Source organism: Mauremys mutica, chromosome 8 (genome assembly GCF_020497125.1).
Source record: "Mauremys mutica isolate MM-2020 ecotype Southern chromosome 8, ASM2049712v1, whole genome shotgun sequence".
Classification (NCBI taxonomy): Eukaryota; Metazoa; Chordata; order Testudines; family Geoemydidae; genus Mauremys; species Mauremys mutica.
The window spans coordinates 10,744,011-10,888,189 of NC_059079.1; the positions used below are offsets into that span (position 1 = coordinate 10,744,011).

The 144,179-nt window shown below is 41.3% G+C and overlaps 4 protein-coding genes across 10 annotated transcripts; 3 read left to right on the plus strand and 1 right to left on the minus strand.

Moving 5' to 3' along the window:
- Nucleotides 1–1,357: 1,357 nt before the first annotated feature.
- TUT4 (terminal uridylyl transferase 4) lies at nt 1,358–73,999 on the minus strand. 5 transcript variants are annotated; one of them, XM_045026552.1, is made up of 31 exons: nt 73,900–73,982; nt 70,175–70,232; nt 63,081–63,753; nt 62,412–62,575; nt 60,899–61,015; nt 56,966–57,143; nt 52,922–53,010; nt 48,561–48,612; nt 43,305–43,374; nt 40,663–40,789; nt 37,615–37,734; nt 36,972–37,190; nt 36,666–36,840; nt 33,189–33,940; nt 29,830–29,980; nt 27,529–27,615; nt 25,245–25,348; nt 25,018–25,075; nt 24,817–24,920; nt 24,081–24,170; nt 20,762–20,875; nt 19,557–19,634; nt 18,984–19,161; nt 18,577–18,624; nt 18,400–18,482; nt 16,203–16,318; nt 15,173–15,333; nt 11,186–11,286; nt 8,625–9,150; nt 5,655–5,828; nt 1,358–4,576 (listed from the first exon to the last, which is right to left on the minus strand). In XM_045026552.1, the coding sequence occupies exons 3-31, from the start codon at nt 63,643–63,645 to the stop codon at nt 4,485–4,487; spliced, it is 4,893 nt and encodes a 1,630-aa protein (XP_044882487.1). In that variant the 5' UTR covers nt 63,646–63,753; nt 70,175–70,232; nt 73,900–73,982; the 3' UTR covers nt 1,358–4,484. The 5 variants fall into 5 exon arrangements, with proteins under 5 accessions (XP_044882487.1, XP_044882484.1, XP_044882485.1 ...); XM_045026549.1 differs by having other exon boundaries at nt 63,081–63,756; XM_045026550.1 differs by lacking the exon at nt 70,175–70,232 and having other exon boundaries at nt 73,900–73,999.
- LOC123375771 lies at nt 72,919–79,353 on the plus strand. Its single transcript, XM_045027014.1, has 5 exons — nt 72,919–72,963; nt 73,558–73,730; nt 75,167–75,246; nt 76,980–77,343; nt 78,252–79,353. The coding sequence occupies exons 1-5, from the start codon at nt 72,919–72,921 to the stop codon at nt 78,307–78,309; spliced, it is 720 nt and encodes a 239-aa protein (XP_044882949.1). The 3' UTR covers nt 78,310–79,353.
- Nucleotides 79,354–79,447: 94 nt separating this feature from the next.
- Nucleotides 79,448–98,501, plus strand: GPX7 (glutathione peroxidase 7). The gene is made up of 3 exons (XM_045026554.1): nt 79,448–80,017; nt 93,010–93,271; nt 96,557–98,501. Exons 1-3 carry the CDS (start codon nt 79,778–79,780, stop codon nt 96,718–96,720), a joined length of 666 nt encoding a protein of 221 aa, XP_044882489.1. The 5' UTR covers nt 79,448–79,777; the 3' UTR covers nt 96,721–98,501.
- Nucleotides 98,502–110,752: 12,251 nt separating this feature from the next.
- On the plus strand, nt 110,753–131,989 carry SHISAL2A (shisa like 2A). 3 transcript variants are annotated; one of them, XR_006581785.1, is made up of 5 exons: nt 110,753–111,092; nt 123,692–123,831; nt 128,187–128,264; nt 130,858–130,956; nt 131,657–131,989. XR_006581785.1 is itself a non-coding variant. In XM_045028393.1 (5 exons), the coding sequence occupies exons 1-3, from the start codon at nt 115,180–115,182 to the stop codon at nt 128,213–128,215; spliced, it is 351 nt and encodes a 116-aa protein (XP_044884328.1). In that variant the 5' UTR covers nt 115,177–115,179; the 3' UTR covers nt 128,216–128,260; nt 130,858–130,956; nt 131,657–131,989. The 3 variants fall into 3 exon arrangements, 1 of the variants encoding a protein (XP_044884328.1); XR_006581784.1 differs by having other exon boundaries at nt 128,187–128,260; XM_045028393.1 differs by lacking the exon at nt 110,753–111,092 and adding an exon at nt 115,177–115,361 and having other exon boundaries at nt 128,187–128,260.
- The last annotated feature ends 12,190 nt before the right edge of the window (nt 131,990–144,179 follow it).

Below are 144,179 nucleotides of genomic sequence, written 5' to 3' on the forward strand. Positions count from 1 at the left end.
ATCAGTTCCTAGTGTTTACATTTTGGAAGGTTTTTTCATAACCATGAAGCTTACAGCAATTAACAAAAGCATAGACTCTGAAGCAATTGCATCAGCCATGTAGGCCACAACTGCACAAAACAGGATGGGTTGACCCCCCTGACCTTTGCATACTTAAGCTGTATCTTAACTGCAGTTAAGATGGGCTCTTGTTTCTAATTCTTCTCCCTTCCATACACAAAAACCTCTCAGCTGAGTTTGGTGGTGGTTTCAATCCTAGTTAGTTGGCTCACCCAGGGCTATAGGCTAATGCCTGCATCAGGCTTTTGCTTGGACTAGTAATCCACACAAGGCAGTGAGGACACAGGTTAAACTTGTCAAGTGTTGATAAAGTATGTTTGATTAAACAGCAGAGGTCACTCAAAACAATGCAGGTACCTTTTGGAACAGTGAAATCCACAATAAATGAAGCAAATAAAAATTAAACTATGGCTGGTAAGAAATCAACAAATTCCATGAAAAGTTATGTATAACAAAGGTAAGACATGAGGAGGGAGACTATCGAAGGTACAGGTGCAGAGTTACATGAGACTGCTAGACTATCAAAATTACAAGTGCAGTCAAGGATAAGGCTCATTACAGAGGAGATAAATAATTACTTTACATTGCAGATGACAGTGGAGAGAAACTCTTCAGATAAAAGTTTCACCAGAGATTGAAGCATAAAGTAGTAGTACTGAAACAAGCTGATAAATTAAATAGCAACAAATCATTAAGCCCTTGAGTGATCAGTCCCAGTGAAGTGGCTGAGCTGCTAATAAATATGCACTCATTCAAATCATTGACTGGAGGGCAGTGCCTGTTCTGCTTAAAAACACTCTAGCAACTAAAATAAAAACGCTTTAGGGGTCACCTTACAGACCACTGAGCCTTATATCAGTAGCAAGGGAGGTAGTTACTACTCAGTGCACAACAGTGTTCAAACACAAAAAATATTGATGTATGAAGGACTGAAACATGAGAATATGCCGTGTAAATCGACAGAGCATCTTCACTAGGAATGCTGGGTTCAGGTTTGGTCACTCTGTCTTAAAAACAATATAGGAGGAGATATAACAAGTAAGAGTCATATAAGGGCCATAAAAATATTCCTCTGAACTGAAATTGAAAAGACGAGGACTGGTAAATCAAATGTTGTTTATTGTCTAGTTTTACAAGAATAAGGGTTTATCCAATGAAACTAAACAGCAATGCATTTTAAACTGAAAGGATTTTTTTTAAACAACTGCAACAAAGTGTCAAAGTCTAAGAGCTTAGCAGAATTCAGAAGGGTTTTATATGATTAATGAGAATACCCATTGTTAGAGAGGATTTTTTAAAAAAAGATGCTTGTTTCAGGGCATAAGTCTGTCGCTAATAGAAGGAGGAAGAAACTTCCATTGAGGCCAGGTTATTCCATAATAGTCTTAGAGATTCTGGCACCTTTTTCTGAAGCATCTGTTACTAGCTACATTTGGAGATGAGATATTGGACTAGGTGGACTCTTGGCATGATTCAGTGGGGGCAATTTCTATGTTTCTAGCAGCCTCTACCTCATTAACTATCAGCAGGAAGAGGGGAGTGAGTAAGCCCATAGCTGTTTAATACATCTGAATGAGAACAACTGTACTGTCAACATTTCTGTTCATCTTTAATAAGAGGCCAGCAACTAAAAAGCTCAATGAGCAAGCTGTTCCAAAGCCAAGGGGGCAAGAGCTGAAACATTAGCTTAGACCTACCTTAAAAACAAAAATTCAGAGGAAAGATGTGCGATTTTCATCATTTAAAATGTGTTCTATGCTCTTATAAATAAACATGGCTATAAAATTAATACATTGGATCAACTGGTTAGTATCAGTTAATGAGGTGAGCTAGGGTTACCCAAAAGATCCCTATATAGAAAAAAGTCTCAATCTTCTTGGGCAAAAGCCTGTGGAATAGATGGGGCTTAAAATGTACCCTGAGGTCCACAAATACAGACTTTGTTGGACCAGGGACAAGTGAATTCCAGAATGAGAGGCCCCTCACTGAGCATCCTGTCATTTAAATCTAGAAACTGTCAGCCCAAGCAAATCTCAAGTGTTGGCAAGAGGGAGTCTAAAGAATAGTCAGAAAGAGACTGATCGATCCAAATCAACATCCTGCATTGGAATCAGACGCAAACTGGAAGCCACAGTAGACAAGTATGCAGCCAGGCTGCTCCTTGTTTGAAACCGCCACCACCAGCAAATTGAGCAGCAATGTTATGCACTAGCTGAAGCTTCCACGTTGTCTTCAGTTACAGCCACAAGTAGAACATGTGGCCATAATTGATGATGGAGGCAACAAATACATCACTAACTGTAACAAGCTCACTCACCAAATGCAGATGGAAAACACTACTTTGTCTAAAACCAGCTGGGGATCCAATAGGCTCCCCTGGTTTGCATCCCCTATTAACAAGCAGAAGCAAGTGTCCTCTGGAGGCTTCCCCATGCTTACTATGATCGACTCTTGTCTCATCCAAATTGAATTTCAGGCATTTAATCCCCACCCAGGCCCCATTCCTAGTCAGATACAGATGAAGAGTTTGAGTATCATCAGTGAACTGAGCCTTTATTCTAATCGGTCCACACATCGTAATACTGAATTTGTTACAAATCCCAAGACAAACTAACAGCCTACATACATAACATTAAGCCCCTCTCATGACAGTCATCCTTTTCATCTCATGCCCTATCCCTTTGCTATCACTTGTTATAGATGTGTGGACCGGTCATATTGTCTGTGACTCACTCGTGCCTTCAGTGCTATATACAAAATGGTGAGGGCACCATCTCTTCATCCTCCTTCCAACTACATTAGTGACCAACCCTAAACAGGAGCAGAGGACAACAGAACTTTCCCACAAAAGAGAGCTCTTTGTGCTGCAGGCTCAACTCAGAGAACGGAGATCCTGTCAAGCACTACACCGCCTGTGCCAGTTGGGGCACCCCCTCAGTGATACCTCATGGTCAACACACTCAAAAGGAGCTAATTTTTAAAAGAATGTCTACTACATCTGTCAGTCGTTCCCTTCAATTTTTTAATCATATGAAACTATGGCTCTTTGGGAGACTGGTGAGCTCCACGTCCCAAAACTTTCTCAAGGCCAAGAGCAGAATTAGTGCAGTTGTTGGTCATGTAGGGAACAATAATCTCTTTGGAAGGAATTTTTTCCACTCCAAAAGAATATCTTGTGATGAAAATTTTTCTAAATTTAATAGATTGATCCTAATCTGCTACTATAATATGGAAAAAGACATTCAGCCCATGGCATGCTAAAGACATAAGACTGAAAGCAATAGCACAACCAGCCTTTAACATGTTGGATAAAGTCAGACAATAGCTGACAGAGCTAAGTAAATTCAGAATGGAGTTTTAAGACTGCTACACAACAAAGTGGCTATGCTATCAAATCAGCTGTTTGGGTCAGATTGTCCTAAGGAAGCCAAACTAAAGATTAAAAATTAGCAATAAGAAATCACCTCCCTCTTTGAAAGGCACGAATTATAAAAAGTCAAGCCAGAATATATCCCTGCAGGTTAAAGCCTCTATCAATGTACAGAGTATATGATGCACAGTAAGCACGCAAGATGCAATTTATTGAAGGATCAGCTTAATGACAGGTTCCTTTCCCCCTTAACTGAGGCCCTGTGTCACAGCACAGCTTGATTTCTGTTGAGTACTTGCACATAATTGGATTTAAAGCTTGTGAATGTGGAAGCAGATGTACACTCTTTCCCTCCATATATACTGAGTATATTCAGAGGAAAAATGTGTGATCCGTAAAATACAGTAATAGCAAATGGTGATGGTAATTATTTTGGAAAAACTTGAAGTGATCAGCTACATTTTGGTTCTGAATATGTGATCCGGTTTTTCAAAACCACTTACAGTGTTCACATCCCTTCTTTCAAAGATTTTAAGCTAGAACTATATTTTATTTGTTATATTAATTACCCAATTATGGACCAAACACATTCCAATATACAAGTGTGGAAAAACCTTAAATCCTGGTTTTGCACTTTTGTTTTATTTTCTCCTTTAAAAATTTTTTTGGCACTACATAGTTCAGTAAAGAATAGAAGTGACAATTTTTTTAAAACACATGAAATCCCTTTCTAATTTTATTTTTAGAACAATATATATAAAGTCTGAAGCAACCAAAGTATGAATACAGCTAATAGAAAATAAAGAACTTAATTTTAAAAATTCTCTCTTTACAGTTTACCAAGATAAAACAAAAACACAATTGCCCTTAAAAATAGGGTAATAAAATAGATGAAATTTGTATCACTCAATTTTGTGATACTAGTAAAAACTATAGATCATATCTATATACAAATGATACAGTTTAAAAACAGTCTTAAATAATCTTGTATCTAAACATGTTGCATTAAGATTTTAAATCAGAACCTGATTTTTCTCCCCCCTCCCATTACATTTCATTTTTTCTGTTGAATGTAATTCATATTCAAGTGTGGGTGTCCTTGAGACAGAAGCGAGAACCGCTGGTTATTCTGCATCAGTGGACCAGCTAAAAGAAAATGGATTACAATTATTTTAGCAAAATAGATTGACTTAAAAGTGCTTGGCTATATTTAATATATTAGGCATTTATAAATAAAAGCATCTACTTGACTGGTAGAGATTCCAGCTGTGCTGGTACCCAGTGTTATCTGTAAGGCAGCACTATTTTAACCCAGTCTCTGAATATCTCGGAGTTATCAATACACTTTTATTTGCACATTAGTTTATCTGAATTCATTTAAGTTACAGCAGGAGATAAAACAGAGTAATTTCAGAGGAGATGGAAATATTGCCCTGACTCATTCAATAGATGCAAGTGAAGGAAATAATTGGACGTACATACAGTACCTTTCACCCTAAGGATTCTATCTAAGATTATATAAGATTGTCCATCATCATAGTACCCTGGCACCTTCAAATTTTGGTCCTGATTCAATTCTTACTGGAGTCAAAGGACATCTTTCCACTGACTTCAATGGGATTTAGATCAGGCCATTTATGAATTAAGAGCCCAACCCTGCAAGATTACACAGAAGTCACTAAAAGTTGAGAGTGCTCATCATGCTGAAGGATTAGGCCTTAAGGGCCTATTCCTTTAACCTTTACTCACGCAAGTAGTCCCCTGAAATTGATGAATGGAACACAAGCATAGTGAGTTAGGAATATTCATGGGTAACACAGTTGCAGGTTTGGGGCATAAACACACAGGAACTGGTTTACTCCTACGGAAATATAAGTGGCTCTAGTGTTGGGGGCAACAGTCAAGGGGAGAAGGGTGGATGGCAGGAAGGAGTGGGGGGTATTCTGGTCAAGGAAAGCAGTGCAAACCCCTACTCTTTCAGAAAGTGCCATAGAATTTTTGTGCTCATGCCGTGAACATAGGATCTTGGATTTTAAAGTCTCATTTAAAAAGATCCCAACATAGACTTCAACTGATCTACTATGTGAGGATGAAGTGTTGAGTTGACTTTGTTGGAATTCAAATTGTGCTTCCAGGGAAGCAAAGTATTTGAAACATGATTCATCAGCCTCTAAGCCACTGAAACAGTAAGAGAGACACAGCTTTCCTTTATTTGTTCTAGTACCTTGAGGGTAGAAAGGTTTGTTCGGTGGATAGCTGGCATTTCCCTGCTGCATGTAGTTCTGAGGCATATTGTAAGGCCACACTCCTCGGAGGAGAGGAAAATGGGTAGGGGTCCCATGGTCCCAAGGGACAGAAGGAGGGTTCATTTTACCAAACTGTCCTTGGAAACCCTGATCTATTTTTCAATTGAAAGGGAAAAGCATATTGCAAAGTTCAGACAAAATAATGAAAGTCAGTCAGTCATAAAATACAATTTATATCTCTACAAATTACTATGTGGGACTGAAAGCAGCTAGATTTGGAAAGCTAACATCTTAATAAATCAATTATATTTCACATAAAACTACTGTTTGTCACCTTAATGACTCAATGTTGAATGTAATACTATTAGCTTGTTGGTGCCAGAAGCTGAATTAGCACTTAGTATCAAGATATAAAATCTTGCCTGTCAGTACAAAAATAAATGAGATGTACTGTATGTAGCTCTAACAGGTTCTCAAAAACAATATTTATATCTAATCCTGAAAAGATCTTCAACCATCACTGATGTCAATGTGACCTGAGGGCAATCATCCTATTACAAAACTGGATCCTTAAAAGAAGTGATGTGATGGAATTTTACTAATTCTTGTACATTTAATAAACTTAATACAATACCAATTTCTCTTAATATATATTTCTAGAAAGAAATATTAAAAAACCTCTTCAAGTACTATACAGTACATATGCTAATCCATTCACAAATCAAGTATTACTGGAACATTAAGGATGAAAAATCGAGAACTCAGAAGTCAGGGCATTCCAAAAGTTAATGTTGAATGCTCAATCTTAACTCTCCCCTCTTGTGCGTTTGCCTTACTATTTCAGAAGATTTACACGATAATTTTAAAAAAATACATATGAATGATCCATAGTTATTAATTTCAAAATATTCTCTAATAAAACTAATACACCTCTATCCCAATAGAACATGTCCCGATATAACACGAATTTGGATATAATGCAGTAAAGCAGAGGAGAGTCCCAGGCCCTTTAAATCCCTGCCCGAGCCCCGCTGCCAGAGCTCCGGCAGTGATTTACAGGGACCGGGGCTCCCCGCAGCAGCTGGAGCACCGGGCCCTTTAAATCACCACCAGGGAAGCCGGTCCAATCCGGCACGGCATACCGGCTCCTGCCGGTACGCCGTACCAGACCAACCCAATATAACACAGTCTCACCTATAAGGCTGTGAGATTTTTTGGCTCCCGAGGACCACGTTATGTCGGGGTAGAGGTGTAGTACCAAGCCTTCTGCGATATCAGAAACCAACTCTCATGTAGTTCTCACTGCTCCAAGCAAAAAAGCTTTTACATACGCATTTACGTAGACTGGTATTGCTAATGAACCATGTGGTTGTCACATGATGGAATTTGTTTTTTCATTTTTTTTAAACTTTGCAAATTATATACAAAAAACTGTATTAGAAGAAAGCACTCAAATTGTTAGGAAATGCCAGCTTTAAGGTTCCCTGTGCAACCTTAATATAGTCCCCTAATGAGTCTTTACAAGAGCACATACCATTTTTTCCACAGGACCCCTGACTTATTCAGTGCACAGGATGAATGGTGCTCTAGGGATGGATCAGAGTTGTGTAGTAAAGGAGGCTGTCTGTAGGATCTCTGCTTCATTTGTTGCAGAAGTTGGAAGGTGTATAATGAATGTGGCAGGGGTTGCAAGAAGAGAAAGGACCCTCTCGTGGTTAAGGTATCTGAATGCTGCCCTGGAGAACTGGATTGTATCCCTGCCACTGCTACAGAAAAACTGTGTGATGCCACTTAAGTCGCTTAACTTTTCAGAGGCGGTCATTATTGTGTTCCTCATTTTTTGGGTATCTGACTTTAAATCCTGGGGTCTGATTTGCAGAAGCGCTGAGCACTTAACAGCTTCAACTGAACTCAATAGTAGCTGTGCTTGAGTATATAAAATACTGTACAATGCTAAGTATGCTGAAAACTCAGGCCCTAGGGGTCTCAAACTGGGTATCTAAAATGAATGGAAACTTTTCACTTTAATCTCTCTGTGCCTCGTCCCCTCACAAAAGTGTTGTGAAGATTAATTAATTAACGTTCATGAAGGACTCAGACACTATAGTGATAAGCACCACTGAAAAGTCCATGAGGAAATTAATAATTCTGCCTTCAGAGCAGGGTTTGAATAGTGTGCAGTAACCAAGGCAGGATCACACATTGAACAAAGAGAAGGAAAAAAATATTGACTCACTAAGTGAGCACCATGCACCCTGTGCACTGAATGACGTATTGGTGCTGTAGAAAAATAGTACGTGATAATGTATTCTAAGCCGGCCTCTGCCCAAGGGAGCTGAATTAAGGTTGCATGGGCAACCTTAATTCCGGGATTTCCTAACTTTTGAGAATGTGACTTTGCAACCTTACTAATGTTCTTTTAACATAACTTTTGTTGTCTAATGTATTATAATAATAAAGGTATAAACTGAGAAAACAAATTCATAGAATTATGGTTGAGGTTCATATTTAATTACTGGAATTTTCTGAACTGAGTGCTTGATTTCTCAGCCTTACTGTTGCATCAACATTGCCTTTTTTACACTGCTGTAAAGAATCATAGAATTATAGAATATCAGGGTTGGAAGGGACCTCAGGAGGTCATCTAGTCCAACCTCCAAAAGGTTCACTTCCTTCTGCCAACGCTAATACTACTGGATTTCTCAGTGGAAAGTGCCACCATGTTTCCTGTGGATGCTAATGGCAGGACCACCAATCCCTAATATCCAACCCAGATTTATGTAGTTTTTCTAGAAAAAGTGTAAAATTGTACAGCCAATCTAAGTGACTCAGTTCTTTAAACTTCACATTTCTTTAGGGTAAAATAGATTTAGAGAGTTAACTGGTTCTGTAACATTTAGCATTTGTACAAAATGTGTGAGATGTTTGATACAATAGAGAAGAGTTACCTGAATTCCCCACAGTGCCATTGTTCACCAGTGAGTTTGGAGTCACGGGGTTGTGCCAGTGTCCCTCATGAGAAGTGCTGGGGATTCCCATGGGCCTGGCAGCAGGCTGTGCAAAGATGATACTGGGATCATTCAAGCTTACACTGCTCTGGTTATTTGTGGTGTTGCTGCTGCCAGACCTCATAGAAAATGGAACATTTGCTGTATGAGGAGGGTTACCCGGTGCAGAATGAATAACGGGCCCATGAATAGGCCACGAAGTGTTGGGAAGCTGAATTTGGTGGTGATGGTGCATCTGAAGTAGTCCCAGGTTATGCAAGGTGGAATACTGACCTGGGGGAGATTGGGTAAAGTTAAACAAAGGCAGCTGGACCTGATGGGGTGGCTGTGCACCCTGCTGTGGCTGTGGAACGTGCTTAGACTGGGATATTGGTTGTGGCTGAGCCTGGTTAATAGAGGCTGGTTGAGAGGAATTCTGTGTAAATTGCTGAGGCTGTGGAGAGTAAGATGACTGATGCGAATCAGACTGGAGGGGAAAAAAAAGTACGTATTTCCATTAGTTCACTAGCTATTTAATGTGTTTCTCTTTAATAAGCACCTGATGTATAATACTCCTCACAAGGAATGCAGATGCTACCCACCAACACATTATCTGAGCTCTGACACATGTTGAGCCAAATTCTCTGCTGGTGTAAATCGAAAAAGCTCCAGCGATTTCCATTTTCACCAGCGCAGAATTTGGCCTGTTAACGCCATTTGGCACATCCCACAGACAGAAAAGTTATGCTGGGCAACTGCCAGCCCTAAGCCACTATTAGGTTCCTCCAACATCAGGTTCTGATTTGTGGTCAGAAGTGTCCTTTCCTGCCTATTTTTTTTATAGCACAGAACCTCACTAATTCCCTCAAAACCCCAACAGGTCTACCTCCCTCCTCAGTAAAGCGTTCAAGAGTGGCTCTCAGCTCCACATGCATTTTTGTACGTGTTTCCACAGTAAACACCCAGTAATTTTTAAATCTTTATTTAAACTGTTAATGAGAAATTAGAGAGGCAAGGTGGGTGAAGTAATATCTTGTACTGGATCAACTTCTGTTGGTGAGAGAGACAAGCTTTCGAACACCTTTCCAACAGAAGTTGGTCCAATAAAAGATATTACCTCACCCATCTTGTCTTTCTAGGATCCTGGGGGCGACACAGCTACAACGCCACTACTGAGAATAACACGAAAAATTGTCACTCCAAAGACCCCACTTCATCTACCACTTCTTGGTGCCAGGCTTATGAGGCAAAGTTATTATAGCATTAGCAGGAGAGCAGGCTGTCTTCTTTCTCTCTCCAAGCTCTTCCCATACAGCAGATAAACACAGGAGTAGGGAAGAGCCAGGGAAAGCTGCTTGTTGCTGCCACAGGGTAGAGGAGCATGCCAAGAACTGGCCTGACAGGGAAAGAGACAATTTCCCTGCTCCCTTAGCACAATTCTTTACAGAGTTCCTGCACCTGGTCTATTGTCTTGGCTGCTCCTCTCTCTGTCTAGGTCAACAGGTTCTTCCCTCCAGCAGCCTGTAGGATAGTAACACTTCCCTTAAATCTCTCCCAACCTTAGGTTTCTCTTCCACATTGACAGCCCACAAATTGGCTCTTTAGTGTGGTGGTGGCTGATGTGCAACAGGCAAAGCACTTGCCCCCTGACGCTACTTCAATTACTCCTGCATCAGTCTCAGGCAGTTTCATCAAACCAGGAAGAGAAAGGCAAGGATTGAGAACTGGCAGAGACAACTGCTAGCTTAACAGCTTATACAAGTTTTAAAAAAATATAACTGAGGACTTACTACTACGGACATTTTTAAAATGTAAAAGTGTATTTGGTGGCATGTAATCCACCCACATTAGCAGATCACTATAACGAGGTGGTATATTACCAAGACTCTACACCTGTTATAGAGTATTCTACAGAACACTTACTTATGAATTTTGAAATAACATGAGGGACAATATTATCTTTGTCTCTTCGTAATGAGAATTCTTTTCCCTTCTGCTTCCCATTTTTTCTACCTTCCCCTGATGGTCACCATCCTAACTGACCATCGAAAGGCCCTGACTTATTTCATTTTTTTAAGATAGGGGAGAGACAGAATTATGAAAATCACCAATTCACAGTCTCTTGCATGGATGAGTTGAGCTGTGCTCTAGTTCAGATCTAGTTTTATCTATGAGCATTTCTAGTGAGCTCATCTCTATGATAACTAGGCACAAAGCCTCTTAGTTTAGGCTGACTGGTAGCAATGCTGGCCTTTAAGAACTGCTGGTTGCCCAGAATGAAGCTTGCCCATGCAGTTTCCATTCTGAGAGACCACAAGTGATCTCTAAGTGACAATGCACAGCAACCCAGATATCAGTTTCAGTAGCTGGTACTGTTGAGTAAATGCCCTGTTGTTATTATAAAAACCAGAAGTCATTCAGAGTAATTAGTGCAAACATCTTACCAGCACAAACCAGATTTGCTGGTTTCATTACAATTAAAAGTATTTTATTTTAAAACTTTCAAGCTAACTGGAACTTACACATTCTGACGGTTGTCTGGTACGTAATGGTCGTTCCACTTGCTGTTGAACTGAACCTGTCACTAGCTGTGCATTTACCAAGCTTCGGACCAACTGGGCACCTAAACAAGAAAATACCATAAATAGAAGTTTTAATAAAAATCAAGAGACAATGCATTCTAAGAAACTAAGAACAGCTATCCTGGGTCAGACAAGTGCTCCACCTAGCCCAGTATCCTGTCTTCTGACAGTGGTCATTGCCAGATGTTTCAGAGGGAATGAATAGAACAGGGCAATTATCAAGCGGTCCATCCCGTCATCCAGTCCCAGCTTCTGGCAGTCAGAGGTTTAGGGATCCCCAGAACACGGGGTTGCATCCCTGACCATCTTGGCTAATAGTGACTGATGGACCTATCCTTCATCAACTTATTTAATTTTTTAACCCAGTTAGACTTTTTACCTTCACATCATCCCCTGGCAACGAGTTCCAAAGTTTGACTGTGCATTGCATGAAGAAGTATTTCCTTACATTTGTTTTAAACCTGCTGCACCAGGGGACCACTCGTTCTTATGTTATATGAAGGGATAAATAAAAGTTAGCTATTCACTTTCTCCACACCATTTATGATTGTATAGACTTCTATCATGCCCCCCCTCAGTTGTCTCTTTTCTAAGTTGAACAGTCCCAGTCCTTAATCTCTCCTCGTATGGAAAGTGTTCCATACTCCTAATCATTTTTGTTGCTTTTCTCTGTACCTTTTCCATTCTAATATATCTTTTTTGAGATGGGATTACCAGAATTGCAAGCAATATTCAAGGTGTAAATTACTATGGATTTATGTAGTGGCATTATGATATTTTCTGTCTTCTCTACCCCTTTCCTGATGGTTCCTAACATAGTTAGCTTTTTTGGCTGCTGCTGTATGTACACTAAGCAGATGTTTACAGAGAACTATCCATGATGACTCCAAGATCATCTCCTTGAGGGGTAATAGCTAATTAAGTCCCCATCATTTTGGATGTATAGTTGGAATTATTTTTTCCAATGCGCATTACTTTGTACTTATCAACATTGAATTTCATCTGCTAGTTTGCTGCCCAGTCACCCAGTTTAGTGAGATCCCTCTGTAACTCTTCGCAGTCAGCTTTGGACTTAACTGTAAGCATAGGACCAGGAGCCAGAAACTCCTGAGTTCTAATCAAAACTCACTGTATGGTTTAGGCAAATCACTTAATCTCATTAGCCTTGTCTACAGTAGGAAATTTATCCATTAATGAAAACAGGTGTTAGCAATGAGTGCAACACAACTGGCCATTTAACTTTGCTCTGAGCAATATGAATGTTCATGTAAACAAGGATCCTTATCTAGCAGACATGGAAGCCCCATCTAAACCAGAGTTTCAAGCATTGCTACTAGCAGTGGAACTTTACCAGTATTAGCAACATTGGGAAATTGTTGCCAAAAAACTCTAATGCAAAAAAGGGATAAACATTTTCAAAAGCAACTCTGAAACAAAGGAACCTAACTCCTTGATTTTCAATGAGACTTTGGCTCCAAAGTCAGTTTTTAAAATAGGACTTAGGCTCCTAAATCATTTAAGTGCTTTTGAAAATTTTACTCAAAGCCTTTGCGGGATTATATTTACCTACCTCAGAGGGATGCTGGAGGGTTAATGTTTGCAAAGCACTTTGAAGAGGAAATGCACTACATAAATGTGAAGTATTATCATTATTATTAAATGCATCCGTCAGGGAATGAAAGGCAATACTATAAAAATTTGGATGAGGAATAAAATATATTCTGAAACTAAGACTAGACACTAGACTACTTACATAATGGTTTTTAAGCAAGTCAGGGAAAAATTGTTGTAAAATATTAAGACACTTAAAAATCTATTCTAATGTCAATCACTGGTTTATGTAAGGGTTGCTCTGCCTGACATTTTTTCTTAAATGATCCCCATTCCTCCCTCTGCAATTGCAGCATAGGAAGTCTCATTCTAAATACCTCTCCACTCTAATGGTATTTTTGCCTCATACAGAAAAACCTTCACTTTGATAGAGATCCACAAAGCAGCAGACAGCATGTGGAACATTCTACTACAGCAGTTAATTGAAATTACATAGAATTAGCATTTTTTCTTTGCTAGTCTAAAAAGCAAGATATTCTGTGGGTTCACAGAATCTGGTTTTGTCAAAACAATGTGTGACAGCACTTTACAATACCACAGAGAGACAAGGACATGGGCTCTTACCAAGGGATACTGTAAGTGGTCTTGTGAATGATACATACAGGCAATACAAAGAACTAGTTCATGATATTTGGTGTGTTGGTTAAAGAGCAGGGCTGTAGTAAGATTAACTGAGGCCTGGACCCATCAAAATTTCTGCACAGCTATATAGCTCTCCCCATCCAAAGACCTTGTTTACACAGAAACTTAGTGCAGGATAAATATGTGTAAATCTGTAGTGCGCTAGCTTGCCATGCACTGATTGGTCATGCGTACGCTGCTGCTGAGCATTAAGCTTCATAGTGCACTTTGATGTACTGCTGTCAAAATGTATTAAGGAACTTTTAGTGCGTGGTAACAGGATCCACGTGGTGACTTAGTGTGCGTCAGGCTATTGCGCTGTACATTCACATCCTGGGTTGCTATGCACTAAGCCTCCACATTGACAGCACAAATAGAGACATCTTCTCCCAACACTCTCCTCCTTACTCTTCCTTCCTAGCTCCTCTGGTTATCTACCACTGTTTGATGGTCTTGTTCTTTCCTCACTCCCAGTCCCCATACTCAAACTAAACTTATTTTCTCACTGCGTTATGCTGTTGGGCCCCTCAGACCACTCAGTCATGTTCCAAGGATCTTTCCTTAACCCACTCTTGCCAAACAGTGAGAAACTACACTTTTATCATTTCAGAAAGAGATGTGCAGGGGAGCCTGATAATATTATGTAAGAGAGGTGTATGACCAAAACCCTGGATCCAAACACCATTAAACTCTAAAGGATTTTGGATTTCAACTTTACATCTTAGACCCATCTCCAACTATAAAGCACTTCAAGATAGAAAAAGGTTTATAATTTAAAAGTATGTTTATTTGTGCGAAGAGACAAATAAAATCTAGTGTTAATTAAACCGCCATCCTCTTGATGTCATGGCTATAATGGAATGCACTTTCACACTGCAAGGCTCTGAGTGCAATTCCCCTGATAAATTAAAAACACATTTTTTCATATTTAATACCATTATAAATTCTGGAGGTGAAGCGGGGCTTGGGGGTGGAGGATGACAGCTTGTGACGCTCACATATTAACCTCGCAACCCCCTGAGGAGTCATGACCCCCAGTTTGAGAACCCCTGGTCTACTTCTCCATGGGTCTCAGTGAACAAGAGCTAGGATCCCTGCCCCCTATTGTAGCTGCTTTGAGCTGGTCATGCAGCATAAAACAGTGCAGGATTCTGTTTACATAGGGGAATACCCAAGAGGGATTAAGCTGGTGCAGCTGACTTTACACCAGCCACTCCTGGCCCTTACAACGTGGTGTAGTGTGGGCAGGCCAGTGGTATTGCCTAACATGCTACATCCTTAGCCAGCAAAACAGACCCTTCAATGGCCGTTCCTGGTGGCTTAACTACAGCAGGGCTTAGCTTGCTTTAAATTATGCTGGGGTCCAAAATACCTCCCCAACTTTTCCAGGATCAAGAGAGTGGAAAGGTGACTTAGATACTCCTTCTTCCATCCATTCACTTTGTCTTGTGATGAACTCAGCACATCTGGATTCAAGAATCTGGTCCAAAGATTCTAAAGCTTGAGGCAACATCCCTTTTAGAGAAAAGAGCTGCTTATAATGAAGCTTGTGATAACAATGACAGTAGGTGTCTTGCGCTGCAAATGTGAGAAGGTGCAATGCTGAGGATGGTGGTGTAGAAACCCGAACAGAATAGCCTCAGAACTTTCTAATGAGAATAACAGAAATCATCATAGATGAGACCGCTTGTTTACCTGGCACGCTGTTAGTTCTCTGTCGAGTTTGTTTGAATTCAGGACAATCCCTTCGAACGTGTCCCACATCCCCACAGATGAAACATCTCTTCTCTCTAGTCTCCCTGTCCTCTTCCTTCACTTCTTTTTCATCGTCTTTCTCATTCTCCTTCTTCTTCAGCCTACATGGTAAAGTTTATTAACACTGGTGCCAAAACATCGTCTGTACAGTTCTACAGTTCCTATGTCCAGTGAAGGAATATCATGACCAACATATGTACTGGAATACAATGACCCCAGAGCCCGCAGGGAAACACTTTCCAGAGCCTGGGCTGGTTAAGGAACAGCTTGTAGTGGAGTCAATGAACTCAGCTTCTGTTGGATGGTGGAGGTGCTACAACAGAAGGTATTACTTCTCAGGAAGAATACGTTAGCATCCTGGGCCTGGCCCAGTAACAGCATTGATGGGTGCAGCACGAAGCAGTGGTGCTCTTTCAAATGTTGAGCACTGGCAGAAGAAATGGCAAACTAGAATTAATGTGAGGAATAAGGAACAACCTTTCCTTAAGCTGTACTGTTTCTTCATCATAAGTAATACAATAATCCGCTGTAATAGTTTATACAGTTGTGCACTTTAAAGTCATGTGGTAAAATGTAGTCCTCCCTCCCAAAGCTTACAATCTAAATAGACAATGTACTGACAAAGGCTACAGGATTGTTTGCAACAAAGAGCAGATGATAATACTGGTGTTTAGCACATATCTTGTTAGTTCAGCCATGCATGTGTGAGCACGTGCTTTCAGGAGAGCACTGGGAATTGGTTGTGGTTAGTCATACAGCTTGGGCAAAGCAAAAAGGGGATGGGAAGGTGAGGTCAATGGACTCTTAAGGAGGACAAATGGGAAGCTTTGATAAGGAAAACGTATTCTCTGTAATACTTTTTTCTTATCTGCATTGAATATACAAGCCATGAAAGTCCTCCTCACTTAATATGATGATCTGAATTAAATACATTTTAATTTAAGATAACTGCTTCATGTATTTTACCCACCTTCTCCTTTTTGGACAGTCTTTCATGTAGTGACCAATTTTTCCACAGACACGGCAGCATCTATCATTGGGTGCCAGCTCCCCATCTGTCAATACTTTGGAGTCAAAGAAGTATTCCTGCAGACAAGTGTCAGACTTTTACAATACAGAAGTTAATCATTTATTAATTTACAACAGCCAGAGAGGACAGATAAATCAGATTGTCCCAAAGACCTAAAGTGGGGTGGCATGCTGTCATTTCCTACCCTCTCACGTTCATTCTATGACAGACTCCACACAGCCTTTAACGTAGTTAAAACCAAAATATGTGTTTTATAAAGAGAGCAGCTTGGTCTACAGGAGTGAGTGTAGTAACTCTCCTGTTCTAATCACAGCTCTGGAACAGACTCCCATTGTGGACTTGGGGAAATCACTTAACCTCATCTGTACGAATGGGGTGTGATTGGGGGTGTGGGGATTAGTTGTTTATAAAAGTGCTTTGAATAAATAAAACATTATAATACTATAATTCATGGTATTTCCCTGATGTTAGGATGCACAGTTAGGGCATACGTTGACTTGGCCAACTTTTCTGTAAAATGTTGGATGAAACCTTGGGACAAAGCACTGCAAATTGAAGAACATCCAAGATATTTCCATTTAGATACTGGAGCATCTTGTTGAATGCCATTGCTAACAATAAACACAGATGCTGCTTGAGAGAAGGCTGAATAATAATAATCTGGGATGTGGTTATTACACAGACACACATACATTTCGTTCATTTTATTCCTCAAACACAAAAAACTAAGTCCAACATGTTAATTTATTACTTATTAATTGTATATATGCAACACCCAAAAGCCCCAATCAGATCAGCACCCACTGGGCTAGATACTGTCCAAATACAGAGCAAAAAACAGACCCTCCCACAAAGAGCATATGATGCAAGTTAAGACAAAACACAAGCGAGTATAACCAACCAATGGAAGGAGTGGAGGAAGGACGACCATGGTAATAGTGATAGCCATACTTATTTACATATACTAGTTATATGTCCAATTTGCAGATTTTGATGGTGGGGTTTTTTTGTTTTGTTTTTAAGATATAAGCAAACAGTAAGGTTGAGATTTTCAAAAGCACCTAAGTGACTTAGGAGCACAAGTTCTATTAATAATCAATGGGACTTGCACTCCTAACTCACTTAGTGCTTTTGAAAATCCCTCCTTATCTAGATAATCCCAGCTGGCCACCAGCTTAGCTATTATTTTAAGGTTTTTCCAAAGATGTTGTTTGTTTTCTGTCTAAGATGCACATGTTTCAGCTAAGACCCTTCCTCATGGCAGAAACACCAGTCTGCAAGCACAGATTCTTTGAAAAACTGATCGCTCAATGGGAATGAATTTCTGATAGTGGTTTACAGTGAACAGTACACGTTCTATTGGTTAGGCTTGAAAAGTTTATTTTCTTAATGAGCAACCAGCCATTACCACCCTGTGTAGAAATTAATAATACTGGGTATGTGCAAAGACTGATGGGGTTGTTCCTTCTATTTAGCACCTAATTCAGACTGTCACCAAAGCTCTTAAAGCCTTTAGTGTGCTTTAAAGCTGATTAAGCAACAAGTCTTCTGACTGCTTTATCAAGAAAACTAGTATTGATCATTATTCTAAGGCTTGACACTCAACTTTTTGCTCCTAGATAAAATCTAGGATTCTCTTCCCTTTTGATGATGTATTTTCTACATTAGAGCTGCTCAGCACAGAGTTGGAGAGCCAAATGCTGCTCCCTGCCTGTAAGTATAAGACAAGAACAAAGCTCATCAGCTTCACATGTTTATTGCTGAGGAACTCAAGCAATAAGCAAGTTTTATTTATCAAATAAAATATAATTACAATGGTTGTGTGTTTACTCTTTTTTAAATAAAAACTGTTATATAAATCTATATACAACTCAGGTGCTTCTGGGAAGTTGCCAATGCAGTACTTACTACTGCAAAGGATTTGATCTACTACATAGCTACCTTCTGCTGAAAATACCTATTGGTCTGTTTCTATATGCCTTGTACTCAGCCTTCTATCCAGTTGTACTTTTTTTATTCAGTTGATGCACGACTGCGTGTCATACACATTTGAAAGAAGTCAAGAGAATACATCATTCTGATGGATATAGGAAAGGAAACTATACTAAAGCTTAAGACACATACAAAGAGAACTTACAGCTTCTCTTCCCAGGATTGGATAGAATGGGGTACCAAACAGTTTTCTCCCATTGATAAATGCCTTCATTATGAAATTGGTCACTATTGAAGAGAAGATAAAATCATTGGAAGACAAAAGAAAGGCACTTTGCTTTAGAAATTAGTAAAAGCTCTGTAGTAGGAATAAATATCTTACTTTTTCTGGAGACTCCAGCACCAAGATTATGATTCAAGTCAAAAGGATCTAAGGGAAGGAAGAAAAATATCCAAGAGTGGGCAAAATATGTTGCAGCATAAAGTAATATATCTATTTAAATGTGTAAGGTCCCATATTACATATACTCATGGGTGGGATCTGAGCAATTTTTGGGTTATTGATTGCAATGGGTTTAAAACAGATGTAAATTATGCACAGAGGAAATATTAAAAGTTAGGGGTCTATTGTCCCATTTACGTTTGCTGTAGGATTTGCAAACCAAAGTCCCATTATCATTAATGGGAATTCCCCATGTAAAGATCCTGTGCATCAATGGGAGATCAGATCCCCAAGCATGTGTTCATTGTTTTGTCACATAACAGAACAGCAATTCAACAAATAGGTACCTTCAATGGCAATACATTTGGATGTCCACTGTTTCTCAAAGGTGGTTAGTAGTTTCTTCTGCCGAATGCTGATCACATATTCCTTGAAGTCAAATTCTTCAGTGTAGAATCGCAGCAACCCTAACCAGAGTTCTCCAAGTGACTCAGTGTTCTTTCCAAGTGAAGGCAAACGCTTCTTCTACATGCAATTTAAGACACAGTTCGTACAGGTACAATTAACCAAGTACTTTCCCCCCTGAACGACACATCTTAATAAGGGGCTTGTCTAGAGGAAAAAGTTATACCTGTATAAACTAAGCCATGACTTTAAATGGATAATTTTTATACTGCCATAACTCCCCATGTGGACACTTATTCCAATACAAGAGTGCCTTTTTCTGCTTTAACTTATGTTGCTTTGGAAGCAGTTTGGGTTTTTCAGTTTAGCTAACTCTTATACTGGAGTATGAGTATCTACACAGGGAGTTATAACAGTATAATCATGATAATTTAACTATACTGGTATAACTGGTAAAGCTCTCCCATGTATTCAAGCCCGAAGTTTTAGTGAGTATTTTGGAATTGGAACATTACCAGCTCTTCCATGTCATCAAAGAAAAAGGCATTCCACCCATCAACCATTCTCTGAGGAATCTGTTTTCCATCAAATATCTGCAAAAACACAAGAACAGTTATTTTCCTAGTGTTCACTGCCACCTTGGGTTTAAGTAATCATAAAACAGTGACAGTTTTGTTGCAAAGACTACTGCAAGAACAGCTTTTTATTTCAGTATTTGTTTGAAAGGTGCTTGGCATTACATGGAAAACATTCAAATGCGTTTTACGTAAAGGCAATTCTGCTCATCTACCAAATATTTCATGTATTTTAATTTCTTTGTTCCTTAGATCTAGGAAAATGTGCATAAAATCATCCCACCTGGTTGCACTCAGCTCCTCTTTCCTATTAAATTTCTAAATTAAAAAAGACCATACCTGGCCTCACCGATCATGACTTTAATTTAGATAGGCCAAAGGGAGACTCAGCTGTTACTTAAATACAGCCCCAGAAGTAGCAATTACCAGATCATTAAAGTAGTGGCAATGAAGTAATGGTCTCAAATAGAGTGACTCAGCCAGAGTTCCTCTTTTATGCAAAGAAAGAAAAGGCAGCTAGATCTGAGAATTACTCCTATCAGGGAGTTCCAGAGAATGTCAACATTTCAGGGAAAGGCAGATGGCTGAATAAGTGCAGTTTGGCTCACCTTAAACATTAATGGAAATATATAACATTATTTTATTAGTAAAATTTCTTAGCATTTATGTAACACTATCTTCAAAGCGATAGAAACATTAATTGTTCCAACACCTTAACAGGTAGGAACATAAACATCACCCCTCTTTTGCAGATGAGAAAGCTGAAAAGCATTTGAGTAATATGCCCAAAGTCATACAGCAAGTCAAGAGCAGAGCTGGAATTAGAACTCAGGACTTCTGACTTGGGCCATCATTACACCTCCTTGCTGACTGAGTACCCCTTGATGGTACATACACCATAATTTGACCAAAACCCAAGAAAGTGAATGCAGTAGCACATAACCAGGTCTAAAATACATTCCTGGTTTTGCTGCTGTTTTCTTTTTAAGTTTTACTTACATTACAAAGTAAAAGTTAGAAAATGGATGATGAAAAGAGGCCCAGGATTTTCATTTGCACCCCTTACCCCTAGGACAAAAAACTCTCAAATCGACTTGAAAAAAACAATGCCACTTTTTCCATTACATCTTTTCCTGAAAACCAACCTCCTGAAGAACTGGGATAACGGGGGGATTTCTCTGTTGCAGAAAGTACAACACCATCAGGATATACGCATATGAAGATAGGCTTCCTCTGGATGCATCTCCAATGTCGCAGCGCTGGATAGAATAGATTTTGAACAAAGCACTGAATGAAAATTAAACTACAAGGTATTTAACTCTGTAAACTATGGCAAAGAACAAAAACTCAATTACTGTTTCAGAATTAAAAACTGTTTAATCAAGCCTGAAAGAGAAATGTCGACAAATTTAGAGAGAGACACTGTCAAGTAGTTAATGAACAAAATTTGATCAACTCATAAAGCTTCAATGATCTGATGGGAAAATGTCTTCCAAATTCTATGGCTCAAATTTTCCAAAGCAGCCATTAAAATTGTGCAGTTTTTGATATCCAGCTCAATTTAGTTCCAAAATTTCAATGTTGTGAAACCAACGTTTTCCTAACCTTATGTTAACAAAGATGCTTCCATATTTTTAGTTTTATTTTTAATTTAAAATTTTTATTTTAATGATTTTTATGTGAAGTTAATTATTTTCCTGTGGTATTTGCAACTTTCTTAATTGTTACATTACGCTAGTGTATAATACCCCCTAAATGTGAAACTAACTAGCCTACTTTCATTGCCGGGGCTCTATGAAATACAAACATCACGCATAAATGGTGAATTGCCTTATTAAAACTGAAAAATGTACAATTTATTATGGTTTTATTAGTAACACAGATATGGACATAAGATTTTCTGAAATATACCATTTTTAATCTGGCAAATTCCCTTTAAAATATTTTGAAATATAAATTCTTGCATTACTCTAAAAAAATCTTTTTTACCTATATATTAACTGTAACTATTATCAAAATGGAAAACATTTATTAACCTGGTCTGGAAAAATGACAGCAGTATTATGTGCTACCTACTGACCCCTGTGCTCACGTGCTAACATACAAATGTGCTTTTAAACTCTGTTCCCATGTCTAGCATACATATAACTCTTATTGGCAGTTCACTTTACTCTAAATACATACACACAATTTTAACAGAACCGAATTAGGTAATGTAATTTAAATGAAAATCCAGGATTATAACTGGATTGCCCTTATTAGGGCTGACAATTAATTGAAGTTAACATCTGCGATTAACTGAAAACAAAATTAATTAATCGCATACCTCTGGGCGGGGAGGAAGCATCTGCAGCGGGGAGCTGAAGCCCCAGGCCCAAGCTCTGGAGGCAGCGGGGGGCTGAAGCTGCAGCTCCAGGGGTGGCAGAAGCCACAGCTCCGGGGGCAGTGGGGATGGGGGCCTGAAGCCACTGCTCCAGGGGCAGCAGGGGCCAGAGTCCCGCATCCCGAGAGGGGCCAAAGACCGGCGCCCCCCACCCTGAGCAGGGCTGAAGGTGGGGGGAAGACAACAAATTTTTCGGGGGGTGGAGGTAAAAAAAAATTTTTTTAGTCACAAAAAGTTGAGAAACATTGCCATAGAGAACAGAGGCCTGGCAAGCTCAGCCTCCCTGCACCAGCCTCTCCTCCCCTGCCGCATGCCAAATACCTGAGGTAAAATCCACCCTCCCTTGCATACGAGGGCTCATTCAGCTAAAGGGAGTTACGTAAAAATAATAATTCTAAATATGTAAGTTCAACTTTCATGATAAAGAGATTGCACTACACTACTTTTATGAGGTGAATTGAAATACATTTCTTTTATCTTTTTTACAGTGCAAATATATGTAATAAAAAATAATATAAAATGAGCACTGTACACTTTGTATTCTGTGTTGTAATTGAAATCAATATATTTGAAAATACACCTCTACCCCGATATAACACTGTCCTCGGGAGACAAAAAATCTTACCGCATTATAGGTGAAACTGCGTTGTATCAAACTTGCTTTGATCTGCTGGAGTGCGCAGCCCCACCCCCCCAGAGCACTGCTTTACCGCATCATATCCGAATTCATGTTGTATTGGGCCGCGTTATATCGGGGTAGAGGTGTATAAAAAACATCCAAAATATTTAAATAAATGGTATTCTATTATTGTTTAACAGTGCAATTAAAACTGCAATTAATTGCAAATCATTTTTTTAATCACTTGACAGCCCTAGTAAATATTAATTCAAATTCATTGTTATTAATAACACATCAAACCTTCCACTATCCTAATTTTGACAGACAGGGAAACTGAGGCAAAAGGATTTAAGTGATTTGCAGGCCACAGGAGGAGTGTCCCAGCCAGAGAAAGTCAGGAATTCCTGACTTCCAGTCCTGGGCTTAGACACCATCCCTCTCTCAGCTCCCGTTGTGCTCTTCCAAAGAATGTAACTATAGAGTCTAATCCCAACTTGAAAATTAATTATCAGCATAAGTAATAATACAATGGACAAATGACTGTACCATTATGGAACAAAGTCATAAGTATATTTCAGTTATCTCAAGGGACAGCAGTACATAAACAGCTTGTATTATGGTACAGCTCTAAAGCAATAATAAAACAAATTCTGCTAGTCTTTTCATGAAAATCCATTCATGTAGTCAATTAAATAATGTAGAGCAAATAAAGAGAGAGTGTTTCAGTCAACAAACAAAGAGGCTGCATGCCAAGTCATTTACAGAGCCACATACCATTTATCTCCAAGATCTCCCTGCACAAAAAAACAATTTCTATTATGCTTTTCTGCAAGATTATAGGCGAAAGAAATATTTTTTTAGCTAGAAAAATTACCATCTGGATGCACAATGCATTCGGATTCCCAATTATATTGTTAAGCTTTTTTGTTGGTGTAGGTGGCTTGAGTTCAATAAATTAAAACCTACTTTTTCAGAATATCAGCTTTCCATCAAACACAAACGTTTCAACAGCCAACAGAGGGCATTAAGGCCAATTTCTGCTCTGGAATATGTTTGCAACTTCACTGGCTTCAATGGGAACTCACCATACATACCTGAGGGCAAAATTTGGTTCTAAGGGCTTGTCTACATGGAGCAGCAATGCACTCTAGAGGGGTCTGATTTCTAAAGAATACTAGGGAAGATTTAGTTTGTGCCATAAGGGTCTACACAGGCCACTTAGTGCACTTTAAAACTCACACCCTTCTAGTGCACATGTATAGACAAGCCCTAAGGCTTGAATATGCCCATACACAGACACTCAAGAGGTAGCATCTTAATTCTCAGATTAAGAAGATTCTGCTTGTCTCCTTTCTAGCTGGCATCAGCATCATGTAAGCTCTTTCGGACAGTGACACAGAGCACAGTGCTATACAAATAATAAATAATGATAAAGTCATGTTGTACTGTATCTTTATATTACCTTAGCAAAAACTTTCATTGTATATCCCAAATATTGCACTCTAGGATCAATAGCTGCATATGTAGCCAGCATTCTTGTGTTATGCTGTGCCTGGAAAACAGACAATTATTAGACAATCGTTTATAGTTTAATATGGTATAGCTTGCAGTTCAGACATGGGGAGGTAGAGACCCAAAATATATAGGGAGGCAAATTCTATGCTCAGTGACACCTATGCAACATTTCAGTGTGGTTACAAGAACACAATTAAAGGCTGACTTCAGACCAGTTGATTTGTAAAAATTAGCACCTGAACACACCAGCTTGTTCAAAGATGGAATCACTCAAAAACTGAGTGAATCTGGGGCAAATCATGGCCCCTCCTTTGCTGGTCTGGAGGGGCCCATGGCAGGAGAAGCTGTTTGTTTCCATGGTGTAAGAAGAGAGCCAGAAATTGAAGGCCAAAAAGGCTCCATTAAGCTGAAAGGCCACAGTGACCTTGCAGCTCAAAAAAGGAAGGCCCCTCCACCACTGTGCCACAAAGCTAACTAACTCCCTGGGCTGAGGATTTGGGGTTATTTGAATTAAAATATGTAAAAAAATTGGATATGGTATTTTTATTTCTGATTCAGAATTATTCCCTAGTAACTTTAATGCTATCGCCATCTTTTAGACGTCCCAGTATTACCATCTGTAGGCAAACTTTCCAAACAATCCTTCAAAGTATGCATTAGCTTTTACAGAAAGAGACACTTACTAGCGTATTGTATAAGCTGATGTCTCCCTCTAAGCCACTCCGTCTGTGTTCAAATTTTACTATAGGCACTTTGGCTGTTGTTATAGGCAAGATGTTTTTTAAACCTGAGGAGGCAGGATAAAATATTTCCATAAATATTAAAACATACAAGCAGATACATGTAATAGTAAATATCATGTAGAGTACATTTAAAATACATACCTGGATGCTTTTTAAGAATTTTTGCCAAACCTTCAATTATTTCCTTACAATTTAGTTTCTAGAAAAATAAATAGGAAAATCTGAGCAATGAACTATGGATCCTTGCCCCACAAACTGAACAAATATTATATTTCATGGAGTAAGTGAATGAAGGATCATAAATCTTTCTTCATTTTAAGAGTATACAATGTAATTGCAACATATATTTTCAAATATTGAACTCCCACCTCTGCATTTTCATGGCCTTCCAAGGTCATGCAGATATCCAGATCACTGTCCCGGAATCCAAATCCATTTTTTGAAGAGCCAAATAAGCAGAGTCTGGCTTTATCTAACCAAAAGAATAGACAAAAAGTGTCAACTTTTTTGTAATATCTGTTGGTACTGCTTACTACAGGAAATTGCTTATTTGAGATAAGAGGCTGGACCCAATTTTGTATAATATATTTAATGGACTTTTAAATCAGTTTCTATTGGACACCTCTGACATTTCATGTCAGACAACAGAAGTAGTTGGTACATTATTTTAATTTCTATGTGCAACTGATGAGGAATTAAAATGCAATTTTTTGATGTGCCTGCTGTGTTAGGGACTCAGTAACTAATTATTACATACAAATTTCTACATGCATTAATTGCTTTTTTACAGTACAATACAGTTTTAACTGTTTTGAAAAGTATATAAATACATGCAAAAAACCCTAGTACTAATACACATTAATAACACAAATACTAAGGTACAGCTATTCGTACTTGATTCTTTGTGATTTTTTTGGTTCATTTATACTTCAAGGTTTTGCAATTGTAGGGATATAGGCTCACATTAAACCAAGGTGAACTATGGTTTTAAATTGAGTTGGGATATTAGCATGAGCATTAGGCTCAAAGTATGTGACCAAAAAGAATAAGATCATGAGAAAGAAGTTATTGTGTTAAACTGGCAGTGACCATTTGAAATACCAGTGTTATCTTATTTAAGGTTGGGCTGCAGTAATAGAAATAAAACAAGGGAAAACCAAGCACAGTAAATAATTGGCTATTTAACAAACTGCTTCATCTGGCTTTAGCTAAGGTCCGATAATTGGCAATGACATCCCTTGTTTATTAATGGGTATAAAAAGGTAAACTCAGGAGTTCATTGCTACTACCTGCCCGACCAAGTTGGAGCTGACAATATAGGTTTAAGCATCCCTGGGTTTAGCCCATTTGGAAGTACCTTGATCAAGCAGCTTATAAATGGTTTGTTACTCTTTGGTTGTACTAAATTGCTTATTTAGGCTTTATGGGCATGTTTACAGCAACTGTATACATATTATTTGGGCTTTGGATGTAATAAAGGAATGTAAGGTTAAATTGGTGTTGTGGTAATAAATACAGGTAATAACCCTGTATAAATCATGATAATTCCAAGAACAACATGAAAATTCCATTTTCTGTTACTAGGAAAGTTTGGTTGATTGGGATGTTTCTCTGTGCCCATTAACCATAGTCTATGGTACAAGATACAAATAATGAAGTCAATGTAGTTTCTGAATGAAACTTTTTATTTCCACTTTGGGGTATTCATTTCCATTTTTGAAAATTATTTTCACTCACATATTAATTAGCATAGTAATATAATTGTGAAGGATTTCTTTCTGAAAGACCTCTTTTAGATCACTGTGATTTGTTCATTTTGAAATCAATGATAAGAAACTATATCTATCAGCTCATGGCTGCTTTCAAACCTTTGATGGAATCAGAAACCTTCAGTCTTAAGTTTCTGTGACAGAAAGATAGTTCCCTCAATCCTCAGCTGTCACCAATAAGCATAGGGCACAGCTGAAGGGTGGAGCTGCAAAAGAAACATTTACAGCTACCTGATCTTGGGGCCAATTCTGAAAGAAAGAATGGTCTTCTGGATAAGACAATAGACTGGAACTCAAGCGACCTGGTTCAATTCCTGATTGTGCTATAGACTTTGTGTGTGACCTTAGACAAGTCACTTAGTTTTCCTGTGCCTTGGTTTCCACAATACATATATATAGAGAGAGAGAATAATTTTTCCTACTTCATGGAAGTGATGCGAAGATAAATTCATTAAGATTTCAGAGGGACTCAAATACTATATTGATAGGGTCCATATAAGTACATGGGCCACAATGCTACTCTAAACTATATGTAGTTGGCTATAGCCCAATAACACTCTTTCCCTCCCATGGCATGCTTCCTGTGCTTGGGGTCAGCAAGGGTTTGGTTATGTCAACCTACATCATGCAGGCTTTCCCCCATGATGTGGAGATGCACCAGTTGCCAGCACCACTGGGGCAGCACAAAGGGGCCAGAGTAGGGTTAGGGATTGAGTTTATATGTCTATAGGAACCTTTATATACACACTCAAAAGGAAGATGCCACCATTTTAAAGTAGACAAAGGAACAAAGAAAGACAATTCTATATTAATGGGCTGGACAACTGGAATGAAGGGAGAAATTTTAACAACAAATGATAAGTGGTTACCTATTATTACATACCGTTGTATTCTTTTCTAATAAATCTTTCCAAACTTGCCAGAATTTGTTCTCTGTTTTGTTGCTCAGAGAAAGGAGGTGATAATTCATCTGAGAAAAAAAAAAGTTAGACTCTGATTTAACATTCCTCTATATTTTTGGCCCTAAATATCTGACTTTATAAATTAAATATTTATTCTGTTTGAATACCGATTTTTTTTTAAGTATGACATTTTCTATGGTAGTTAGTACTGATTGCATTTTATTTTGGGACTTGATCCTGTTGTCATTAATCAGGCAAAACTCTTGGGAGCCAATAAGAGCTTTGCCTGAGTAAGATCTGTAGAATCCAGCTAATACTGAGGGCTTGTCTACACTAACAGTGCTGCAGCTGCACCAGTGCAACTGTGCCGCTGTGCTTAGTGAAGATGCTACCTACGCCGATGGAAAAGCTCTCCCATCAGCATAGGTACTCTGACTCCCCAAGAGGCAGTAGCTACATCGACAGGAGAAGCCCTCCTGTTGACATAGCGCTGTCTACACCAGCGGTTAGGTCAGTATAACTGCATCGCTTAGGGGTGTGGATTTTCTACATCCCTGAGCAACGTAGTTATACTAACGTAACTTGGTACTGTAGACCAAGCCTGGGGCCACACTGCTTATCACACCAAATCTCTATTACTCCTGGAGGGATTCTGCATCAAAATATTAAAAATTCTGCCCCCCAAAATTTTGAAATGTGAAAAATTCTGCAAATTGTATTTGTCAAAATAATGCCATATAAATCACACCGGTTTCAATTGTTTTGGTAAGTTATTTAAACTACAATATAGAAAAAAGTCCCAATAACGATTCAGCATTTCCTAAACACATGAAAGTTAAGTTACAAACACTTGGTAACTAATACCCTGCATTCCAGTTATAATCCTGGATTTTCATTTAAAATTACATTACAGAACATCAAACAGCAATACAAAAAAAAAAGTAATGTCATTTTAAATTGCTCAGACTTTCACACATGAAAGACATACAGTTTGCTAATCATTGTCCTGGACCTGGCTGGGTACTTTGGGAAGTGCTTGGTTCTGATTGTCCTGACATTATATTGACTTCTTGGTAAATGTTTTATTTGCCCTCAAAGTCTTTTTTTTTTAAATGGGTAGGTAAAATAAATCCTGAGCTTAATCTAACCCCACTGTTCCACTTTGGCACAGGAAAAAAGTGAGAAAGCACATAGATTTTCCTAGCTGATTCCCTTACTGTCATTTATAAGGCTTTACAGCACTCTGGCAATGTAGGGGCCTTAAAACTTTTACATGTTTTATGCTCCTGAGGGAATTGACTGAGAATGGGAACTGTTAACTAACAATAGGAACATTAACAATGTTACTACACAGGTAGGCTGCCACATTTCTGCCTCAGGTAATGAGATCAATTAACCATCAGCAGCAACTTTGACAAAATGTGTGTGTGGAGTTGGAGAATTTACAAAAGCTATTTTCTTTAATTTAAAAACAAACAATTTTCAGTAATATGATACTAATATTTAATTAAGTGTTTTTTTTTATTCTCAAGAAATTACAGACGTGTTACTAGGCAGGCAGGCTGCTACATTTCTGCCTCAGAGAATGATATCAATTAACTAGCGGGCAGGCTGCTACATTTCTGTTTCAGGTAGAGCCTTCCTTGTTCATAATAAAAAGACCTAAGCCACCTCCATGCCTGTTGACTCGCAGTAGCAAGCGATAGGGACATAGTCTCTCTCGTTTGTTGGCCATCCCCACCCCATGACAGTGATCAATGTCTCCCCCACAGGCACACATGTCCAGCCTCCCTCCCCCCCAGTGATTTGCCTCTCTGAGGCTGCTTCAGGAATGCTGGAACAGATGCGCTGCCTGGGCTACCGGGCAAGAGGTGCGTCCCCCCCTGCATATTTCTTTTTCATTTTACAGAAATATGTAGACCATCTGAATTCCGCGCTCCCACAGGTGTGCAGAATTCTGTCAGAAGTACTTTATGCACATTGGCTGCCTGTTCTCTCCAAAACCAATAATAACTAAAGATGAAAGTTCTTGCTTAAACACATTTTGGGGCCAAATTCTTTGCCAGCATAACTCTACTGACTTTAAACTATATGACAAAACAATATGGGCCAAATTCTGTTTCAGCTACATTGTTGTAACTTCCTCCCACTAAAGTCAATGAAGTAAGCGCCACATTAAAAGGAACAGAATTCAGCTCTTCGGCTTTAATTTTTAGAAATTACAAATTACAGCCTGTGAAGTGAAAAGTCCTACACTAGTCCAACAGTAATACTGTACTTACCAAAGCATCTCTTACACACTATATCAAGTATTTCCCGAAATCTGTTTGTCATTGGTGGTAGTGGTTTTAGATCAATTTTCTTAAAATCCTCTGGGCAGTCATTTTTGGAATGGCCATCACGTTTGCAGATGCTGCATACTATAGTTGGAGGCTATTAGAAGAAATAAAATAAACAAATTTTAAAATATTTCAATAAATGCATACTATTGCCATATGACTGTGGTGAGCAATAACAGCGTTTATCTACAGAACAATAAAAGAGCACCCCTTGACAAATCACCTTTAGCCCCTGCAGTGCACTACAGAGCTCAGGAATTCTGCCAAAGGATAAAGGGAAAGGAGAGGTCAGAAGAAGAGGGAATCACTCTCTTACTGAAATCAAGAGCTTTGCATGAGGAGGAAGGGAACTAGCCTTCCCACTCCAAAATTGTACTTGCCACCAAGTATAACACAATAAACCTCCTAGATAGTGACCCACTGGCTGATCTGTTAAGGATGATAAAAATGTAATGCTACAAGCCCAGTCATGTAGTACTTCCTTAGGTAAAATTCCCACTGACATCAATGGGAGGTTTGCCTGTGTAAGGACTATAGGATCGGCTATATAGGTTTAAAATGTCATGTTAATAAATAAAGAAAAACATTTGATTCAATTTCTAATCAATTTTTTACAAAGAAGAGTTGAAAGTAGTTTCAGATACTACACTTGTCTCTGAGACCCACCTTAGCAGTTTTTGTGTTTACTATCACGTTACTTTTTACAGTGTTTTTCTCTTTCCTATTACTATGTGAAAGACCCACACAAACAACATGGTCAACACATGGCTTGTACCCTACCGGGGTAAATTGACCTAAGTTACGCTACTCCAGCTACATGAATAACATAGCTGGAGTTGACGTAGTTTAAGTAGACTTACCGCAGTGTCTTCACTGCGTCGACAGGAAACGCTCTCCAGTCGACTTACCTTACTCTTCTCAGGGAGCTGGAGTACCGGAGTCGACCGAGAGCGCTCTGCCGTCACTTTAGCGGGTCTTCACTAGACCCGCTAAATCGACACCTACTGCATCGATTGCAGAAGCATGGCTCTCCCTAGTAGTGAAGACAAGCCCTAAGTGATTGACTGACTATGCTGGAAAACAGAACTGACTACACAAAGTTCAGCAAACAAACTAAAAAAACAAATACATTTATCTTTGCTAATCTCTTTCAGTTACAGGTACACTAACCCTAGGGTTACCTATTTTGATTTACAAAGGGAGAGAGAGTTCTCATCCAGAGATCTTGGCATCCTTGACAATATTTAAACATACAAAAGAGCATAACTCCTCTACCAATTACTACAGCTCTATCAATTCCACCTAACCCCCTATCCAACAGAGCTTAGGGGGAAAAAAACCTTCTGCCCTATAATTCTCTCCTGACTCTAAAAGTCAAGGAGAACCGAAAAGATTTTTGGGCAGAAATGTGTTTATTAACAGTGTCCCTTTAATAAATTGGACTTTTACAAAAAAAGTCTGAAATGAATCAAAATATTTTAATAATCAAAATGAGGAAATATATATTTATATTACACAACTATCACTCACAACAGTTCTAAGCCCTTAGGCACTCCACTTTCATAACATGCTATATTATCATCTCTAATGCCACGTTATCCGACACTCTGAGATAGTCTGGAGAACAGTCTTAGTGTCAAAGTGTCATGAAAAGATGGAAGTGGATAAAAATCAATGTTTAAAACAAAATGTAAATATATTTTAATTTAATTTAAATAAATGAATTTTTAAAAATTTAAATCGGATTTTTTATTTACATTAAATAAAGGTTTATTTTTTAGGAAAAAAACTATTTAAAATTAAATTTGAAATGAACAACCTATGTTAAGGGCTAAACTTATTACAATTGATTACAATAATCTAAATTAAATACCGGTACGCTTCTGACCAAGTTGTAAAAAAGTCAAAACAGCAAACGCATGGAAGTTACTGGCTAAGCACCTGGAACCAGAGTTTGCTGAAATGCTACACTAGTTTTTTGATAGCAATAGCCTCTTCTACAGGTACAAAGAGAATATTTTCCTCATTTCAGTTTATTCAATCAATTCAGTTCAATGAGTAGTTCATTCAAAGTTAAGAAAGCAATGAAGTTAAAAAGCAGGAAAGCTTGTTTTCCTCTTCCAAATAATGAATAAAAAGTAAGTATAAGATTCACTAATTCTAAAATATTGAAAACATGGTGACTAGAAACAATTGTTCAATTTACTAACTATATTAATAAAGACACTGTAGAAATTGCAGTACTCCTATAAAGTCTGCCAGAATTAAAGCAGCACATACCCTGAACTCCCATTTAATTCCTTCAGTGGCAGTCAAAAGAAAGGAGATGTAATCAAACTGGAGTCACTGATTATTTTTTTTATAAGGCCTTTTTGACTCTCAACACTTTTGGCTGGGTGAAAACTAAGTGATGTCAATTTGCTCTAAAACATCTAATATTCAGGAAGATGCCTGCATACTTCTTATCGCTACACTGGCAAGTCTTTTTTCTGAGTTACTTTTTTAAAAACTGAAAATCTCGAGTTTTCCACACTGAAATGTATCAGTTGTTTTTACCTAGAGAAGGAGAATGTAAGGAAAGCCAACCTTCCAGTCCTTGGGGGTAGTTATAGCCAGGGTGGTAGCTATACATTAGTAAATAACTTGCATTTAGTTAGGGTCAAATTAGGTCATATTTGTACAATATTTTGAAAACTGGAAAATGATATAAAACTGCTATCAGTAAGTTTTATTCAACATAATAATTTTCCTTCTTACAAATGAACAAAAATAAAAAACAAACAAAAAAAAAATATCAGGGCCCCAAAAAGATGGGCTATCCAGTTCTTTCTTTCTCTTCTATGGCGAGCAACTGCACTGCACTTCCCAACTATGGAAAAGTAATGAAAGTTAGAAAATAGCCTATACTTCTCTAATCTGACAGTGAGGAACATGACATTATATAACCAAGATAATTATACATCTCTTTGAACCATAGGTAAATGGGTAATGGTGCTGGTAAAGCTATGTTGTAACTCCTCTCAAACCATGGTGATAGCCTAACATGTTAACTTATTTCAGCCCTGTAACAATACATTCACCTATGCTGAGGGAGCAAGTATTTGAAACAGGGAGAGAAGTAATTCAGGATAGAGAGTGGAATAACAACTAAACAATTCTCTCACCTGGCAGTCTAAGAGTTTGGAAGCAGGAATACAGTTCTAACAGGTAGTGAAAGGAGATACCTTGCACCCAAGTGTATGTTTTATTGATGTTGGAGTGAAATAACCCCACCATTTACACATCTTTAAAATCCATCTTACCTTTCCAGAAGTCAAAATAAATTTATCAAACACATAATGCATTTCTTCTATGGAGAGTTTATCTTCATCTTTAAGGTTACAAACATCTACCATTGCTTTGCAGTCGTGCGAGGTAGCTGATGTGCTAGTGCACTTATTCTTCTGTGAACACTCCATTACTGAACTCTGTCCACTTTCAACATCAACGAATTCATTAACAGAATTTGGGTCATGGAACCAACGTTCACTGCAGTTACAATGGTGGCTTAGCTTGTCTTTAGTTAGACAAATTTCTGAAAGCTCTAGATCATCTTTCTCTTTGAGTGATTTTTGCTTTAATTCACAGCATTCTTTAGAAATAAGAGATACTGTTTCCTCTCTGTCTTCATCATAATTGGAGTCCAGTGGATCTGTCTTATTTACTAACAAACTGTCTGTGTTCTCAGAAATACATTTCTTGGATGTAAATTCTATTTCATTACATTCAAGTTCATATTCTTGTATACTACATCCATTTCCTGCATTCTGTTTCTCTAAAACGTTTTCTCCCTGTGGAAGGCAACAGTTGGCTACAGGTTCTCCAGATTTTGCAGATTTCTTGCTGCTAATTTTTTCCTTTTCTTTTTTCTTGGTATCTGATTTGGATTTAATCCCATCTTTAGTTTGTGGACATGCAAAATATTTATACGCTGTCCTGAATCGCTCTAGGATGTACTCAAACACCATCTGGCTATTTAGGCTTCGTGCAACATTTCTCTTTAGTGCAAAAGGATCTAGAAAAAGACAATTCAAGTAGTAATTTACTACTATAAATCAAGTAATACTTGCACAATAATGTATTTCAAATACATAAGTTATTAGTATTTTGTATTTCAAATTACAGAACCCTATAATATAGCCCAGAACTATATTTATTATGCTATACATCCTCTTCTTCATTTCATCCTGGTACCAGACTGTTTTCATCACAAGGCTGAAGGATATAATGGAATAAATAGCTCATAGATATATATTGTTCTTAAGTACCATTTAAGGATCTGGATCCCAAGAGAGTCTTTAGATTTTTCTGTATAATCACCATATATTTACTGTAAATGTCTGATTTAATTAATAAAAAATTATGTACCATTTCTGCTTTGTTAAAAAAATCCCATATTATGTCTGATTCCTAAACTTGAAAGTAAAATAAATATCCAGACATTACAATCAATCTTTGGGTAATCCTGCCCAATATTTTCTCCTTCTTTGATTTTTTTCATTGATTTAATTTGATAAATAATTTATTTAAAAGTGAAGCAACAGTCAGGAAACTGAATATGTAAAATGATCTCATAGAGTTTCATATTTAGTCTCTCTTTGTAACTTCCAGATTAAATTTCCGATTTACAAGTCCAAAGAGGATCTTCATAATTGCAATTACTGACAATTCCACCTCAGATCTTAAATATCAAGGTGGGTTGCTTCTTCCTCTTACATCAACTCCTGTACTAAAAATTCATCACATGGAATTTAGCTGAAAACATTGTTAAAAGGATATAATCCCTCCCTCTTAGAATAACCACTATTTGATCATTATCTTGACACATTTTCTTTTTTTTCCCTCATGGTTCAGATACTCTCTCTCTCTATTAGGTCCCTTACTCTCATCTCCGGGTATGTCTACACTGCAATAAAAGACATGCTGCACCGAGTCTCAAAGCCCAGGTCAGTTCCTCGGGCTCACACGGCTTGCACTGATGGGCTAAAAATAGCAATGTAGATGTTCCAGCTCTGGTTGGAGCCCGAGCTTTGAGACGCAGTGCTGCAGGTTTTTCTTTACAGTGCAGACATACATACCCTTAGGGACTTCAGTTTCCAGGATGATGACTAGGTTGGATTCTCATCTCCAAAACTCAAAGTCTATTCCCACAGACTTAAGTTCCCCTCCCCAACGTTTCTTTGATCATGTCCAATACAGATATCCATCTTACCAAAACCTCCTTCACCAAGTATCAGAGGGGTAGCCGTGTTAGTCTGGATCTGTAAAAGCAGCAGAGAGTCCTGTGGCACCTTACAGACTAACAGACGTATTGGAGCATGAGCTTTCATGGGTGAATACCCACTTACATGCATCCGACGAAGTGGGTATTCACCCAGGAAAGCTCATGCTCCAATACGTCCGTTAGTCTATAAGGTGCCACGGGACTCTTTGCTGCTCATTCACCAAGGTCATTAACAAACCTCCTTCTAGCAATGTGATAGGACATTTTTCAAATCCTATTTCACTTTGTCTCCTCCCTTTGACACATTTCATTACTGTTCTCTCTACCTTCCCTGACAGTGTTCTCTTTTTCCTGTTCTCATACCTCACCGATTCCTCCTCAGCATCTCTTTGCTGACGCCTTATTTTCCTCTTTTCTGTTGGCATTCTTTAAGATTCTCTACTTGGCCCATTCCTTTTCCCTCTATGTGCTTTATGAGACCTCAGGCACTACCATTTCTAAGCTGATAACTAACCAATCTACCTCCTACTTTCAACCTCCACCCCTTTAGTCCAGTCTCTCATATCTAGCCATTTCTCCTACACCTCCTCCTGGATGTCTCACCATCTCAATCTCCTATAAAAACTGTATCTTCTTTCCTAACCTTTTTCCACTTCCTCACTTTTCTGTCACCACTGACAATCCAGAGTTCCGGTACATTACTTTCTGATCTTTCCTAACAAATACTATTTAATTTTTTAAAAAATAATAAATAATTGAATAAAATATTAATGTTTTCCAAATGGAAATGGATAAAATTTAGGCAAAGAAAGGGAATTATTCTTTCTCCCATCATCACATACCACATTAGGTATCAGCATCAAATATACTCCGCCTCAAGGCTCTCAAATGTATTACCTATGGTCAGACATCTAGTTTTTAAATATATTTTCCAGGACATACTCATCATCCAACTATGCGGACAGTCAGCTTCCCAGTGTGGGAATATGGTCCATGGGAGCTTTTACTCCACTGAGCTGGTTCTATTCACTCTTATCAATGCTCTCCTCTCTGCCCTGTCCATATGTCAGAAGCAGAGGAAATAAACTGATGATCAGAGGCAACTAGAAGACCCAATGGTATGGGATCTTGCACAGGTAATGTTCCCATACCCCAGAACAAATGGGAAGGAAGAATGGGTGGAGAAAAGTACAGAGAATGGGGAATGAAACAGATGGAGATGGTTCAAGGAGAAAAGGAACAGTATTGCAGAGACGGAACAGAAGGAGAAAAGGCTGGGGGGAAATGGTACTCCATATTTCAGGCGTCACTGTACTCATACTGCAGTGCTGGGTAGATGACATGTCCTCAAGTAGCCTGATTAACTTTTGTATATTTGCCAGTTAAACTTCTAGTTTCCTCTCCATTTGCATCTAATGCAATTTCTTGTCCAAGTACTAGAAATAAATGTTAGGTAAGTAAAATCCAAGAAGAAAGCATAATGTCTGTAGACCTGGTAGAAAGAACATTACCGTACCTTCAATGGCTATTCGCCTTTTAGGCCAGTTTTTGTTCTCTCTGGTTAAGAGTTCTTGTACCCGTACGCTGATGACATATTCCTCCAAAGCAAATTCCAGTGTGTAAAACTTCAACAGTTCTAACCACAGTTGCCCCAGGGATATTTGGTGGGGTTTTTCAAATGCTAAGGGAGACTGAAACGAACATGAATGTTTAGTAGCAATAAGAAATGAAAATTTCAGGTTTTTTCTAAGTTTTTTTTAAATAAAAAGTTTAATGATCAGACAGCAGATGTGGTCTCCATTCAGATAAAACAATGACTCACTTTGCCATGTTTCTCCTTCGCATTACTTTGGTTGTCCGTTTCTGAGCTTGTTGACTTCTTACCACCTTTTTGCTGTTCAGCTTTAGCTTTGCCTTCTACACCACTTGAATTTTTCCCCGCTCCATTATTCGTTGGCTTGTATTCCCATCTTACAAACTTCTCCTCTTCTATACCTCTCAGTGTGTAGTCATCTGCCCTCTTTAAATCGAAGCCTTCAATCTAAATACAATTAAAGGATTTCTGAGAACAAGATTGTATGTCACATACCATACTTGGACCAAAACATAGAAATGGCAATTTCAGGGCCCCAAAAAGATAATTTCACCAACACTGCTAATGTTAGTTATGCATGGTAAGAAAAGGGTAATCACATCTCAGTGTGTTAACTGAGTTAAAAAATAAATTCTTTCCCCCTGACCCAAAGCACAGAATTGCACAATTATCCAGGTATATTATGACAATCTTTCACTTTCCTCAGAAGCAACAGGCACAAGTCAACCACACAAAGAAAAACGTGCTAAGTGCTTTATTTAAACTATTCAATCTAGTATGACACATCTTATGATCTGGAAAATACCTATGTAGCACTGCCCGTTAAAAATATTGCAAGAGTAGGATTATTATACTGTCAAAAAAAACTTACCCAAGTGCCTAAATGTGATGGTAAAATGGGTGGTTTTCTTTGTTGAAGAAAAAATATCACCATTAAGGCAAAAGAATATGAGGGAATCCCACCTTCTGCCTGGCAGTCAATATGGCACAACTACAAAAAGATAAGACAGCTGTAGTTTTCTGATAAGATTTTAGCATTTTAATTATATAATACATTATATAAATGAGCCATTAAAAAAGTTCAAAAGGAATATGGAGTATATGCTAAAGCTGACTAGAAAGTCTTTCATCTCAAAATCTAAGGAAATGATAAACTTTTATACAGATGTCTTCTATGTTATCTACTTCTCACTCACAATCCATTCAGAACACAGCACCTCACCTACTTTTTTCCACACCTTACAACTCCCATGTTACTGCATTCTTCAGAAAGTTACAGTAGATACACATTGGCCAGAGGATAAAATGTAATCTGTAATCATTTGTAAAGTTCAACTTTATTATTATTATTATTTATTATTACACTCATTGATTCTATCATAACTATGCAGTTGTGGCTCACATTTACGCTTCTGCCAGGGATTTATGGTTTTGGTTAGAGAACCTGCTATTGTGCAATCGCCAGGTACAGAGGGCTTCTTCATATCTGGCTCTATGCTGGTAGAATGCTTTCCCATGTGAGCTCAAGAGGTTTTTCACTATTTTTAGTCAGACTTCAAACAGTTCTCTTTTCTAGTTTGTAATGTAATGTCCTTGTGTATTGTATGGCACTAATCGATTTATGAAACCCTCTTCACAAAAATATCAAAATATTAATAATACTATATAATGGAATGCACTTTTCAATAAAGTCAAGTCATTTAAAGTCAAGTAGCGTTTAGTAGTGAACCCAAACCTGAATTATAAAAGGATTTGACATCTGACGTATACTTAATAGGGCTGTTACAGCTCAATTCTTATACTCAGCAATGGTATCTCTAGTTGACCCAGTGGGAGATGGAGGCAAAAATGTGTACAATTGTTTTGCTGGCAGCCTGACATGAGCTCATTATTTAAAACTGCCTTGATTTTGATGAGTGGTGGGTTTGGCAAATTATGCTTACTCTCTTGGGATGAATGCTAGGAAAGAGTTCCCAGTCCTAGAATGAGGATCTGCAAAGCCCTGCACCTGTTGAAACTGTACTGTGGGTGATAAGACATCTAATGTTTGCTAGTTGGTCTGCTTCATAATGTTATGGAGGCCAGAATAGAGCCAATGATATAGTGGCAATTTTGGAAGTGTGTATAATATACGTGAAGAGTGAGATCCTCACCCCCTCTCTGGCCCCTTTACATCAGATAAAAGGGCCAGAGCAGTGTAAGAGGGCATGTCAGAAGGAGGCTGGCCCCTGTGGCTGAAATAGGTCCAGCTCCCCTGTGCCACAGCAGGTGCTCCTAGTTGGGCACACTGAGGGGGTAGGGGCTGCACCTAGGCTATAAATGATTAGAGGTTGCGCCATTACAGGAGGACTGGCTGTGATAATAGAACTGACTGAGAGAGAGGCAGGAAGCAGAAGCAGCAGGGCTACCATAGTCCCCTGGGATGTGGGGCAAGGAGAGCCCAAGATGTGAAGGGTGAGCTGAGAAACAGTTTGTTTAAGTTTGGATAATAAAACTGCTAAAAGGAAATTGTGGGTGTGGCAATGTGTCTTTGCAAGCAGGGGAGAAGTCATGCCTTGTACAGGGCCCTATAAGCCCCAGTTCTGACTAGGGGAGAATTCCCTTGCACAGGCACTGTGGACAACAGCCATTCAACAACCTCCTTGCAAGCCCTGGAGTAGGGGGCAGGACAAGGGTGGGGATGGGAGTAGGGCTGCAGCAGTGCAGAGATTCTGGACAGTACCGCAGCCAATAGGGCAGCCTTGGACGGCATCCATAACTTTGACCGGCCCCATCCAGCCCCAGAGTAGCCCAGGGAGTACAAAAGTGGCTTAAGGGTACCTTAGCTCTTCCCTCCCTCTGGGCTGTGAGAGTTCAGTACTGACACAGCACAAAATCTTACCCAGTAGATCTTTGGCCAAGTTCCACTGGAAAACTCTTCATGAGTCACTAGTGTACTGCAACCCAGAGTCTGGGAAGATTTGATGACTTTTACAAGTTAGACTTTTTCAGGAATCTAGCTAGGAATTTTAGCAACACAAATTCCTTAAACTTAGTTGCACCACTGGGAGACTGCAAGTGATTTAAAACAAAACATCTCTCCACAGATGTAAAAAAGGCAGCATATACTTGCCTCTAGACACAAAGTGGACATGTTCTGCATTACATGCCACTGCATACACTTCAACTCACAATACAGAACAGAAAAGAGAATTCAAGTCGTTGGGTTAAAAAAAAAATCTATTGTAACCATGCACAAAACTATGCACATGGAGTTGCAATCTACTTCCAGGTTCTGATATTAATAAATCACTCCAGAGTCAGTTCACTAAAACTCACAAAGGTTTATAACCCAATTATATACAGCTAAGTGTGTGTTAATTCTTGTATTTCAGAATCCAGTTGAGAACTACCCTCCTTAAGCTTACTGTAGCCTACTTCATGGACTTTATCTTTGTATTCCCTCTACTCATCTTGTATCTATCTACTCCCTCTTTTCCTTCAACATAATCTTGTCCCTGTTGATGAATGAGCGCCTCCTTCTCTGCAGCTCCGCCTGTCAGCTCTCCATCTCAGCCTCAAATAAGGTTCTGCCTTAAGTCTCAGAAGAAAATATTTTTCACCCTTCCCATACCTCTTCATTCCTCTCTCCCTATCCAAACATTTTTTTCTGTAACTGTGTGATATAAATGCTGAAGCATTTGCGGACACGGTTTACAGGAGAGATGGATACTACACTTGACTATAATACATTTTGATTTAGTGGAAAAAGAAAAATTTCATAAGAAACTTTGATATTACTATATTATAAATTATATGCTGGTGTCTGTGTCACAGGAAGTTTATTCCCATAACACATTCGTTGCTGTATTATACTTTATGTGCAATCCTCAAGGGGAGAACAGACATGTTTAAGCGGTCTTTATTTGTATTAACTTACTCTAGCCCAGTAGCGGAAAGCCAACACCAAGGGAGCAAGGACAGGTTCCAGTTTGCCAAGTGCAGCCAGCAAGTCAGTTGTAAGACAGGCCACATCATTTCTAGCACTTACTTTACAAGTTAAACCACTGTCATTAAGAGAGAAATAAGAAACCAGTTTAAGTTCATAATTTTAACTCCAAGTAAGCAAAGTCTGACAGATTGCCACTCCCAGCATATTGAAAGCAAATACCAGAACACCTCTCATGAATGAAAGTGACCATTTTAGTAAGCAACATGATAGCTATCAAACTGAGTTCAATTTTCATTACTGCAGGAGTTGGATTTGGAACTCACAAAAATCCCTTCCAGCTATAACAATGAAAAATGTCATTGATAATTTTTTTTCTATGCTCAACTCTGCCCGATTAACTGTGTAACCTTATGCAAGTCTCTTAAACGTCCAGTGTGTGTTTCCACATATGCAAAATGGAGATTAATACTTATCCCCTCTTCCTATTTCCTTCCCCATTGTTCACTTGACATTAAATAATATTGGGTACAGGGTGGACATTTGACTGAGATGGGTTAGTATTCATTACCCTTGTGGAGGAAATGAATCTGTAGGAGCGGGAGGAGTGCCAAACCAAAGGAAACTTGGAAAACCTAGTATTTTAAATATAAAATACACCTCTACCTCGATATAACACGACCCGATATAACACAAATTCGGATATAATGCGGTAAAGCAGTGCTCCGGGGGGGGGGGGGGGTTGCGCACTCTGGTGGACCAAATCAAGTTCGATATAACGCAGTTTCACCTATAACGTGGTAAGATTTTTTGGCTCCCGAGGGCAGCGTTATATCGAGGTAGAGATGTATACAGTAAACTAGAGCCTTATCATCTTTGAAGTGCACTTTTTTGGTTTCTCTTTGTATTATCTTGATTCATCTTCTCTCTCAGATAATATAGTGACTCCTCGCTTAACGTTGTACTTATGTTCCTGAAAAATGCGACTTTAAGCAAAATGATGTTAAGCGAATCCAATTTCCCCATAAGAATTAATGTAAATAGGGGGGGGTTAGGTTCCAGGGAAATTTTTTTCACCAGACAAAAAACTATATATTATATAGATATAAAAGCAGCAAAGAGTCCTGTGGCACCTTATAGACTAACAGACGTATTGGAGCATGAGCTTTGCTGCTTTTACAGATCCAGACTAACACAGCTACCCCTCTGATACTATATAGATATACACACAGTATACATTTTAAACAAACAAACAATTTAATACTGTTCACAGCTATGATGATTGTGAAGCTTGGTTGAGGTGGTGAAGTTAGAGGGTGGAAGAGGGTTAACACATTGTTAAAGTCATCTCTCACACAAGGCAGCACGAACAGGAGGGAGGGGAGACAGCATAGCAGACAGAGACAGACACACATCTTGTGTGTGGGAGAGAGAGAGAGATGCACACTGCCCCTTTAAGTAAGCTGACCCACTCTTAAGTGCATTGTCTTTTTAAGTGGATCAGGAAGATCTTCCCCCCTGCACAGTAAGCAAGAGTCTCTGGGAGCAGCTCCAAGGCAGAGGGCAGGAGCAGCACATTGCAGTGGGGGGAGGGACAGCTGAACTGCCTGCAATTGACAGCCTGCTGGGCGGCTACAGCACAGGGAATTTAGGGGAGCGGGGAGCTGAGAGGGGGGCTGCCAGTCCACCCTGGTTACAAGCCCCCACCAGCTAGCTCCAACGGGCTGCTCTTCCTGCAAACAGTGGACAAAGCAGGCAGCTGCCAAATGACATTAGAAGGGAGCATTGCACAACTTTAAACGAGCATGTTCCCTAATTGATCAACAACGTAACACTGAAACAAGTTAACTGGGACAACTTTAAGTGAGGAGTTACTGTACTTTTTTTTTTTTTTTTTACACCAAAAAGGTAAAAGGGCCTTGACTTTTTCAGATTAAATACAAAAAACAGAGCCAATCCACTCATTTAAGATCTATGCTATGTGTTTATTTTTTAATGTAACAGCTAGGATGTACCAGCTAAATCTTCTCTCAAGAAACTTCATTCTGCCTCCCTAAATTATTAACAACAACATTCTGTTGGTCCCTATAATGTGCTAGCAACATCCATACACATAGGAAGCAATAGTTCCTGCCCCAAAGAGTAGCCATGGGCTCTCCTGGTTTCAACCAAATACCTCCTATCCTAAACTGTCATATAGTGGTGCTGTACACCATTGAACGGTAGCTAAATTTCATTCATGTGGCTGCATTTCAGTGGTTGATGAAGTTATCTGCCCATCTCCCCTTTTCAGCCTCTCATGTGGGTAGTGAGGCTCAAATTTGTGAAATGCTTTTGGATTAAATGGTTGGTATAAATTTTAAGTATCCCCTGGGAATGACTTTCCCTTTTCCTTATTTAACTCCATCCAGAAGGGACATGACCAGACTCTCCCAACTGGTGTCCTCGGGGAATATGGGCTGGACCAAGAGAGAGGATGAAGCCAACCTCTCTTTCTGGGCTTTCCACTGTTAGCATGAATATTACATTGACGTTTATTGCTGGGAGTGCAAGCAACCAGCTGCCAGGAGGTGTGAATAAGCAGAATAAACGTTGATATATTTTTAAGAATCCTTTTGAACTTTTAAACAAACCTTTTAACATCTTTGCAAAAGACAACAGGAACTTTGGCATGGAAATCTGACTCCACATCTGAGTAAAAAGCTAAACAAGGAAGAGAAGAAAAAAATGTTAGATATAAAAGTCTTACATAGCTCTCCCTAATTGTTTCTTTTAGCTGCTAGATTCAAATTAAGTACATTTAAGTTGCAGGTGCCATATGTCTAAATATTTTCTGATCACTTTGGATTCTCACCACAACTACAGTACATTCAGTAAGGAGGAAAGGTTACAGTAACTATGGTTCTTCGAAATGTACTGTTCACATGGACTACATTCTTGGTGCACATGCTCCTCAAGCATCATATTCTTTTGTGCCCAGCAGTGTCCACAGGGGCTGCATCTCCACCTTCAATATCCTCCCATCCCCTCACTCAATGGCATAAAGGGCTAAGGAAGCCTACACATCCTTCAGTTCCATTGCCAATACAGAACCCCAAAGGAGTAGGACTCTATCGTAGCGGGAAAGGAGGTTGGAGCATGAAATCCAAATGGACAATACATCGTTAAGAACCACAGTTACTGTAAGGTAAGTAATCCTTCTTTCTTCTTTGAGTGATGGTCCACATGGATTCCGCTCTTGGTGACAAACAAGCAATTACCTGGTTTGCTTGGAAGTGGATCAGAGAAGTCTTACTTAAACAATAATTGCAGAACAGGCCTGTGAAAATGAGCATCTAATGTTGGAACCTCTACCGAAGAACAGTGTCTTGGAAATGTGTAGCTGCCCTACAAATTCCGGAAATTGGACATACTTCAAACAGGCAACACAGGCAGCTTAAGCTCTATTGAAATTAGTCTAATATGTCTAGGTGTATCTAACTTGGCTAACTCTCTGACCAGTGAGTAAGTATGGAATAGCCCTTTGAGGAACTTTGATACCATCAGGTTGGGGCGGGGAGAGGCATCACTTTAGAGGAAAATGGTATGGTAAGCAGAAATTGCTGCAAAATGGCCCTTAACAGAACTGAACAAAAGGCCATTCTGTTTTAAGTGTGATAGGTAGTTGAGGGTCTTTGGTATTAAGGCCTGGATCAGGTCCAGAACCTCTTGAGCTGCCCATATTGAGAACATCTTCCATTTGGAATAACATATATTTCTGGTTTATGTTTTCCTGCTCTCTAGTAGAACTTCCTGGACTTGGAGGGGACAATTTCTCTCTAAGGTACTCAGCCAGCAAACAGCCACACTGTCAGTTGCAGTGACTTCGGGTCTGGGTGGAGTATCTGGCTGTGGTGCTCTGAGCTCACTTTTGGGTAGTCTGGGAGCTAGATCAGTGGCTGAATGGACACGTGTATTAGTTCTGTCAGCCAAAACTTGCTAGTGCAGAATATTAGACTAATCGTGGCTTTGTCTCTTGATTTTGGAAGTTACCCTGGGACGAGGGAAAATTGGTGAAAATGCACATAGAATGCCATGAGATCCTTGCAGAAAGAAGACATCTAGTAACTACCCCAGGTTCACAACCCCTTTGGAACAAAAGTTCTGGCTCTTTGCATTGACACTGGGGGCAAACAGGCCTATCAGATGGTTCCCCCAATGCAAGAATATCGGCTTTATGATGGACTTCCTCAATGTACACTCATGTGTGGTAACAGACTGACTGCCAGGTTGTTGCTGACTCCTAGGAGATGAAGAACCATTGGGGTTATCCCGTGATGGTGGCACCAGGTCCAGAGCTTCATAGTTTCTAGAACTAGGAGGAACAAGTGTGCACCACCTTACTTGTTTATATAGTGCATTGTTGACATGTTGTCCATCACAATCTGCACTGTGGAGTTTTGGAAAACAGGTAGGAAGGGCATACAGGTTAGTGTGATGGCTCTGAGCTCCAGGACATTGATGTGAAGCACTGTATTTTCTAGGGACCAAGTCCCTTGCATCTTTAGATGGTCTGGGTGGGCTCCCCAAGCCTGTTCCTGACACATCTGTGATTAGAGTCCTTGTAGGGGAGGGAACCCACTGCACACATTTGTGGGTTCCTTCCACCATCTGAGTTCTGTGATGACGTGAGATGGACTAATGATCTTCTCATATATCTCGTGTTTTGCCAGGGAACAGACCGGTGTGAGCCAGAGTTGGAATGGCCAGAGATGAAGTCTAGCAAGTGCCATCACATACATCCATACTGATATATGGCCTAGCACCCCAGACATGTCTGACCCATCACAGACAGGTTTGATTCTATCCCAACCACTAGTGACTGCACTGAAACCTGGAGCCAATTATGGCTTTTTTGCACTCTATCACCTGCAATATGGTAAGATGATTTTTTGGGGAGTTTACTAAGAGGCCCAACTGAGAGAACACAGTGTCAATTCCAGGCTTGCTGCCATCTTCTGGGATCTGCACTGCTTCAGCCAATTGTCCAGGTAAGAGTAGATAGGAATGCCCTTCCTGCTGAGATGTGCCGCAACTATCACTAGGCACTTCATAAAGACCCTTGGTTCCATGGAGTCCAAATGGCAGTACCTCATACTAGTAATGAGTGGGCCCACCATGAATCTTAGGTACTCCCTATAAGATGGATGGAGGGCTATGTGGAAGTACATATCCTGGATGTCAAGAAACACTCATCAGTCTCGAGAGATGTAGACAAGCATTACCACCCTGAATCTGAGGTGGTGTATATATACATTTAGTCTCTGCAGGCCTAGGATAGGACAAAAACCACCTTTCTTCTTTGGGATAAGGAAATATTGGGCGTAGTATCTCTTCTATGCCTCCCAAACAAAGCAATGAGGCCATTTCTCTTTATAACAGGCTCTTGTGAGAAGGACCCTTGCAAATGTATAAGGAGGAGAGCAGGGTGGGGTAAGAGTGGAAATATATAGGGTAGCTTTGGGCAATGATGACTAATGCCCATTGTAAGCTGTGAGGGCCACATAGGCCTGGGAAAAGCAGCAAGGTGGTTCCTGAAAGTGGGAGAAGGCTCTGGATTGGCTTTAGGTATGATTCGACACTCCTGCCTCCGAGAGGCTTGCCGAGGAGGGGCAAGATGGGAATCTCCTGAAGCATCTGGGCTTCTGTCTGTGTTGGTGCTCTGTCAACTCCAGATGTAAGAAGCAGTCGTCTCTTTGCTGGGGCTGATGCTTGTATAGTCTTCTATAGAGAGCCAGAGTGTAGATTCCCAGTGTCCCTTAAGTCATTGAGAGTATGTAGGCCTTAGTCCGTTCTCTGGCTGATGAGCTCCAATCCCTCAAAAGGCAGGTCCTCTACAGAAGCCTGTACTTTGCACAATACCTTGCCCAGTGCTTGGAACCATGAGGCCCATCTCATTGTGACAAACCTGGCCACTGACCTTGTGGACATATCAAACGCACCGTGGCTGCCTATAATGATCTCACGACCACCTGAGATTCTTCCGAAATCTCTTTTTAACTTTCGTGGTCTGCTTTGGATTTATCTATCTTGAGTAATTTTGTATCATTGCCAAACTTTGCCAACTCACTGTTTACCCCTTTTTACAGATCGTTAGTGAATATGTTGAACAGCACTGGTCCCAGTACAGACCTCTGGGTGATCCTGCTATTTACCTCTCTCAATTCTGAAAATTGACCATTTATTTCTACCCTTTGTTTCCTATGTTTTAACCACTTATTGATCTAGGAGAGGATCCCCTCATCTTATCCCATGACTGCTTACTTTGTTTAAGAGCATTTGATGTGCGGCCTTAAAGGATTTCTGAAAGTCCAAGTGCACTATATCCACTTGATCACCCTTGTTCACATACTTTGGATTGGTGAAGCATGATTTCCCTTAACAAAAGCCATGCAGACTCTTCTCCAAGAAATCGTGTCCATCTACATATCTGGTTACTCTGTTCTTTACCGTAGTTTCAACCAATTTGCTTGGTACTGAAGTTAGGCTTACTGGCCTGTAATTGCCAGGATCACCTCTGGGGCCTTTTTAAAAAATGTGTCACATTAGCTATCCTCCAGTCATCTGGTACAGAAGCTAATTTAAATGACAGGTTATATACCACTGATAGTAGTCCTGCAATTTCATATTTGAGTTCCTTCAGAACTCTTGGTTGAATACTATCTGGTCCTGATGACTTATTACTGTTAAATTTACCAATTTGTTCCAAAACCACCTCTACTGACACCCCAATCCAGGACAGTTCTTCAAATCTGTCACCTAAAAAGAATGGCCCAGGTGTGGGAATCTCCCTCACATCCTCTGCAGTGAAGACTAATGTAAAGAATTCATTTAGCTTCTCCACAACGGCCTGGTCTTTCTCTAGTGCTCCATTAGCACCTCGTTCAGCCAAGTATCAGAGGGGTAGCCGTGTTAGTCTGGTTCTGTAGAAGCAGCAAAGAATCCTGTGGCACCTTATAGACTAACAGACGGTTTGCAGCATGAGCTTTCGTGGGTGAACTTGCATCCGAAGAAGTGGGTATTCACCCACGAAAGCTCATGCTGCAAACCGTCTGTTAGTCTATAAGGTGCCACAGGATTCTTTGCTGCTTCGTTCAGCCAGTGGCTCCACTGATTGTTTCGTAGGCTTCCTCCTTCTGATGTACTTAAAAAATGTTTTGCTGTTAGTTTTTGTGTCTTTTACTAGTTGTTCTTCAATTTATTTTCGGCCTACCTAATTATACTTCAATACTTGACTTGCCAGAGTTTATGCTCCTTTCTATTCTCCTCAGTGTGACTTGACTTACAATTTTTAAAGCATGCCTTTTTTCCTCTAACTGCCTCTTTTACTCTGTTTAGCCATGGTGGCATTTTCTGGTCCTCTTATTATTTTATTTGGGGTATCCATTTAATTTGAGCCTCTTTTATGGTATTTTTTAAAAGTTTCTATGTGCCTTGCAGGCATTTCACCCTTGTAATTTTTCTTGTAATTTCCTTTTTAAAGTTAAAAGCTATTTTCTAGGGCTTCTTTGGTATTTTCCCTCCACAAAGATGTTAAATTTAATTACATTATAGTCACTATTACTGATCCGTTCAGCTATATTCACCTCTTGGACCAGATCCTGTGCTCAACATAGAACTAAACTAAGAATTGCCTCTTCCCGTGTGGTTTCCAGGAAGCAGTCAGTGTCAGTCTAGCACCATTCACTAGCATTACACTGACTGAAAAAGGCTACAGTAAAACAAAAAATCTCTATCCTTTTTGTAATTAAAATATTCTGTGTGCGCTTTGTTCTATTCTTCCCAGCAATGTTAGTACAAAAAGCAATTAAGTAAGCAAGCATTAATTACAGATAAAGAAGTTAACTCACCAGAGTTTTTTAAAATGTCAAGCACCTGTATCAGAACATCCGGGTGACTCATCTGAAAATGAGGACCAAACAAAATTAGGACAGGTTATTTTATTCAGAAATTGAATTACTGAATTTTATAATTAGTTTAACACCATTTAAGTTGTACAATTTAAATACATAATGTTTATCGTCAATTTTCCTACAATAATTCATTGTACTCATCTACTGATATTTACGAAAAATGTTAAATATGTTCATCTACTCCATGAAAATGGGTGCTAATAAATAATTCAGACATCTTTCTCTTTCAAGTTATATTCTATGAATTCTTCTGGTAAACCCATCTGCTCCATCTACACATTAAAAAATAATTTGAATATTTTTGAAATCTGAATCCTCTGATATGTATGTTCAGCTTTAAGAGTTGGCTCTTTACTCCTGGGGGAATTCTGCGCCACTGCACATGCACAGACTTTATGTCCCCCAAATATTTCTTTGCTTCCCCATAGAAAAATTACTTTCTGACTGGGAAGCAAAGGGAAGCCACAAGAGTGGTCATGCAACTCTCCCCAGCAGTATGTTTCAGGTGCCCAAGACAGCCGGCAGAGAGGTAAATCAGGGTGGGGCAGGAGGCAGGACTCAGGAAGACCCAGCTAGTGGCTCCTACCCTGCGCCAAGCTCAGCTGCTAGTCCAGGCTGGGCTGGGGAGGACGGGATTTCCTCTTCCCCTGCCCGGCATCCGGGGCTGGATCAGACCCACTCCCAGATTTCTCCCCCAGCTGCAGGAAGCTAGGCAAACTCCTCCTTCCTCCCCCACCCCTCCCCTCGCTTCTTGCATTCATTGCTCCTCAGCTGCAGGGAAGCTTCTTCCCCATCTGCCCAACCCCCGTGCATCCAGATCCCCTCATACCCAGACCCTTCCACCGAGCCTCAGCCCCCCCGCACTCAGAACCCCCCCGATAAGCCCCACCACCCCGACGAGCCACTCACACCCAGATTCACATCCCACTGAGTCCCACTCCCCCAGCATCTGGACCTCTCCACTGAGCCACTCACACACAAACCCCCCTGCCGAGCTCTATCCCTGCCCCCCAGACCCTCCCTCCCACCCCGCTGAGCCCCAACGACCTTCATCTGGACCCCCCTGCAGAGTTCCATTACCACTGCACCCAGAAACCCCCAAGCCCCTGTGCATCTAGATACACCTCCGCACCTGGATCCCCCACTGAGCCGTCCACACCCAGATTGCCACACCCAGAACCCTCTCAACTCACACCTGCCTCCCACACCTGGTGCACCTGGCATGGAGGGACAGAGCCCTGGGGTGTTTCTGGGGCAGGTCCAGTCCTGCCACTGTCAGGGTTGGGTGCAGTCTCACCACTGAGTCCATGTCCAGGGAGGGGGGAAACTGCACAGTGATCTCCCACCTCTGTGCAGCCAGTGGCCCGTGCTCCCCAGTGCCAGGCTGGAGCCTCCACATTTATTTGACAAATAACATTTGCAGAATTTTAAAATATCATGCGCAGCATTTTAATTTTTTGGCACAGAATGCCCTCAGGAGCAGCTCTTGAGCTTGTCAAATAAATAAGTAGCATGAAGTTTGGTTTACTTAATGAATTTTGTTAAAGTAACATTTTTATACATGGAAAAAAAATCTTATTTTACAGATTTCAAAAAAATATTTTAAAGGTGAACTGGAATCAGTTTACCAAAAACGATTTAAAAATTTATTTTTATGTGCTCAGAGACCCAACCAACAACAGACATGGGGTACTGAGCATATATTTGCTTTAAAAGGTATCCCAGTATAGCTCCAGCTGATCCTAATTGCTGCAACACCTCAGAATGCAATACTCAGATATGCACCCCAAAGTACCAACACAGATGTCATGAATTTCACTGGAACAACACAGTCAGCCCAAAAGGGCCAACGGTAGTAAGCTTTTTGAGTATGTTTGGGGGGCATTGTTTTTGTTTTGTTTTGTTTCTTACATTGCTTTTGTATTAAGTTAAAGATGATCATCCCATGTGTTATAAAAATGCACCAATAACCTTAGCCTCCTAAGGGCCAGCTCCATTATTCTGGAGCAGTTTTCAGTATTTGTGATATCTAGGATGTGACATTAACAAGGAGCTGAGTAGAATATCAAAGGAAATGTGATGGCAATTTTAAGACAACTTTCCATAAAGTTTGAGTGTTTAGTGACTTTTCCACACTTACTACTTGGGCATCCTGCACATAAAAATACACAGTTTATTTGGGGTAAACTATTTGCATTTAATCTCTAATGCTTAGAGGCAGGTTCAGTAGAATAGAAAAGAAAATGGCTAGTAGCCCACATAAAGCTGCAAAAAACTGAAATTAAAGCTACCACGTAGCTTTACCAGATGTAATTTTCTTGAAACGATGCAAAATGATAAAACTTTTGTCAATTTGACTTACAATTAGGGCTATCAAGCTATTAAAAAAATTAATCACAATTAATCACACTGTAAATAATAGAATAACATTTATTTAAATATTTTGGCTGTCTTCTACATTTTCAAATATACTGATTACTATTACAGCACACAATACAAAGTGTACAGTGCTCACTTTGTATTTATTTTATTACAAATATTTGCACTGTAAAAACAAAAGAAATAGTATTTTTCAATTCACCTAATACAAGTACTGTAATGCAATCTCTTTATCATGAAAGTTGAACTTACAAATGTATAATTATGTGCAAAAAAATAAAACAATTAAAAAATAAAACAATATAAAACTTTAGAGCATACAAGTCCACTCAGTTCTACTTCTTCAGCCAATTGTTCAGCCAAACAAGTTTGTTTACATTTGCAGGAGATAAAGCTTCCCGGTTCTTGTTTACATTGCCACCTGAAAGTGAGAACAGGCATTCGAATGGCACTGTTGTAGCCGGTGTCACAAGATATTTACATGCCCAATGCACTAAAGATTCACATCCTTTCATACTTCACCCTCCATTTCATAGAAAATCACAGAATATCAGGGTTGGAGGGGACCTCAGGAGGTCATCTAGTCCAATGCCCTGCTCAAAGCAGGGCCAGTCCCCAGACAGATTTTTGCCCCATATTCCTAAGTGGCCCCCTCAAGGATTGAACTCACAACCCTGGGTTTAACAGGCCAATGCTCAAAGCACTGAGCTATCCCTCCCCTCCCATGTCTCCATGCTGAAGATGGGTTCTGCTCAATAATGATCCAAAGCAGTGCAAACCAAGGCATGTTCATTTTCATCATCTGAGTCAGATGCCACCAGCAGAAGGTTGATTTTCTTTTTTGGTGGTTTGGGTTCTGTAGTTCCCACATCGGAATGTTGCTCTTTTAAGACTTCTGAAAGCATGCTCCACACATCCTCCCTCTCAGATTTTGGAAGGCTCTTCAGATTCTTAAACCTTGGGTCAAGTGCTGTGGCTATCTTTAGAAATCTCATACTGGTATCTTCTTTGCGTTTTGTGAAATCTGCAGTGAAAGTGTTCTTAAAACAAACATATGCTGGGTCATCATCCAAGACTGCTATAACTTGAAATATATGGCAGAATGTGGCTAAAATAGAGCAGGAGACATATAATTCTCCCCCAACGAGTTTAGTCACAAATTTAGTTAACGCATTATTTTTTTAACGAGTGCCATCAGCATGGAAATATGTCCTCTGGAATGGTGGCCGAAGCATGAAGGAGTATACAATGTTTACCATATCTGGCACATAAATACCTTGCAATGCCGGCTACAAAAGTGCCATGCGAACGTCTGTTCTCACTCTCAGGTGACAATGTAAATAAGAAGTGGGCAGCATTATCTCCTGTAAATGTAAACAAACTTACTTGTCTTAGCAATTGGCTGAACAAGAAGTAGACTGAGTGGACTTGTAGCCTCTAAAGTTTTACATTGTTTTGTTTTTGAGTGCAGTTGTAACAAAAAAAAAATCTACATTTGTAAATTGCACTTTCACGAGAAAGAGATTGCACAACAGTACTTGTATAAGGTGAATTGAAAATACTATACTATTATATAAAGTGAGCACTATACATTTTGTATTCTTTGTTGCAAGTCAAATTAATATATTTGAAAATGTAGAAAAACGTCCAAAAAAATTAATAAATTACAATTGGTATTCTATTGTTTAACAACGTAATTAAAACCACAATTAAACACAATTAATTTTTTTAATTGCGATTAATTTTTTTGAGTTAACTGCGATTAATCGACAGCCCTACTTACAATATATCAGAATACCAAATAACGTTCAAACTATGTGCTATTTGCTACAATTAGCCTTAGTGGAAAATAAAGACAATGGAGCAGATATAACGTGCAGGTTATTGACTCTTTTTAGTTGTGACAAGATACTACTTACCTTGGAGGGAAATTTTATGTCAATATTAACATCACTGGTTTTAAAAGCAAATCTAGTTAGACAGGAGCCATACATCCTCAGTGAACACTCTGGAAAACAGAGAAAGGCTTTGTAACTGGGCTGGCCGCCTCTAGTACCCCCCCTCGTGGCCTAGGATAGCCTGCCTCATTTTCCCCTCTTGAACTGTTCTAATAAAACTTCCCATCTTGGTCAAAAACAGCCCTCTTTGAAGACTAGGTTTATTAATAAAACTCAAAACCCCAAAACAAAGTCCATTCATAAGTCCACACAACCCAAGAGTTCAGGTCTTCCTGCCTGGGGCCTTGGCAGTCTCTCCCCTGCTTGGAAAGGGTCTTTCCACATACATCAATACCGGGAAGGAGGGGAGGGCAGGGAAAGCCAGCAGGAAGTCTTACAGCGTGGGTCAGCTGACTTGGCTACCGCTAGGGGATAAAAAATAGCAGAACAGACATTCCTATGAGACCCCCTTCACCATGTTTCAGCACAAGCTTAGTCAGTTAATCCAGGCTCTGAGACTTGTTGCCATGAGTTTGTGTTTTTTTAGCAGTGTATATGTACCATCCCAGGCCTTTGTGCTTTGAGAGGTTTCCTCAGTCTCTGCAGACTCCACCACAGTTTCCTGGGCTCTCACTGCAACTTCCTGCTCCAGGGTTGAATTACCTGATTCAACCCAAGTATGCCTCATTCTGTAATCAAGATTAGTTAGCTACAGCCCTCCTAGCCCTTAAGGAACAAGCCACCCTATTATAGGTTTAAGTGATGATGGGCCAAATTATCCCCTCACTGATGACATTTAAAACTTTCTTGAGACACTATATCTAACCTCAGCAGTTATTACCCTAATGAATGATTAATCACCTCCCCCACTCGGTTACTCATTCTAGCCACACTTCCAATGTGGCATCACAGAAAACAGGAAACTCAAAGAATACAATTTTCACACTCTCACAACAAAGAAAATATTGTTCCCTAATTTTTTATGTTGTAATTTATTTATTTTTTATCCTGTAAATGACAGTTAGTGTCATGGTGTTAGTGTATACTTTTTAATAAAGTTTAGGTGGTTATCAAGTAGCATTGTTACACCTGAGCATCCAATCAGCCATAAAACTTTTGTCTGATATACTCCTTTGCCACAAATATTACTCCTTGTATTTACCATGGCATCTGTGCCAAATAATTAGATTAGCAAGTGCCTGTGCATTATTCAATAGTAAAACTTACACACAAAACATAATTGAGCAACCTGAAAACCATCATAGCCACAGAAGTACGGTACCTACTTAAACAATTGTATTTCTACAGCTACAATGCTTTCTGATCAGTTCAAATACATATTAGGCCTGCTCTAAGCCAGACAATGGTATCATAAGCAAATGCCATTCCATCACACAAAATTATTTATCAAACATTTTGATATATTTTATGTAGGAGACAATTATTCTGTGATGTTTGTGCTGTAGTCATTGGACAAAATCAGGCTAGCCACAAAACTGGGAGTAGTCCCTCCTCCCCACAATTTAGGACATGCTGCTAAAACAGTGTTAGTTGCCTTTATCCTGGCTGTGATCAAACCAAAGAATCTACAGATTCTCAGGAGAAATCATGGCTTGGGAGAAACTGTTTTCCATGTATATACAGAACATTCCACTGACCAGAAGTAATGAGGCCCTGTGGAATAGACTTGTGTATGTTAACCATGGAGCTAAAATTGTCAAAGTCATCATTTTTCATGCATCCTTGCAAGAGGGGAGTTGACGTCTTTTTTTTATGGTGGACTCTTGTGAACAAAACAAGCCAGAATGTTCAACTGTTCCTGGACTGTCACTGGATAAAAATTTTAGTCAGAGTTTGATAAAAATAAAATCCAGAAACCAGTTTTTAAAAAGGAGTACAACAAATTGTCTTTCATTACTAGTTCCATATCATTTTCTCTATTTACCATCATATTTTAGTTAATATGCATAGTGTATGTTTAAGAAGAGATAATTACCCCTAAAATGAACAAAAAGGTCTTAATTACTACTACACTTTTATTGAGAAGAAAAAAACCCAAGCTATTTATCAAACAAAAAAAGATAACATTAATTTCTAGGTAGTTTTGATATAAATGAAATCTGCTAGAAAAGCTATTGTCTGCCAATGAAAGACCAATACCTCAATTCACTGCAGCGTCTCTGATCATTGAACTATTACTAACATAATGCTGACACATTTGTCTAGCTTCAAATATCTGCTCTCTTGTTTTGAGTCTACCAATTAGCATCATAGAAGATAAGAAGTTAAAGCAAAGAAGGAAAATAAAATCAACAATATAAATTATAGGGACATACATAAATTGGATTTGAAAGTTAAATATTTTGTTAGTGAAATAACATGAGGGATGGCTGATGTATGAAGATTTACAAAATATGTTATCAAAATAAAGTGTTTACAAAATATATGAGCAAAATAAAGTAAGAGGAGGAGGAGGATGGGTGAAGCTGATACTGAATCTACAGAGAGATATTATATAAGTATTTTGGATGACACAGCAGAGACAGTTTGCATAGCTGTTAAGAACAATAAAGGCATTCAGGTGTTTCTTAGAAGCCATAACAGACCTCCAGAGCTGTAAGAGAAGGAGAAGAGAAGCAATGAAGGCAAAATAAAAAAATTATATATGGAAGGTTTTGATGAAATGAACAAGACAAAAGTACTTTCATCAATAAGTGGTAATACTGAAAAAAAAAAAGCAACAATGTTATCTAGTCTATTAATTTAAATGGGATTTAAATTTTGCCTAGAAAGCATATATGACCCGATTTAAAAAGGTGATCAGCACCTGCAGCTCCCATTGACTTCAGTGGGATTTGTGGGTCATCAGCACTTCTGAATATCAGGCCCATAGTGAATGTTAAACAGCAACTTTCTTGATAATTTTCAAAATTCTGATGTTACTATCCATAACCACCACAGGCCTTTGCAATGCATGGTTCATATTTGGCACGTGCAATAATACTCAAATCACTGAAAGTCCAAAGAAAACAAACTTAAGGCCAGAGTTAATCCCACTAGAAACATACATCTACCAGGTATAATTATTTAAAGAGATCACAATCTTTTCCACTAACAGACGTGCCATCCTGGTTATTTACTAATCCCCAGGTTGTTTACAAATTCAGTCAAGCTAGTTTATGTCATTACTGCATTGGTGAGGGTAACTCACCATTGAACTTCTAAACTGCCAATGACATTAAAAAGAGAGAGCACGAACAATATGAAATAACATTTGGAATTTAGATACTCAGATTTAAACAAAATTATCAACTTCTGCAAGCAATTTTGCTCAGGTGAGGACCCATTGCCCTCATATTTAACATGGAGAGACCTGTGAGAGCTATGCTCCTTCTTGATTTAAGAGACCTCCACTTTCAGTAAAATAATGCATATGAAGACTTGTAGTCTATATTGCACCTATGTATCAAGGGTGACCTACAAATAAAACTATTGGGGTTGAGTATTTTTTTTTGCTGTTTCTTTTTAATTTTTTTTAAACTTTATTAATTCAACTCTTGTCTATCCTGACAGATTCCACAGACAACTGGAGAACTGGTAGAGAAAAAGTAAAAATTAATTGAGAAGGGAAGTGACATTTAGTCACACTGTTTAAAACTCTTTATTTTGTTTACATCTATTTAATTTAAATGCATTACAAATACTTGTGAGAAGAAAAATTTTTGTTATAGCCCCATCACTACAATTAAGGACTGGGACTCCGAGAAATGCTTGTGTAAAGTTAAGCACATACTTAAGAGTCTGTGCAACTGGGAGCTAAATCTCTTTGAGACCTCAAACAAGCCGGCTAACAAAACCAGAGAAGGTAAGACTTGACATTCCTGATACTTCTAAAGATATAATAAAGATATTTCAAACAAAATTAACTATTCCACACTGAGAGAGAGCAAGATTTAACTTATAATTGTTAGAATAAATTAAGAGAATGTCTTGCATTTAAAAAAAAATGAGGGACTTCATGCATACCTGGTAAGGGCTGTTGAATAATCTTCTCCATCTCGTTTACAATTTCTTGGCGGATTCTGAAGTCATCATCTGATATGCCTTGTTCATTTGCTGCCTCCATAAGCGTAAAAGTCAAAGCAGCCACTTGTGCAGGGGAGGAAGGTGGGAGGCCACGCAGCTCATTTTCTTCCTGTTTTTCCTGGAGAATTTTTGGATGATAAGAAGATAATTGTACTTGATTATATTATTTTTAACTTGAGGGTTTGCATTAAATGGTGCCCTGACCTGCACATTTCCATAGGATTCAAACTCTGCACAGCCCAATTGGCATATATGACAACTGGGCTCATGGAAATGACACTAGATGCTCCATGTTAGCAAAGGAACAGGTTCTTGCAGGGCCGACAGCCAAGGAAGGAATATGAAGGGTTATGTTCCCTGAATTATATTTGCATGGCTGAGAGCTCTGAAACAGAGTTTATCCGAAGACATGAAAGAAGCTGTATTTTTTTTTCTTGCACAATAAACACTAGTGATTGAACAGAGAGCCCATCTGCAGGACTCCAATGAGGCAAACAGTTTCCCCTGACTCCCAATTAAATATAAGGAGCTTGTTCTCCTCTCACTACAGCCCAACCAGTTACTTTCATCAAGTGCTCGTTTTAATCAATTGCATTATAATAATTAACTTCATTTATTGGAGATAACTACTTTAGGAGCATTAAAACCTGATAAATCTCAGATCACCTGGAATCAGCAGTGACCACTACTTGGTTCTGAAATTCACTGATTACTTGAAATTGTATGACTCACCATGGAAACAACTTAATCAATAGCATAGTTTTTGAATAAGTGAACAACAATCTGTTATGCATCCGCACAACACAGCACCATAATAAAAGTGTTGACCAGATCTCCACATTTATATGTACACAGTTCAAGTTTATTTATCGAGTTAGCTCTATTTTGATTTCCTTACTTTAAAAATTAAAACATGACAACAAAAAATAATATAAATTTTGCAAGATTTTTAAAATTATTTATTTTGTCACTGTTGGGTTTGTTTTTCTATGGGGTCTGTTTTTTGTTTGGGGGGGAGGGGGGAGGTTGGTGCAGAAGCTGCTATTGGTAAGCTAGTGTAGTCACTCATTAAGGTAAATGTATCTAACCTTAGCTCGCATTCATTTTATATATGTGACCTGGTTGGTCTTTCTGCATTACTGGAATATTAATGTTAATATTATAACATATAATATATAAGAGAGTGTATATTTAGATGTATAAAATTAGAAACATATGATATTTTTAGGGCTTGAACTGAGTCTTAGATCCACTGGATGGGAATGGAGGGGCATATTTTACAAAATATAATTTAAAAGTTTATTTTGTACCCATCATTGTGAATCTGGGCTTACACTATAAATTAAAATTACAGTGGACAACAAATGGCACAGATCAAACCCAGCTCTTCACCCATTAATTAGAAGTATCCACATTTCAGCCTCCCACACTGACTATTCAGATATACCAATGTAACAACAGTGGCCAAAAACACCTTCTTTCACATCTCCTGGCTAGATCATGCCCTTTGGACTCAAATGCAGAACTAATTATAGGGATCTGTGATTTTGTCACCTCAAGATTGGATTATTACAACACACTATACCTTAGTCTGACCCAGAAGACAACCCACAAACTACAGATAATTCAGCACACAAAAACCCACCTATTAAGTGAAGCAGACCAATGAGAGCACATCATGCCAAAACTTTGTGCTGTACATAGGCTGCCAGTTCAGTTCTGAGAAGTCCAAATTCCCAGTCCTTATCATTAAAGACCTAAATACGGTAAAACCAGTCTATCTCAAGGACTTCCCCTTTCTGTGCAGCTCCCCAAGTCATTTATATTCAATAGAGACGTCATGAGTGATGGAATCCTGATATGAATTATAAAATGAAGAAGCGCATTCTCAATAGTCTCAACTGTGGAATATGCTACCACTGGAGATTAGGGAATGGCCAAATCTTGCAACCTTCAGACTACAATGTAGAACTCTTCATCAGGTATTTTCTCCAACAGCTACGCTTCAGAATGTCCCCCGCAACCTGCTCCTGGAGAAAAACACCTATATCCAGCTACTCATAAAGGAGTGGCTTAAAAGTAAATGGTGACAAGGGAAGAACAGGTTCCTTCTCTTAAAGAATTAATGAAGACCTTTTTTAAAATATTATGATATTTTACATATTACAGAGATAGACATCTTAGAAATTACTCCTGGAGGAATTCTGCACTACTACGCGTGCACATAATTAATGAGCCACACATATTTTTAATTTTTTGCACAGAAAAAAGCTTCTGACGAAATGTTGCTGCAGTTCTGCCTTTTGCCCACCAAAGGGTACTGTGGCAGAAGACCACAGCAGCAGCTCCCAGCCAGTGAGGCAAGGCAAGAGAAAGAGCCTGCCTTCTTCACAGTGCCAGTCAGGCCAGGTCAGGAGAAAGGGGCTATGAGGATACAGAGCGTAGTCGGCCAGGGAGGGCAGGGTATCAGACAGGGGCTCATAAGAGCTAGTGGGGGAGGACAGACTGGGGCAGGGGCCGAATGCGAGTGGAGGCAGAGGCCCACAGGGAGAGGGAGGTGCAGGGCCACATGGTGATGGGGGAGGGGGTTCAGAGCTACATAAGGGCAGGGGAGTGGCTGGGTGGGGGCACAGAGACACATGGGGACGGGAGATGGGGGACAGGGACACATAGGGATAGGGGAGTGGCTAGGTGGGGGCACAGAGACACATGGGGTGGGGAGGGGATACAGACCCACATAGGGACAGGGGGAGGGGATGCAGAGTCACATGGGGATGGGTGAATGGGTGTCTGAGTGGGGGTGGAGGGACACATGTGGACAGAGGGTGCAAGAACACATGAGGGTGCAGGGGTAGATGTTCCTGACTGAATGAGAGAGGCTAGGAATCAGCCAGCGTCTGCATGGGGGAAGCTCCCTAACAATCCCTCCCCACACCCCAAAAAATCTGTTCCATACTTTCCCCATTCATACCCAACAACCCTCCAAGTTCACACCCAGGCTCCTTCCCAGCAATTTACTTCCCTCTCCCTCAGCTCCTCCGTTATCCCTGACTCCCACAAGCCTTTGCACTGCTTCTGAGGGGCGCGGGAAATACAGTTCTCTATTGTAGGTTAAATGAATTATTACTCAAGAGTTCTGTATTAATATGCCTAATAAGGCATCTATTTGTCAAGAAACAAAAGCATTTCCTGAATCTTTTTTGTTGTCTATGTTGTTACAGACATACTTGCTGACAAGTATTTTGAAATAAATGACCAAAAATAATTGAAACTGGTGTGTTTATATTGTGTTATTTTGACAGACAAAATATACAGAATTTTGCATAATTTTAATATATTATGCATATAATTTAATTTTTTGTTGCAGAATTCCCCCAGGAGTATAGAAACGCTTCTGAAAAAAACTACTACTATTTTTATATGCAACATTCTAATGGGCCACACCAACTGGCTAACATGGGTATTTTATAAGTAATACTTCTAAGAGTGAACTTTATCAAAAATTTTAGCTCCAAGTATCAGAGGGTAAACTAGACACTTCTGAGTCACCTGGATAGGTTTGTGGGTCTGGTATTCCACATTCTGTATTTTCTAGTTCAAAGGAAATGTTACATTATATAGAGAATTCTGGTTACAACATAAACAGTATTACATACTGTACAGTACATTATAAAAAGATTAATAACCTGAAATAGATTCAGTTACAAAATAGTTAGCCAGCACTAATCTCACAAAAAACAATTACTTTTTTTTTTTAGTTTTGATTTATCAGATTCACAGAATATACGATCAAAAAAGTAACCTGAAGTTCTTACAACAAAACAAAATGTGTGTATTTCTCCACAGACTCAAAGTCTTCATTAATTAACTTACCATTATATTTTTCTTATGACGTTTTTCTTTAATGTGCTTGTGAGCTCCCTGGATATTTTCAATGTGAACCAAGCAGAGTTTGCATAGATACTGGCAGTTGGCATATTCTGGGGAGCGCTGAAATAAAGAGGCCAACATTTTTTTTTAAAAAGAGACAAATACTTCTGCCAGTAGCCTATGACAAATTGTGTCAATGATAAACAGTACTTAGCATTTATACAGCTCCTTTTAGGTCAAAGTATTTTACAAATATTAATTAATCAAACTTCACAAGACTTTTGCGGGTTGGATTATCCCCACTGGACATGACATGAAAGTGACTTGCCCAAGGCCACATAACATGTTAGTGTCAGAGCCAGGAGTAAGACTCACAAGTTTCTGGCTTCTAACCCTTAGCTCAGGACCACTAAGCCAATTCCCTCTCTTGTTCAAGCTCTTTAAATGTAAGGATCTGTAAAAATCTCATCATCAATCCTCCCAATGTCTTTTTCCACACTGACAAGAAGGGATATATATTCATTATAGTGTCAGCCTACACATGTACTCCCTTTTTCTGCCATCTTTTGTAATTTTTAAAAGTATGCATTACCATCCTCCCTCCATTCGAACATGTTTATATTTGATAAATCCACAAAGCATTTTGGAAATGTCAGCTATTAAAATAGTATGGGGATTAATGCACAGGAAACATTCATTTTAAAACACTATTTGCTCTTGCTGAATTTGGTCTTTTGTGGTTTCACAAAAATTTGATATTTTCTGAATACTCAATATTTTCTGATTAAAATGTCAATGTAAAATAATGTGGCCATTTTGCTTTTATCAATATAATATTCTGAGCCTTTATTTCATTTGTCTGAGGAAGAAGCTTAACAAGATGAAGCTAAATATCAATCTCCTGGGGCTTAACTAGTTTTTGGGGAGCGTGAAGGATCTCCTCAATACTGAGGCAGACCAAAAAATCTTCTGAGTACACTTCAAAAGCAGAAGGAATCTTTGTGTTTTCTTAAATACACATATACTGACTTGGGTATTGCTTTAGACCAGTTTAAAGGAGGTGTTTTGGGGAAGGTTTTCTGGGATAGAAATGTATGGGGAAGTTTGGCATTCATTATTTATAGTACTCGGACAAGTGACATTCTATAAACACCTAAGATAGATCAGCAGTGGATCCTTTAGCGCTATTAAACTAAAAACACTGGTAAATGCTCTACATATGCCATATGGGAGATCTATGTTCAATTTTCAGTCAATGTTTCTTGCTCTCCAGGCCAGCAATACTGAGGAAGCGGTCAGCTGTAGTGGGCAGTGTCTTATGTCACCCAAAAGAACCATTCTAAATAAAGAAGGACTAGTGGCAATAGGGTCAAAAGGAAGTCCCATCCAAACAAAAGTATGGTGACCATGATCTGAAGTCTCATAGGCATGGGGCTAAAGAGGCTCTTTACCAGAGCTACACTGAATTTCACTTCGCCCTGGTCAAGCAAAAAGGAACGAGACTATCACAACCTACTTTTTCTAGTCGGGAGATATAATCTCTTTCCAGTCGCTCTTCTGCTTGTTTCAAGCCTAGCTGCTGTTCTGCTGTCAGAGTAGACTCATCAATTACAACAGTGTTTTCTAAATACTCAGTCTCCAAATTATGTTCTTTAGCTGATTCAGGATTCTTCATTTTGCCTGGAGAAAGAAGTTGGCACTTAATTATTGTTTTCCAGAATAACTTTTTAAAAATGGGGAGGAGGAAGAAGTAAGCATTACAAACAATATAAGGTAGTCTGTAGGTGCTTTCATGCAGGAATCAACTCTGTGGGCTAAACATGAGAACATTCACTGGTACTTTTTAAAGAGCATCACACAGATTTCTGTTTTAATATTTTCTAATTTCACAAAACAGCCTGAAATTGACACACAATCAGTTAAAATGTGGCTCTAAATAATTTTAAAATATTGCATAATCACTTTTAAACAACATAGAAAAGAAATGTAGTTAAATGCTATTCTTCTGACCTTTATTCTCCAAGTAACAAAAGGTCTATTCACAGTACACTCTTTGTAACTGTGCTTGATGATTTTCTGTATGTAACTGAGAAGATATGCAAAGCAGAAATACTTCAGAGCCCATTTCAGATTGTTAACAATTTGTCAAAGAAAACTGAATGAAGTAGTGTACTTTAATACTTACTGAAGTCATCAGACTTGTGCTCCACTGTTCTTTGATTTGAAACTGTCTTACCAGAGTCACCAGTCTGATCCATGCTTGTTTTTGACATATGAACTCCTGGTGGATTTTCCAATACCAATTTCTCTCTTTGTGTAGCTGGTAAGGCTTCCATATTGATTCCATTCCCAGAAATATATGAGCTTAGAGAGTTTTCTCCTGTCTGCTGAACTTTTGTCTGTTTCAGGTTTTCTACTGCTGCTGGTAAATTAGATATTTTTTTTGCTTTGCCATGACTTCGATCCTGAAGGTTTGACCCCACATCTTTAGATCCAGGAATGCAACTATTTACTTTACATGATTTATTTTCTCCTGATTTTTCAGAACAAACATCATTTTGTTTACTCTTTTTGCTACTGCTCCCACTTGGAGAACTTCTCCCAACATCTTTTACAGATTTATCATTTCTATTGTGTTTATAATTCTGATTGTTTATAACTCTGACTGCTTTGCCTTCTTCACAGACAACACGGGTAGACTTTCTTGGGTCATGATTTCCATTTTTTGAGCTCTTGGCCTCTTCCATCATAGTGAAGACCTGCTTCTTCCGTCACTTGAGACTACTTGAAACGCAATTCTCCAGTAATATGATGTTGATTAAAGTCCACTGTTTGGGCACAGGAATCTGGCTGATTGTCTGCTGGGGAAAAACAATAGTGAGCATTTAAAAATATGACAGGAACAATATCAAAACTCTACGAAAATATGTATTAAACAGACCTCCCTCTAAGGAGTAAGAAAATGTATTGGATTGAATTATGTTGAAAGGAAGAAACATTTTTCCAAAAACAGTTTTCAATAATAAAATTTATATTATTCTTAAAGTAAAATAAAGAAAGACTCAAGAATATATTTTCCTAATAGGGGAAAGGAAGAGACAAAACAGCAGCAAGAAAATTCTCACACAGTTTTAACTGTCACCAGGTCTGTTTTCTCTCTTTTCTACATTGTTGTTGTGGTGTTATATATTGAATATTTGTCATCAGATACCATCTCTTCTTCTTTTGGCTTTAGAAGGGCGGTAAAAATTAAGGAAATCTATAACTACAGTGAGGAAAATAAGTTAATTGAAATATTAAAAACAGACAAAATTACTCTAATAAAATGTATGACTAAAATCAGCCTCTGAGGAAAGCTAATTCAGTTCTATCAATTCAAGAAAAATAATTTTTTTCTACCACTCAAATTGTTAAGAAGCATGGATTTGGCCCTCTATTTATTGTGGCGCCTGTATGCACAGAACCTTTGGTAATAAGCTTTAGGATATAAACTACTCAGACAAAATGTCATGACAAATATATTAATTTATATAATATGTTGCTTCCTCAACCACTAGAGTTGTCTAAATAGTCTACCTAACCTCAGATTAGCTGAATCCCTTTGAACCCTGATTCCTTGAGGAAGGCATCATCAGCACTCAATTCTGGGGTACAGGACTTATGTGTTTGACCAGGTTTTCAATTTAATTTAACAGTAAATGGGAAGACTGACAGCAATAGGATTCCTTTTGTTTGTAACTGATTGTTTGTGTTAATGTGAAGCAAGGAGATGGATTTGTGACAGGCACTAATACAAATGTCTGAATAATTTTGATATGATGAAGTGCTGAGAATTGAGTGATCCATAATATGCAGGCAAAAGGACAATTGAATATGTAACTCCAGCAATATGTGAATCTGAAAAGTAAAGCTGACACTTTACCTACTATGTTACACATTGTGGGTAGCAACCAGGGGAATTTATGGGTGCTTACTTAACCATCAAAACAAGTACCCATATTGTTCTATGGGGAAAAAAATATAATACTGACAAATCAGGGGTGGCCAGCCTGTGGCTCCGGAGCCACATGCTGTTCTTCAGAAGTTAATATGTGGCTCCTTGTATAGGCACCAACTCTGGGGCTGGAGCTACAGATGCCAACTTTCTAACATACCGGGGGGTGCTCACTGCTCATCCCCTGGCTCTGCCACAGCCCTGCCCCCACTCCACCCCTTCCCGCGCCCTCACTTCAGCCTGCCGTGCCCTCGCTCCTCCCCTTCCCCTCCCAGAGCCTCCTACATGCCACAAAACAGCTGATCGGGAGGTATGGGAAGGGATGGGATGCGGTGGGTGGGAGGCACTGGGAGCAGGGCGGGAAGGGCTGATGGGGAGCTGCTGACGTATTTGTGTGGCTCTTTGTCAATGTACACTGGTAAATTCTGGCTCAGGCTGTCCACCCCTGGACTAAACGGTAATTAAGTTCAAACCACTAGATTTTACTACATTGTAATTCATGCAAAACTTCATTAAAAAACTACAGTGGAAGGAACAATCAGGTTAAAATTATATATTTGTAAAAACAGATTTCCTTATATGTGTTATAAAACCCCAGATTATCTACACTGAACATATAAAAGGCTAATGTGCTATTAGTCACTTATGATATTTTACTTTCAGCATTTCTCTCAGCTTGAAAACAGACTAATCATTTTCACTTTCTGACTCATTAATTTGTATTTTGTGGATAACAAACACTTCAGGAGAAGGTTTAAATTCCAGACTAGAAACTGTTGGAAACCATGTATTTATATGACTGGTTTCATAAAACCTTACCTTAAAAAAAAAACTCAACTAACACCATCACACTGTATTTTGGGCTTAGATCTATAAGGCATGTACAGTAGTTTTAATTTACTGTGTATTTTGCCTCTTCAAGAGCAAAGGGAAGAATAATAACTGTCCAATATTTCAGCTATAACTTTCTCCATAAACAGAATGCATATTACTGTTTTCAATTGATTATGTTAGAGCATATAGATTTAAAAAAAAATAAAGTCAAAAATTGGTCTTGTCAAGTTAAGACTCAGTAGTCATCAACTTGAGTTTTACATAAAGCCATACAAAATGAACACAGAAATGAACTACAGATTATCAAATTCATTCCAGTGCACAGGCAGAAAAGATTCTCTCTTAAATATACTGAACTGATATTACAACTTCCAGCTATTAAAGTGTTATTACACTTCATCTAGCTCTTGGCCCAATGGCCAAAAAAACAAGACAGTAAATGTGATTCTCATTGGGCTTAGAATTAATACTTTTACATTCCCTCTCTCAAAATCTCTCTCTAGAGTGAGAGATAAAATACTACACGGAGAACTGTAAGCTATACTACCTCATGGGATTTTGTGGCTCTACAATGAATCTCAAGATGTTTGGGTATCATCAGAACCCAGTCACATTTTTCCTATGTTTCATCCATTTCACAGACATGTCTCAAACATATATAACATATATTACACACCCTCTCTGCTGTCCTTTGGGTTTTAGTTGTTGTAATTTTGAACCCTGTAGGATTTTCTTTGAGATTTAATATTACTGGAAAAAATCCTTCAAGACATCTGTCGGTCAGCTCTGTGTTGTTAGGGTGTGTTGTGGAATTAGAATACTAGAGTTGACCAAATCAATCTATGTAGAGCTGACTTCAGCTCCTTTTCATAGTATATACACACCAAAACTTCCAGCCACAGTGAGTTTATTGCAATTCCTATTGGCTCTCTCCCTTTTGGCTCACCTAATAGAATGGCTGCCTGTGAAGCACCAGAGTCCCATTTTGAGTCTTGGCTGAGACAATATGCAAGCAGCAAATCCAAACTGGCACTGGGAACCCTGCTAATATGCTAAATCTGTTCTAGTGTTTGACCACCAGTTGGCAGGCACAAGGCACTTCTATAATGACTACTGAAAACGTTATACCTGTTAAATGGACAATGTCAGGTTAAAAAAAATGTTCTATTTTTTAGAATTTCCTATGTTACAAACAAGACTTTAGATTAAAACTCAAATAATTTAAAAAATCTAAAATATTACTATTTATTTTGCATTTTTCTCATCCCGGACCATTAAAATAGACTAATCAGTTTCACTCTTATTTCTAGTCAGTTTCTGACTTTCATGCACCTGAAAAATACTTGAATTTATAGACTTCCTACTAGTGATAAAAGCCATTGAAGTAAAGCTTGCATAGGCTGACTGGAATTAGAACCTGTAAATTATAGTACAACCTGAAAACACATGGACAATTAACAGCTATTAATATTGGTTTCTACTAGCAACACCAATACCAAAAATCAGAGATGTGAAGTTTAATTTGTATTCTAAACAACATAACTGAAGAGTGCTTATCAATACTGCAACAGCTCTGTTATTTTACTAAAAATCAAGACTCATTTCTATCAATTGCCTTGCTTCTACATAAATAATAAAAAGTATTTTTCCAAAATAGTGATGTGGGCTTATCTATCTTTGCTTGACAGATATTGAAATTTGGACTGTATATTTATCTTTAGAGTGGAATAACAAGTCCACTATCATCGTGTGAAAACATAAGTTTGCCTCTCTTTTCTCCTTTGTTCATAAAACTGCTGCTAAATTAAAGAAAAATAGCAGAAAAAGTTGAAAACAAGATAGCTACTAGCACTAGAGACACTGGCAGTAAGTCTGATCATATTTTAGCAGGCCACTATTTATCAGGTTTTAATTTTTTAATTAATTTAAATCATTATTGTTAGTTGTGGGGACTGGATGGCTCAAGGGACTGATAATGGAGTAATTTCACCATTAGGTCACTGCCTCAAATCCAACACAGATAGTGATCAAAAGTCATTATTTTACATTAGCTAAAGGCTATTCAGTGACTACCATGAGACAGTTTGGTGATCTAGGTCAAGTTCCTCGAAAAAATGAGTCCACAGCTAAGTTGCCACTCAAATAGATTTTCTTGCAGTAGTTAGGAAAGAGGACAATGAAATATATTCAATATTAAATTATATTAATCAAGATAACCATTCATTTCCTTAGATTTCCTTCAGCTGGATTTTTTTTGTCACATTTAAAACACCTCAACCCTCATAGCACAAGAACTTGAATGCTATAATAATGTTACATATTGACAGAGAGAATATAATCAAAATTAAGTTAATTATGGCCAAAGTACAGCAGTGTTTTATCTCTGAGACAATTATAAGAGAAAACAAGTGGGCAGTCCTTAAGACTTGGATATTTTCTAGGCTGCAAAAAGGTGAATATTTCAGAGGCAACACCTACTCAAGAGTACTTAGATTTTCTAACTACAGCGTAAACTGAATAATACAACTTTAAAAAATCATATAAAACAAATTATTTAAAAGATACTTCCTTACATTACTATAACTGACAGACTATATCAAATCTAATGTACTCTTCTCCATTTTTACAATTCATTTGGCTTGCACAATGAAAGAACTAGACATTTTCACTTTTGTTTCTTGACAGCTTGTAAGTTTCACTTCTTGGCTCTAAGTCGGTATTAGCATATAAAGTCTTTAAACTGCAGAGAAATGTTTAATCCAAAAAGTATGAAAAGCTCTTTTTATTGATTTATTACATTTCATGAAGACATTTCTAGCATTTTGTAAAATCTTTCACACACACCTCCAAAAAAAAGTTAAATTTTGCACTTAAACTACCTTTAACTATCCTTTTAAAACTTTACATCTTGTATCTGATTTTGTTGTACCAACATGCTTGGGGGGAGGGCGGGGGGGGGATGAAATGGACTGTGTGTCCAGACTGTATATGGCCTTGGTCTACACTTGTGCCTGGGTGCCTATACAAACCATTCAAACTTCTATCATACTTTGACTGTTGTCATAAAGTATTTCTTATCATACAGTTGAGAGCAGTTAAATCTCCATTCATATAATTAGATCTGGATTAGGTTATGAAACCAAAATTTAAGAGATTTAAAATTCAAAGAGGCACTGTCAGTGGCTACTGGTGACTGCAGCTCTTTACATTTAAGGACCCACCCCCAATAAACCCAGGACATAGGTATTTTTTAGTTAATGAATGTAAATGCTGAGAGACAACACATTAGAGTACTGTTTCTATGAGAAAGACCAATATTTAAGAACAAGAATCCTATTCCAATCAAACAGGAAGAGTAGAAGGAGAATGCAATGTGCATAATGTGTTATGTGTAAGATTTGTCATTACAACAAATTCAGTAAGAAGTTATCATTTTAACAGTGTTACAACCCTAACTCTGAGGGGAAATAGTTTTGGCAGTATTGTTCCAAGTTCAGACTTTGATAGAAAAAATTCCATGCAAAGTTTCAGCATGGATCAAATGCTTTATACCTGCATTATACAGCTGCCTATTGGCACTGGCTTGATGTAAATAAAACAATTTTGTTTGATGCCAAATTTAGCAGTTAGACATGGTACAAGCATTAAGATTGTTTCCTTAAATCTCTAAAGCATACAGGACAGTCATCATTTACAAGATATGCTTACTACAAGTTATTTCTATTTGCAAAGACATACTTTTTCTGAGCTGTCATTCTTCATACTAGGTAAAGAAGAACAAGTCAGAGAGAGAAAGGGGTGTGGTCTCAGCACAGGACCAACAGACGGGGACTCCTAAATTCTAATTCCTGCATTGCTAACAATTCTCACTGCAGCTGGGCAAGTCACAATCGCTCTCTCAGTTTCACCACCTGTAAAATGAAGCTAAAAATATTTCCCTATCATAGAGGGGTGTTGTGAACATTAGTTACAGTTCATCTTGCTATGGTATTGTGCAGATGGAAAAACACTATGAGCATGATCCAGAGCCCATTAAAATCAATGGACCCACTGACTTTTGTGGGCTTTGGATCAGGCCCTGTAAGTGCTAAGTATTATTGTACTAATGCCAGTAAAATATGTATGTATTTTATAAGTTTCAGGAATGCATTCTACCACACCATTTAAACAGGACAGCACTTTGTCTTCAAAGCACTCCACAAGCTATGTAATACTTCAGAAATAATCATAAGCAGTTGACATGGTTTTGGCATAGGAATCTGTATGGTAGAAAAGCTGTGGCAAGAATATGTTAAAACACTTCGGTATACAGACCGAGCCTTGGCAGTCTGCAAACAAACTATTGATAGCAGTCTCACAAACCAACACTTATTTTAGTAAAGAAAGAAATTTTGAAGTTACTTATCACTGCTAATTTTATATTTTAAAAAGTGTTTATAAAAGGCTTTTACCTCAGCCTTGCTTCACAATGGTTGCATTTAGAAATATCAGCTATTATTGTCAGCCTCACTGTAACAGAAAAAGAGAGCTGATTTCATAATGGAAATTGACTGAATTTCATCTGCTGACAAAATTAGTTCAAGTATAGGTTTTGTTGTAACATCATAGCCAAAGGGGGCTAATTAGAAACCATGTACTGTGTATACAATTGTACATGTGTGATTCTGAATAAAAAAACTGGGTTTACTTGCAGGATCATTAAAGTCAAAGGACAGTGTACAATAACTTCGTAAATTATAATACTGCAAAGTTCAAGAGAAAATTATTGAATTATCCACAAGTTAAACACAATTTGTGACTACCACCAACTCATAGTTTAGGCTGTATCAGTACATTGACTGGTAATGTGTAAAAAGAAGTATAAATATTGAGTAATACATTAGACTTTGATCCTGCAACTGGGTCCATATAAGCCAGTGGCATGATCAGGACTTTAATTTGTGTGTGGTTAGTAATTTATGCTAAACTCTTCTACAGTTCATTCAGTGGGACAGGGACAATAATAATAGAGAGAAACTTTGAAATTTAGAAAAGAATACCGAAGACCAATACTCCAATACCTAGAAAACATTAGGATCTACTCACAGCTGTACAAGTTTTTGCACTGGCTTATAAAAAGAACACTGTGACTACAAAAAGCAAAATTATTATTCTACAGGCAGAGCCACAACAGAGCAGAGGAAATCCAGCTCACAAGAGGCAATGGCTGGAGGTGTTTTGCTTTCAGGGGTGTTGGAGGGAAATGTGCTCATTGGCAAATTGTGCCCCCACTCCCCCTTTTGAAACTCTTCCCAAAACAGATCTCCATGCATTCTTCTCTGCATAGGTAGAACAAGACCACCATGGCCTTGTCCCCTGACTATCCAGATACCCCTTGTGAGTAATTCAGTACTGCAGGCACCTTCCTTCCATGTGTTTGTTTACAGCAGGGGTAGGCAACCTATGGCACGCATGCCGAAGGTGGCACGCGAGCTGATTTTCAGTGGCACTCACACTGCCCAGGTCCTGGCCACCAGTCCGGAGGGCTCTGCATTTTAATTTAATTTTAAATGAAGCTTCTTAAACATTTTAAAAACTTTATTTACTTTACATACAATAGTTTAGTTATATATTATAGACTGATAGAAAGAGACCTTCTAAAAACGTTAAACTGTATTACTGGCACGCGAGACCTTAAATTAGAGTGAATAAATGAAGACTCGGCACACCACTTCTGAAAGGTTGCTGACCCCTGGTTTACAGAGTGCAGACAGCCAAATCATGGCTGGCTCCTATGGAGGTTTTGGAGGTATACCATGTGGAGAAAGGGACCCCCTATTCCCACTCCTCCTACGTGCACTGGGCAGCCATAACTTAACCCAAAAAAATCACCTTTATAGGGGGACTTTCATACTGTGGTAGGTTTGGCAGAACTATTACACAAAAAGCAATACTTTGCAGGAGGTGGAATTGCTGATATGTTCGGATAAGAGATCTCTTCCTCCAAACTTAGCTTCTTCTGCCAGATGATGCAATTAAGTCATACTTCTGTGGCTGGGTGGGTCACCCCTCATCATGGAAATAATGTCATAACCATTTAGGGCTGGATTATCAAAAGCACCCACGTGAGTTACGAGCACAAGTATCACTGAAAATCGGAAACATTATGACTTCTCAGTAGATTCAAACAGAAGGGAGGAATCCTGGATCTAATGCATATTGTCCAGGAACCCAAATCAGCAGGAAGTAGTGTGAGACAGCACATGCAAGGTTATTACATCCATGTTTAAATATAATTTAATATTGTACCTCGTATGACAGTCCCTTTCTAATGATTAACTCAATATTTCAGAAAATGTCTACATCTGCCTGTTTTGCTTTATCTTCAGTGTTTACTGCTACTTTTTGAGACATCTTTAAAAGAAGGCTCAAAGTAACCTGACATTTTCAGCCAATTGACAAATCCTCTACATATGGCAAAAGCATGTATTCATTCATTCAGCTGCATTTGTACCTATTTTAAGCCAACATAAGGGCAGGAAAAGAGTAGCTAAAATGATCCCTGTGTACAGTTTGCAAGGAATATTGGGGTCTTGTAGGATGGATGACTATATATTCTAGGAAAGAAAGATCCCTTCCACTCCACTACCCCCAAAACTTTAGTACATGATTTAGAAACAGCTAATATGGTTCTTACAACCTTACAAGTAGCACCGGAGTGCAGTAACTGTCATTAAAATTCCTAGGATATTAGAGCATACAAGGGGAAATCCTAAACTGATTAAAATACAATGCAACTGGCTAAGAAGAAAGCAGGGAATTATGCCAGTTTACAAACCACATAAAGCCTGCCCCCAACAGTTTATCTTCCGAATGTAACATTAAAATAATGTCAAGTATCAGAGGGGTAGCCGTGTTAGTCTGGTTCTGTAGAAGCAGCAAAGAATCCTGTGGCACCTTATAGACTAACAGACGTTTTGCAGCATGAGCTTTCGTGGGTGATGCAAGCTTGCATCCGAAGAAGTGGGTATTCACCCACGAAAGCTCATGCTGCAAAACGTCTGTTAGTCTATAAGGTGCCACAGGATTCTTTGCTGCTTCTATTAAAATAATGAATTACCATGGAGGTTAAAAATCAAGAAAGCCCTGTCTTGATGGGCAAAAGTGTGTGTTTTTCAACTGAGTTAGTTTAACACAACTAAAAAGTCATGTTAAGATGCAGGCTAATAAGTTTGAAGTTGCGTTCACTGGCTGTGTTACAGTATAGTGGGGGAACCCAGACTGCAACATGGCCAGCTAACACAGCTTCAAACACATTAGCTTGCATCTTAACAAGGCTATTCTGTCATGCTAAGTAAACGCGACTGAAACACACACCCTTTTTACCTGTCAAGATATACCCAAGGAAGAACGGCCAATGGGAGGGGGGAGGGATTCTTCTTAGGCAATGTGAAACATGAACAATTCTGTTACTTCTCAAACATACATTGAGATCAAGTAAGGAGGAAAACAAATCACTTGAACAGGATATGAAAGCATATATATAAAAGAGTAATATATTAATAAACATAAAGCATAGCACTCTGGCTATCGCCAAGGATCAGGAGCTGGGAGATTTTTTTGCATTGGGGATCTGGCATGGGTCTTCCTGTGTGACCTTGGGCAAGTTGCTTCACCTCCGCTTCCCCAGCTGTAGAATGGGGCTACCAGTCTCCTCTCGCCAACCATTGCCCCCCCGCCCCTGGATGGGGAAAGGCAGAGCACTGCTACGGCTGTGTACCTGTCTGTCATACCTCCCACCCAAGGACCTCCACGGCAGGCCCGCCCCAGGCTCCCACCCCCAGGGGCTATTTAGCGCCCGCACCTGCCCCCTCCACAGGGACTTACACCCTCCCCCGCCCCAGAGGAGCGAGGCCAGAAGCAGGGAGAGAAACTGCGGCGCTTCCCCAGCGGGAGCGGCAGGGGTGGGCAGGACGAGTCCCACCACAGGCGGGCACCGGGAGCAGAGCGGCGACGGGAACGTGCCAGGTAAGCGGGAGCCCCCGCGGGGCGAGGCGGGGAAGGCCCGGGGGCGGGGGGTCCCCAGGAGCCGCCGCCCCCAGCCGAGGGGAGAGCCCAGGAGCAGGGAGGGGAGCAGCGGCCGCCTCTGAAGGCCTCGGGGCTCCCAGGAGCCTCCCCTACGCCCCGAGCCCGGTACCTGGCTGCTGCCCTAGGGGCGCTGAGGCTGCGCCCCCCCCATGCCCGGCTCTGGAGGCCCCGATGCGAGCGGCTCAATCCGGCCCGGCCGCCATGTCAGCCGCGCCGCGCACTGCATTGTGGGGGGGAGGGGGGCTCACACCTCCGCCTGCCCGGAGGGAGGGGGATGGCGGCACCTCCAACCCCGGCCCCTCCCGCCCCGTCCCGGGGGGCTCGAGGCGGGGCAGCCCCTGACCCCCCACTGCAAGGGAAAGGGGGCGTGGCTGACCCCTAGAGAAACCTCTGCCCCCCCCACCCCAGGGATTTAAAGGGCCCACGGGCCTATGATGGGCCCCTGTCAATGCAGTCCCGAGGAGGCTCCTCTCCTGGCCTCGCACCCCCGCTCCCCAGACCGGGACAGGTGGCTCCGAGCCTGCCGTGTCGAGGCAGCCGGCTGCGGGGTTTGCCCCACGCCGACGAGCCCTTCGCCAAGCGGGGCCTACTGGGAGTCCCAGCCCTGCTGCTCTGCCTTAGGCCCTGGTGTCTGCTCGGGGGAAGGTGCCTCCCCCCATCACCAAACCACTCTGGCCTCTCTCCAGCTGGGGACTGGGTCTGGGCCCCTATAGCCTGGCAGCCGCTTCCCAGCCCTCGACAGGGGCATGACTGGCCTGTGGGGCTCGCCCTTGGCATTGCACTGAGGGAAGCGGGCAGATGCTTAGGTAGCTCAAAATCTCTTGGTGAACCAGCGCTGCCCCTCATGAGCAGCAGGCGATTATGGCATTAGCACCGAGGCCTCCTTCGAAAAAGGGAAATTAAGGATTAATGTAGCATCATTCAAGAGATTCAGAAGATGCTCTTGAGAATAGTGTATGCTGCTGGTAGAAGAAATAACACATTGCTTTAGACTTCATATGTATAAGTAAATAACTGCACTAACTTTATTTAATGTTACACACACTGGCAAGACTTGCTCTTGACAAGACGCAAATATATATAGTAAAAACAGCATGATCCTTACAAGTAATCTGCTCCCTCCTGGTTCAGTTGAGACTTGCAATTCAAAAAGAGTGAGGATTGTTGCCCAGGTAGGAGGCCAAGAACATCTGAAATTATTTCTTTAGATTGTCTTAGGCTTTTCTGAGAGTCAGGTTCAAATCTGGGTTTGGGAGCTATCACTTCAAGTATGATCTGTTTTACCATTATACATTAGATTTGTCAATATCCTGTAACTTCCCCAGAAAGAAGAAGATCCTCCTTCAATTTGGCTTGTTACTGTACATATTTTGCAGGACACAGGGGAGGAGAAGAGGGTGCAGGAGATCAAAGGCATGGAAAGGGTTCAAGGGAGACAAAGAGGCAAACAAGAAAGGTGGAGTCTTAACCATGTTAAAGCCTTTACACATTTAAACATTTAACATGCTTAAAGTTTTCATTGTGGACAAAAGACTTCCACTGCATTCCCCTCCACCATCCATTGTCCTCCTTCTCAGTGCCATGGATCTTTTTTCTTTCGCTACCCCAAAACTTCTTATGGACTCAGTCTCTAGTAGGGGAGCCCTACTTTGGTGCGCCTCTTGAGAGCTATCAGAATGTATAGATTCTTGGGACCTGATTTTCATTGACATTAAGGCTGATTTACACCACATTGGCAGAATAAACGGGACTTAAAGTGTCAGTCCATTTTAAGGTCTCTACACTGCCAGGCCAGAACATTATTCTGATTCATGCAGTGTAAAATGGATATAATAATCTTTAATTTTATTCTGACAGAGTTCTACAAAAGAAGGAAATTTCCCCACCAAAAAGAAACCTCTCAAAAATGTTAATGTTGCAAGTGTGTTTCAATAGAGTCCTACTAACACCTAAAAATTTTACTTTAAGAAATTTTACACCTTTTAAAAAAAAAAAAAAGTTTAAATGTAAGAAGTCTGGAAATGACTAGTTAAATGCAAATCTCCCAACCTTCAAACAAGCTTGTGGGTGATGTCATTAGATATTTGACTGCATCTGTGTGTGTTTTTTTTCCTGAGTGCTGTCCCAGCTCTGCACAAATAGTTGGCACAGCAGACCTTGATCAAACTGCACAATAACCACAGCGAAGGAACTTGGTCAGGTTTATTGTTAACGAAGCATGGTCCTAATGCCCTGGCTCAATGGTTACAGGTACACTAACACATGTATGCCCGTTGCAATGGACTAGCTCAGTTAGTGGCAGGACTTTCCCTTATCCCCTAGGCCAGCCAAAGACACTCCCTCTGAGACTTCATTTGATACCCCAATACAAACAAGTTACATGTTGCCCCTCTGACAGTTACTGCCCCCTGACATGGGTTGTTACCACCCATTATCTTGTACATGTTGGTTTGATCAAAACATCTCTATCCATCATTCTGTCATCCTGACCTTGTCTTTAGGATGGGTCAGCATGTTCCTGTTATCTTTAGGGAATGTACTGATATCGAGGTGTTCTGGTACCACCCTTCTGGAATGTGTTTGCATGAGTGCCCTGTGCCTACCACCGCCTAGCAATGTGTGTTTTTGCAATATCAGCCGTGTTCTTGCCAGATTCTGTGAGCTCGGCCTTCCTCTTGCTCACAACCTGATTTTGCTTTATGTCAGCAAAGCTTTAACCACTACTTTAGATCAGGCCTCTGATACAAGGGCTTATGTCTCAGGCTCTCTTCCTAGTACAGGTGAAAGAAGTGATCAACATGTGTGAGAAATTACATAAAAAGGTGGAACACCTTTATTTTATTGCACATGCTATAATTGACAAATTATAACTTTTTTAAAATATATAACTTGTTTTTAAGGATATATTCTCAGTTAAATAAACCAGTTGACTCTTTTTATTTTTGTTAAAGAGATTTTATAAAAACAAAAAGCAGGAAAACCAAATATGAAACCAAAAAGATCTTTACATGGGCTATCAGTAAAATTTGTTTGCTGGGTCTTCAGTTTCCCATCAGAAACCATGACCATTTGCATGAAGAGCATAACTGCTGTCCTCTATATGGACCAGTCACTAAAGGGGAACTTGACATACTTTGCTATTGGGTTACACAACTATTTGCTCGATATCACTAGAATTTTTGAGATCAGGAATCTTCGGATCAGTTCCTGGCTCTGGAAGAGGCTATGATCTGGAGGTTGGCAGTGGTGTGTGGTCCAGTGGTTTCAGACAACATATCAAGGATAAGAAATTTCATGCTTTTGTTTGTTTGTTTTTTTGTACTGAAAGTCTACGTGACAAAATAGATAAGGTTATATGTTATATCTTACCTCAGTTACCTGTCACTTCCCTCCCCCCGCCCCACCGCTCACTTCTGCAAGCACAGAGCTGCCCAGCTGAAGAAGGCCGTGTCTGGGCTCCGCTGATTCTGCAACTGAACGACGTCTCCTGGGTCCTAGTGCCAGTCGTTCTCCGCTGCTGTGTGCTGGAAGCCTTCCTGTTTTCTGTGCAAAAGTGAGTGCCCGCGGTGGGGCTGGGTAAGGGGAGGTGGGAAGAGTGAGAGGGTGGGGGGGGAAGAGGCAGGGGGAAGGTGGGGGAGTGGAATAGGGCAGGGGGAGGGGAATATGGGAGTGAGGGGATGGGAATGGAGAAGAAAAGGGGATAGGGGAATCGTGGGGGGAAGCAGAAGCCCAGCACGTGGCATCCCCTCGGCATCAGCTGGGGCACCCCTATTAAGCAGGTCCATCGAACCTTCACCCTGACAAGGCTTACCCCCCTACACCTGGACCACTCCGAGCCCCCCCACACCCAGACCCCCACCCCACTGATCCCCAACCAGTACCTGAACCCCCACCCCATCAAGCCCCACTCCCCTGGCACCTGGATGCCCCTCTGAGCTCCCTGCTCCCAGACCCCCTGCCAAGCCCCATCTCCCCACACCCAGACTCCCCCCCCCACTGAGCCCCAACCACCTTTACCTGGATCCCCTCCAGAGAGCCATTGCCCCTGCACCCAGAACCCCACAACAAGCCCCTGTGCATCCAGATCTCCCACTGAGCCACCTACACCCAGACTGCCCCACACAGAAACATCTCACCCCACACCTAGATCCCCCCCCACACTAAGCCCCTCCACACTTGGCTCCTGCTGAGCTGAGCCTGCCCACCCACACCCGGTGCACATGGCGCAGAGGAGCAGGGTGCCTGGGTGTTTCTGGGGGAGGCCCAGCCCTTGCACTGTGTCAGTCAAGTGCAGCCTCACTGTCGAGTACCTGTACCAGACAGTGTGGGGGCTTCAGGGTGATCTCCCACCTCAATGCAGCCAGTGGCCTGTGCTCCCTGCTGCCATGCTGGAGCCACTTTTCTTTATTGACAAATAACATTTGCAGAATTTTAAAATGTGTGTTTAATTTTTTGGCACAGAATTCCCTCTGGAGTAATAGGAGAGACCTGGTTTCCATTCCCAGCTATCCTGAAATGACTATATGAAACCTCTCCAGTTAACTTACTTGTAAAACAGGGGAATGATACCTGAGTACTTTTTATGGCAGGAGCCTTTGCTCAATAATAAAAGATCACAAGTGCATAGAAATATAACAGTAGTCGGTAGAGAGGAGATCAGAACTCCTGGCTCCCAACTCAGTGCACTTTTCCCTAGGCTGCTTGGGCGGATTTTTCTTCTCTCACTCATCTGTGGAACATCGCTCAGTTTGGTGCGAAGTAGAACAGGCAGTGTGATTTTTGCAAAGATGTGGAACATCCCACAAAACATAGTAAACAAAATTTTCAGCTAGTTCTCCATTGCCATATCATCCTGCTCCACTCACCTATGTACATTACCTATCCAAACTTAATGTAGACCCCTAAAATTTGCAAAACTACATGCAAAAGTGAAAACAAATTAGTAGATTACAAAATGTAATTTCCTATTCAAGGGATCAATTTCCACTATACTTTACATATACTACTACCTTACTCACTATAAAACACTACGTTATTCCCCTCTTTGCCAAAGAGTAGCTGAATTCCTGGCATAGCAAGTCAGTTTCCCTCGTGGAACAGAAATTGGTGATATGGAGTCAGGTATTTGTTTGGTGTAATTTATTTACAAATACACAAGTCCAGTTCCTTCAAAGAAGGGTGATAACAAATGGCACACAGGCATCTCCCTTTAGCAGAAATCTCTTATAAGGCCTAAATAGGGTGACCAGACAGCAAATGTGAAAAATCGGGACTGGGTAGGGGGAAATAGGAGCCTATGTAAGAAAAAGACCCAAAAATTGGGACTGTCCCTGTAAAATCGGGACATCTGGTCACCCTAGTTTTAACCCACATAAGGGGTCAAGAGCAAGCAGGACAAATGCCCACTTCTGTCAAAAAGCAGGGGTGCAGAGGAACGTGGAGTGGTGATGCCAGCCCTGCATGGGTGGGGGAGAGAAGGGCTCGTGTGTGGGGCAAGCAGGTTGGCCAGCCCCCGAGGGCGAAGCTTAGGCAAGCAGCTCAGGCCAGCCCTGCACAGGTCTGGGGGAGGCTCAGGTGAGCGGGTGGGGTCAGCCCTGGCCCTGTGTGAGGGGGAGTTGCAGGGGAGGTCAGGTTAGCTCCATGCGGGGGGTGGGGAGAGGGAGGCAGGCGAGGGCTTGGGCTAGCTTCACCCAGTGTCCGTTTTCCCTTTGGGAAATGTGGTCATTCTACTAATGCTAGCTGAGCTGAAAGGACCAGCACAGAGCCAGACATGTATATGTATGTACCTACAACTGGCCTTATTTATTACACCACACAAGCCTTCTTTTATGAAATATTTTTATCCCCCAGCATTCCTGGAAATTGCATGCTCTCCGGGCATTGTGTGAAACACCAACGCTACCAAAGCTTGAGAGCGCGAGTGTTGCAAACCCCTTTGCAACAGCTCTTTCTTTCCGGCAGTGCTGTGTGATTTGTGAAAGTGGTCTATGCAGCACTATGCTCAGCTGGCTTGCAGCATGCTAGACCCTGAGGGCAGTGTGGAGCACAGGGCTTCCTCCTCCTCCTTCTCCAGAGTTTTTCTCATCCCTCTAGCCATGCTCCTTGCTGTAGCAGCGCTGCTTTTCTTAGCATTCGCCGCCTCGCAGCAGAAAGAGAACGATTTTTATACATTTAAAGTGGTAAACATCAGGGGCAAACTAGTATCTCTGGAGAAATACAGAGGCTCGGTAAGTTTGCAGGAAGATTAGCAGCTGCTCTCGTTGCAGACTATAACTAACCAGCCCATCTTTGCATGCTTGCATAAGGGAGTGGGGATCCAGAGATTGTACATTAACTTGCATGCATGCACGTTTATAGTCTCTCATTTGTGCATTTTGGGTAACTGATCTGGAGTATTGCTTGCATGTTTACTTTGATATCGTTCCATAGGTTTCTCCATTCTTTTAATAAAACGTTTGCTATCTAACCCCTCTGTGTGTGAGTGTTTCTTGGGCAGGCTGCTCTGTATACGTGGCACACGGGGTTGCTTGCCGTTCGTTCACTGTACAGAGTACTCTATTATGTCTATTATTAATCATGAAAACATTTCTCCGGGATTGGAAGCATGTGGCATTTTAAAACAAAAGTCTGTATTGCAAGATATTTCCCCTTTTGAAAGACTTGATTTTTGTTTGAAGCAGAAGGGAAAAACGAGGATGGTATTTAATCAGTATGTCAAGGAATGCACCATAATAATCAATACACGAAACTGAGAACATAAGTAAAGCAGATTATTATATTAATCTACAATTAAATTATAGACATTAAAGATAATGTGAGGAAAGGGACAAGACAGCAGATCTGTTTAAAAACAATTAATTTAAATGTTACTTACATATTACTCAGGGAGTCGTAAATTAAACTCTCTCCCCAAAAGATGTACACATTTTCTCAAGTTCTTGAAATGTGATTATGATATAGTCATAAGGAAATTTATCACAATTATGTATATTCAAAGGTTAATAAATAGCATGTTCATTTAGAAACTGTGAGGCAAATCCGGGTTGGATCTTCATGCTAGAATGGTGGAGATAAAAGCAACTATAAACCGGGTTTTACTTGCCAGTATGCTCCAGCTTATTTGTGCAGCTCTGGAGTGGCACAAGGCAGCTGGACTGTACCTGTGAATTCGGCTGTAAAAGTTAAAATTGGCAGGGAAGACCTAAGGTTGATGCTAAGGCCTTTAACTCATTAAAGATGAGCCACGATAGCATTTTCTTTGGGTTTCTTGTTTAGTATTCATTTATGAAAATATTAATAAAGAAAACAAGGACATTTCCAGACAAAAAGTTATGTTAAACTGAAGTTAAGGTTGAGAGTAAATATCAATAATTTAAGGGTGAAAAAATTTAACAAGAACATTGTCCAAAAATAAGATAATTAGAAACCCAGAAAATGCAGAGTTAAGTTAAACTTTAAAAAATAATCCACACATGTTTAGAAATGAAAATGCACAGCGAAAGTACCCAAACATTTTAACTCTGCCCTGTAGTGATTCCATAAGGAAACTATTATGAACAAACCAAATATACTAATCTACCTTTATGATCCCAGATTAGATTACTCATTTTTAAACACTTAATAGGGGTACTGCTTTGTGTAACTACAGGCCAGAGTCAAAGAGACTAGTCCAAGGTAACAAAGCAAGTCAGTGGTTAGAACTCCAGGAACAGAACCAGGGTCTCCTGACTCCCACTCCAGTGTCCCATCTAGTGGAGATGTATTGTCCTAACTGCATAGTGCTTTTTTGTAAATGTTTATGGCCAGAAGGACCTGTTATGATAATGTGGTCTGTCCTGCATAATACAGGCTGTAGATTTCAGCCTACTGATTCCTGCATCTAGTGTAACATCTTCTGGTTGAATGAGAGCATATCTTTGAGAAAGATAGAAACTCTTGATTTAAAGACTTCAAGTGATAAATAATGTACCATGTCCTTTGATAATCTATACCGATGGTTAATTATCCTTGCTGTTAAAAGTATGTCTTATTTCCAGTTTGATTTTTTTATTAGACTGTTGTTGCAGAGAAAATGCCTGGCATGCAAGGATCGGTTGCACATGGTTTCATGCAAGGATTGTGCTCACTTGAGGGAATGGAGTATGCAAGAATGTCATGTCATTGTGCCACTTATATGTGATCCTTGTACTTTTGCCAATAAGAATGAGAGATGAAGTTGGGGATTGTGGGAAAAGAGTTAAAAATATCTAAGATCAAAAGGGAAGCTCCTTGGTGGATTTAGACTAAATAAGGCCCAGATCCAGCCTGACAAAAGCCCCCAACCCACCCACCAATTCAAACTGTGCTTATGTGGTACATAGGCCTCATGTTGGCCTCCAACATAGAGGAGAATTTTATCCATTGCACACACAGGTATTTGTTTGTTTCCAGGAGTACCCACAACTTGCTAAATGCTGTACAAACATAATAGATTAATTTTTGTCTAAGTGTAGTTTAATATATATATATGTATAACAATGTATAAATATATAATGTGGCGTCTCTCCCAGATGAACATAATATATATGGGATACCATCACATTGCTTCTTATTATACAGTAGTTGGCTTTTTTTCAATAGTTTGTCCCATAATTTCCTACAATGGGTCTGTCAAGAGTCAATAAATGCTCTGACTGAAGCGCATCTTGTCTGCAGGGCACCCGTGGCAGCTCTGGCTTTTAAAGGAGCAAATACCTTCTTCAGCTTCAGTAATTCAGAGCCAGAATCACCTGGGAAGAAGCTGAGGAGGAAAACTCTCCAAGGTTACTCTTTTATGGAGTTCCTCACAAATCATTCTGTCAAAGGACAGAGGGTATTTGCCTCACTGCAGAATGAGCTGCAGGGCCCATTCTCACATCTCATGCCTCTTCTCCACCTCTGGGCTTGCAGCTTTATTGTAGTTATGTAGTTAGCACTTTCTCTAGGGGTGACCAACCCCATGATTCCCCATAATGGAGGGCTCCTCACCACAAAGAAGTACTGGGGATGCATCATCTTTTCTTCTTGGTCTCAGCACTCACCCCACCTTGACCAGCACTCACCCAGCACAGGACCACCCAGTTCTTCAATGTGGTTCTCACATCCATGAGAGCCCTCCAAGGGCTCCTTGTGCGAAGGACAGGAGAAAAGGATGCCATGAAAGTGATGACCCCCCTTTCTAAGTGGAACAGCAGAGACCTACATGTGAGGGGCCCCACCCTTCTCAATCCAATTGAAACTCAACTACTCATATGCGAATATTTCAATGAGATTAAAACAATAACATCTCCCTTAGAGTCTGTCACACCATAAACGGTGGCCCCATGGACCTTGTAGTCATCTATGGGGATAAAACTCAGAACCCCCTGCTCCAAAAACAGGGGCTCCGACCACTTGAGCAGGAGGAGGGCTCCTCTTTACTGTAGGAATGTTAGGGCAAGTAGTCCCTGTGCATTGTAGCCACTACAGTGTGACATGCATCTCACATTCATGAACAAGCTTAACATTCCATCCAGGTCAAAGCAATGGTGTAGATACATTATAAATGGTTAGTAGGACTAATGGGTTTACATATGGGATGACTTTGGTCCAGTATTTCTTAGGAATCTGTTGGGTTAACTTGTGGTCCATCTTATCCCTGTTGCCTTAAGTAAATAAAGTATTTTTAGACCAGGAGATGTGAGAGATGTTCCTGAGAATGTCTCTTTTACTACTTTCACAGAGTGCCTGTTGTCTGCATTCTTAAAACCAAATGTGTTCTTAATGTGTCTCCCTTCACAGAATAGTCCAATGGATTGGACATTAGGCTAACTAGGAGAACTGGGTTTTATTGTCCATTTGGCTAATGACCTGCTTGGTGACATTGGTCAAGTCCACTTCACTTCGTGCCTCAGTTTCCCCCTGTGAATTATGCTATTTATCCTCTGTTGTAAAGCACTTTGACAGCTACTATTGAAATGTATTACATAAGAGGTAGGTATTTCTGCCATATAGTAATCTAAGTGCATAGTAACAAGGCCTAGGCAGTGAAGAAGTGCTATGAGAGAATCAGCCAAGGAGATGAAACGCCAGCTGTTTTTGTCTGTTCCATCTCAAAGCCACCCACTTCTGCTTTATTGAGGATATTGAGAGAGAAAGTGGGTGAGGTAATATCTTTTACTGGCACAACTTCTGTTGATGAGAGGGACAAGCTTTCACAGAGCTCTTCTTCAGGTCTAGGATAAAACAGTAGCATTATATGATCTACCTACATTAGATATGAAGTGTAGTGAGCCAATCATAAAGAGCTATCAGAAAATAAGGAAATTTGTATCTTGAGGTAAACAAGGAAAGTCATATTTTATTTTAAAGGTTTTATTGGTCTCATTGTCACTGTACTCAGCAGAAACTGGGAGGCACTCCTTTTTAATGACTACTGCATATATGTAGGAGTCAGCACTTCTTGGTTCTGGTCCCCTCTTCCACTTCTCTGCTGTGTAATTTTAGCCTCAGTATAAACATCTAGGTATAATAGCACTTACCTACCTATTATACATAAGCCTCACAATGTTTGTAAAATGTTTTGAGAATCGTGAATGAAAGGCATTATATAAATGCAAATATTTAATTATTTAATTACAAAGCACTGGATTTTTTGGATAACGAGTCTGCAAACCAGTGTAATTTGATGTTTCTGGATAGGTCATTGTTGGGTATATAACCCAAGACCTGTGATTTATACAAGGCTCTGCTGCCTCAGCTAAAAATTCCACATTTGTTAACTTGAAGCCAGTAGCAAATTAATAAACCTCTCTGTGGTCCATCCACTAGAGAGCCATACTGTGTAAATGACTTACACCAATATGTAATATTATTTCAATATTGAATTTAAGTTTAAACTGCTTGGATTTTCTAAGTAAAAGAAGGAAAGTCTAGTATTGTAAGGGCCAACAAAGGCTAATGCATGTTGCAGCTTTATGAAAATATTTTTGGAAAAGTCAAGGATTAATTGTTTGCATTGTACACTAGATGGTGCACTTGATTCACATTCAAAGTTCCAGGACACGGTAACAGAAAAGGAAGCCTACATTAAACTCACGTGTTTTACTAAATATTAATGACTTAAATAATTAAAATTTTAGTGCCCAAGTGAGACAAAAAGTGAGTGACTTATTTATAAAGAAAATTTTAACACACTGCAAACAGATCAATTCATTTAATCTTCTGTAATGCAGGATAGAACCACTTAAAGATGACCAGCTAACAATTTTTAAAAAACTAGTTTTATGCCTTTTTTGCTACTTTATGATGTTTAAAAAGGGCATGAAAGGGTTTCTATTTTTAAATTTTGTTTTGTCTGCTTGTTTTATTTCCTCAAATCTCAAAATCCTAGTTTTGTGGGAAACCCTCTGGAAGGTCTCAAAATGTGCATTGGTGAGCACTCACGTTATTTCAAGGAATTGTTGTGATAGCAAACACTTCTTTCTCCAAGATGTTAAGTCACTGAAGTTAAATAGATGTTGAAAAAAATCATGTTTGTATTGACAAAATTCTTTCAGGCCTTCTTTACAAATACTGTATATTATAATCAAGCAAAAATTACACACATTTTTTCTTTGCAGGTCATCTTTCACATTTCTTCACATACCCATAGAATTCTATACCTTTTTATTCCTCTGTAGCCACCTGGAATAAATTGTTTATCAACCCCAGGTGGATTTTGAGTGCGGCATCAGAGGGGCATTGCAAACTGCAAGCCTCAGGCAGGCAGTTTAGTGTTCAATACAATATATATAATACAATATATGGTGTTCAATATAAAGAGTTCTGCAGAGGAGACAAGAGACTGCTCCCAGCTTGTGCCCCTGAGGCAGGGAGTCAGAATTTTGTTTATTAACAGAGTGAATAACATGTGATTAAGATTAGAAAGGGCTGCTAGGATGTTTTCTAAAGTGAAATGATCTGTTCCAAGGTTGGTGAACTACAAAAAGTAAGTAGCTTAAATGATAGAAAGTAATTGTAGATTTTTCTACAATTGTTTCAATTGTTGTATTCAAAAAGTAGTAACAAAGTTATTAATATCTTTCTTTGAGAAGATAACTGATTTTTAGACAAAATAAATGTAGTAGATCTAATCAGTCAGTAAGGCATTTGATACATTTCCACATGAGAAATTATTAGTTAAACTGGGGAAGATGGGGATTCATATGAGAACTGGAAGGTGGATAAGGAACTGGTTAAAGGGGAGACTGCAACAGGTTGTACTGAAAGGTGAACTGTCAGGCTGGAGGGAGGTTACTAGTGGAGTTCCTCAGGGGTCCTTCTTGGAACAAATCTTATTTAACATTTTTATTACTGACCTTGGCACAAAAAGTGGGTGCTTGCTAATAAAATTTGCAGATGACACAAAGTTGGAAGTATTGCCAATATGGAGGCGGACCAGAATATCATACAAGAAGATCTGGATGACCTTGTAAACTGGAATAATAGAAATGGGATGAAATTTAATAGTGCAAAGTGCAAGGTCATGGCATTTAGGGACTAACAACAAGAATTTTTGCTATAAGCTGGGGACTTCTCAGTTGGAAGTGATGGAGGAGAAGTCCTGGGTGTATTAGTTGATCACAGGATGACTATGAGCTACCAATGTGATGCAGCCATGAAAAAGGCTAACATGATCTTGGGGTGCATCAGGTGTGGTATTTCCGGTAGAGACAGGGAAGTGTTAGTACCCTTATACAAGGCACTGGTGATACCGCATCTGGAATACCGCATGCAATTCGGGTCTCCCATGTTTAAGAAAGATGAATTCAGACTGGAACAGGTGGAGAGAAGGGCTACTAGGATGATCTGAGGAATGGAAAACCTAGCTTATGAGAGAAGACTCAAAGAGCTCGGCTTGTTTAGCCTAACCAAAAGAAGGCTGAGGGGAGATATGGTTGCTCTCTATAAATACATCAGAGGGAAAAATACCAGGGAGGGAAGGGAGTTATTTAAGTTAAGCACCAATGTGGACCCCAGAACAAATGGCTATAAACTGGCCATCAACAAGTTTAGGTTTGAAATTAGGTGAAGGTTTCAAACCATCAGAGGAGTGAAGTTTTGGCACAACCTCCCAAGAGGAGCAGTGGGGGCAAAAAATCTAACTGGCTTCAAGACTGAGTTTGATAAGTTTATAGAGGGGATGGTATGACTGGACTGCGTACAATGGTGTGTGGCCCATCATTGACTGCCTGAAGAAAACAGAGACAGGACAGTAGATAGGGAGGGCTCTGAGTTACTACAGAGAATTCTTTCCCAGGTATCTTGCTGGTGGGTCTTGCCCACTTGCTCAGGGTCTAACTGATCACCATACACCTCTACCCTGATATAACGTGACCTGATATAACACGAATTCTGATATAACAGTAAAGCAGTGCTCTGGGGGCGGGGCAGCGCACTCCTGCAGATCAAAGCAAGTTCAATATAACGTGGTTTCACCTATAACGCGGTAAGATTTGCATGGCACTGTTGTAGCCAGTATTGCAAGGTATTTACGTGCCAAATATGCTAAACGTTCATATGCCCCTTCATGCTTTGGTCAGCACTCCAGAGGGCATGCTTCCATGATGATGACGGGTTCTGCCCAAAGCAGTGCAGACGGACACACATTCATTTTCATGAGCTGAGTCAGAGGCCACCAATAGAAGGTTGATTTTCTTTGTTGGTGGTTCCAGGTTCTGTAATTTCCGCATCAGAGTTGCTCTTTTAAGACTTTCGACACCAGGTTCCACACCTCATCCCTCAGATTTTGGAAAGCACTTCAGACTCTTAAATGCTGGGTTGAGTACTGCAGCTATCTTTAGAAATCTCATATTGGTACCTTCTTTGCGTTTTGTCAAATCTGCAGTGAAAGTGTCCTTAAATCAAGCAACATATGCCGAGTTGTCATCCGAGACTGTCATAACACAAAACATGGCAGAATGTGGGTAAAACCACAGAGCAGGAGACATACAATTCTCCTCTAAGGAGTACAGTCACTATTTTAATTCATCTTTTTTTTTTAAATGAGCATCAAAAACCAAGAAGACCATGTTAATTCAGTCTGTATCTATATGTTGATACTTGGAAAGTTAGCTAGATGGCACCAGAACATACTTTGTATGCCAGTGCATAGGGATTCCCTAGATTGTGCCTTGTCACAATAAACCATTAAGGATTATTAAAATCAACTTTTGCTTTATGAGTTTGTTTTTCTGGAAAGAAAACTAAGAGAGGATGTAGAAACCAGTTTTAAATACTGTATTGTGATCAGCTATACTGTGTATGTGCATCATTGCCCTCTAGTAGGTGGAATTACAACTGCCCAACTGCAGAGTATAGACCAGGGGACCCCAAAATTTGTATCTTGTGCCCCCTGTTACCGCTACCCACCACCACCACAGCCTCCTTGAGCCACAGCTGGGAGCAGGGCCCAGGTGAGGGCCAGGGTTGTGGCTGGGATTGGGGCCGGGGGTAAAGAGCTGCAGCCGGAAGCCAGAACCAGGAACACAGTTGGGACAGAGCTGGGGCTCCCTCCCCATCCCCTGTGAGGGTGAGCCTGGGCCCTACCATGCCCCACAAACATTCCTCTGTACCCTCCCTTCCCCAGAGGGCACACCCCACAGTTTGGGGACCACTGCTATAGACCTTGTAACAGCTAAAGGTGTTCTCGCTCAAGTGAATGGGGCCTATGCTTTTGGAGCAGGAGAATTTGGGTTCTCCCCTGCTGTGAAGTTCTGAATGGCCACAATGTCCAGTATAATGGCACCCATGAATTCTTCGTGGCTAAGAATTTGTTACACTATATTTATTGTACAATCTGCAATCGTATTTTATTTTTCCCTTCAACTAAACCAAGTTTTGATGTGCTTTATTGATTGGCCAATGATATTTCATGGTGAATTTTATAGCAGGGGGAGGGAAGGCTCTGAGTGAATTTTTAGTGCTCAGGAAAGGTGCTGAGGTGACAGCCCTGAACCCCTCTGCTCATCCACACAATCCAAAGGTATAGCATGGGAGTGGTAGCTATGCAAGTTTCCTCTACTCCCCACAGGAGGTGAGATGGTATTTATTTCATTCTCCATAGCATCTTTCTGATGTGCTAGTGATAGAAGGCATATAGACACCCATCCACTAGGAATTGGCCTGAGATTGCCAATTCATTTCATATAGGCTACCAAATAGCAATACATAGCTACTACTGACTTGGTCTGGAATTGAACTAACAACCCTCAGCTAACTAGATGTGTATTATTTCGTTACTTGTACCCTGAGCCATCCAGTTCCAACTCCCAGCCCTCTCTAGAAATGACCAAACCATCTTTCTTCATAAAAGTTGTACAAAACAACCAAAGAACAAAACAACCCCCTCACCCCAATAAGCAATACCAGCACATTTGTTCTCTGGCTAAAGCTACAGCTACCAGATTTTTCTGAAAAGCATTCTTTATGGTTTGAAAATAAAGGTTTATAATAGAAACATGAACTAAATGGAAATGGTCAAAAAAAGGGGATAAAGTTGAGAAAATTATGTCTTTTTAATAGAAAACCTTCAAAAAACAAAACAAAAAAACCCAAAACCTTTTGACCAGTTCTAATAGATGCTGGAAGGAGGCCTTTCACAAATAAAAGCCTGTGGGGCCAATTATCCTTTCAGTTGTGCACTGACTGCCCCCATCGTGTATAGGAGAAATCTAATTTCTTCTTGTCTTTCCTCTCATTACACTCCACTAGTTTCCTTTTCTAACTAGAGAGCTCCTAGTCTTCCCTGACTCTAGGCATGATCCTTAGAAGTCTATAGTGTCATGCTAGACCTGCTAAGTAACAAACTTCCCTGCTGCCTGCCATCTCTCAGGGACAATTAAGGGATAACTTCGATAGCTTCTGAAGGATGCCTTGTTTCGCCTTTCTTGTCCTCAGGATGATGACCACAAAGATTTTAACAGAAGGGTTGTTGGGGGAAAACTGCCCTTAAAGCAATCTAGCAGTTTCTTCAGTCTATGGGGATGATTGATTAAACAAGCCATTATTTGTATGGCCTAGGAGTCCAAGACATGGATCAGGACCCCACTGTGTTAGGTTCTGTACAAACCGAACAAAAAGACAGTCCCTGTCCTAAAGAGCTTATGCAGCGATAGGCCTGAATCCAAACAGCTCTGAACTGTAGGACAGGTCAGGACTGGATCCCAACTTTGTAACTCAGGTCCATCTTAAGTGATAAACACCTCAGAAGAGAACCAAAGCCTCTCTACATGCCATATTCAGGGTGCATGAGACTGTGTGACCTCTTGTGTGCTGTGCCAACATATCACTAAGCAGCAGGGCTCAGAATAGTAGTCATTGCTGACACAGTAGAATGGTGTAGGAATGCCATGATTTGTGTGTCATGGCTTTTAGAACTCTAGCTCTAATGAAAACTATTAGTATTAAACTTAAAAGATTATAATTATAATGTTACCCTCTCACATGACTGCATAACCGTACAATCCTCACTTCCATCCTATCCCTTTGCACCTTGCTCTTTATTTAGATTATAGGCTTTTCTAAGCATGGAATCTCTTTGTTCTGGGAAGTACCATCAACATATAATATATAAATAGTGTATGAGTTTATATACTAAAATAAACACATTGTATGCATGTACATATGTAATAATAGAACTCAAAGCTTTTCTAATGAGTATTCTATTGGTAAGAGCACAAAACCTGGAGTCAGGATTCTTGGGCTCTATTTCCAACTCTGCTACTCACTTGCTGTATAAGCTTGGTCAGGACAATTAACAATATCTGGTCTATACTACAATATATCCCTATATCAGTATAACTAGGTCACCCAGGGGTGTGACAAACCCACACCCTGAGTGACGTAGTTATACTGACTTAATACCCCCATGTGGACAGTGCTATGTCAGCAGGGGAGCTTCTCCCGCCAACATAACTACCACCTTACAGGGAGGTGGATTAACTACACTGATAGGAGAGCTCTCTCCCATCAGCGTAGGAGTGTCTTCAATTATGTGCTTTTGTTACATAGGTCAGTATCACTGTTTGTGATCTCACAGTGGCCATGTGAAACTTGATACATTAATTTGTGCAACACTGAGCTCTTTGGTTCAAAGATACAGAATATAAATCGGGGCAGATTAATTGTATGGCCGCATTGAGTTCAGTGGGGCTGCACATGTGTAAGCCTAGTAGGATTTGGCTTGGTATCCTCTTTTCTACAATATACTTGAATTAAATCTTCTAATATTTTAACTGGTGAATTTAATTGGTTAACACTTATAAAGTGCTATTTAAAGTGAGAATTTGTAGCATTATGCAGATAACATGCAGCACTGCATAAGTGCAGAGTATTGTTATTGTTATTAATAGAACATCTGAAAGATCTGTAGCAATTGGCTTTAATTGACTCCAAAGAAAACATTAGAAGAGGGTTATTTTAGGCAATGTGAGTTGTAGTTCTCCCTTGCAGCAGCTGAAAGAATACCCTAAAATCTCCTAAACATTTTGTAAGGATTAAATATAAAAAAATCTTCAAAGCACATTTGGAGCCTGCATTAATAAGAACTTCCACTATGATTTGGAATTTTAGGGCTGTTCTGTGAACTCAAATCATTTAACAAAAGTACTTGAAGTCTGAGTTAATGTACAGATCAGGAAAGAAACACATGGACAAATTCTGCTCTCAGCAGCCCCATGGAAATCAGTGGGATTAAGAGTAGAATTTAGCTCCATGGGCAGATGTGGCCATAGTTGGTGTAAATATGTGTGACTCAGTTGATTTCAGTAGAGTTGGATCTACTTACACCCAGACTGACTCTGGCTTTTTGGCTTCACAAGTCCTAACTTTGAACCTCAATCCCCAACCAGGGCAGTCAATGGTGAAACTCTTGTTCATGTCAATTGGAGCAGGATCAAACTTTCTTATTCAAACATGTAAAAAGAGTGTAAGAGCTTCATTTCAATGGGCCAGGACATTCTCTTTACCTCTGACCGGCATATTTGAGACCTGTGCGTATATATACATAGAATGAGGGAATGCTTCCTACTTGGCCTCATTTCTCCCTTCTTCACTCCTGCAGGTGTGGGGCTCTACTGAGGTTTGGGGACAGGCACCACTATCTTGCTCTGTCTCCAGACTCTGTGGAGGGTGCTTCCTGATGTTAGCGATCTGTCTGTAAAGCACTGTGTGTAAGGCACCTCAGGCCTGGGGAAGGTCTCCCCCATGGATCCTTTGCAGAATCTGCTTAACAATGATTATAACTTGAGGCTGTGCTATTGTTCAAGTGAAGCCCTGCTATGCTGTACACCCTCCCAACAGCAGGGGCTCCAAAGGCACTGGCACATGGGAGAAGTGATGTGGCCCATGGAATGTACATTTATAACAATTTAATTGTGTGTAATCAAATAGTCCAGAAGCTCAAAGATGATGGAAGATGAAGTTAGAAAAATTCCAACTGGAAAACAGATGCAAATTTTTAAAGCTAGTTTGACTATTGGGATAGCTTCCCAAGGGAAATGGTAAATTCTCCACCACTAGGAGTCTTTAACTGAGACTGGATGGCTTTCTGAAATATATGCTCTAGTTCAACCACAAGTTAGTGGGCTTGATGCAGTAATCACTGAGTGAAGTTTATGTCCCATGTTACGTTGGTCAAGCTACATTATCACGATGGCCCCTTTACCCTTAAGATCTATCAATCTATATTGACAGTGGTAAGTGCATCAGTTGATTCAGCATCAATGCTGTGAGAGGGAAGATGTTGCACATCTAAAAACATTTGAAAGGGCTACAATAATTAATATGCACCAAACAACCTCATCTAAACAGTCATTTATTTACATGTGCTGGATTGTTTATACTATAATGAATGTTTAGAAAATGCCAAGGAGACAGGACAGAGGAGATGCTGGTTTTTCTGAAAACAGAATGAAAACACCCAAGGAATTTAGGATGAATTATCTCAGCATGGATGCTACATCTGACTTCAATAAAGTGAATATTAAAAACTAAGTCTCCCTAAATAATCAAAAGAATTTGAAACAGTGTCAAACAGTAGCAAGATGCTCAATCCCAGTCCATTGAAAATTCTCACCATGGATATTTTTATTCTTCTGAGAATGCTCTGCAGTCCAGTGTCCTAGGTGGAAGCTTATGTCAAACTGAGATATGCAGTATGTTTTTAATCTCTTGTGTTTAGGTATCTCTTGTCGTCAATGTTGCAAGTGAGTGCGGATTTACAGACAGCCACTACAAAGCTCTACAACAGTTACAGAGAGACCTTGGTTCACAACATTTTAATGTGCTGGCATTCCCATGTAATCAATTTGGGCAGCAAGAGCCAGACAGTAACAAAGAAATTGAGAGCTTTGCCCGAAAGACTTATGGTGCCACCTTTCCTATGTTCAGCAAAATTGCAGTCACAGGTGCTGGTGCTAATGCTGCCTTCAAATATTTAATTGGTAAGTAATATCTAGAGCAGCTATATCTAAGGAGGTAAGTCGCTGGCATTGAATTCATCTGATCTGGCAAGACTTTTATAAGGATTATTTATAGTGTTCATGATAGCAAATGTGCCTGTCAGGGTTATTTTAATTAACGTGTATGTGAAATAATCATATCTAATGCCTATCCAAATACAGATTCAGAATCTCTAGAAATACAAATTCTGTGTACGTGGGAGTGTAAAATATTCCCTCTGTACCTGATCACAGGGTCATGAACATGGGCAGTTGTGCCTGGTTTTCTCCATTTAGCAACCATTCCTCCAGAGCATCCATGTCATGACACATCAGGCGCTGCCACGGGTCAGATTTGATGAGATGCATTAGCAGAGCTGTAGGGTGAGGAGGCGGCAAAATGTCCTCAGTATCCATCTGAACCCCTCACTTTCACAAGCTTTGCATTCACTCACAAAACAGTGCAACCAGGTGCTGATAGTAATTTCCTTGAAAAATTTCTTCCATGTTCCTCACAAGGAATATAGAACAACCAAACTGTAGAACCCATCCAGCTATTTGTACAAGAACCAATGCATGCTAGGATAGGAGTCTTTGGCGGTCTGTTGGTTCCTGGCAGACAGCTAAGAAGCCTTCAATAAAGCAGGTTATTCTTATCTAAGCACTATATTTTTCTGCATTGGTTGAATGCTCCAAACACCATTAAAATACTGAACTGAAATCGGAATCTTCGTCTAACATTCAGGGAATTTTTTAGGAAGTGAGACAAATCTAATCAAACCTGCCATCACATGACATCACATTGAGTCTCACCTCCTCCACCCAGGAACACAGTGTTCCTCCCAGACTCTCCCATGGATTTACAGCAGAGTTGTTTGTACTACTTTTGGCTGCCACGTGCAGTCTTCCAGAGCTGACATTCCTGCAGGTGAAGCTTTCCCCGTGCTCTTCTTGTAGAGTTTAAGGCCAGAAGGGACCACCAGAGCATCTAGTCTGACCTCCTGTACATCACAGGCCACCAACCAGCATCCACAAACTAAACCTACAACTAAAATTAGACCAGAGTATTACAACCCCCAGGAGACTAGACCATTATGTACCACAGGCAGACAATAGGAGGGACTAAGGTGCACCAATGCCTGAGTCCCCTGCAGTGACAAGGGCATGATTGAGATGTAGCCAGATAATCCTGGCAAGTGACCCACACGCTGCAGAGGAAAGCAAAAAGACTTCAAGGTCACTTCACACTCTTCCATCTCTGGTTCACCAGGTGGGATTGCTGCCACTTGCATATCACATGCAGATTGGAAATCCCATCCTTCCCCAATGCTCCACATGCAGCATGAGGCTGTTAGAGGTGGTACAGTCACCACTGTAACATGAAAGGACAGACACCAGCATAAGCCTGGCAGTGCACTGTGACAGGAAACACTCACCTTTCATTAGTGTCTCCTGTCGGTTGTGTGTGAACCTGCACTTTCTCTCTCTGCTTCCACCACCTCTTTTCAGCTGTTAACCTCATCAGCTGAGTCTTCACTGGTCCAGCTCTCTGGCCAAGTCACACACAGTCAATGTGCATGAACAAACCCCTTCCAGGGTAAGAGGTCCAAACAGTGCCTGTCCCTGTGCCCTTGTTAAAATCTTTAGCCATGTCTCTGTGCTCAGTCCTCAGCCCCTTCTGGGCTGGCTTTAAGACCATGCCTGCCCTGATCTAGAGCAGTGTCTCCAGGGCTTTCTCCCTGGAGATGCTTTGCCATACCCCAGCTAGGTTACTCCTTCACGTTCAGCTCCCTTCCAGGGGACAGGGAGTAACAAAAAGTTCAACAAATGGTTGGCCCTCTTCAGGGTCTTCAGCCCCATCCTTGAGTCCCTTAAGTTCCATCCCTGGGCTTGGGCTACTAAACAAAACATGCCTCCTTCTCAGGATATTGGCCACTTTGCCAGTGGCAGGATCCAGGCCTGTATACTATCTAGGTCCCAACCCAGGGACCTGACAAATAGCAGCTACACACTGCTTCCTTTAATAGTTGCTGCTGCTATTCTCTAGGCTGCTTCCCACATAGCCCCTTCCTCTTCACCTTTACCTCAGGGCTGAAGTTCTACTCTTCTCCTGCCTCACCACATCACATTTCCACCGGAACCCATCTTCTGTATCTCTCTTGAGCTCTAGCAAGGAGCACCCTTCCTTACTCCTCGGGTCCCAGTTAGGGACAGCACTGCACACATATCCAGCAGCTCCTTTTATCTAAGCCTGCTGTGCTCTGATAGGCTGCTTCCCTGCAGCCTTTCTAGGCAGACCTGGAGGCAGGGCCAGCTCCAGCATTTTTGCTGCCTCAAGCGGCGGGGGGAGGGGTGGGAGAAGCCGCGATTGGCGGCACTTCGGCAGCAGCTCTACCGCCGCTGTTTTGGCGGCAATTTGGCAGCAGGGCCTTCCCTCTGAGATGGACTGAGGGACCGCCCCTTTCTGGTTGGCTGCCCCAAGCACCTGCTTGCTGTGCTGGTGCCTGGAGCCAGCCCTGCCTGGAGGACTCACCTTCGCTGCTCCTTTTCTGCGGCAGGGTGTGGAAGGACCATGAGGCCTCCAGCAGGGGGCTCAAAGGGCCTGGTATACCCTGCCACATGCTCCTTGGCAATTTGTCTGATTCAACGTGGGGGTTTGGTCCAGAAGTGGCAAGAGATGTAACCTTGTCCCAGATGAAGCATGTATAGCTCTGGACCTGCATGTTCTGTGCTCCTATCTTATGACCTCACATTTATGGGCAGAAACTCCTGCCCTTATTCTATTCCATTTAATATAATAAAATCATAGAGGTTATTCAGAAAATAACCCAACCTCTAACTAATGAGGGTTAGGAAGAAACTTTTCCTAGGGGTAGGTTATTCCATTATTTCCTATTGCAGAGTTTCTTGAAACATTCCTCTGAAGCATCTGGTAATGGCTACTGTTGGAGACTGGACTAGATAAACCATTAGTCTGCTCTAATATGGCTGTTCCTAAGTCCGTCTCCCTGCCAGTGCATGATTGTTCCAAATAGTATATTTTCTGGTACTTTCTCCTGTCTATATGCCTTAAGTGATTGCACTTCTACTAGTTCCCATGGTAGAGTATTCCACAGTCTAATATATCTCCCTGTCAGGAAATCCTTCCTGATATTCAACCTAATGTTTTCTCCTTGATTTTATTTACTTTCTTTCCTTAAGATGCTAATCAACACATCATCATACTCAAATGTGAGGAACTGGTTCATGTGGTTTTCTCTTCTGTTTGTATTTTCTTTTCCTTCACAGAATCCACTGGGGAAGAACCAACCTGGAACTTCTGGAAGTACCTGGTAGCCCCTAATGGGAAAGTAGTAAAGGCTTGGGACTCAACTGTCACTATTCAAGAAATAAAACCTTACATCACTGAGCTTGTGAGGAAAATCCTCCTGAAACAGAAAGATGAACTGTGACTTTCAAAAGTCCCATCATGTCTATTATACCTTGATTGATAATTAGGACTGTAATTTGACTGTTCGCATTCCAAAAGAGGAAATAGAGGGACAGGAAATCATTATGACTATTTGAAGTTTTCCCCATCATCCTAAGAATACAGGAAACAATAACTGAATGTGGTAAAAGGTGATTTAACCTAGGCTTGTGCTATCATTCTAAAGTGATTGAGTTGAATAACTCTTGGAAAGAAAATCAGCCATTTGTTTATCTTACTATCTCAAATCATCAATTTTTGATATTATGAAGAGCCAGTTAGGATTTTTTTTTGCAGCCAGGCTCAGTTCAGCTAGAATTTCCTTAGAGAGACCTTACTAGCAACGGCAATTCATTTGTCATGATTTTGACCATGAATTTCATTTTAAAATGCAACCCAAAGTAGACGAGTGCACTTGGTGTAGTGTGGACACAGTTATAAGGGGCAGGCAAAAATAGGTTTCCTCAAAGCAGATACACTTATAATAATATGTGTCTGGTTAGTTATAAAGGACAGAAACTTGACTCTCTATTTGTGTCATGGGTAACTGGGGGAGAAGGGCATGGGGAGGCCTTATCTATAGAACTGAAATAAAAGACAAAATTTCCTACAAAAACGTTCTCCATAAGTTGTGTGAACTGTCTTTAAATTCTTTGTTTAAAAAAAGGTTGCTGAGTGACATTAGTACAGTCTATGTAATTAATTTGAACATCTATAGGACCAGATTCTCCTCTGGGTAAATCAATGTAGCACCATTAAAATCAATGAGTTAAACTGATTTATCCCAGCTGAGAATCTGCCCCTACTGTTAGGTTTCTTTTTTCAAAATGTTTGTATTGTGCTTCATATTTTGAGGTTTTGGGAGAAAGAACAATACTCATTTTGAGTCAGAGTTAAGGTGGTTGTGGTTGAGTTAAGGTGGTTTTGAAATCTGCTGGCTCCATATGAATAATGTGTTTATTTTGTGGGCAATATAAGATTAATTATGTCTTTGATTATTCACTTTTAAGTGCTTAGTTTTGATAAATGATGTGATAGCCAAGTCCTCTATCACCCAGCAACTTTAATTATTTTTTAAAGGTAGCCAAATGAAAGACAGCATTTTTAAACTTTTAAATAAATGGGATTGGACAGATTATTAAATTAAAGGAATGAGTGGTGCTGTCCAAGTTGAATGGCTTCTGTAGAGCCCTGCTTCATTCAAAGCACACCTGACAAAGGCACACACATTTACCATATAGCTAAGGTAGCCAAACATGCCTAGCACACGCTACCGCCTTCATTCCAAATAGTAGTAAAAAGTGCTCAAAGAGTTAGATACTTGTCAGACAAAGGACTAGAATCCACATACTTATGGCACTAAATGCTTACTTCACTAGGGCACAGTGGTTTCAAGCCAAGTTACTGAACCTCTCAAAACCATAGTTACCTGTTCTAAAAATACATGGCTAATAATGGTTTGGCCCTGCCTGAGTGCTGGTGTAATTTAGAGCAGCCTTGGGGCTGCTCTGATGTTTGATCTGCTTCCCCAGGTCCCCTGTGGAACCTGGGAAGCAGAGAATAGCCATATAAATATAGAAACATGTTCTCAATGTACCCGGTTGCACACACTAAATAAATAAATAAATGTAGCTGGTACTCTTGGCAGGTGGTTGTGGTGGTGTTGTGTGTGTGTGTGGGGGGGAGGGATTAGAGCAGGCCTGGCATAAGCTGTGCCAGCTGGTGAGGCTCTTTATGTAGGGTATAGTCAACTCTTGGATCAGCCAAATAAATCGTTTTTTGTTGTTGTAAATGTGCTTAGGTTTATTTATTTGTATTTTAACTACATATAGAATAAATACAACTAAGCAAGATTATGGTTGAGTAATACACAAAAACAATCAAGTTCTTAAATTGCATGTTAAAAATGGTAGATGAGTTTGAGGGCGTAACATTGGGTGATATAGTGTTAAGCTCTTTAGTTTATGCAGATAACATCAGAAAACTGGCAGATATGTTTGAATTAATTATGATCCTCTTCACTATCCTGGAAAATTGGTGTAGTTGACTTGGATTTACAATAAATGCCAAGACGACGAAGTGGCTGTATCTTGGAAAAGGGGCAATAGATAGAACATTGAAATGCAGCAGCAGTGAAATCATAGAACAAGTAAAATCTAGGAAGCTTGATTGGTACTGATGGTTCTATCAAGGATGAGGCTAAAAGGAGATATGCTTTAGCTACAAGTGCTGCACAAAAGTTGATGAGATTATGGACTGACAAAAACATTACATTTGGTACCAAGGTGAAAATTTCCCAAACGAGCGTACTAATATTATTGTTCTGTGGTCTACAAGCCGATGCATTAAGTGAAACAGACATCTGAAGGCTGGAGACAAGAGAGATGAGAGTTCTTTGGAAGATGGCAGGTGTAAAGTGGAATGATTTTAAGATGAAGAAGTAAGGAGAGACAGATATGAAATCAGGATAAGGGATTGGCTGCAATCAAAAAGATTACCATGGTGGGGACACTGTAGAAGACAAACAGATGATAGGATTCCAAAGAAAATAATGCAAAGGTAACCAAGCTCAGGAGACTTAGAGGCCAACCACCGACTATATGGCATGACATTGTACACAAGGACATGACCAGGCTGGGCTTAATGGAGGAACAAGCTATGTACGAGAATGATGGGCAATGATATACAGCTCCCTGTGTCTGTAAAGATGCTTTGAGATGAGAGAAAGCAGGTATTCTCAACAATATGGTACAAACAGATGCTAGAGTAGATATGTCAATGACAAATTATCCTAGGTGAAACTCAAAGCACTTTACAAAGGTGGATAAATATAATTATCTTCATTTGGCAGATGGGGTAAATAAGATGGGAGCAACAAAGAGGATAGGGAATTTGCCCTAAATAATACAGGAAATCTGTGGTAGAGGCAGGAATACAACACCAGGGGGCAGATTCTCAACTGGGTCTGAGCTCCAGTCAGACACATTGAGGCGGGGCCAATAAAATAGTGGTGGTGGCTCCGTGATCCCAGGCCACCTGGCCCCAGCACACATTAGCGCTGGAAGAGAGCAATCTAACTTAAGCTCGTGAAGGATCAGACAATGCAGCTCTGCTGTGTCATGCATGCCTTGCCCCTAGAATGCCTCTAACCTAACTCTTTCCCCCTATGCGTGGTGGTTGAGGGGTGGGGAGTGGAAGTTACAAGAGGTGGCTAAACTTTCTCTGCTGACTTTACACTGGTGGAGAGATCCCCTGCCCAAGGGTAATTGTCCACTAGCCATTTCCAGCCTGGAAAATCCGACCAAAGTTGATTAACTGCCAGTCTACTGCCGTATCCATTAGGCCATGCTGCCTTTTCTCAGAGTGTCAGAGATACCTGAACACAAAGAAGTTCTCTGATAGTTAATCCCAGGAAAGGGAACATTCAGGGGATCACTATATTTTAGGTGAGGAGATGTGTGATTTACAGTGTGAGAGACAAATATAGCTAGATGGGTTTTAAGATACTGCTGGAGAATGCCTTCTTTCTCACCCCTCTTCTTAGGAGGTGCACTTGCTAAAATTCTCTCCAAAATTAGACTAACAGCGCTCACAAAAGGACACTGTTGCTCTGCATGATATTAGGTCACTTGGTTTCCATGGATGGTGTGACAATGGCAGAGGAAAAAACTGGTACTCCAGAATAATATAAAAGGCTAAAGTGCAATCATTTGCAGAACAGAAGAGAGGGGCACTTTTCTGGTGCCAACATGTGCAAATCCAACTGTGTAAAACTGTTAGCTTTTCAGAAAGGGATAAAAGAAATCTTAGTTTCCTTGCAATTATAATTTTAGATAAGTGATAAAGCATGACAGGGAGTGGTTACTCTGATAACAAGCAACCCAATGCTCATTTCTTCCTTTTCCTCAGAGGTGTGACTCTTTCAACATAAATTAATTATACTTTTATTTGGGGAATAGTTATTGCAGATGAACTCTGTAATCCACACACTGTTCATCCAGTCCTTATAAACAGATATGCCACAGACTGCTCCTGAGATCCATGGACTTGTAAATTGGATGGTAATTCCAAGTTTAAATTATAATCACTTTAATTAAGGGCAAGAAATAGTCATACCATTCATTTTCATGGTTTATATTACCATATGCATGCCAGGTACTTTACAAATATATCAATAAATAAGTTGCCACTAGAGCAGAAGAAATGGTTCTTCTGTCCTGCAGGAGTTTTCTGGGTTTTTCTCCATCCCGAATGGGGACAAAAACTAGAAATCTCAAAATTGTTTGTGAACCAATAATCCTAATATATATCTATCTATCTGGATCAAGTCAGTCAAAACATTTTATTTTAATCATTTCAAAATGTTTTGTTCTGATTTCAACAGGTCTTTTAATATAAATGAACTAACATTTCAAAATGAAGTTAATTTGAATAAAAAACCAAAACTTATTACAAACCTGTCAAAATGGGACATTTTGCCAATTTTGAAACTTTTTTTTTCAAAAATGTTTCAAATTAGGATATTTGTCAAAACCAACCCACTCCAGCAAACAGCAAACAGCAAACAAACAGCTTCCTTTTCAAGCTTCAGTTTTTGAGGGCCCAACCCTGACATGTGGGTAACTTTACATATGCCAGTGAGTGAAGTGCAAGATCAGGCCCTTTGATTATTAAAATCAGTGGCTCTCAACTTTTCTAGACTACTGTACCCCTTTCAGGAGTTTGATTTGTCTTGCATACCACAAGTTTCACCTCACTTAAAAACTACTTGCTTATAAAATCAGACATAAAAATACAAGTGTCACAGCACATTATTACTGCAAAATTGCTTACTTTCCCATTTTTACCATACAATTATAAAATAAATTAATTGGAATATAAATATAGTACATAGACAATAACTTGTTTATACTGTTCTGTATGAAATTTTAGTTTGTACTGACTTTGCTAGTGCTTTCATGTAGCCTGTTATAAAAAAGACGGTTACTCACCGTAGTAACTGTTGTTCTTCGAGATGTGTTGCTCATATCCATTCCAGTTAGGTGTGTGCGCGCCGCGTGCACATTCGTCGGAAGATTTTTACCCTAGCAACACTCGGTGGGTCAGCTGGGCGCCCCCTGGAGTGGCGCCGCTATGGCGCCGGATATATACCCCTGCCGACTCATCCGTCCCTCAGTTCCTTCTTGCCGGCTACTCCGACAGTGGGGAAGGAGGGCGGGTCTGGCACCCAGTGCTCTGACGGAACAGAGCGAGATAGGATCACAGGTTCGCCTTTGGCCTGATGGCACGCCCAAAATGTATAGGGTGACCACTGATAGGGGTCAGGGTCCTGGGGCTGGGGCACCTGGAAGACTCTGGTGTGCACATCCGAATCACAGACCTGCGCATATGAACTGCCCACGCGGGACGACAGTGATGCATGTTTGGATGGCCATGGAGGAGCTGAAAAGCCCTGGCAGAGTCTCCCTCTCTAGCTGACGACACTCGATGCGGCACTGGGGATCGGTACCAGGAGGCATACTGGAACCGGGAGTGAGAACGGGACCTGCGACCAGAGCGGTGCCGGGAGGTCGACCGAGATCTCGAGGCTCAACGTCGGGAGTGGCTACGGGAGTCTAGTGCCTGGAGCGGTGCTGGGAGCTGGATCAGCGCCGAGTGTACCGGGCTGGCGAACGGGACGGTGATTGGTGCCACGAGTACGACCGGTACCGAAGTGGAGAACGGTGCCGGGACTGCGAGCGGCGTCGGCACCTGGATTGGCGACGGGACCGAGAACATCTGGGGGACCGCGATCGTGAACGGTGCCGCTCTGCGGTGCCGACGCAGGGTGATCTGATCAAGACAGGCTTGCCGATCGACTATATAACCCACACCGGCGGTGCCGGGGGTTGAGGCAGCGCAGGCGCTGTCATTGCAATCAACTCCCTCGCCGTGGAAAATGTCTCTGGTGTGGAGGGAATAGTGAGCTCTGTTGCATCACATCGGGGTCACCATTTGTTGCATCACAGGAGCAGGAACGAAGTCTAACAGTCAAGTGTGGTCACAAGCAGAGAACTCTTTATTCCACGCCAGCAGGCTCTTATATACACAATTATATTAGGCAATCAGGCAACAACTAACAGGTTAATTAGATCTACACAGGCACAGCTGTGACCTCATAGGATAATTATCATCCTACACACTTGTCTAACTTTCCCAGCACAATCAACTCGTCCCAGAAGCCCAAACATCTCACATTCCTTATCCCACAGAGCTCAACCACGGTTCGCACCGGGGAGTGTTCAGGCACCAGACTCGATGGCTCTTGCGTGGCCGGAGTCGACGGTGCCTTGAGGATAGGTCCATCAATGGCTATTAGCCAGGATTGGCAGGAATGGTGTCCCTAGCCTCTGTTTGCCAGAAGCTGGGAATGAGCGACAGGGGATGGATCACTTGATGATTACCTGTTCTGTTCATTCCCTCTGGGGCACCTGGCACTGGCCACTGTCAGAAGACGGGGTACTGGGCTAGATGGACCTTTGCTCTGACCCAATAGGACCATTCTTATGTTATGGCTTAGTCAGGAAGGCTTGAAAATAATAACGTGATGTGGGGATCTTAGGGTATTTCCACAGAGAGCAAAATATTCTGGAAAGGAGCATTGAGTATAACCAAAGTAACCCCTTGTAAATCTGTTGGTGGAGGTAGCTGAGTCTGAGGCTTGCTCTGGAAGTCTAGTTGGAGTTTTGTTGCAGGAATTCAGGGAAGTGGAAGTTTGGGTTTTTTAGCCAGCCATCTTGGAGTTAGAACTTCAATTCAGGAGAGAATCGTGTTTGCAAGTGCAGATGACTCAGCACCAGAGAAATAAAAGAACAGGAGGCAAATCTGTTAAACTGCTGAACATCCAGGTTACTTGATTAATATATTATGCACATGTGTCCTGAAAGGATTTTCAAATTGTTCTGTTACAATAGTTCATTTCTTAGCAATAAGACCATTCTTAGTCTGATTTCTAGGTGGAAAGACTCTTCTCTGAATCATATTAAAGAGTACTGTTGCAGGGGTGTATGGTACCAGAAGTATGTGCCTAGCCTTGAATAGTAATAACTCAAACTGACACTGGTAGCAGTGGAGCAAGAAGACAACATTTTATCGAGTCCTATCTTCCAGCTCTTGTAGATGGCAGATGTCTGGGGGATTATAACCAGAATGGGAACACAAGCTATAGTGGACATAACAACAAGATATTATGCATGTCACTCAGTGATCAAGGAAAAGCCCCATAATATCAAACTCTGTTTATAGGTGAATGGTCAAGAGAAAATGTTCTGTATGTCCGCTCCTCCAGGAATTACCTAGTGAATTGAACACTTCCCATCAGAGTTAACCAGAAGCTGATCTGAAATTTATTTTGTAAATCATTCATACCAAACTGAGCAATAAAGTGTGCTAGTTAGTACCAGCTAAGAAGCATGGCAACAATGCATAAACCTACCCCATACAAATTGTTTTACTGATATCAGGTTTATGAGAAATTAAATCATACTAACAATTTAACATTTCTAACCTAGCCAAAAGGAAAATGTCATTAGGGTTGGTGAGGGACAATCTACAAATCCACTTTAATTCCAGCTCAATCTTAGGTCAGTAATGTCAAGTCAACAAGGAAAACAGCCTGAGTGTAAATGGAACACACTGTGGAACCGAAAAGTAATTTTTTTGGTACTAATTTATTATAATAACTTTGAGTGGAAGAACTCTACTGCATTCTGCATAGAGAAATAACAAACTCCTGAGATAAAATGCCAATATACAATACAAAAAATACTCATGCCCTATATTTCCTAAGCATATCCCTGACCTATGAATTCTGCAGACTGCTTGCAAAATCTTTACATCTAACCATTTTCTTTTCTGTGTTGTATTCGGGCCTGAACAAAGACACACAAACAAAGGAGGGAGAGTAAAGGAGGCAGACATAAAAAGAGAGAAATGGACAAAAAGGGAGAATCAGAAGAGAAACAGAGACCCAGAGGGGAAAAAGGGGGGGTGGGAGCTCAAGTGTTGGAAAAGAAGGAGAGAGCAAAAGGGGCATAGAGGGACAGAAAATTGCTTCTAGTGAATAGACTTATAGCTGGAATAAATTCCAAAGTAAAAATGCCTCTTGTCTAAAACTGTGGAGCCTCTCCACATTGGGAAGTTGTATTTAGTGGGTGGGTGTGAAATCTCCCCTCCTAATAGAATACTGCAAACCCCAGGTACCCAAAAATCATGAGTTTTGCTTAAAAAACATTCACAATTTTGTAAAGTTGGTTTCTTTCTATTTGGATTCTGGTTTTGAGCCTTTAGCGCTCACATTTTCCTGTGCAACCACGAGCTAAAAATTGAGATTCTCATATGACCCCAGGAGCTAGGGCTTAAAGAAAAACAGCAACTATTGCAATCATGATAATATCATGAGATGGTAACACTAGTGACATAACTGAAATGAAACTTCTAGGTTCCGGCAGATCTTTCTCTCCTCTCTTAGGGTATATCTACACTATAGGCACTGCAGTTATGCTACTGTAGCATAGACACTTAATATAGTGATGTGAAGGGTTTTATTCTGTCATTGTAGTAGATCCACCCCCTGAACAGATAGTAGCTATCTTTCATCTACAGAGCTGCTACACCTACAGTGGGGGTTAAGTTGATCTATGTCACACAGTGTGAATTTTTTCACAGCGCTGAGCAATGTAGCTAGGTTGACCTAACTCTCAGCCAGGGCCGTCCTTAGGATTTATGGTGCCCTAGGCGAGATTATTAAACTGGTGCCCCTGTGCCTGATCTGCTCTTAGCAACACAAATATAAGCATACAGTATTGGAAAACTTGCCACATTCACGTTATTAAAACCAGTTTAACTTAATTAAGCACACTGTAATGCTGATGCACTAGCACTAAAGAAGTAGCCCTATAGAAAAAATTCTGATTTGACAGAATGATACAAATAATATAATTTTTGTAATTTGTCAAAATTTTATTGGAAATGTATATGAAGAGGTATTGAAACAAAGATTTATTTTTAATTAAAAGCAATCTTTCTGGCTTTTTTGGCTGCAAAATCAGTTTAATAAGATGGTTTTCCAAACAGTGGGAAAATATAACCCTAGTTTTACTGCTAGGTAAAGCACAAAGTGACCAAAATGAAGTCAGCACAGAATCATCTCATCTAGATTAAGGTAGCACAAAAATGTTACAGAAGTCCTATTGTGCCTTATTTTTGTTTGGAAAGACATTGGCAATAGCAGCACATTCACATGATAAAATACATGATAAATCACTGTCTCTAAAGTTCCATCAAAAACTGACATTTTCACAGCTCTAGCATGATCTGCTGTACAGATTCTTCACAAGGAAGTGTCCCTGGCCTTTTTAACTCATATTAACTATGTATTTACTTTATGAAAGTTGGAGAAAACACTGTGAAAATGTAAAACATTGGCTGCCCAACTTCTGGGCTGGCAAAAGCTATACTGACACACAGGAAAAAAAAAAAGCAGGAGAATCTTAGTACAACATATGGTCAGTCTATACCAGGGGTCGGCAACCTTTCAGAAGTGGTGTGCCAAGTTCACTGTAATTTAAGGTTTCTCTTGCCAGTAATACATTTTAATGTTTGTAGAAGGTCTCTCTCTATGTCTATATTATATAAATAAACTATTGTTATTATCTGAGGTCCTGCTCAGGCCACTGCCAACTGAATAAATGAAACCCCAGACTGGCAGCGGGCTGAGCGGGACTGGTGACTGGAACCCTAGACAAGGATCCCAGGCGCTGCTCAGCCCGCTGCTGGTCTGGGGTTCTGACCACCAACTCCTGCCACCCAGGATCCCGGCTGCCAACCCCCCTCAACCTGCTACCAGCCTGGGATTCTGCTCACCCAGGCTGGCAGGAGGCAGAGTGGGGCCAGCGGCTGGGCTCCTGACTGGCAAGGGGCCGGCAGCCAGAACCCCGGAGTAGCAGTAGGCTGAGTGCTGCCGGCACCCCAGACTGGCAGCAGACTGAACCACTCAACCCCCCAGCCCGCTGCCGGCTGAGTGAATGGAACCCCAGGCTGACAGCAGGTTGAGTGGTTCAGCTGGCCTGCTCAGCCCTCTGCCAGTCTGGGGTTCCTTGGGGGTCCCCAGGCCAGCAGCAGGTGCTGAGTGGGGCCGGCGGCTGGTATCCCAGCTGGCAATAGGGCAGCAGCTGGAACCCCAGAGCAGTGATGGGCTGAGCCGCTCAGCCTGCCGCTGCGTACCATCAAAAATCAGCTCACCTGCCACCTTTGGCATGTGTGCTGTAGGTTGCCGACCCCTGCTTTATACACTAGTAAGGAGATGAGCATATTACAGTTGTTGGAGGGCTCTTATCAGGAGTAACAGGCTGTAGGAAAGTCAGTCAACATTTTTTGTTTCTATGATGAAACCTGGCCCACTCCCTGCCGCAAACCAAACCTGTCACTAATAATTGTCAACAACTTAATTTTCTGTTTTTGGCTAAGATATTAATTTAAAAAAAATATTGAAATTGGATTCAGGATTGTTAGCAAGAATTTTTGGCAAACAAAGTTGTTAAATGACAATCTAAATGGCAACACAGTACTGCTTTCATGCTTGGCTCACCCCCCAGCCTGCTGGTCCAACAGCTGCAGTAGACCCCAAAATCCACCTCTTGGGGTGCAGAGTGGCAACAGCAGCAGCAAACCCTCAGGTCCAATCACACGCCAATGGGCACCACCACCAGCCTTACGGACCATGGTGAAGTTAGCACAGCATCTGATCTCAGGGACAGGTCACCCATGGAGCCACAGCAGCTCATCCTGCCCTGTGCAGCTCCCCCGGGATGAGATGGATCACTGGCAGCTGCCAGCCCGGGGGAGAGGCGCTCCCCAGCTAGGGTGACCAGATCCAGATGTCCTGATTTTATAGGGCCAGTCCCGATATTTGGGGCTTTGTCTTATATAGGCACCAATTACCCCCACCTAGAGTGACCAGACAGCAAATGTGAAAAATCAGGACGCAGGGCCGTCCTTAGCCATAGGCAGAACAGGCAGCCGCCTAGGGCACCACTAGGTCTGGGGGCACCGCTATGCTGTGAGCCCGGACAGATGGGAAGCAGTGGAGCATGTAAGAGCAGGGCTGCTGGGTCCTAGAGAGAGACGAATGCAGCACGGTCTGAGGAAGGGGATGGGCTGCTGGGGTCTCTGGGAAGGGGTGGGGAAAGGAACTCACGTGTAGGGTGACCAGATGTCCCGATTTTATAGGGACAGTCCCAATTTTTGGGTCTTTTTCTTATATAGGCTCCTATTCCCCTCCACCCCCATCTCGATTTTTCACATTTGCTATCTGGTCACCCTAGGTGGGGGTAATTGGTACCTATATAAGACAAAGCCCCAAATATTGGGATTGGCCCTATAAAATAAGGACATCTGGATCTGGTCACCCTAGCTGGGGAGCGTGTCTCTCCCCCGGGCTGGCAGTGATCCATCTCATCCAGGGGCGAGCTGCACAGGGCAGGATGAGCTGCTGTGGTTCCATGGGTGCCCCGTCCCTGAGACCAGATGCTGTGCTAACTTCACCATGGTCCGTTGGGCTGGCGGTGGTGCCCACTGGTGTGTGATCGGAGATGAGGGTTTGCTGCTGCTGTTGCCACTCTGCACCCCAAGAGGTGGATTTTGGGGTCCTGCAGTTTTCCACCTATCTCCTCCTCTACTGCAGCTGTTGGACCAGCAGGCTGAGGGGTGAGCCAAGCATGAAAGCAGTACTGAGTTGCCATTTAGATTGTCATTTAACAACTTTGCCAAAAGAGCTTGCTAACAATCCTGAATTAAATTTCAATATTTTTTTTTTAAAAATCAATATCTTAGTCAAAAACAGAAAATTAAGTTGTTGACAATTATTTGTGACAAGTTTGGTATGGGGAAGGGAGTGGGCCAGTTTTCATCAGAGAAAAAAAAATGTTGACTGACTTTCCTATAGCCCTGTTACTGCTAAATAGAGCCCTCCAACAACTGTAATATGCTCATCTCCTTACTAATGTATAGAGCAGGGGTCGGCAACCTCTGGCACACGTGCCAAAGGTGGCACGCAAGCTGATTTTCGATGGCACGCAGTGGCGGGCTGAGCGGCTCAGCCCGCCACTGCTCTGGGGTTCCGGTTGCTGCCCCATTGCCACCCGGGGTCCCGGCCGCTGGCCCCACTCAGCACCCACTGCTGGCCTGGGGACCCCCAAGGAACCCCAGGCTGGCAGCGGGCTGGGCAGGCTGGTGGCTGAGACCCCGGCTGAGCCACTCAACCCGCTGTCGGCCTGGGGTTCCATTCACTAGCTGGTAGCGGGCTGAGCAGGACTAAATTCAATGAAATAGGAAAACAAGAGCAACTAATGACAAAGTGCAAGAACCTAGAGCAGTGGTCCCCAACCTTTTTCATCTGGCGGGTGCCAGACGAAAGACCGTGGCAGTGGACGAGCATCCGCCGAAATTCGGCGACATTTCAGCGGCGACGCCTCTGGATGACGCTGCTTATCGGCGGCAAGCAGCGTCATCCAGAGGCGTCGCCGCCGAAATGCCGCTGAATTTTGGCGGCATTTCAGCGGATGCTCGTCCGCCAGCCAGTACGCAGGTGCACTGAGAGGCCCCTGCGGGCACCATGGCACCCGCAGGCACCGCGTTGTGGACCCCTGACCTAGAGAGCCTCCTGAAGCACGGTGATCGTTTTGATTTAAATGGACTTGAACTGTATGAAGAATTGCATGCACTGTCATCAATGTTGCCACATGCAAAATCGATAATGGACATTGTACAGTTTACTCATACCAGCAAACTTGTTGACATATATCCTAATGTGCATGTTGCCACTCGTATTCTACTGACAATTCCTGTAACAATAGCACAGAGTTTCTCAAAACTAAAGCTCATTAAAAACTATCTCCGCTCTACAAGGAGTCAGGAACACTTGACTGGTCTTGCTATTCTTGCAATCAAACAAGACATCAGTTTGTCTTTGTCATACAATGACATTATTACTGATTTTGCAGCCAAAAAAGCCAGAAAGATTGCTTTTAATTAAAAACTAATCCTTGTTTCAATACCTCTTCATATAAATTTCTAATAAAATGTTGACAAATTAAAAAAATTATATTATTTGCATCATTCTGTCAAATCAGAATTTTTTCTATAGTGCTACTTCTTTAGTGCTAGTCCATCAGCTTTACAGTGTGCTTAATTAAGTTAAACTGGTTTTAATAACATGCATGTGGTAAGTTTTCCAATAGTGTAAGCTTATGTTTGTGTTGCTAAGAGCAAGACAGGCACAGGGGCACCAGTTTAATAATCCTGCCTAGGGCACCATAAATCCTAAGGACGGCCCTGTCAGGACGGGGTGGGGGGTAAAAGGAGCCTATATAAAAAAAAGACCCCAAAATTGGGACTGGCCCTATAAAATAGGGATATCTGCTCACCCTACCCCAACCCCCGTCCTGATTTTTCACACATCTGGCTAACCCCAGCCCAGCCCTGTGAGACATTCCAATCCTGGCAGAGGAAGTGAGTTACTTTCACTTTCATTCCTCAGCAGGCAGGCAGCCTCCCCCCCACCTACCCCCCAGCACCTCACCCAACCCAGCCCTGACGGAGGGGAGGGAGGAGAGAGAGAGGGATGCTCCTGGGGAGGAGGGAGAAAGGAGGGGCTACTCCATGGGGCAGGGGGGGAGAAGAATGGATGTTATGGGGGACAAGGATACTGGTTCCAGACCCGCAGAGCCTGCCTCACCTCACCTCAGCCAGGGAGAAAGAGTCACACTCACAGGTGAGCTCCTTCCCAGAGACCCCAGCAGCCAATCCCCTCCCTCAGACTGTGCTGCATTCGGCTCTCTCTAGGACCCAGCAGCCTGCTCTTACATGCTCCACTGCTTCCCGTCTGTCTCGGCTCCGGGCAGAGTGGTGCCCCCAGACCTAGTGGTGCCCTAGGCGGCTGCCTATTCTGCCTATGCCTAAGGACGGCCCTGCTCTCAGCTCTCTGAGCATCCTCTGTCCATGAGGCTGAGTGACTGTGACACAGAGATGCCCAGGCATACCCACGCAGGTATATTGCCTATTGTCATGGTGACTGTGTGATGTTTGTACAGGAAATAATTCTAGAGTTATGCAAGATGTAGGATATTGGGTTTCTTAACTGTTGGGTGAAACTTGTCATCTGAGGTGAGGCAGGTGTCAAGACTAACTCAGTCAGCACTGAGAACAATGGACAACCGTAGAGCCAGCCCTATGTTTACTGTCTGGACCAGATGCAGGCTGAGGATTTATAAAGACAAAAGAACCCCAAGGAAAGTCTCTTAATAGGGGATCCCTAGGGTGAGTGACAATAGTCTGTACCTGTGTCAGAGAAGAGAAAAGGCCATGATTTTATCTATTACTGGAATTGGAAGAGACTCTTCCAGCAGGAGTGTCTCATGAAAGGTGGATCCCAGTTTATTGAACTGGACAAGAGCTGTAAGGATTGACCATTGGTTGAGAAATACCTTATTAGACAGGAAAGTAACTTGTTAATAAGTGTAGAGGCTACAGATTGCATTTTATGCTTTTCTTTTACTTATGTTTCCAATCCCTTATAGTTGCTTTTATTTGAATCCCTGTTAAATAAACTTCAGTTTGGTTTTACTGTAGACATATCTAAACTCTTTTGTAATAAGGAGAGTGGTGAACTGGGGTGCACTGCTTCCGTGGAGGCAGTGGATCCGTATACATTGCAAGTGTCCAGAAGATAAGGGAGTGGGCACGCAACTGTAGCAAAGGGGTGTGTGTAAATTGTTAGCCTGCATTGGGAAAGAGCAGGGTTTGTGGAGCTTAGAGCGGAGTGCTTGTGTCACTAACAGCTAGTAGTTGGGGAGGATTTCCCTGATTGGCACAGACAAGGGGCTCTCTACCACTGTAAGCAGGTGGTAGTGATTAACCCTAGATACTTTGGATAACACTGAAAAGCGTCACAGTGACCATTTTAAACCAGGTTCCATTTGAACAATGCAGAAGTGATGAAACCACAAACATACTGGATTTTCTGGACCTCATCTGTCTCATGATGCTGGGTGACCATCTAAATTTGGTCCTATTTGAATAATGCAGAAGTGATGAAACCACAAATATCCTGGGAATATGGTAATCTGACCTTTTCCTATCTCCTTCCTCTTTTTACCCTCCTGTCCTCTGGCTTCCCATCTTCAAAAGACCTCTGTGCAGCCACCTCACTGACAAACCTGTCACTTTCCTTAATGCAGCACCAGGTGCTATGGTGGATTTCAAGTGCCTGAGTCTAGTTCTTGTATTGCTCAACCTTTAGGCACCTAGGGCAGCTGAATGATTCTGGACCTTTGTTGGGGATTCATACATCTACAAACTGAAAGGCAAATCATGGCTGCAGTTCTACAGGTATGAGAAGCCCCTAGCAGTGGAACTGGTATAGTTCCACTGTACGAGGTTTGGAGAAGCAAGAAAGCAGAATTTTGGGGCATGTAGTGGGTGTGATGCTGGGGTTATCCCCTAGGCTTTGTTCTTAAATGTTTGTGTGGGAATATAATATTCACAAAAGGCGCTATCTTGATGACCACCCTGGAGGTTTGAAGTCCTGTATTAGAGACAATCAGAGACAACAGCCAGACATGCTTTCCAGACACTCCCCTGCCAACATATCTCCCTGTCCTGGAAAGAAAATGAGAATGCAGTTCCATCTTCATGCCTATTCATTCCATGGATTTTTACTGACGATGTCAACAGGTGGGTTTAGATAGTGTCATCTGTGTTGATAATTTTAGGGATGTAGATGCTGGACTGAAACCTCTACTGCCAGGGAATCTTTAAGTTCTTCTCTGGATAGCTGCCAAGGACAGGCAGAAGGAACGTTGGCTAAATGCCTATTTGGAAGCTATTCCAAAGGAAATGTTTAATGCTTACATCAGTGTTTCCCAAAGTGTGGGATGTGCCCCCAACAGATGCAAAGAACTAGCTGAGGGACCCAGACAGGTTTGTCCATTCTTCTCCAGCTTTATTTTTTTAAAGGAATTGTCTAGCTGTTATGGCTGCAGATGAAATTCAATGCTGATAAAGTCAAAGTAAAGTACATTTGAAAAAATAATTCCAACTATACATACAAAATGATGGGATCTAATTAGCTGTTAACACTCAAAAAAGAGATCTTGGAGTCATCATGGATAGTTCTCTGAAAACATCTGCTCAATGTGCAGCAGCAGTCAAAAAAGCTAACAATGTTAGGAACCATTAAGAAAGGTCTAGATGATAATACAGAAAATATCATCATGCCACTACAGATGCCCCCTGGGTTACGCAAACCTGACTTATGCAAATCTGCACTTATGAAAAATTCCATAAGTTAGAAATAGGAGGGTTTTTTTTGTTGTGGTTTTTTTTTTTGGCATAATGGTCGGGTATACGTTTCTGACTTACACATAATTCGAGTTACATAAGGCGTTCTGGAACAGATTGCTTGCGTAAGTCAGGGAGCGTCTGTATATAAATCCATGGTATGCCCACACCTTTAATATTGTGTGCAGTTCTGGTCACCCTAACAAAACTGTCTTTAAAAAAGAATTAAATAAGTGCATGGAGGATAGGTCCATCAATGGCATGCAAACCTATGCTCTGGATATCCTTAAACCACCAACTGCCAGAAGCTGGCATAGATCACTCAATAATTGCTCTGTTCTGGTCATTCCCTCTGATGCATCTGGCAGCGGCCACTTCAGAAGACAGGATACTGAGCTAGATGGACCAATATAGCCATTCTTTTGATAATTCCTTATAACTGATGCAGTGATATGCACCTGAGTTTTCAGAGAGCCTGAAACAACTCCCTCATTCACTTCAATATGTGCTAATCCCAGGGCTTGTGTAGACTAGGATAAAAGGTGTATTTTAGCTAACATGTTTTTAAATCCTAGCATAGGCAAGGCAAGTAGCGTTAAACATGTTAGTTGATAGATATGAACTCTTGGCTCCCCCTAGGGTTCACTCAAGACAAGCCCTGAAATAATATAAACTACAAGCAGAATCATTTTGTTTTTATTGAAACCTTTTACACCTTTTTTTCTACCACACAAAAAAGACAAGACTATTTCCTCCCTTGGAAGATCACTTATGGGGCAGAGAACCTTAGGGCTTGAGCCAGACTCTGCTAAGTCTATGGAAAAGATTCTATTAACCTCAAAGGGTTGTGGATCTGGCTCTTTATGAAGGCATTCTGAACTACAAGTGACATTCACCCATAATGATTTGGGATTTTTTTTTTTAAAAGGAGAGGGGATGTTTTGACATTTTTTAAAGCTTTGCACTTTCCCTTTGACTTAGCTTTTAAAATGTAAAAAAAACAAAACTAAAAAATTCAGTACAATGTACTGATGAAATGCTATTAACAAAATGACCAGAGCTGGGATTTTTTCCATATGCCACTGGTCTCCAAACAACATAATTAACTATAACATTCCTATATATTATTGAAATGTATTTTTTCAGTGTAATGGCTATGACTACTGTAGTCAATTGTTCATGATTCATATTTTGTGCCAAGTGCCCATAATAAGCTTTAGGCAACATTTTGTAGAAAATTATCTTCAGGCTTTCTGATAACAAAATCCATCTGTCATTAGCCACATTGGAGGGAGAAAGGCTCTTGGCAAAGTTTGAGATAATGCGTCGAGGTGGCAATGTTGGAAGTAAAGGTTAATTATAAACACTGGGTTGTCTGCAACTGAGATTGTCCAGCTATATCAGATGTCTACATCATGACAGTTGTTGGGTTAAAGGGATTGTTATGTTTTGCAGAGAAAGACAATTATTTTGAATAGTGAAAAGTACCCTAAGGGGTGAACAAATGTCCCTCTCCATTATAAGCAATTGGTTTCGTCTATATGGATAAAAAGGGTCAGCATAACAAACATCACCGCAGTGAAAACTCCCTCCCTTCGCCGTCTGGGCTGCAGAGAGCAGTGGGACGAGCGAAACAAGTTTTAGGAAAGTCTTTGGACTTAATCTTTCCCTGGTGTAACCGACGTGCAGGGGGGATCGGGCCCCTTGTAGACAATCCAACCCGCGGGAGAGCACAGCGCCTCCCCAGGTGAGCTTCCCGGAGCTGTCCTGTAGGGGGAGCCCGCGGACTGGCCAGGGCCGGAGGCGGATGGGATGACATTGGCCAGTGCTGGGAGTGAGACCCCCCCCCCCCCACACACACACACCGGGGGCTGCGCTCCTCTCTCGGGGGAGCTCTGCGGAGCAGCCTCGGGAAGAGGTGGAGGCGGCCGCTTGCCAGGCAGGATCTGCCGCGGCTCCCCACTGCGCGGCGCGCTCAGGCAGCGGCTCCGGCCAACTTTGCGGGTCCGGAGCCGGCGTGGCGGACAGGGCTCCCGGCGGTATCCCGCCGCCCGCCGGCCACACCATGAGCTCCGACTGCACCAGCTACCTGAGCGCCGACGGGGCGTCGGTGAGCGGCTTCAGCTGCCCGCGGGCGGACGGCGAGGCGAGCGCCGTGTACTGCTGCGGCTTCCAGGACGTCAAGTACTGCTGCGATGACCCCCACAGCTTCTTCCCCTACGAGCACGGCTACATGTGGTGGCTCAGGTGAGAGCGGCTCCCTCAGCCGGCCACGAGGGCGCAGACCGACCCGTACGGGCGTCGGGCGAGGGGGGGTCCGCGCGCGGCCGGGGGCACGAACCGACCCGTACGGGCGTCGGGCGGGAGGGTCCGCGCGGGGCCGGGGGCACAGACTGACCTGGCCGGGGCGTCGGGCGAGGGGGGGTCCGCGCGCGGCCGGGGGCACGAACCGACCCGTACGGGCGTCGGGCGGGAGGGTCCGCGCGCGGCCGGGGGCACAGACTGACCTGGCCGGGGCGTCGGGCGAGGCGGGGTCCGCGCGGGGCCGGTGGCACAAACCGACCTGTCCCGGTTGCTGGGTGACGGGGAGGGGCCGCGCGCGCACAGACTGATCTGGGTGTTGGGTGAGGGACGGAGGGTGCGCGCGGGAGGTGGGGGCTCAGACCCTGCAGCCCTACCTTGCGCATTACATGCTGGGCCGGGGGCGGGGCGGCATAGGCTCTAACTCCACCCTGGGCGCTGGGTCCGGGATACATGCAAGGGACAAGTGTCAGGAGGTAGCCCTGTTAGTCTGTATCCACAAAAACAACAAGGGACAGTGTCACAGAACCTGCACCACTGTCTTGGGCGTCGGGGTTACCTGCAGGGATAGAGTCACAGGAAACTTTCTGCCCTGCCCGGGGATTGCTCTTAGACGGGGACAGCAGTGTGAAGGAGATTTGAACACTGAGGAAGATGTTAAATGTCTCATGGAAAAACACTTTTTTCTGCAACATAGGGAGAGTCTTTAAAAAGTGACTGGGAACTAATCTCCTGTGAGGGAGCATCCCTCCCACCTAGTGTGAGACTTAGCAGCTCTGCACTTGTTATCCTGGGCCTGTGAAAGGTGCTATGTTTGTTCAGCTTAATTTGTGTGAAGTTTGTTTTGATGATATTTGCTTGCACCCTGATATTTTTAAGCTCTCTTCTGAGGACTGTAATGGCAGAATTACAGTTATTAAAATTAAGGGACTTTAAAAAAAAACAAACTCCAAAGTTTTGGGTTTTGGAAGGGCACTTTTAGTTTTCTGACACAATGTCAACATTTTCTGTGGAGATCTCATTTTCTGCCCATCTCTAATCTTTACCCACTGCTGTAAATTGGCTCATAGGAGACCTTTGTCAATTTTGATTATCCACTTTCAGATGCCACTAGTAAGATCATACTAGTTAGAAAAGATGTATTGGGTTGAGTCCATATGTGCTTGTGTGAGGCCCCATGTTCACTTTTATTTTGGAACATGCCTGAATCTCTCCCAGCAGTGTCTCCTTTCCTCTTTGTTCAACATAGGGAATCTGTCTGCAGCTCCTTAAAGTGCAACTTAAACTGTTAAAATATTTGAAAATAATTTTATTAAAGTTAATGTTTAAAATCAAATTTACACAAGTTAAGAGGGAAGGTACTGTACATCTGGGGTTGGGCTTGGGTTATGGGGGATTGCAAGTATCGGTTACAAGGTTCATGAGGTACATACATATCACATAACCAGCATAGATCCAGATTGGGGTGTGGGAGTTTTTAAAGCATCAGTGGATAAGTGGGCTCGGGTACACCACCCATGGAATGTATTAAGAGTCCAAGTCGATATTGGTGTAGAGAATAAGTACATGAGTGGGGTGCGTCCCTTGGTCCGTCAGGGTTATGCAGCACCCTGAAAAGAAAGGAAACTGGGATTGTGTAAACTGCTTTGTGCAAAGGAAGAAATTGTGGAGACACTAAAAACAGTATATTTTGTTGTCTTGTGCAGTAGAAGACTAATGTCCTTTTGTGCAGTAAAAAAACAGAGGGCAAAATTATCTGCTTGCATAACTCTATTGAAGTCAATGGAATTACACCAGCAGGGAATTTGATCCTGAAATCAACAGAATTACAACAGTAGGGGATTTGACCATGAAGTCAGTGGAATCACAACAGCAGGGAATTTGGCCATAAGTCTTGAGTATGTCCCTATTTGTTCCTTGGCACCCTGTCACAGCTACTAATTCCAGCTAAGAAGGTTTGGTCTGGACTCCATCTATACCGATGAAATTACAAAACTATATATAAAACTATCAGTATCTCAACATGCCTTGGAGCTGCTCCCAGAGACTCCTGCTTGCTGGGAAGCAGGGCAGGGGGCTGTCAGGATGTCTCCCTCCACCCCTGCTCCTGCACCCTGCTTACCCCTTCTCCATATAGAGCAGGGAGGGGACACAGACAGAGAAAGACCGAGAGAGTTTGGGGCAGTAGCTGCTGCCTGTTTCCTGATCCACTTAAAAAGACAATGCACTTAAGAGTGGGTCGGCTTACTTAAAGGGGCAGTGTGCATCTCTCTCCCCCACACACAAGGTATGTGTCTGTCTGCTATGCTGTCTCCCCTCCCTCCTGTTCGTGCTGCCTTGTGTGAGAGGCTACATTAACAACAATGTGTTAACCCTTGAGGGCTCAGCTGAGTGCTAGTTCATCATTTAGCAGCAAGGCATTCCCTGGGAAATATCCCTCCCTCTAACTTCACCACCTCAACTAAGCTTCACAATCATCATAGCTGTGAACAGTATTAAATTGTTTAAAACGTAAACTGTGTGTATATCTATATAATATATAGTTTTTTGTCTGGTGAAAAATATTTCCCTGGAATCTAACAACCCCCCCCCCCCCGCCATTTACATTAATTCTTATGGGGAAATTGGATTAGCTTAACATCGTTTTGCTTAAAGTCACATTTTTCAGGAACATAACTACAACGTTAAGCGAGGCGTTACTGTAGTTCTATCCCAAAAGAGTTAAAAATGTCTAGCCACTGAGAACAGTTTGACTTGTTGGTCTTTGTTCCAGAGCAGAATCTATATAACATTCATTATCAAGCACTTTTAAAACAAGTAACTTTTAAACTAATCTCTCAAATGTTTCTTCTAGTTCTGGAACACTTTTTAAACAGTTGGGATCATCACCATCCTTTAAATACTGTGGCTATTAGGACTTAAAAATTATATAACATTTCAAGAGCCTGATTCTCTACTGCTTTAGCCCTTGTGCAGTCACGGTGGTGCTGAGAGTGGGTGCAAAATGCTACTGCTCTGATTTGGTTAAATGTTGTCCCACATTACACTCTGCACTCATGTGAGTGACTACACCAGGGCTGAAGCAATGGAGAATCAGGCCTTACATCTTCAAAGCAATGCACAGTAATCAAATAATGAATCAAAATCCTATTATAAGGACCACCTCTAAAATATGACTCTGCTTTGGCTGTTCATTGCTGTTCTGCTTGAAAATATAATTCAGAGAAATATTGTTTTTATGAGCTTTCTTTGCAACCATGTCTTTACATGAACCTGGGGAGCAATTGAGACTAATCTGAGTAAACTAAATGCATGGTGTATCCATATGAAGTAGTTAGAGGGTAACTCAGTTTTAATTATGTTTGCTCTATAATACGTACCATTTTAAATATTCAACGTTCTAAAAAAGTGCTGCATAATGAATCCTCCCAATGCATTTGGGAAGGGATGGCTTGCTCGCCAAGGGCACACAGGAAGTTGGGTGTCAGAGCTAGGATTAAAACTCAGAAATTCTGTCTCCAAGTTCTCTGCTCATTACACTACTAGTCATGCCTCTCTAATCAATAGCAGTTACCCTTCCTAACATTTGCAGGACAGTTTTTTTCTGTGGGTCTGTTCCATGGTTAATTATAGAGTCCTGAACATCCATCACAAGTGTTTGAGGCTTTCTCTCACTGATTTTTTTTTCTTCCAGTTATTTTTCTTTGTATTTGTTACCCACTCCTCACCTCTTTCTTTCTTTCCTTTTGTTACAGCATCTCTGTTTCTGTGGAATTTTGCCTCCCCTCCCCAAAAAGCTCAGTTGCTTTCTCATAGCTTATTCATTATTGAACTCTTGCTTGCTGTCTTTTCAGTCCTCATTTTCCTTTGAGACCTCATCCCTTTACCTATTTCTCATTCTCTCCCTGACTCCTTTTCTCACAGATGCTTTCACACTTTATTTATTTTGGCCTTTTCTTTCATGGCTTTTATTTCCTCTTTCACACCAGAGCCTGGCTTTTATTACAAAGGATTCTATGTATGAAAGTCTATGTAGCTGAACCAAGGCTTATGTATCTTTATGGATTTATTGGCCCCCAACCTGAACTGTTGCTGAGGAATGCTCTGTGTAGTTCAGGGGAGAAGTGCAAAGGTGTTTTTATTTAAGCCACCTTTGTGTGCCCTCAATCCTGGGTTGATCTACACCAGTCTGGTACCATTGCATAATTTAGCATGGCATTAGTCTGCTCTAAATTGTGACAATTCCCCATGGCTGAACTGTTACAACTGCTAGCTATACCTATGCTCCTTTTCCCTAGCCACTCCCCCTGCACTAGCCTGTGAAAGGGGGTTGGGATAGGAGCAACTACGCAGGTTCTAGGCAACCCAAATATCCTCCTTTGTGGATTGATCCTCAGCCATTTATGCCTGCTTTAAGGCAGCCTTTCATGAAAGGCTCCTTAACAGATAGGCCTTGTTACTGTGATGCTTGTACTCTGGTTCCCCTTAAAACTTTTATTGTGTGTGGCACTTAATCAAGAGAAAGTAAACACAAATCACCAATTTCTTTCAAATCAGTGCCCATGAGCTAATGCATGGGTTAACCAGGAGGGGGAGCTGAGATAACAAAACAATTAATAATTTGTCTCTGTCCAGCATCTCAGATCCAGAACTCCTCAGCAGAGGCTGTATTTTCAGTACTCTTGGTTGGTGGCTCCACAGGAAGTAAATTAAAGAAATACCAAGGAAGAAAATAATATTTAATAATTTTGCTTATGAAGTATATATTAAAATCTTGGAAATAATTTACTTTGGATTTGTATGGCTTTTTTATGGATTACTTGGTTTTGGACCTTTTAATGAAATAATAATATTAAAAAAGAAACTATTTATTGCAGATTCTAACTTTGTATCCATTTCTATTTTTCTTAATTAATGTTTGTCTCCAAGAGCATAGTTGCCATTTCTATAGCTGACTAATTTGCATTCTCTTTCATCAGAATTCTTTTGGATAGCGCTGATTATTCTTGCTGAAGTGTTGCTTCCATTCTGAATCTCTGTTTTCCATAGTGTTAGTAAGAAGACATGGGCTACAGCATATTAATATGCTACTGTTACACAGCTGTGCATCTCTATCATGCCTGATCTAGCCAATACACTGGAACAGATGACATAGTGTATGCATTAATTTGAGAACTAGCCAATTGAGACTCAATCCAGATGAGACTACGAGTTCGTTGTTAGATTAGTGGAAACAATCAGAAGTATTGGTAAGGATTATATCTGCATCTTGATTGCCATTTGTTATGCAAAATTAAGGTTACCACCAGATGGTTATCCAGCAGTTGGGGGCAAAAACACCTTTTTACATCTGTGCTTATCTAGAATGCTGTGCACTTCCCTTTGAAATGTCCTGTGATTATTATCTATGCATCTTCAGGATTATACTATTGCAACATGCTGTGCATGGGCCTACAGTCTGGGACCATTCAGAAGCCAAAGTTAGTGCAAAGTAATTGTTGAGTAGTGTTTCAAAGTGACAGCTCATCACACCAGTGCTCTGCACCTGCTGCCTGTGGGCTTCTGGGTGGAATTGAAGGTGGCCTTTTTTACTTTTAAAGCCCTAAATGGTTTGAACCTGGCCATCTGAGAGATCCCCTCTTTCCTTGTGTGATACCACTACAGCTGTATCAGTGAAGGCAGTCGAGTTTAATACCCTATGGCTTAAAAGGGAGGGATGAGAGTAGCAGAACACCACCTGCAAGTGGCCTTTGGCTGCAATTCACTGCCCCCAACAGCCCATATTAATTCTCAGGTTTGAGGGGAAGGCATGGGCTGTTATGCAGGTCATTGTTGTTATTTTGGCATCTTATTTTTTGCAGATGTTTTAACATTGTTTTTAATATTGTTTTTAGGAAGCTTTGTTAAAGTATTAGAGCTGAGGAAAAGCATTTCCAAATAATCTAAATATGTAAAATTCATAAAACCTTTAAAAAAGCTTTGTACAAAACCAGATTTTTGTGTTTTAGAAAATCAAAGTTGTTATATAATCTTCAATTGGACAGATGTCTTTGAGATGTTTGGAGGGATCTGGCTGTGAAATAGCATGGTTATGGATGTCGAAAAGTAGATTCAATATACATAGTGTCTTAGTTTCCAACTAGTTCCAACAAAAAAGCAACAGCAAGGTGCTATTCTCCAGATGTCTGTATCTGATTGTGATTGTTCTCATAGATGCAAGTGATTTGCTGATTCTTAGTGATAAGTTATAAGGCTAAGATTCTGTCATGAGTATTTTTAGTAAAAGTCACGACCTGTCCATGACTTTTACTATATAAATACGCTTGACTAAAACTTAGCCGTTCCTGGGGCCCCGGGACACTGCTGCTGTGGGGGCCCAGAGGCCGACAGCTAGCCCCTGCACTGGCTGCAGGGGCTGACTGCCCCCAGCCACCCCTGTTCTGAGGCCCCGGGGACCACTGCTCAAGCACTCTCCAGGGCCAGCGGACCCAGGACTGCTTCTTGGGTGCTTCCCCCGGGCTGGCTGCCCCTAGGACCGCTGCTCAGGCGCTCCCTGGGCCGTCCAAGCAGCTGTCGGTGTGGCTAGCCCTGGGGTAGCCTCTGGGACTGCTGCTTGGCGCTCCCCAGGGCCAGCTGCCTGAGCAGTGGTTGGTGTGGCTGGCCCTGGAGCTGCACCCGGGACCACTCCTTCAACACGCCCCTGGGGCTGCCCCTGGGACCACCTGAACAGCAGCCGGTGCAGCTGGCTCCGGGCTGCTCCAGCTATAGCCAGTTCGGCTGGCTGTGGGGCGCCCGAGGAGTGCCGGGTGAGGCTGGCCCCAGGGCGCCTGAGCAGCTGGCCCCGGGATCAGCCTCATTGGCCATTGCATCTGTGAAAGTCACAGAATCTCTGACTTTCTGTGACCGAATCGCAGCCTTAGTGATAAGAGGGGGCTAGGACGTGGCAGTGTTTCAGATGTAGAGAGCTTCCTTGGTGTCATGCTGTTCTATACCCTTTTACTTGAGATGAGAAATGCTCAACACTCTTCCTGCTGCAGTAACCCTCCTTAACATTTCCATTTTTACCCTAAATGGTGGTTTGCATGAGCCATGTAATGATAGCACAGATGTACTGTATAAAGAAGTGCCTCCTGAGATGATTAAATGGTGGGTGTATCAGTACGTTGCAGCTGAAGAGGTAGTAGCTGGATGCAAATGAATTAATGTTCAGTTTTACACAGCTCCTTTGCAGCAGTGAATACTGACAAAGGGTCTACAAGCAGCAAATTGCTCTGCCTTAAAAACTTGTTACATTAAGACAGAGGCATAACAGGGCTCACAGTGTTCCACTCTCTCCTGCAAAGCTAGTAACAAAAAAGAATGGTGCTATTTGAATCATTAAATAAACTCTATTAGCCCTTTTTACACACATTTCAGAACCAAAAGGAGAGAAGCCTGTGACAAATATGTATCTGCTATATCAAACATGTTCCTATTAGGTTTTAAAATAAGAAATGTATTTTCTTGAAGTACAAAAATTAACCTTCAATCTAAAATATTTAATACCCTTTATGTTCCTTTGGAGAAGAGAGTCAGGAATGAAATATTTGCATGGACTCCTAAGCAACCTTCTAGGAGGTTGGGAGCCTTTTCTTTTATAGTGCAACGTTGGAAGAAACATTTTTTCTTTCATCTTTTAAATCAAAGTTCCATGGTAGAAGTGCCAATAAAATCACGGAAGATTGGGTTAAAAAGAGATGGTGAAGACAAGTAATTCCCCAGTACTTTTTATTGATTTTTCTTGTTAGTGTGCCTTTGATGTTGTCTGATTTTATTTTTAAGAAGCCGGGGTAATTCCTTCCAGCTGTTGCACACAAGGAACTGATTGCTGCAGTAAATGATGAGCATTTCCCAGCACAGAACATACATTTCTTTACCTTTTTCTGATGACTTGTTTGGAGGCGGGCTCAGGACTAGAGAGTTATCTCATTGATACCAATTTTACATGGGTGTTGCTTCAGTGGAGTTACTCCTGATTTACATCACTGTGAATGAGAGCAGATTCAGGCCCAATAAGCACCAGGTAACATGATAAAAGCACTCAGCTGCTGTAAAATGGCTTAGGTCCACTGAGGAACTTTATACCATCTAAGGATCTGGCCCTAAATCTGTACATGTAGTAAAAATGTAAGATTGTTTCCCTGCTCTATTGAATACAGGTAACCTCCAGATCCCATGTTTGACAGGCATCACAGATTAGTGTGTACATTTAATCACTTTGTTTTCTCTCTTCTCAGTGTTGGTGCACTTGTGGGTCTGTCGATAGCAGCGGTGGTCCTGCTTGCTTTTATCATCACAGTGTGTGTTCTCTGTTACTTGTTTATCAGTACGAAGCCACGCAGCAAGCTGGATACAGGTTTAAGCTTGCAGACAGCAGGTAAGATCAGCTTTGTGGTGTAGACATCATCTGCAGCAATAAAGGTTTACTCCATCAAGAATTTAAAAACCTTACTAGGGATCCATCTGAGCACCTAAATAGCCTTAAAAATCTGTCCCTAAGTATATGTGTACACGTCAGTAAAACACCCATAGTTGGTCTGTGTCAGCAGACTTGGGCTCGCGCAGCAGGGCACAAGAGCCAGACGTGGAGGAGGTGGGGACGAAGGGAGTCAATTGGGACAAGAAACTTGCAAGGGAGGGAGGGGATTGGGACTGGAGTCTTGCAAGGGAAGGAGAAGGAAACTAGGATTGGGAGTTGGGGTTTGGGGGAGACTGGGAGTGGACTCTGAAGGAGAGACTAGAAAATGGGGAGGAAAACATAGGAGGAGGACTTGGAACTAGTAAGTTTCGGGGGGAGTCTGGGGAAGGCTGGGCAAGCAGACTAGGACTGAGAACCAGTGGGGTAGGGAGAAGGAGATGATGGGGGAGGGGAGTCATATTTGACAAGAGGCCAGGTGCAGGAGGGAGAATAAGGACTGTCTAGGCAAAGACTCTGGAGGAGCACTGACAATGGATGAAGAGCCTGGGGAGGGAGTTTGGGAGAGGAAGCCAATGTGGGTGGGGTGAGAGCAATTGGTGGCCACAGTGGTAGGGAACTGGACTGGCTAGGCAAAGAGTCTGAGAAAAAGGGAATTGTGTGGGGTGGGGATTGAAAAAAGCTGGGTAAAGAGACTGGAACTGGAAATAAGGGAAGATGGGATGGAGGAGTCTGGAGAAGTGAGACTATGACTTGCTGGACAAGGAGACTGGGATGAGTAGTGTGAGGAGTGGAGACTGGGACTGGGTAGGCAAGGAGAATGGGACTGGGGTGAAGAGACAGGACATGACAGAAAGGGTGATGGGAACAGTCATAAGAATCTGTGCCCACCAGAGCACATTCCCCTCCTGAGCAGGGACTGGAACCCAAGATTCCTGAGTCTCACAATATTTCTGTTGTCCGCAAATATCTGTGAAACTTGCTGGCAAAGTGTCTCATCCCCTCTAGTCCTCAGAAGATGACAACCTACTACTGCTTTGAGTTACTCAATTAGCTTAAGTGGCAGAGGTCTGTACAGTACATCTAAAGGTTCCAATCCTGTTGAAGATCCATCTGGTTGTTACTAAGATGCCTCGTTGAAATTTCTGTTTTTCAGTTTATTTTTTGTAAAACCCTAGGAAACTACAGACACAACACTATTTAAAAGAATATTATTATGATTACAAAGGCAAGCAGTCAAAAATTAGGAAATACTAGAGTTAAGACTGGCTGTGCAATCTGTTAGATACCTAACTGCCATTTATACCTTGAAAATCTCCCCTTTAATCTGTCTGCAAAATGATGGTAATATTTCCCTGTGTTACAGAGTGATTGTGAGGCTTTATTGCAGAGTGCTTTGTGGCCATTGAGTAGAAGGTGCTATAATAGTGCAAAATGTTATTGTAATGTTATCCAGTGTTTTTTCAATCCGTTTTAAATGTCAAGCGCAGGGGAGTTTCTGCTACAGGTATTTCCTTTAGGAAACTGTTCTGCAGTTTAAAATATCTCATTAGCGGAGCTTTCCTTATAATCTAAGTTATAGTTTCCTTTGCTGAATTTCACCTCATGACTCCTAGTTATGCCACACCCTGTGCCACCCTAAATAACTCTTTTTTTTATCTTCTCCATTTTCTGCTGTATGTGGAGGGTTTATCAACCAGAAACAATAGAGGAATAGAAAGACTTGGGTGTATTAGTCAATCTCAGGATGACTGTGAGCAACCAATGTGATGAGGCTGTGGAGAAAAAAAAAAAAAGACAAATGCAATCTAAGGCCTTGTCTACACTGCCACTTTACAACTTTCTCGCTCAGGGGTGTGAAAAAACACACCCCAGAGCGCAGTAAGTTTCAGCACTGTAAAGTGGCAGGGTAGGCTGTGCTCCCAGCGCTGGGAGCTACTCCCCTCGCGCAGGTGTGGTGTGTTTTTTGTTTGTTTGTTTGTTTGTTTTTTTATATACTGGTGCTGTGACTACACAGCCATGTTAAAGTGCTGGCGCAGCAGCGCTTTAATGTTGCTTGTGAAGACATGCCCTAAGCATGTATCTTGTGAGAGATTTCCAGTAGAGATATGGAAGGATTAATTACATTGTACAAGACACTGGTAAGACCTCATTTGGAATACTGTGCACTATTCTGGTCACTCATGTAAAGTTTTATTCAAACTGGAGCAGGTGCAGAGACTTCAATAACTCAGACGTGGGTTAGGGGTTTGTTACAGGAGTGGGTGGGTGAGATTCTGTGGCCTGCATTGAGCAGGAGGTCAGACTAGATGATCATAATGGTCCCTTCTGACCTTAAAGTCTATGAGTCTAAGGGCAATGAGGATGATCAGAGAAAGGAGGACCTATCTTACAGGAGAAGATTAAAAGAGTTTGGCTTGTTTAGCATAGCAAAATGAAGACTGAAAAGGAATATGATTGCTCTCTATAAATACATCAGGAGGGTAAACACCAGGGAAGGAGAATAGCTATTTAAGATGAAGGACAATGTTGGCACAAGAACAAATGAGTATAAATTGGCCATGAATAAATTTAGGCTGGAAATTAGAAGGGGTTTTCTAACCATCAGAGGAGTGAGACTTTGGAACCGCCTCCCAATAGGAGTAGTGGGAGCAGGGCCGGCTTCAGGCACCAGCATTCTGAGCTGGTGCTTGGGGCGGCAGTCTGCAAGGGGCGGCAGTCCCTGTTGTTTTGCCTCCAAGCAGCGCGCCGAATTGCCGCTGCAGATAGTGGGGGCAGTCCGTGTGCCCTTAGGGCGGCAGGCGTGTTTCCGCGGTGGCGGCAATTCGGCAGAAGCTTCTATGTTTAGCTGTCCGCGGCAGCTTCAGCTAAACATAGAAGCTGTCGCCGAATTGCCGCCGCCGCGGAAACGCGCCTGCCGCCCTAAGGGCACATGGACTGCCCCCACCGTCCACGGCAGCAATTCGGTACGCTGCTTGGGGCGGTGAAAACTGTCGAGCCGGCCCTGAGTGGGAGCAAGAAATCTAACTGGTTTCAGGATGGAGTTTGAGAAATTAATGAATGGGATTATATGACCGTGGGTGCCTGAGGTAGCAGGGGACTGGACTTGATGACACAGGATGCCTCTTCCAGTTCTATGTTCTCATCCTGATGTTTATCTTTTTTTAACATGTCCCTCAGTTATCACATCATAGGGTATGTGTACACTGCAATGTTAGCCCAGTATTAGTACAACTTGCGTTAGCAGACTCTGGGTTTGTTAACCTAGGATTTGAGCAGCTATACTTATTTGTAACCTTAGGTTAGGAATTGTTGAACCCTGGGTCCCAAACTGAAGCTCCGGTGTCTACACTGCATTGTGCAAAGTCCAACCACCCATATCCCAGACTTCCTTGTGCCCTCCCAAAATGTGTCCTCTCTAGCCCTTTGTTCATGGTGCAGTGTGGGAAAATTTGACTGTCCACCAAACTTGACTGTCTAGAGGACAAAGTCACCCCATGGCATTCTTTTGGCAGACTCTCAGAGAATGAATCCAGTGGGGTTGCATCTACACTGCAAAGCAATATGGCTTGAACCCTGGGTCCCACCTTGACTCAAAGGATGAGACCCTCTACCCATGTGCGGTGCTGGGACCCTGGGTCCAAGCCTGGGTTGGGGTGATTTGTGTGTAGATAGAAGGGGGGTTAGGCTTGAGCCTGAGTTTGAACCATGGGTTTACACTGCATTATAGACATAGCCATAGAGATTAGAGACCAAAAAAAGACCTCCGCCATCAGGTCATCTAATCCAGTGGCTCTCAACCTTTCCAGACTTTTGTACCCCTTTCAGGAGTCTGATTTGTCTTGTGTACCTCCAAGTTTCACCTCACTTAAACTACTTGCTTATAACATCAGACATAAAAGCACAAAAGTGTCATAGCACACCATTACTGAAAAATTGCTTACTTTCTCATTTTGACCATACAATTATAAAATAAATCAATTGGAATATAAATATTGTACTTGCATTTCAGTGTATAGTATATAGTGCAGTATAAACAAGTAATTGTCTGTACGAAATTTTAGTTTCTACTGACTTCGCTAGTGTTTTTTATGTAGTCTGTTATAAAACTAGGCTAATATCTAGATGAGTTGATGTACCCCAGGAAGACTTCTGTGTACCCCCAGGGGTACACGTACCACTTGTTGAGAACCACAGATCTAATCCATGCCATCCTCTCAGCTAGTGAAAGATGGTTCCCAGTAGTGTGTTTTTATTTATTTAACGGAGAGAAGCATATTGCTGTTTGTTTTACTGAAATGTTTTTTGTTTTTCAGGCAGAGAGACTAGAGGGAGTTCCTTGTGAAATATATAAAGGCACTGGACTGGATTCCCACAGTGCTGCAATACAGTAGGTACAGTGAGAATGTTATTCACTTTAGTTCTCTAAGCAATGTGGTGGGCACAGTCATTTTTCAAAATGCTATAAATTCCTAGGTGGATTTTTAGGATGTTGAAAAATGATAATGGCAGAGAGTGGGTAACTTATACACTAATGACCCCTTATTAGTGGGTCTACTTTACTCACCCAGAAATGCTCCTTCATAGTAATATGCTGAGAGAGAGAAAGCATTCCCTTCATACTGTAGTTACGTTAGTGGCCAGGAGGCACCACGGCTCACTTATGAGGCAGCCAGTGTGACCTTTTTTGGGAAAAGATTCTTTGGTGATGAACAGGTAAAAAGGCATTAATGTTAGAAAAATAGGGACTTAAATATCAGATGAGTAGTTCAGCATTGTTCTATTTTCTGAGTATACAGTCTGTACTGTTGCAATGCCAAATCTCAAATTGAAATGGAAGGGAATCTTGCAAAAACCCGGGTTTCTCATTCTGACTTCACTGCATGCTGGAATTGTTGTAAAAGGTCAAGTTTTCTGCCTCACAGACCAAGCTAGGAAGCATTCAAAACATAATGAATGTGCTTCAGCCTTGAGAAGGAATTTATAAATAATTTGCAGGATACTAGGTGAAATGAAACACAATTCTTTTTTTTGCTTGAAGTGAAAGCTCATGGCTAAGCATCTATAGAGTGCATGCAAGGCCATGGACCAACAGTGTCTGTCAAAGGGGAGAGGGAACCTTTATGGCTCAGCAACTGTCCTTGGAACAACAAGGCTATGCAATAAACACACATACAAGCAGTGAGAAATCCGTGCCTTATTTTACTTTTACATCCCATTTAGCAAACTGAACCAAATGGTATTTCTGTGCATTTCCCTTCAGCAGCAGCATGAAGGAGGTTGGTTTGTTTTGCTACTTGTTTTTTTGTTGAAATATTTATTATGACAAAACTCATTTTGAAATACAGCATTGTTCAAAGGCAAAAGACCATTGCTTCCTATTGTTGCAAATTAGATGGTTTATGGGAGAATAATGCCATGGTAAGATTACCAAGGTGCCTGAAACTAGAAAGTCACCCATAAATAAAGAAGTCATTTGTTTTGTCTTATTCTTTTCATTGCCCATGGGTTCTAAGATTAAAAGTCGCTGCAGCCCATGTGGCTTTAAGCAAGTTCCTCAGGTAAAAGTTTACTTTGAGTTCAGTGATTTATTCTGAGGCAGTGAGACCTAGTGAACAGATTATGAGCTAGGGCCTCATAGGTTCTAATCCTGGCTCTCATACCAACTCCCTATGTGCCCTTGAGTAAGTCATGCTCTCTGCCTCAGTTTCACCATTTCTGACATAGGGATGATAATAACTCCCTCCCAAGGGTGTTGTGAAGAGTAATGTTTGTGCAGTGCTCTGAAATGTAGCATGTTAAGTGGTGTTACTTATTGAGAGGGAGGAAAGAGAAGAACCATGTGGATTAGACAAGGGAAGACATCTAATTAGAGAAGGGGGACTTCAGTGAGTTTGGAGTTCTAGTTCAATTTTGATAAAGACCCAAAAATTCACAGATTAACTGAGCCTCTTGAGTCTACAAAACTGGCCTGGAAATATCATGAGAATTTGCTTTCATATGAGGCTTCTTGTGGGATTTCTGTTTAAGCAATTTTGCTTCTAGCTCTGTCAGGAATTAAGGAAAAAAAGAAGTATTTGCCGTGAAAGTGAAAAATAATGTGGTAATGTGGGAAAGTTATCTGAACTTTTCTGAACCTCAGCAAATATTTGGTTGAAGTTTTGGCAGGAAAGTTGGGGTCCAGATTGGTTTCTCCTATCCCTGCTTTAAATATTTTTCAATTCCTTTAGTTGCTGGATTAAAAAAAGTCATTTATTTTACAATAGGCCAGTACAATATGTTTTGCTGTCACGAGCTATTACCAGGAGCTAACCCATAGTGGCAGGAATTATCCCCCAAAGCCTATAAATGACCCCAGATCTGTCAAAAATTCCATCCAACACTCCAAACATTCACTTGCCGAAGAAAGCTACAGAGAAGATGATGGATTTTGCTTAATGTGCGTACAGTATTTCACCCACCTAATCCACCCTTTTGAAAATAGTAGTAGAGCACATTCCTTTCCCCAGTGATCCGAACCTGGTTTCAAGAACAAGCTTGGGAAAGGCCTCTCAACCCACTCACACTGGCAAGTGTTTAGATTACGTTAGTGCAACGTGTGGTCACATTCAAAATATAACTCAATTAGATATACTGTAGACTGTGCACTGACTTTATTACTCCAAGAGACCTGTGGGAAATATCCTCACCCCAGCTAAGTAAGATTAAAACTCCTCAATGTGACCAAAACTTTGCCTTTGGGAACTGAATTTTTCTCTTGATTTTTAGCCATGCCATGCTGACGACTGTGGAAGAGCTAGCCTTTAACATCCTGTGATGTTACCATACATATACTGCATAGGCATGGTTTTCTTTGCATCTATTTGGCAAGGAGAGAATAGCTGAAATATTAGATAAACTAGCAAAATATCAGCATCAGATGCTGTGTTTGTGTTTTGATGAAAAGTGCTGGGTAAACAGCTCAGCAGACCAAAATCCTCTGTTTAGCCCTAGAACAGCTACAGACTGAGAAGCCGCAGTGCAAGCTTTCTCCCATCATCCCACACTAATCTCTGTCCTGGAAGGACCATCTCTGGGGGCAAGAAGGTAATTCATTCTTGGTGTCCATTCACTCCTTGGTCACTCTTCCAGGGTTACTCACCAGGGGATCAATACAGGTAGTGATTTTGTGACATGGACACACATATCCACTAGGAACTGGACTGAAACTAGCTGTTAACTATTCATGTGCCATTTCAGCCACTTCCAACCTGGCCTTCATTAGAATCTGTGACTCACAGATGAAGATCTTTGTCTCCCATTATAAGTCCCCTGCATGCCCTCTTGTTTTTTCGCTAATGAGAAATTCTGGTTGGGGAGGGATTAGTGGTAGTAGGTGGAATCTGTGGCATAAAGAATTTGCTGTGCCTTATAATTTATTTTAAGATAGCCAAGGAGTTTGTTATAATCCCTTAACTTCTGAAGTGCCATTAGCAGTGTATGTTGCAGTCTCAGAGGGCGCTGAATATAAATGTTAAACTACACAGTCTTCAATGCAATTATCCTTGGTCATTTCAATCCAAGCATATCTCTAACCTTTATGCAGAGGGCCAGCACAAGACATGGCAATCATTTAGGTTCCACTTAAGCCCTGTTTTGAGTACTTGTGTGGATTTAAGTGGTGCATCAGTCTTCTAGGGGCTGTCTGTGCAGAGGTGGATTTCACTCACAATGAGCAAGAACAAATCTTATAAACAAAATCCTGCTGTTCTCTGTGTATATCTAAACCATGCTTGCTGTTTTCCAGGCATGGAACTGTATCCTTCAGAAGGCACCAGCTGGCAGTGCATTTGCAGAGCCAAATGGATTCAGGAAATGCTTCCTTAGCCATAAACTGGACTGTGATAACCAGTCCCGAGACCCTGACAGACTTTCCAGAGGTGTTTTATGGCAACTGTAACCACCATTAACATCTGGGGGCAACATGAAGCTGTGCCTGGTTATGTGTTTCGTACAGCCATTAATGTGCAGATGTTGTATTGAGAGGCAATGGTGTATTTTGATTTTTTTTTTCATAGACTTAAGGTCAGAAGGGACCATTATGGTCATCTAGTCTGACCTCCTGCACAGAATCTCACCCACCCACTCCTGTAACAACCCATAACCTATGTCTGAGTTATTGAAATCCTCAAATCGTGGTTTAAAGACCTCAAGGTGCAGAGACTCCTCCAGCAAGTGACCCATGCCCCATGCTGCAGAGGAAGGCGAAAAACCTCCAGGGCCTCTGCCAATCTGCACTGGAGGAAAATTCCTTCCGGACCCCAAATATGGCGATCAGTTCAACCCTGAGCATGTGGGCAAGACTCACCAGCCAGCACCCAGGAAAGAATTCTCTGTAGTAACTCAGATCCCACCCCATCTAACATCCCATCACAGACCACTGGGTATATTTACCTGCTAATAATCAAAGATCAATTAATTGCCAAAATTAGGCTATCCCATCATACCGTCCCCTCCATAAACTTATCAAGCTTAGTCTTGAAGCCAGATATGTCTTTTGCCCCCACTACTCCCATTGGAAGGCTGTTCCAGAACTTCACTCCTCTTATGGTTAGAAACCTTCATCTAATTTCAAGTCTAAATTTCCTAGTGTCCAGTTTATATCCATTTGTTCTTGTGTCCACATTGGTACTAAGCTTAAATAATTCCTCTCCCTCCCTGATATTTATCCCTCTGATATATTTATAAAGAGCAATCATATCTACCCTCAGCCTTCTTTTGGTTAGGCTAAACAAGCCAAGCTCTTTCAGTCTCCTTTCATAAGACAGGTTTTCCATTCCTCGGATCATCCTAGTAGCCCTTCTCTGTGCCTGTTCCAGTTTGAATTCATCCTTCTTAAACATGGGAGACCAGAACTGCACACAATATTCCAGATGAGGTTTCACCAGTGCCTTGTATAATGGTACTAAAACCTCCTTATCTTTACCGGAAATACGTCGCCTGATGCATCCTAAAACCGCATTAGCTTTTTTAACAGCCATATCACATTGGCGGCTCATAGTCATCCTGTGATCAACCAATACTCCAAGGCCCTTCTCCTCTGTTACTTCCAACAGATGTGTCCCCAATTTATAACTAAAATTCTTGTTATTAATCCCTAAATGCATGACCTTGCACTTTTCACTATTAAATTTCATCCTATTACTATTACTCCAGTTTACAAGGTCATCCAGATCTTCCTGTATGATATCCTGGTCCTTCTCTGTGTTAGCAATACCTCCCAGCTTTGTGTCATCCGCAAACTTTATTAGCACATTCCCACTTTTTGTGCCAAGGTCAGTAATAAAAAGATTAAATAAGATTGGTCCAAAACCGATCCCTGAGGAACTCCACTAGTAACCTCCTGACAGTTCTGTAGTCTCCCCTTTAACCAGTTCCTTATCCGCCTTTCAATTTTCATATTGATCCCCATCTTTTCCAATTTAACTAATAATTCCCCATGTGGAACCGTATCAAATGCCTTACTGAAATCGAGGTAAAATAGATCCATTGCGTTTCCTTTGTCTAAAAAAATCTGTTACCTTCTCAAAAGAAGGAGATCAGGTTGGTTTGGCACGATCTACCTCAGGTAGATTTGCACACTTAACCAAATGATGCTAGACTTATTGGTGTAAATTCTGCTCTTACCTCATGCAACTCCAATAAGTTATCATAGGTGTAGATAAGAGAAGAATTTGGCCCATCATATTGGACAGCTACTTTCTTTCAAGCCTTTTCAGTATACCATCTCAGTGTTGTATTTGTTTGTTGCCTTTATATTGTCTTTACTCCTCTAATACATTCCTGTTTAGCTGAAGATGATATTTTGACTTGCAGATGTATGTGAATAGCATACCTTAATAAAAGTTGAGTTGCTTGTAGGTTTTTAAAATTTCACATTTTTTGGTCACTTGTATTGCCCCGCAAGCTGCACATCTTATTTCCATGAGGGTCCCAGGGGAAGAACAACCAAACACAGTGTTATACTAGCATATTTCTAAGTGCTATAAAGATGCAGAACATACTTCCCTAAGTAGAAAACACCACTGACTAGTTACAATTCCAGTTTAACTTAACAAGTTTCTTTAAGATATGAGATGAAAAGGTTTTCTAAACCTGACAGCACGTTTGAGTATTTTAATGGATCAACCCTATTCTTTTAAAAGTCTCTATGGATCTATCTAAACAGTTCACTGCAAATATTCAATATTCATTGAGGTGTTTGGATTAGTTGGATATGGTATTGTTTCTGTCCCTAAATTTAAGTGTGCAAGCACTGCCCACATAAATGCTTGCATGCACAACTTGGCAATTTGTTTACTATGACCATTTGTCCAAGTAACCTTTATCACCTAAAGATCCACACTGGTGTTTGCTTAATTGTACTTGTATACACTTATTTTATTTTTAATGTAAAAAGATGCAGCATTTTTTAAATTCTGTTTTTACCTATTAATGAATGACTGAATCTACTGCAGTATCCTTATGCTGACTCTGGCCACCCCACCCTGTTTAAGGCACTTTCGTAAAGAAACTTGAAGCTCTCTCACTAAGGTTAAATATCTATAATAAAAGATTTTCAATGCAGACTAAATGTAAATAGCTAACCATGTGTTTGTAACCTAGCAGGGAGAAACTTTGGAGATTAATTGACTATTTTCAAGGTATAAAACAAAAAACTCCTATCTAATAGTAGATTCCCATATGTGGCAATAGATTGGTCTGTATATTCTGCCAGGGCCAGATTGTTAAAGTGAGAGCAGCACCACTGAAATCAATGAAAATATCCTATGAGTAAGGTGCTGTTTAGTGAGACTAGGAATGTCAGAATCTGTTTGTAGTTAGTATGCTTCTGCTAGTGGCTGGCCTATCCAGGTGAGCTTTGCTTTCCAGCTGAGCTACTTTACTGCCATCCTTCCCACTGAGAACTGTCATTATGTTCATACCCACTTTAAGACCCTTTTATAAGGCCAAGAGCAGTGTACAATCATAGAATATCAGGATTGGAAAAGACCTCAGGAGGTCATCTAGTCCAACCCCCTGCTCAAAGCAGGGCCAATCACCATGCTGATTTTTGCTCCAGATCCCTAAGTGGCCCCCTCAAGGATTAAACTCATAACCCTGGGTTTAGCAGGCCAATGCTCAAACCACTGAGCTATCCCTTCCCCCACTCCTGTATTTAAGAATCAGGGTTTGAGTTTAGCACACTCACCATGTGTGGCCAGTTTAATTTTTTATAACATTTGACAAGTAAAAAATTGGTGGAAGAAACATTTAATTTAAAAGTGAGCCTTTTATTAAAACTACCTCAGAGATAGCATTTTGGAGGATCTGATAGCCAAAGAACCACAGTTCTCCTTGGTAACAAAAAGCCAGTGGAACTGTAATTTCTTGTGGCCACAGAGCTGTCAGCCTGCCTCCCTGCTCCAGCGGCTCTGCAATGCACAACATCTGCTGGGCCAGGGAGGCAGGCTGCCCAGTACTGGAGATTTAAGGGCCTAGGGAGAAATTGGCCCAGGGGGCATGGAGGGTTCTGCATAGCTGTGGAAGGAGTAGCAGGGAATATGCACGTGTATAGGGTCAGGGAGGTATAGATGGCCTGTAGCTTGGGGTATAAAGACATAAGAACTGGGACCAAATGAGCTGCCCTGAGATGCAGATGCTCAGCAGGACAACCCACTGCTTATCCCTGGGCTCTGCTCTGCTCCCCACTCCCAAGCTCAATTCAGTGCCTCTCTGCTATCGTTTCCCTTTGTCCAATTCCCCTGCTCAAAGCCCCCAAACCACCTGCTGAAATTATTAATATGGGAAACTACCATACACCAATTTAACCCTAAAATCCTTTATTAAATCCAAATGTTACTTATACAATTGCTCTCAACAGCAGTCAGGCAGGTATTAGCAATGAATCCTTTAGGACTTTTTACTTTTTATACCCTTTAACAAACAAGTGATGTCATTGCCAGTTACTGACGTCAGCTAAAAACCAATTTGAAACTGTTGTTCACCCTTATCTCCAGTCTTAATTCACATAACATTTCCAAGATCTTTATTTCCAAGACCTTTCTTTCCTATCTCCTCCTCTGGCCTTGCTTACCAGCTGAACAGGCAGAAGGTCTGTGGTGTTTTGTGTGTGTGTGTGTGTGTTTTTTTTTAAGGACCATTTTGGTCTTGTTGCTGTAGCTCTTTATTTTATTAGTTACTTTTTGAACCATACATCCTTCCCGCACTACACATAATAAGTAATACTAATTATTCTCACAGCCTTTTTTTACTTGCTGATCAGGGCCCTTTCTTTACTATCCACAAACCATAAAGGAACTATATTGTTTTCTTAACTAAACTTAAGCTAACTTTAATTATTTTAATTTCATAAGTATCCCTACATTTCCCCTGCCCCTGCCAGTAAGCATGTCCCACCTGAGGAGCTGCATCCTACCAGGTTTGCTGAGGTTTGTTGGAGCAGCGCAGCCCTCATTCAAGAAGACTCCCATTGTTCCAAGAGGGCTTGCTTGAGTAAGGACCCCAGGATTTAGCCCACAAAGAGAAAGGAAGGAAGGAATAGCATCTTGAGCTACAATGATTCAACCAAAACAAAGCTGACCATGAGGAACATTATACGCTGATTTGCTGTGAAAACTCTCATTCTACACATGGCAATCATTACTCCAGTAGCTAGGCCTCAGGACCAGGCTCCTCTTTGTTACTGTCTCTGTGTTATATTCACATTCTTCTCTAACAGTACATGGAGTTTAAGGAAGCCCTTGTGTGGTTCAGCCAAAGCCTATGAGAATACTACTCCCTGCTTCATCACTGACTCAGCATGTGACTTTCAGTCAGTGGATTGCCTTTTGGTTTCGTGGTTCGCTCATTTGGGAAGCTGGGGAGAAATGGACAAGGGTAACCTTTTGGGTAAACTTTCAAAAAAAATTGTCCTTTCAGTAGGAGAGAAGAACAAACGCCGATTTTTCTCAATTCAGAATAGTCTGGCTACCAGACCTACAAACAATATATTGCTATGTTTAATTTTAAGGTGAGTGCCCCTTCCCTTTGTGAATGCACTGCACAAATAGAATCAATATTTTCTCTTGAAATGCATCAAGTACAGCAGGTTACATTTTCTGAAATTCTCTACTGCTGAAATGCCAGACCAAAATATCAAAACAGTCCATAATTATGGAGAGGAAATTAGGGAACACACAGAATACCAGCAAGTTATTTATGAAATGCTGTAAATCACTGATGCTCTGCCTCCCTTCTGGAAGATGACAATATATTACAATTCTAGCACAGACCCAGCAGTGGAGAAACTGATTCAAAATGACTTGAGTGCACAAATTCAGATTTTCAGATGCACCAGTGCTCTGTAGACTAGTCATGCCATTCAATTCAGTATTTGGTGGTTTTGCTTTTGGTTTTGGGGGAAGGGAATGAGGGAAGAAGGGAAAAAATCAACTGATTTTTATTATTTTGTTTTTTTAAAAACCTTGCAATTCTTTCATCACTTCATTGCTTTTGTGCTATTTTGTTCTTATTTAATGCCATTAATCTCTAGTGCTTTCTAAATTGGAGGCTGCATAAGTATTTTATGTTGCTCTTTTAATCAGTGATAAGGGCCTTAATTAATGGTACTGGGAGACAGATTATAATGACTTCAATCTTATTTGAGAGAGTTAGGCAGTGAGGCATTTCAATGTTTCATATTTAACTAGATGCCAGATTCTTTCAGTTAAACTATATATCTATAAGAGTCTAACAGATTCAGAATCTCTCCAGCTGGTGACTAGTGGGAGATATTAAATGAATACAACAATTTAGCCAGTATAAATGCAGAATAACATTGTTTAATAACAATAAGCAATTTAACTTTGGCTGGGAAATCAGTGGCCGAGGTTACTGACCTGTTATGTGAATTTCATAGAGCTGGCCAAAACTCAGCATTTCTGGTTTCAACATTTCAAAATTTCCCACTCACCATATATTCTGTAAAATTTTAATTTTGAAAACACCAGCACAGAGTGTTTCTGAAACAAAATGTATTCCTCCTGTCTCTGGCACCAGCTGAGTGAAATTGACATGACTCCTAGACCAGCTGATGCCCCGCACTGACCAACTCTTGGGGCAGCTGACTTGCCAAGCTGTGGGAGTTAGGTAGCCCAGGAAGCCAGATGGCCCAGGAGTCTGGAACCCCTGGTCCCTGGCCTTGGGGTAGTCCATATAGCAGGACTGCCCTGGAGTTGTGGACCCTGGAAGCCTGTTCCAGGATTCCAGGTTGTGAGGGTTCTTAATGCTTCCAGGCTCATGGCTGCAGAGCTCCAGTAAGAACGGGGAGGTTCCATGGCTTCCAGGCTCCTAGCTCCAGTCTGCATGGTGGGCTGTGCCAGATTTACTGATCCTGGAAGCCTGGACTCCCCAGCATCCCACCAGGATGGCAGGAAAGGTGTCAGGATAGTAGGTATGTTTCTGATGGAAACAGTCAAATCTACCTATGCTTCATAGAAAGTTCATCCAACGTGAGATATTTCCACACAAAAAAAATTTAGGGCTCAACATACGGGTTTCGTCAAAAAATGTCCAACCAAGGCTACTTACAGCTCACTGTCAAGTCATGTTTTTCTTTTAAAGAGCAAGTATCTTACTACAGTTTGTGGCTTGAGAATATAGCTTTATCCTGTACAGTGCAATGGTTCAGAGAGAAGTTATACCCTTGGGAGAGGCAGGTATATAAGCACGAATGTACTGAACCATGGCTGCATACCTACTGATGACCCCACTGATGTAAACTGGGATTTAGTCTGACACCTTCAGTACTAAGCACTGAACATTAGGATGTGTGAGTAGGAAGATACCATCATGATGGCAACAGTATATAGACAGACAAAAGCACAAGCCTCTAAAGCTAGAACTGAAGAAGTAACTGCACTAGCCACCAGCAAGCTGTCAGTCTCTTATCTCCACAGAGGCCAGTCAGTAGCTCTGAGGACTCACCACCTTGCAGGATCAGTTCCAAACCAATTCAGTTCTGGCAGCTGTGTGGGAGTCAAGTCAGAGACAGCCTCACTTTGTCTAAATGAAGGGAAAAACACCACAAGTTCGCTCAGCCTGATTTTCCAGTGAACAGACCAGACCGTGTGAGATTCCTACTGAAAGGGCCCTATCCTCCATGGCACTGAGTGACCTCAACTCCCATTGATTAGAAGAGGAGTTGAGGGTGCTCAGCACGGCTTTCAGAATCAGGTCCTAACCCTGGATTTGAAGAAGTTCTGATTCCAAACCAAATCTGGATCCAGCTTTTGGAGCTTGTGCCGGTCTCTACAATGGACTGCTCTACCATGTTAGATCCAAAACTCCTTTACAGTTAGGGTATCACAACTTTGAATCCATTACCCAAGTCTGCAGTGAAAGCCCATCTCTCAGACTAGTGGATAGGAGGGGTAATAAAATGAAGACTGGGAAAATGGTGCTGCAAAAGCAACAACCCCATTCAGGTGACACAGGGACTAGATATTGCAGCCTTGAGTTGGCACACTCACACCTTGACGTGGTCACATCACGTTTCTAGCTAGAAGAAGTTGTGCTCTCTCTCACTGGCAGGCAAAGACCAGCCACATGGAAGAGCATCCAGCCACACTGTTGGAGAAGGAGCACACCAGACCTTTGCATATAAAACAGATGTCCACTATTCATGTTGTTCTCTGTCCCTCTTTCCTTTAAATGTGGAAGCCAAAGAGTAAAGTCAAATTGGAAATTGTTTTCTAGTTGGACTTCAGCTGCTGTGTGCTGAGAACAGCAAAGAGATCTGGATATTCTGGAAAGTCCATGTAATTATTACTGAACAATAGTCTGAGACACTTTTTTTTCTTCACTCAAATTTTGGTGGGTGTTTGGATCTGTGGTTTTGGTTCAGCTCCTCTTAAAAAACAAAACAATCACTGACTACAGATAGTTCACTAAAGTGTAGATGCTGAAGTTAAGAGCCCTTCTCTCATGTCACAACACTGTGGCTTGTTCCACTTGTGAGGCTGGCAGGCCAGGTGTTAGCACACACCAAGGGCCCCATGTCTCAGGTGGACACTGACAGATACATAGCTGGACTCTTGTGGGTTAATATTGATAAAATAGGTCTGATAAAGTATTCAATAGAGTCTGAACACTTTCTGATAATTCTGAGTTAGTACATGCATTAATCTTACTTGTAATATCTGTGTTCCATAGGGTAATGTAATGTTTTAGTCAGTGTACTGTGAGCCTCTGAGACCATATGAATATTTATACAGGAGAGGGACGTTAATTAGTCTCAAGAGCTGCTATTCTGCAGAATTTGTTATGCCCTTCTTCAAAGAGGAAATCCATCGACCCCCACACAAGCTATCAGTGGATATTACAACTGGAAATTCCCTACATCTGGATTGTGGAGTCATCAACAAAAAGACTAAAGATTCTTATTGTTGTTCTGCTCTCTGCCCCATGAAGATGAGTCATGCAAGTGGACTTCTCCCATCAGCTGAGTTTGCAACTCCAGGCACATGGTAGGGAGGGCGATAAAAACCCCAAACAAAAGAACCTAGGTAGCTCTATGCTGCTTTGACTCTGTGGCAGTATGGGGCCGGGTGGAGGCAAGGTGGTTCTAGGCATAAGTAAGAGATCCCCAGCTGCTTAGTCTGGGTTAGCAGTAAACAGGGGTGAAAGTAACATTAAATTCTTACCAGTACGGGGGCCCGGCTACTGGCCCATGGAAGTGGGGGGGCCTCGGGCGGAAAGGGCAGGGCTGGGGGTCAGCGTCCCCCAGCTAGCCCATCCGTGCTGCCTGGCCCACACTGCCCAGGGTTCTGGGGGTGATTTAAAAGCTCCTGGGGCTCTGGCCGCTGCTGCGGTAGTGGTGGTGGCAGCAGAGAGCCCTGGACTCTTTTAAATCGGTGGCCCTGGGGCAGCTGCCCCTTTTGCCCCCCTCCACCATCAGCGGCCCGGGGGGAGGGCAAAAGGGGCAATGACATTAAAGTGCTGCTGCAGCATAGGATCAGCAGGGCTGCCGATGGGGGTGGGCAGCAGCGCTTTAAGGAGGGTCCTTTGCCATGGCAGTGCTTTAACGTCACTGCCCTTTTCCCTCCTTGCCCCACACCCCCGTTGGCAGCCCTGCCAGTAGGCCAGCAGGGCTGCCAATGGGAGGGGGAGGGCAGTGCTTTAACGTAGGGTAGGGTCCCTACCAGCAGGGCCGCCGACAGAGATGTTAGGGGCAGAAATGTTAAAGCACTGCCACGGCAGCACTTCAGCGTTGGCTTGCCAGTACCGGCTTCTTACCAGTACACCGTACTGGCCTGTACCAGCCCACTTTTACCCCTGGCCCTAAAGGACAAGTGGAGCTTGCAGATTATAGAAACCTATATTGCTTTTTGAAACCTAAGACTGTAATACATTCATGTGTCTGTTTGCTTTAACCTTGTAAATAACTCTCTAATTTCCTTTTTCTATTTAAGAAATCTTCGTATAATAGTTTATTATAAGATTGGCTGCCAGCATTGTGTTTGGCGTGAGACCTATAGCGCAACTGACCTGGGGTAAGTGACTGGTCCTTTGGGATAAGAAGTAACCTGAATATAGCTGTAAGGGGCCATCTGTCACAGTGATACACTCACCTAGGGGGCAAGACAGACTGGTGTACTCAAAGGGACTGTCTGTGACTCCATATTAAGGCTGTTCAAGTGCCTGATGAGTTTGCCCTGGGTGAAGTTGGTTGGTGAAAACTAAGTTTAGAACTCTTAACCAATTTGAAGTTAGTGCCTGGTTTTTAACAGTCTGCACCGAGGTTGGTACTTTTGCATCACTGTTGGGAGTGTCACATCACTGTAGGAATATAATGTTCTTTGTAGGTAGCCAACATATGGTGTTTCATATTTATCAACCTGGCAACAGTAAATTATATGAAGAGCTCAAGAGTCCTCAGGGGTAGCAGCAGCAGCATTTCAATAAAGCAATTTTCAGTTATTCAGTAAAAGCAGCGACTGTACTGAGCAGTCACTTTGTAGGGATGTGCAATGATCCCTTGGCTAACAAGTTACATGCTAATTATAGGGCTCTGCAAAAATAAAACAGCCACAAAGTGTTATATTAGCTGCATCTCTCTCTCTTTGGAACAACATGCTGAGGCAAAGATTTTCCCAGGATAGAGAAGATGCAAAAACTACATACAAAATAATGTGATGGGTCTATGTCAACACCAGAAAATAAAAAAGTTTAACAAGTAAAGAAACTCAATCCCTGACTCATCCTCATGGCTGCATTACTGGTACCTAAGTGATACAAGTTCCCAAAACTCCACAGGTTAGATTTTTAAGTTTAAGCACAGCTATGAGCAAAGGGCAGCGCTTAAACTGCAGGTTGCCAGGAGCTGCCCTGGGAGGGCAGCAATAATAATACAAATAACTGATAGTCAATACAGACTTTACTCAGAACTAGGGGTGTGGCTACACTTCAAGCTGGCAATGTAATTTCCAGCTTGACTAGACATACCCATGCTAGCTCTGATTGAGCTGGTGCACTAAAAATAGAGTGTAGGCAGGGTGGTGTGAGTGGCTGAATATGTACCTGAGGCATGTACTCAGGGTGGCTAGCCCGTTCTGGTGCTCACAGCTACATTCTATCAGAGCTAGCATGGGGATAGCTCCTTGAGCTGGACTTTACCTCTTCAGCTCAAAGGGTAGACATACCGCTTTAGGGGGGAATTCACCCTTCTAAAGAGGGTCAACACAAAATAAGGCTTAAGTGGAATTTCAGTGGTGCACACACCTTGTTGGATGAATTTCAGCTTAGGGAAACCGTTGAGCTACATCCTGAAGGGTATTGAGCACCCACAACTATTTCAGGGAAGATAGAGGGCTTAATTCTCCATTACCCTACATGTTGTGTAGTCATTTCCACCAATACAAGAAGAGTGGCTGTAAAGTGATGTCAGTGTGACCTGGTTGAGGTGCAGGCTAATAGAGAGTCAGGCCCAGAGTCCACGATGATGCATATGGATTTTATCTATGTGTTGCTGGATGCATTGGGACAGACTTGCCAGATGCAATAAACACTTATGCCATTCATTTTCCTGTAGTGTTAGGAAAGCACTGAAAGGAGACAGGAAGAGAACAGCCAGCAGGACACATTAAAAATAATCTTCAAAGAGGGCATGTGCTGTTCAGCACATACAAAGGTGAGGGCACAGGTGTGCTATTATGAGTGTGTTGTATTGAGCAAAGCAATTTGCAGGGCATATAAAAGGAACACACAGACTGTAAATGCTAAAGGCAAACATGAAAGAAGAGGAATGGAAATGGATCTGTAACAGAGATTAATGTGTTCAGCAGTGTAAGATTGGATGGAATATGAGTAGGAACACAACACAAGTTGCTTCTTGTTATGTGCAGCCAGTGTCACAATCCATCACTGTGGTGTATGCTGTCATTCATCTCAAAACTTAAATAAATAAAAATCACCTTTATGATCCAGATTTTAATAAAAGATCACATGGCAATATAATCAAATGACCACATTCAAACAATCACAGACCTCTGCACTTTTGGACTTGTGCCTGAATTGGGGATAAAATACAAAGAGGAAGGTTGTTCTTGTAATATATCTGGTCTGACTGAAGCCATGAGGCATGGACATCTCTTGAAAAGGCACATGCTCTTGAGATTTCCAGCCCAAAGACATGTAGACAAGTACAGAAAAGTTTCTGAGCTGATAAATCCTGGTTCACACCACTAGTGAAAATTAGTTTGCCAGTCTTGATCTAGCCCTCATCTGTACTCTTCTCAGAAACCCCACCCACTTGCCAAGATAGGTGCCCAGTGATGTGCTGCCAATGCTTTAACCAGGAGCTCTCACAAAAGTTTCCTCTTTAGCCTGTGATAAGCCACACAGCGTCTACTCGGCAATCTGAAGTAGGTGGGGAGCTTGTCATGGGATTCTATGTTAGGACATTTTTGAAAATACCTGACACTTGGTGACATGTGATCAAGTCCAAAGCAAAAATTTGCTCTTCTGATATGTCTCATGAGCCTCAGGAAAAGAATCTATGGCAGCATCTAGAGAAGCCATGGAGACCACAAGAACTTTGAGAGACAGGGAAATCAACCACACCCATCCTTCAGTTTCAAGGTGGAATTTTAACCAGGAGCTCTTGAGCACTTCCTACAGTACATCACTGCTGATGATGAGAAGCCCGGGCTTGGAATAACCAGGTGTGCCTTGGGTCTGGACCAAGGTGATCTCGCAAAGAGCTGTATGGCTGTTTGTACAGTACTTGC

Coding starts and splice junctions, on each gene's coding strand:
- GPX7 (XM_045026554.1), top strand. CDS start 79,778: ATGCAGCACTATGCTCAGCTGGCTTGCAGCATGCTAGACCCTGAGGGC. Junction 80,018..93,009: donor TGGAGAAATACAGAGGCTCG/GTAAGTTTGCAG, acceptor TCTTGTGTTTAG/GTATCTCTTGTCGTCAATGT. Junction 93,272..96,556: donor TGCCTTCAAATATTTAATTG/GTAAGTAATATC, acceptor TTTCCTTCACAG/AATCCACTGGGGAAGAACCA.
- SHISAL2A (XM_045028393.1), top strand. CDS start 115,180: ATGAGCTCCGACTGCACCAGCTACCTGAGCGCCGACGGGGCGTCGGTG. Junction 115,362..123,691: donor GGCTACATGTGGTGGCTCAG/GTGAGAGCGGCT, acceptor CTCTCTTCTCAG/TGTTGGTGCACTTGTGGGTC. Junction 123,832..128,186: donor TTTAAGCTTGCAGACAGCAG/GTAAGATCAGCT, acceptor TTTGTTTTTCAG/GCAGAGAGACTAGAGGGAGT.
- TUT4 (XM_045026550.1), bottom strand. CDS start 63,645: ATGATGGAAGAGGCCAAGAGCTCAAAAAATGGAAATCATGACCCAAGA. Junction 20,876..24,080: donor CAATGAAAGTTTTTGCTAAG/GTAATATAAAGA, acceptor TATTCTATCCAG/CGCTGCGACATTGGAGATGC. Junction 18,625..18,983: donor CAAATGTATTGCCATTGAAG/GTACCTATTTGT, acceptor TCCTTCCCTTAG/ATCCTTTTGACTTGAATCAT.
- LOC123375771 (XM_045027014.1), top strand. CDS start 72,919: ATGCAGGCTAATAAGTTTGAAGTTGCGTTCACTGGCTGTGTTACA. Junction 72,964..73,557: donor CGTTCACTGGCTGTGTTACA/GTATAGTGGGGG, acceptor GGGGCTATTTAG/CGCCCGCACCTGCCCCCTCC. Junction 75,247..76,979: donor CAAAGAGGCAAACAAGAAAG/GTGGAGTCTTAA, acceptor TTTTGAGATCAG/GAATCTTCGGATCAGTTCCT.